The 135383-nt window shown below is 44.6% G+C and overlaps 4 protein-coding genes across 10 annotated transcripts; 2 read left to right on the forward strand and 2 right to left on the reverse strand.

Moving 5' to 3' along the window:
* Nucleotides 1-5719: 5719 nt before the first annotated feature.
* On the reverse strand, nt 5720-16975 carry LOC142575754 (thialysine N-epsilon-acetyltransferase-like). Its single transcript, XM_075685372.1, has 2 exons — nt 16828-16975; nt 5720-6943 (listed from the first exon to the last, which is right to left on the reverse strand). Exon 2 carries the CDS (start codon nt 6893-6895, stop codon nt 6392-6394), a length of 504 nt encoding a protein of 167 aa, XP_075541487.1. The 5' UTR covers nt 6896-6943; nt 16828-16975; the 3' UTR covers nt 5720-6391.
* Nucleotides 16976-17037: 62 nt separating this feature from the next.
* On the forward strand, nt 17038-27615 carry LOC142575751 (WD repeat-containing protein WRAP73-like). Its single transcript, XM_075685370.1, has 13 exons — nt 17038-17213; nt 17273-17368; nt 17467-17523; nt 17612-17728; nt 17902-18078; nt 20172-20261; nt 20345-20479; nt 20542-20619; nt 21533-21599; nt 21723-21851; nt 22605-22688; nt 24375-24482; nt 26601-27615. Exons 1-13 carry the CDS (start codon nt 17145-17147, stop codon nt 26702-26704), a joined length of 1311 nt encoding a protein of 436 aa, XP_075541485.1. The 5' UTR covers nt 17038-17144; the 3' UTR covers nt 26705-27615.
* On the reverse strand, nt 26760-43760 carry cpb (F-actin-capping protein subunit beta). The gene is made up of 7 exons (XM_075685371.1): nt 43607-43760; nt 42837-42929; nt 40390-40511; nt 38056-38311; nt 35636-35752; nt 29072-29137; nt 26760-28511 (listed from the first exon to the last, which is right to left on the reverse strand). Exons 1-7 carry the CDS (start codon nt 43610-43612, stop codon nt 28338-28340), a joined length of 834 nt encoding a protein of 277 aa, XP_075541486.1. The 5' UTR covers nt 43613-43760; the 3' UTR covers nt 26760-28337.
* A 341-nt stretch (nt 43761-44101) lies between these two features.
* Nucleotides 44102-115530, forward strand: Pitslre (cyclin dependent kinase 11B pitslre). Of its 7 annotated transcripts, none has more exons than XM_075685363.1 (18): nt 44102-44442; nt 46380-46507; nt 48684-48943; nt 53488-53645; nt 61439-61545; nt 65461-65589; nt 69890-70120; nt 70190-70225; nt 79353-79463; nt 94502-94654; nt 98689-98898; nt 99493-99614; nt 99776-100003; nt 103208-103315; nt 105695-105811; nt 108389-108537; nt 110701-110890; nt 115320-115530. In XM_075685363.1, the coding sequence occupies exons 1-18, from the start codon at nt 44318-44320 to the stop codon at nt 115422-115424; spliced, it is 2667 nt and encodes an 888-aa protein (XP_075541478.1). In that variant the 5' UTR covers nt 44102-44317; the 3' UTR covers nt 115425-115530. The 7 variants fall into 7 exon arrangements, with proteins under 7 accessions (XP_075541478.1, XP_075541481.1, XP_075541479.1 ...); XM_075685365.1 differs by having other exon boundaries at nt 44103-44442; nt 94502-94579; XM_075685366.1 differs by lacking the exon at nt 79353-79463.
* Nucleotides 115531-135383: the final 19853 nt, after the last annotated feature.

Genomic DNA, 135383 nt, shown 5'->3' on the forward strand with positions numbered 1-135383 from the left:
CAACCATCGTGACCGCAACGTGCAAGGAGCTTCACGTTTGGCAAGCCCCTGGTATAAACAAATGTACTGCGGTAGAAGGTCTCGCTCTCTTGCAAGTGCATGCAGGGGCTAAGCGTGCGCTCGCGTTCAGCCAGAAGCCAGTGCTGCACGTAATTTACGAATGCGTTCCTTTATTATGGTGACTGAAAACAGCATATCTATGCAAGAAAGCTGACATGCAGAGCAGTAATGAGCCTAATAACGTTATGTGGAAACAACTTAAATAAATTTGCAACTTGGGCAGTTTAATCAGTCATTTTCCAAGCCTTTACTCACTAAAATAATAAATTCCCTGACGATTCCACGACGTTTAGGGGTGATCAACGTTTCCCTGACACTTCTAGGCTTTCCAGGTCGTTACACACCCCGTATTATAAAATACACATTGCTCGTTTTTTGTACGGCTGCAGATAGCATTAACTATAGTGCGAAAAAGACAACGGACGACAGCAAGACGCACACGGGACAGAACGCTGCTTTTTTTGTGGTATTTGTTAGTTGTGAGTGTTCGGGTTTAACTGTGTTCCTAGTGGCCGGATAGTGGAATAACATGTTCGCCAGTACAGCGGAACAGCAAGCCTTGAGCTGCTGATGATTAGTCTTCGTCTTGCTCGTAGTTGCGGCAGCAGTGTACAGGTGCTTCGTAGAGCTATGCTGACCTTCTTCACAACACATTAAATAAATCGACATGTATGGTTAACAGCACCTGATTAGCAAACTAGCGACGACATGTAGCGGACACAGTAACACAATAAAACAAAAACAATCGCCGGATGCGCGCACACACAGAAGGGGCACCGTCACGTACACCTTGCTCTATTGTTCTATATACACTGTGACACATGTACTAGTAGACATGTGTTCCGCACGCACGCACACACACACACACACACACACACACACACACACACACACACACACACACACACACACACACACACACACACACACATGCGAACACACGCACAGCCGAACTCAAAACATTTGCAGGACGCGAGCCGTAAATACACGTTCGGCTCCCACCAGCGCGAAATTGCACACTTTCCTACTGATTTCTTCGTTGCAAATTTATGCCTAGGTCGTAATTCTATACAGTTCAATAAACGGTCAGTTTCTTACCCGCTGTACAGCTCCTACTTGATTTGGATTGAATAACTTTAATGAAAGGTCCTGCGAGCTACGGGACGCAAGGACCCATAGAGCGGGCTACTCCCACGTTGGGACCGGGAGTTGTAACTCCCTGGCCGCATCGTGGGCTCGCTGGACGGCCCAGAGCTGCTCCACCAGGTCCGTGCTACGTAATGCTTCTTGTAGCCTGGCGGAGTCTTGATCCTTGTTTGCGTGAGTCCGACGACACGGCCAGAGCAAGTGATGTACGTCTAGTGTGCTATGGCAATTTTCGCAATATGATGTTTTGTATAGGTCAGTCATGTAGTGATGTAGTCTGTTCTGCGTGGGGTACGTGTTTGTTTGAAGCCTTCTGAACGTGAGGGCTTGAGGCCTGCTGAGCTTATTGTGAGGTGTGCTGTATATTCTGCGGTCTAGATAAAAGTGCTTTGTTATCTCGTTATATGTGGAGGGAGGGTCACGATTCTCGCTGGGATGGTCACGACCAGAATAGGTGGCGTCGCGGAGGGTTAGGTCTCGCGCGCTCCTGTGAGCCATCTCATTGAGATTGCGAGGGGCGTCCTCGATATCTCCGAGGTGTGCCGGGAACCAGCAGATGGTGTGATGCGGCAGCGGTGCGGATCTATTGATTATTTGTAGAGCTTGGCTTGCAAATTGCTCCTTTCTGAAAGGCTTTGACGGCCGAGCGTGAATCGCTGTAGACGTGGGTGGTGGTCGGGTCTGTGAGCGCGAGTGCGATGGCGACCTGTTCTGCTACTTCGGACTTGTGGGTCTTGACTGTGAGAGCGTTTGTGACTTGACCCTGCTTATTGATCGTGGTGGCAACGAAAGCCTTCCTGGTCGGGTACTGTGCCGCGTCTACGAAACAGGCTAAGATGATCTTATCACGTATTTCGCGCAGGATGAACGGTCCGCGTGCCAGCCTACTGGGTTGATGGTGCGCGGGATTCATGTTCCGCGGGAGTGGGCGAACCGTGTAGGAGTTGCGTGTGTCCGTCGGAACGCATTGATATAGATTCTCCATTACTGTGGTGTCATGACCCAGTTTAGCTAGGATTTCTCTACCTGGTTTGGTTCCAGAGAGTCTTGTCCATTGAGCCCGTTCTTGAGCTTTGGCGATTTCTTCAAGTGTATTGTGCACCCCCAGTTGCAGCAGGAGCTCTGTCTCGGTGTTCTTAGGTATTCCCAGCGCTAGTTTGACTAGCTTCCTCAGTTGTACATTGAGTTTGTCCTTCTCTGCTACCTTCCATTTGTGCATGGCCGCCTCGTAGGTGAAGTTGCATAGCGCAAAGGCGTGTGTTAGCTTGAGGAGATTTTCTTCCTTAAGGCCGTGTTGTCCGTTTGCTACGCGTCGTATGAGATTCAAGGCATTATTAGACTTTGTCACGATCTTCTCCACTGTCGCGGCGTTGGAGCCGTTGCTCTCAATGAGCATTCCAAGGACTCTGATTTTGTTGACGTGTGGAATGGTTCCTCCGTCTTTTGTTCTGAGAGTAATGGAGTGTGTGTCTCTGATTTCGTTCTTTGGCTTGGGACCGCTTCTCGATGGTTTGTAGACGAGGAGCTCCGACTTCGCAGGCGAACATCGCAGGCCGGTGGGAGCGAGGTATTCCTCGATCGCGTCGATCGCTTGCTGCAGAGCGCTTTCAATTGATCCCAGGCTACCTCCGGGTACCCAAAGCGTTACGTCATCTGCGTATATCGTGTATTTGACCTTCTCGATTCGATCCAGTTTCTTGCCTAGGCCGGCTAGCGCAAGGTTAAAAAGCGTCGGAGAGATGACAGAACCTTGCGGTGTGCCCTTGCCGCCGAGTTTGCATTTCTGGGACTTGATTTCCCCTAGACGGAGGGTGGCCGTTCTGTCGCTCAGGAACGATTTTGTATAAGCGTAGAGTCTCGTGCCGAGGTCGAGGTTGGAGATCGTGTCGAGTATGTAGTCATGTGATAAGTTATCGAATGCCTTTTCGAGGTCTAGCCCTAGGATTACTCTCGCGTCTCTCGTGTCTGCGTCAATGATGTCATGCTTGAGGAGCTTCATGGCGTCTTGGGTGGATAGCCCGGGTCTAAAGCCGATCATTGCTGCGGGATAGACATCTTTTTCTTCGAGATGCCTCGAGAGCCTGTTTAGGACCGCGTGCTCGGCTACCTTGCCGACGCAAGACGTCAGCGAGATAGGTTTGAGGTTATTGATGTTGGGCGCCTTGCCAGGCTTTGGGATGAGCACGATGAGGGCCGTTTTCCAGTCTTCGGGTAGTGCTCCGTTCCTCCAGATTTTGTTGATTTCCTCTGTGAGGGTTTCGATTGAGGTTTCGTCGAGGTTTCTAAGTGCCTTGTTAGTTACGCCGTCCGGCCCCGGCGCTGACTTGCTGTTTAGGTTCTGAAGCGCCGTGCGTATCTCTTCGATTGAGAAGTCCCGGTCTAGCTCTGGGTTGGCTTTGCCGCGATATGCTTCGGCGGTCGTGCCTCTGGCATTTTTGGCCAGCGGGAGGTACTTGTCGGCGAGACGGTCAATGAACTCATTTTCCGTGGTAATATTGAGTTCCTCGTGCATGATCCTGTACAGCGTACGACCTTGGTCCGCTTTGGTTCTGGTTCTGTCTAAAAGATGTTTGAGCAGGTGCCACGTCGTCCTGCTGTTGATGCGGCCATCCGCGGCGTCGCACACGTCGTTCCATTGCTGGTTAGATAGTTGCGTGCAATATTCTGCAATCAGCCGGTTGAGGGAAGAAATTCTTTTCCTCAGCCGTCGATTGTGTCTTTGTTCTTTCCATCTCCTGGTGAGCGATTGTTTGGCTTCGAGCATGTGAGCCAGTCGGCTGTCCATGCTTTGAACGCGGAGATCTGTCTCTATTTCCTTCGTGGCCACCTTAATGTCGGCCTTTAGTTGCGACGTCCATTGTTCAATTGATTCTTTGCTTGTTCGGCGTTCGTGTCTGAACTCGCGGAACTTGTCCCAGTCGACGTACGTCATTTTTCTGGGTTCTCTGGATGGGGTGTCAATCGCTGTCTCAACAATGTGATGATCGCTGCCCAGATCCTCGAAGAGGTTGTTCCACTGATAATCTGGAACGTTGCGGACGAAAGTGAGATCTGGCGTTGTGCCACGATTGACCGAGTTACCCGTTCTTGTGGGGTATTCGGCGTTCGTGATGAGCGTTAGGCCAAGTTCATCGGAGTCGTTTAGTAAGTACTTTCCCTTGGCTCTGCTGGCGACGTATCCCCAGGCCGTGTTAGGGGCGTTGAAGTCCCCGGCCACGATCATGGGGTTGTCGCCGGCACGGTTGCGGGCGAGCTGGAGAATTTGCCTAAATTTTTGTGCTCTGTGCTTGGGGCTGCTGTAAACGTTTAGGATGAATATGCTCTTGGCGTTCTTGGCTCGAGGGAAGACTTCCGTGAGAATGAATTCGCAATTGCTGCGGTCGTGATTAATTTTGTGTGTCGTGTGGGCTAGCTTGTTGCTGACCAACGTGGCGATACCTCTGCATTTGTGTTGCGGTGTCGTTGCGGTCACGTCATAGCCGGATAGCGAGGGTGTAGCGGTATTTGTCTCTTGTAGCTAAGGCCGCTGTACTCCTTGATTGAGGGGACCACGCTATGCAGAGCGGAGGAGCCGTTATATACGTATATGTATACCCATTCTGTTTTCTCGCTCGTCACGTAACAACTCGGTATCCTCGATGCCTTGAGGTTGCGTATATGAGTGCTCATAGACAGCTGCCTGCTCCTAAGATAATGTGCTACATGACGTGTGTAGTTTAGTGAATGTTCAAGATCCGCCAACGCAGTCTCTAGTGGATCTGGCTAATTGAAACACCTAAGAACGTTGAAACCTCTCTCGCGGCGCCCTTTCTCAGTAGCGTTGCCGAAATGCAGCAGCCGACTGTGGGTATACGGTACCATGTTTCAGCCACATGCGCTCCATTCCAATATAGGAGGACGCAGTTTTTGAGGCTATTGCGAATTTTTAGCCCACTGTTAAGGTTGCTGCCTGCCAAATAACATGTAGTCCCACTGCTAACGACAGGCGAGGCAAGCCCGTGACACCAGCGCCAATCCCTCCACTAGCGGACAGAGTCGAACATAGAGAGTCGCATCTTGTCTCGTCAGAGTGAGCCGACTGGACGGTCGACCCTTTACAGAGGCAAATATCCTAGGTGCGTGGCCTCACCCATCATTAGCCTAGAAGGCTACGTGAGCTTTATTGGCTTTCTTAAAAGCAAGGAGAAGACAACGTACTCCGTGTCTCCTACTGCTACTGTACACGTGAACTGTCTACTTTTTTGTTTGCATTTTCCTTTATTTCAATACCCCATTTCCTTTTACACGCGTGGGTAGCCAACTGGACGCCTGTTTAACCTCCCCGCCTTTCCTTCTTTTCTCTCTCAGTAGGAATCGCTACTCAGAGGCTTTATCTGAGGCATTTCAAGGGTCAGGCTTTATCTGAGGCGCTTCAATTCAGTAATATCTTCAACGTGAGAAGAATCTCGTCTGAGGTACGGCACCTGGTGCGGGCAGCTGAATGCGTCAAAAATGAACACAATCGACAAAGCAGAAAAAAAAAGACGGAACGTTTGATTCCATTTTATTTTATATCCTTCGCGAATTAACATAATTCACCCTAGCAGATCGACCCTACTTTCGGGCTAAAGTGCACGTGGCATGACTTTCCATTTTTCTACACTATATATGGACACGCGCACGGCATGGCTCTGTAGTTTGTAGTCTCGTTCTCAGTCTTCATATATAACAGGGTACTGAATCCGGCTGCGGTACACTTTCGAGGCACGGTGCGGTCTTCAGGTACACGTCTGGAGCTATTGGCAGACAGTAACGTTTAGAGAAATATGGTCTTGAGGCGACTGCATGACGCGGTCTGGTTATGATATACTGACTTACGCCCCGATGCATTACTCAGGTACGGGTCTTCTGCCTAGGTACGTACCGTACTCTTTAGAGAGACGGTCATGAGTTTGCAGAGCCGTCTTCAGGCACGACGTGTTCTTCAGGTACAGGTCTTTAGTCCTGGCACAATAGCGCTCACAGGAAACGATCTACAGTTTGGCGAAGTTTGGCAGAGTTGACGAAGGATGCGTTATTGCACAGCTATAGGTCTTGAGGTTTGTTTGGTACAACACCGTTTAGTTGGACACGTCTTGATTCTGCACGCACGCAGCGCGGCCTTGAGTGCGATTGCACTGCCGCTGTCCTGAGTGTGTACCGACCGTCACGCCTTAAACATTCCATCGGAGGCATCCCAGACGACCTTGAAATGCTGGAAACCGTACACAGGGCCGAGGTCCCTGGCGCCTCGCTTCGCGTAGAAATCCACGGCCTCCTTGTTCGTACTGAGCACCTCGAGACGCAAGCCGTCGCAGCCGCGAAGCAGCCCATGCTGGGCCACCGACTTCCACAGTGCGACGCCGACGCCCCTGCAGCGGTGCTCGGGGCGCACGTAGATGTCCTCGATGTAGGCCAGCTTCTGCAACGTCACGGCGTCGAATATGACGAAGTAGATGACTTGGCCCACGACGACTTCGCCGCCGTCCGGCGAAGGCGAGACGGCGAGGTTGACCCGGGCAAAAGGGCGCTCGCTGTCGAAGAGATCCCGCCGGATCCCGTCCAGCGTGATCATGGCCGGCGGAAGCTCCTGGAAGTCGTTGAGCTCGCGCATCAAGGTCAGGATGCTCTCCGCGTCTTCTCGTCGCGCCGGTCGCACCTTGAACGACATGTTCGCTGCTGTCAGATCTTCACTTCGCCAATGAACTGACTTGCGGAGCTGCGAAGAACAAAAGGGAAAACAAAAAGTCAGAACAGGCCAGTCCGCGAAACACGGGCCTACGGCTATATGCGGTTCTCCGCATGCGGTCTTTCAGTCCCGCTATCGAGCAAATTCCGACAACGACTAACAATAATCGGTTCCCGTTGAAAGAAAAATCGTCATCCAGCCGACCAGCAGCACGAAGCTATACTACAACTACGAAACAAAAATAACGTACGGGTTTCTCAGGGAGAATGCTTCGCAATTGAGAAAAATTCTTGCTTGTCCGGGTTTGCTTTACGTTAGGCTAAATTTACGTTTAGGCTTATGTTAGGTTGCATTACGTTTAGGTTAAGAAGTAAGCAGACAGTGCACATCCGCAGGAACCCGTATGTGTCCTTCGTGGCTTCGCACAGCTATCGGTTGGATCTTCTTATTTTTTTTTTTTTCGTTTCATGAAGCTGCCTCCAGCTTGCGAATTTCCTGCAGAACAGATGTCTTTTCTCTTCCTTTAACGTGAACAAAGCGCGAAGGAAGCTAACACCATGAGGGACCTGTAGCTCACATAGATGAAAACTTTCCTATATCCATCTTCAAGCACGAAGGATGAAAAAAAAAAGTAGATGCGGGAACAAGAGGCACAGGGGAGGCAGGTTATACGGTGGGTATACGATAATAAAAATGATATTTAAAATAGGAGTGAGTTCGAATAGCGATATTACACAATGTAATCGAATACGAACATGCGTTAAAAAGTAAGCTTCGAATATCGAATATTTTTTTTATTTCATTTCTAAACAAAGCCAAATATAAAGTTACTGTGTGCACGTTTGGCAAAAAAAAATTAGGCTTGTTTACATTATTTGATACATGCATGCAATGCCATTCGCAACTGGAGGGCTAGAGCCAAGTGAGAAGTTTGTAAATTAGAAACGACCGCTTCCTGTTATCTGCCGCACCACGACAACTACAGCAACAAAAGGGAGCAGCACGTTACCACAGATGCACTTATGGAGTGTTGTGTCTGTCGGAGGAGGGAAATGGTGATACCACAGCATAGCACACTGTCTAAATAAATGTACATAGGCGTTAAATAATAAATTTCTCGGCCTAAGTCGAGGCAACATGCAAATTCGTATACACAGGCTTCCTCAAAGCGAGGCATTCTTCGTGAATGGCTCGAAATTACTTAGCAGCAGTTATGTGCCCCGTGCGTTCGGTAAGATCGAACCACGCGCCCGACAATTGCAGCCCTCCTGCAGCAGAGTCAGTCAGCATAGTCGTCACCTGCATCGATCTCTCTTCAGCAAGACTCAAATAGGCGCTGTTTTCTCTTGCATTCGGACAGAAGCGAGCGTTCGCCAAGTTCGAATAGACAATATGTCGAATCGAATACGAACCGAATAGCAACGGCTATTCGGTTCGTCTTCGAATATTCGTCCATCACATCGAGTGCTGCATGGTGCGCACTTTGCACGCGTCCTTAAGCGTTATTCTCGTCGTTCGAGGGGCACTGCAGCTTAGCCAGCTCCGTGAGGTGCGATTTATGCTGCGTTTCGTTCTTGTCGTCACTCTGTTCAAACGAGCTGTCATCTTATTATTATTATTATTAACTCAATTGTTTGAAATATCGCATGCAAACGACGTTAACGACGAGAGACCGATACCTTTGATGGATCCTGAAAATGTTTGCATGGCGGCATGCATAGCATGCTACTCCAGGTGGACAAGATGCAAAATGAAATGGTGCGCACAGTTCACAACGAAGATATCTAATGTACACAAAACACGGCACTCGAACGAAGTGTCTCATTCAGACCACTGTCTCTAAGGGTCTAGACACAAAAGTGCCTCCGTTGCGCGCGTTGTACAGACACCGCGAGTTCATGAGCCTTGATCATGGACTGAATCTGTGACCCGTTACTTAGTGCAGAGGGCGGTAGTTGGTGAATGTCGAATGCAGACATCAAGACTGCTTTTTGTATATAGTGTATATATAGCCTGCAAGCGCAGATCAGGTGGGCTATATATCCTCGCACACGGCACACGCTGCAGGGCACGTCGCACTAGTATAGGCAATGCTGTCATGCTCTGTTTCTTCATTGAACCAATTAAAATGCCTGTTTGTCTTTTGTTGTTGTTATCCTGCGCTTCTAAAAAAAAAAAGCTATACCACCTCAAAGACAGACACGTTCGCAAAGTCGACAGTCGGGCGAGTTAGCGACCACTCATCTGCATACAGCTGCGTACGGAAACACAATTAGGCAAAGAAGTATAGAATAAACGCAGCGGTTGTCCTGTATGTTTGTTCTTCTTCTTTGTGTTGCGTTTCCGTGCGCTATATATAATCTGAACGTCAAGACGATAGACATATCCTGCCATATATCTGTATAATGCAATGCCCAAGTACGCGTGCTACTGAGCACTTTCGTTCACTCAGACATAATGCAGAATCAGCGTGATGATGTCGAGCCAAGTCAGATTCGTGCGCACCACGTAATCCCTTCTCAAACCTTCCAGTTATCCGATATGGGTGTGATAGCTAACGTGGAGCAAGAAAGAAAGAAAGAAAGCGAAGACTTTCGTGCATGTAAAACCAGCAGTTTGTTATTAGCAACCTCTCGAAGAAGTCTATAGTAACTGTTGTGTCCTTATTGAACAAATACAGTAATTAATTCGCAACCTATAATTATAATTTTATGATAACTGTAGATTTTCACAAAAGCATATCGTCATTTCTTCTCGGTAAAGCGCATTTTGTTTTTCCTTCTTTTTTCTGCTTAAGAATTGTACACTTACCTTGGCGATTATGTTAATGCATGTTTTCTTTTTTTCTTTCTTCTTTTTTTTTCGTTAAATTTCTGCAATGTGTCCTCTTAAGGTGATGTGATAAGTTCCTTGCTTTATTTTTTTTTATCTGTCAGTGCAAAATTCCTACAATGGCAGACGAAGCGACGACAGTAAAGTTAAGGCAGTGCCTCAATATTGGGCACGGGCAAACGTCGCGAAGACGACGTTTGCCCTGGGAACTTGCCAAACCTTCTGTGGCGTCGCCAAAATGTGGTGACGCAGCGACTAGTAACTACATGTGCTTAACTGTTACATTAGACAGTTAGACGTGACTAAATTCCATGCATAAAAGGTCACGGCGGTTATTCTTACTGCCTCGCATAACGAAACTGGGGGAAAAATAAATAAATTCATATGGTTTAGTGGCAGCCGATTTTAATGTGCGGGCTGCGTATACGTTTGCAGAGTTCTTCATATAAAGAACTATCAATGCCGTGAAAATTCAGTGCGACTCAGCCGCTATAATATACCAATAAGATTTCATAAGAATTGCTGCTTAGTATTAAGAAATTCTCAAGTATAATTATCTTCCTCTTCTTTATTTCCCCTCGTTTTCAAGGCATCCTGTATTGCTAACCTCCTCCCTCCAAAAACGAATCTATAAAAATGAATTCGGCGCACAAATTTAGTGTTTTGGTGTTCTAACAAAAGGAGAAAAAAATAGCTCTAGGCAGTGCCGTATAGAACAAAACTATACAGATGAAAGCGTATGTACAGTCGCCGTTAGGCTTAACCCGAACAAGGAATTCTTAGAGGCTTAACTCAAACATCAAGTGCTTTGGAAAGCAGATATGTGTCACACACACACACACACACACACACACACACACACACACACACACACACACACACACACACACACACACACACACACGCACAGAGAGAGAGAGAGAGAGAGAGGGGGGGGAGGGAGAGAGTTACGATAAAGGCAATGCCTATATTCATGACGTTTGACAGCGCGAACGTATAGACAAAGGAAGGCGAAAGACGTGCCAAATGAAGACAAGCCCATAGTCGCCAGTCTCATAAGCGACGACTCGGACTAAGAGTTAAGAAATAAGGCTTATATATACATCTCTTATACAAAGTGTGCGAACAGCTATAAATGTTGTCCATAGTTAATTACGAAGGAACGCGGTTTTAAGACAAGCTTCCTTACGCGAGCGAGAACACGATTAGGCGATTCCCTATACAAACATCTGCGATGGCGCGGTCATGGAGGCAGCTTCGCAGTCGCCCGCAGAAACAGCGTTATTCTTGTAATACGCGATTCGGGCCGCACGGAAGCCGGAAACAGTTAATGAACAAATCAGCTAGAGGCAAAACTCCGGGCTGACCGAGAAGCAGTTTCGGAAATGCCCCGAAGGCACTGCGAACAAAACAAACATTCGTGCATTTGTTCTAATTAACGAAAGAAAAAATCACGAAGAATTACCTGAATGGCACGGGTGGGTATCGCTCGAAGTGCACGGTAATGGCGTCACGGAGCGCACAACAAACGGAAACACTTCTTTATTTTTTTTTTTGCTTTGACATCTCTCTGTCTCTGTTCACTTTCTTTTTTTTTTCCTGTTCTCTCTATCTTTCACCCGGAACATCTGGAGTAGCATGCCATCGTTCGCGTATCTCGACATTTTGACGTTTATCTCTGTCTGTTTCTGTTTGCTTTCTTGTTCTTCTATTTTTTTTTTCTTCCACCTTGAACATCTGGAGCGCATAGCATATCAGGCGCACGACTGGGCTAACCAACCACTCCAGTTATCGTAGTGCCTGCGTATCTCTCTCACCGGTTACTTACAGCTTTGACAGAAGTGATACGGGTGAGACGACGCTCGAAAAGCAGATCGTGCACATGGCTCATCGCTCGGAGATGAAGCCGTGAAACCTTGAAAAACGCACGGCCGAGCCTGAGTGCCGCGATTATCTTCTTCTCGAGCGCGGTCGAGCACAGCTGTAGGCATAAGTCATTTTCACTTTGCAGGCGCGATCTAAGTGGAGCGATCATGCCCATTTTAATACTCTGTGAGGGCTTATCGATATAGATATATATTGTTTTTTTTTTCAGAGCAAGTTTGGGATCCAATTCAAATATTTTGTTTCCTGGCCATCACACTTGCAAATGTCATGTACCTATATGGGCGCCAGAAGCGTGACATACATACATACATACATACATACATACATACATACATACATACATACATACATACATACATACATACATACATACATACATACATACATACATACATACATACATACATACATACATACATACATACATACATCACGCAGAAACACTTATAGCAAGAATGAAATTTCGAACAACAGATATTTTGATATTGAAGTTGGTCACAAAGTGCTGAACCTGTCATCACTGACATTATCGTGACGTCATACCACAAAGCGAATTAGCTGACGTCGTGTAACACTACGGCCTTGCTAATAGAAAAAAAAAATTGACTCGCCATCCCGGGTCTGCGAAAGTGGATGTCTAGCGAAGCTGCTGAAAACCACCGCTACAACTGTTGAGGTGGGTATGCCTATGGCTTTATTGTTTTAGAGTAATGATAGCAATAGTAATTTAGAGTAATGGTAGTAATGGGAGTAATGTTGATTTTGACAGCATGCCGCACGCCACAGCGGTGCTGCAACAACATTGAAACAAGTTGCTAGGCTGATTCTTTTGTATGCGAAGGGCTACGGACGTCACTCCCCCTGTCGCAAGCTGCCATCGCCGCGGCAACTTGCGTAACATTAATATTTACATGTATGCGGGGAGCGTTACGCATCAAGAGGGCCTTATCACTATTTATGTGGTTCGGATGCTTGTTTTGTGCTTGCTCTTTATTGAAACGAACGCTGTTCTGTATGTTGTATGCGTGATTCCAAAGAATGTATGTGCTGTTGCGCCTAGGGGTAGCGTTAAGGCCAGATATCCTCCACGCATAGGGTTGAGTGCGTCCGGAAGTAGGAGCGAAAGAAAAAGGTTTCTTTACGTATTGAAACAAGTAGTCAGATTCTAATCAGAGCTCTCTCCGTCCCACTCGAGAGGTCCCTTTTTAAGCCGTTGTTCTTCTATAGTTCCCCACACAAGGGAAATTCGATGACCTTGTTGGGGCCAATCAGAGGGGTCGTACAGACCACAGAACTCCGCATCCGATATCCAGCCTTCGAAGGAAGGACGAGGCAATCCGGAAACAGATTTCGTTCGCGAGAGTGGCTTGTTGGGCTAGTTGGTACATGGTTATACTAGGAGAATGCCAGCAAACTTGAAAGTAGAAAAAATCGAGAAGCATACATAGACAAAGCAACAGGAAGGTGGCTGGAGCGTGTCTTGAACGTGTAGTAAACTACAGTTCGCGCTCCTTCCACGAAACAGTTCACGCTCCCTCCACGAAAGTCGTCGACTGGGTTCCTTGCTCTCCGTGACGGTCATTTTGTCAGGGTCAGGAGATTACCTTTAGCACTCGTTACCGCTTCCACGGAGGGCGGAGGATGCTGTCGCTTCCAAGTGAGCCGCTTGTGTGACCGTCACAGCCGGGGTCGGGCCCCGTCGCCAGGTAGGCGGGCGCTGACGAAGGAGGCTTCCCCGGTAAAAGCACCCAAACAATGCGCACGGCAGATTTCCGGCGCAGCAGTGCACTGTTCGCTTCACTTTGCTGAGTGCTTGAAGCCTCTGCTTTGCGGGGGTATGAGTGGCCTCCTGGCCATGCACTGCCACCGGGATCGGCCCACATTTTTTCTAACCGACGCGGACACGAAAAATGCCGACCAACTAGAGGCTGACTGCTTCGCTGTAAAAGATAATAAAGAAGAGTGCTGGGCACGTTTCTTCTCGCTGAGCTCCCGTGACCATGACTGATTTGCAGAAGCAAGTGTTATAGTGATTTTCTCAGCTATACATAGTATGCACGTACGTCATTCAAGGATACTCCGCGACTTCCGGTTTACGGCGGCGCCATGTTGGGGAACCTATAGGCCTAGGCGCGCGCCTGTTGATAAGGTTCCCCAAGATGGCGGAAGGTAGCGGAAGCAGACGACAGCAGCGGATGTGACGTCACGTGCATACTATGTATATTATCCCTACGACACACCATATGTTTCAAATCTACTCTTCTTCTACACTTGACAGCCCGCCCACTTTTTCGTTTACTCCAGCCCTCGCTCCATCTTCGTATCCCGAAAAATCTCGTTTCGACGGCACACCTTCTATCCTACCCGGTTACCCATACCGATTTCCCTTCTGGGAAGCATGCGCTCTCGTGGTGTATTTTGCGTCTGCGGCAAGGATCTAGCGGCTCATTTTGCCAGCGAATTCATTGTTGTTGTTGCTGCTGTTACGGAAGTTGTTATTGCGAAACCAACGCGTAATTATTATATTAGAGGGGTGTTGGCCTTGGCGGGGCAGTATCCCCCTCCCCCCAGGGCCTACGCCAGCAATGACATAAACCCCTAGCTGCGCCAGCGATGACGATGACGTGGAAAACTGAACGCCTGATCCCATAGAAAACATATATAGTTAAGGAGGTACTTGATGTAACTAAGCCTGCTGCCTTTGTAACTTGTTTCAACAGCATTAGGTACTAAAGAGAGAAATAAAGTGAAGCAAAGGCAGGTAGGTTAACCAAGTTGCGCCTGGTTTGCTACCCTGCAGTTGGGCGAGAGGGAAGCGGGCAGAAAAAGGAAGAACAAGTGATGCACGTGCGCACACACATAACGGCGTTCACCAAGCATTTAGAAACGGTCGCTGACCTCAGTCGTGCTCAAAAACTGCAGCAAGGCTCTGCTGGCGTTTTGCGCATACATGACAATAGAGTCAATATGTTCCCATATGTCCATATGCGCACGCTCTGTCGTCCAGTCGGCTTAAAGCTGCATGCAAAGCGCGTCTTTCATTATCAAAAGAAGGCGCAAAATATGTTTGATCAAATTCTTAGGTCAAAGCTGTTGGAACAGCACAAATATTTGCACAGCGCCGGCAAGAAACAAGGTTGCTCCTCTGCTTAAGCAACACTCTGCATTTTGCAAATAAAAAAAAAAAATACGGGGTATTACGTGCCAGCACCACGACTTGATTATGAGGCACGCCGTTGTGGGGGACACCGGAATAATTTTGAACACCTCGGGTTCTTTAACGTGCACGCAAATCTAAGTACACGGATGTTTTTGCATTTCGCCCCCATCGAAATGCGGCCGCTGTGGCCGGGATTTGATCCCACGACTTCGTGCTTATCAGCGCAACACCAAAGCCACTAAGTTTGTGAGAAGTTAAATAGTGAATTATGTTAACCAGTCAATTTAACATCTTGACTTGTTGTGCATGTCCCTAGATCTCTTACAGTAATCTATAACGTACAAGTGGCCACACTGATGTGGTATATGACACAAGCAAAGTTCCAAGAAACCTGTGGATATAAAAAAATTTTGTATACTAAATTAAAATTAATTTTTAGATAACTAAAGGCGAACTGCAAACATTAAATTCAACCTTACTTTTTGTTCCCGAATTTCATGTCCGCAGTACGCCTTTGGTTGTCTAAAAATTGATTTTAATGATATAACACGTACCTGTAGCAGAAACCTAAGAAAAATTGAAAAATAGGTTGAATTCAATGCTTGCAGTTCACCTTCGGTATTGGTTATCTAAAAATTAATGTTAATCAATTTCGTATATACTGCGTGATATTAATCTCGCAAAGATCTAAATTCAACACACACATTTGTTTCACTGGTTGTTCTGAGCTCTATACAAATGCTTTAGAAATTAGCAAGTGTTCATTCACCACTTAAACCCTACGATTTTCGTTTACTTTTGATATCCTAGCTGCTTCTCGCAGCACTCGGACCAGGGCTGCTCCATAAACAGCACGTGACTTCATGACAGCGTACGTGCTACAAACGGTATGTGATGTTGCAAAAGAAAAAAGAAGAAAGAAAGAAAGAAAAGGCGAAATACGCTTGAACAAAATCTGACCTAATCAGGAACCTTGTGCACACAGGGTGTCCTACGTAACTTTAGCCAAACTTCAAAAATACGCAAATGCCACGTAGCTGGACAGAATCAAGCTAAACGCTGTTTGACGCGTCGCTTGGAGATACTCAAATTATTTATTTCTTGCATTCCGCCTAATAACATAATTACTCCTAATTTAATAAATAAGGTTCTCACATATTATAATTAGATTAAAATTGTCAATGAGAAAATTGAAGAGCGACACGATAAACAGCCGATACAGCTTTCTTTTGCTCGATACGTGCTACATAAAAGTGTTTTTTTCCGAGCCTGACAGAAGCCCGCGAATACGCGCAATGTGCCTTGAGCGGCCAGTCGCGCGGCAATTTTGCGTGTATTTGCGGGCCTGTAGAATCCAAACAGCCCTTTAGCATATCCACCTAATTCCAGCTATCATATCCCTTTACTGTAATTCTATAAACACTTCACTCTGCTAGCCGCCGTTCAAGTGTCAGCCGCTGGAGCTGGACAGCTTCAGTGATGCCGGCAGCTAATTTGATTCCTTTCTTCCTGTTCCTTACAAAGTTTCATAAACACCCACGTATACGTATACGCGCCGCTGTAAGGTACGAGGCTGCCCGACCCACTCTCTGCCATTATTTTCATTATTTTCATTTCCTCGTAGAGGTTACAGCTTCCTAAGCATCGAAATTACTCGCGAATTTTCTGTTTTCTCTACCGTTCTGAAATAGCGCCAGCGCTGGTAGCAAGGCTGGTAGTGCGGCACGCCCACATCGCGCTTGAACCAGTCAAACTGCGCGCGGTTTCCCCCAAACTGGTTGTATACATGTGCGTTCACCCGCGAAGGGCGACCTGCTGTCATATGCGCGCGCATTTGAGGTGACAACCTAAATGTGGTCGACGTCAAGAGTGTAATCGCATAGACTACCGTTTCTCAACCATTGCCGCTACGCAAACACGCTGCAGCACCCGTTATTTTTTGTCCACGTGGAACCAGCGGATTCAAATAGGCCATAAGCGCCACACGGTCGTTCGTAACGTTCTCTTCCCATTCCCCTACCGTCTCGGCACTCACCAGAAGCTGTAAAAGCTGGGTTCCAGGTACTGAGGTGTGCGCCCTTTTATCGCTAAGCCTGCAGGGGCCAGGAAAGGAGGAAGTAAGCAGTTAAGTGAGCCGTCACGCGTAGAGCCTCACAGCCAAAGCGTTTATTTTGTTGCCATCGGCATAGCATCATTGCGCGGTAAATTAACGATGCCCGTATTATCACGTCCGTCGTCGAAATAGACGCAGCGAGAAATATTCCCGTCTAGCGCGAATGTCCGTGTTTCGAACTCCTCTTCGACGGGATGATTTTCAAAGCTCCGCTGGCTACTCAGAGAATCTGCTGAATTATGAGCTTCTCCCGGGCTGTGAAAGAGTCTCCAGCACTAAGCTCCTTCTCGCCTAGCGGAAAACACTTGGTTCGCGTGCGAAACATAATATAGCGACGCCGCTTACCGACTGACTACTTTCTTTACAGGCTGTCCCGTGCACAACAAAAGTGACAATCTACAACGCCACTACGTTCCAGGAGATAACTACACTTTCTAATGTTGACATCGTCGACGCCATCGAGGTAAACGTTTGTCTTTCGCGCGCTTGCTGTTTGCATAGTAACGTGCAGTGCTCAATATTTTGAGTGCTTACAGTTTTATTTTTCTGATCATTCAACAGTGGTCTCCTGACTCTAAACTGTTGTTGTGCGTGTTGCTGAAGCCTAAGTTAGTCCAGGTGAGTCAATTTAGTAAGCGTTAGTACATTGGCGTGAACTTAGTGCGTATTTCTACGATGTTCCTGTCATTCGTCTTGGAAACCATAGGTGTGGTTCCCGGAGGATTCATCTTGGAAGTGCAGGATATCGGAAGGGTCGCTAGGGCTCATTTGCGCATGCTGGAGTCCTGACAGTCAGCACATCTTAACAACAGCAGATTTTCAGGTGAGCCTGTATTGAATTAGTGCTTTCATATCGAAAAGCATGTTTCCCTATAATTCCCTATAATTATATATAGTCCAAGTTCTTTTTTACTAGTGAATTTCTGTCGGCATGCAATTTTTCGTTTTTTCGTTTAGCTTTAATGTCGTACTTCTGCCTTTTTCCTGTCCTTTTAGATTAGGACGACAGTGTGGTCCCTAGTCGACAAGTCTGTGCTTTACCTGAAGCAAGCCAAATTTCCTTTGTCACTGCAATCATTCAGCCAGTCCGGAGAACATCTGGCAGTAGTTGAGCGAAAAGATGCGAAGGACTTTGTCAGCATCATCAATTGCAATACATGGACTCTCGAACAGGTAAGGTTTAGGGAGTTTACTGCAAGCAGTTTTGCTGGCTGTTACATGTGCATTTTAATGTTATGCATTTTACCAGAATCGCAAGACACAGTTGCAAAGCTCAATTTGCTATGCTGCACTCAATCAAATGGACCTCTTTTCATGTTCTGTGTGACTGTACTCTGACCTGCTGGCACAAAGGCTACACAACAGTGACATAAGCTTTCTAATATTTTTATTTTCAGTACAAAACCTGTCACACAATAGAAGAACATTACAACTAATCCTGGTTTTGAACAAAGTGTCACTTGATATCACTACCGCTGTTGCTGTTTGTATTTCTATCCCAGTGTACTCTTAAAGAATATACTTCCAAACTAAAGCTCTGACTGTACAGTTTGCTCTGTTTGTCATTTTCTAATCACTGATTGCATGCAATAGCACAAACACATGCTGCTAAGACACAGAATATTTTTGCCTGATTTGATGCATCACTTGCTTTGGCTTTAACAGAAAAGGCAGAGCGAGAAGAAAGTTGTTTTTTTTTTAAATTTTGACCATGGAATATGCAATAACTGTCCCATGGTAGTGAGCGCTCACATATTCACTAGGCTTCCTTACAGTGAACGCTAAGGGACCTTAGAAACCTGTTTGGCATGTTGCACAATAGGTCACTGTAACAAAAGTGCACAAAAAGTGCTATCTTTCTTACACAAGGAGGTTGTGTAACAAGCATGTGCAATATATTGTAGCACAGAAATGGAATATATTTAAATGAGGATGAATTCAGAAAGAAGCAGTATATAGGCATGCTGTTTGAAAAATTGTGCAGCGCCTAAATGAACCTTTAATGTTTCCGTCAGTAGGCATGTCCACATTCACCATAACAGTTGCTGTTCTTAGCTGCAGAAAGGTACGTCATCTACCCAGTATTCATACAAACTGTTCAGAACCTTTGCAGTCCTCAGTAAAGAGTGTCAGCATGCTTATTGAGAGGAATGTGCTTCGTTATACATCACATGCAATAATACCCCATTCATAACTGAACGAGGCAGTGCCAGTGTGTACAATCATTTTTTTGCCCTGTGCTCTCTCTCCATTGCATTGTATATTCATAGTGAAAATAATAGTTAGTGCAACAGGATTAAATGCGGGCAGAAAAGGAAGCATTGACTAGCAACTAATTTTATTAATAAAAAAAGAGGACGAACATATTGATGTAACCGAATCAGTCAAATGATCGTGGCACATGCAAAACATAGAACTGGTCATCTCTTTGAATCTACATAATCAAACTCTTTATCCAGTAATACAATAAAAAGATGGCTTATGCAATGGTCTCCTAATTCTATATGGTATACTTTGGCTGCCTCCCTGGTGCGTTGATCCACCTGTTTATATTTGATGGCTGTCTTCTTTAGATGAGACAGGCAGCCACGCAATATTGCAGTGAATGGCCAAATTGGAGGTATCAGTGCCTGAAAGTGAAACCTTATGTTCTAAAAAATGCACATTCAGACAATGGCCAACTTGGCCAGCTCTCTCTTTGCCACATGGTAGTAGTACGTGTAGTATGCTCAGTTATTTCAGCGAAGCTTTGGTAGAGACAAGGGGCACCCAGAAACGCTCGCAAATCTCTACAGGGCCCCCTTTTGAGATGAGAATCCACATAAACGAATGAGCACCAAGTCGTGGTACATCTCTACCTATTCAAAGAGAACCGGTGATTCTCCGGCAGGACCTGGATTCGAACCTCTTACCTCACCCACATGAGATGGACACTCTGCCATTTCACCACTGTGGCTGTTGTTCCATTTTCTTTTTTTTCTTTCTTACTTTTTTCAAATTAACTTGATTGCTAGTCAACGTTTTTGTTGTGTTCTTTTCATGTCCATATTTAACTCTCTTGCATTGAGTATTACTTCCACGGTGAATATCCACCAATTTGTCCAACTCGCCATTCTGCTTCAGCAATAGATATTATTTCACAAAGTAAACAGGTGACGCAAGTGGCTACTCATGACGTTGCCTACTCAGGGACAACGAAAATGAGCTCGCTTGCGTAAAGCAAGCGAGCTCATTTAGGTTTAGCTCACTTAGGTACTTTTTAACAGAATTTTCCAGTGGCAACTGAAGACGTCTCTGGCCTCTTGTGGGCTCCGAATGCCGAGATATTTTGCATATGGGAGTCTCCAACGACAGGAGTAAGTTCAGCATCATTACGTCTTTACTTGTGTCCTGCATGTATATATAGAAGTATTTAATTCCTCCCACTTTCCATCCATAGTTTCAACTCTATGTTTACAACACTACTGGCATTCAGATTGCTTCATATGGTCTTAATGATGAGATTATGGGTATCAAGTCCCTCTCGTGGTCACACTGTGGACAGCTGCTACTGCTTGAGAGCTTTGACGACAAGGTAAGTAGCTTGCAGTTGTAGTTAGGCAGAGCAAACCAAAGTTAACTTATGTTTTGTTGCAGCTTGTGCTATTGGAGACAGTTGCTTGGGGCCAGCTGTTCGACTACATGCTTCCAGAAGTCCTGACAGACGACAGCATGGCAAGTAAACTCATGCATTTGAGACATCTTCCTGTTTAGTGGTATTCATATTCGTGTTAAACATTTCATCTCATACTTAGCAGGGAGCACTGTGTAAGGTATGCAAGCATATAGTGCGATCATAAAAGTATATCATCCCACATCTTTCATTGTGAAATGGTTTAGAACTTCGATGCCATCTGTATGATGAATCTGTATATTCCTGGGTGTCTACGTCGATGTTACTATGTGCTTGGTTCATGCTTAGCTGGCAACACTGTGAAGGCTTCACAACTGGTGCAGTCATAAAGGAGTATCATTCTGCATGTTTCATTGTGAAGCCACCCCAATTCTATTAAGTATGTGTTTGTCTGTCATGTCTAAATATGTAACAATAATAATCAAAATAATAAACCTGTGAGGCATCTGTGTGAAAACTTCTTTGAATATCACAAATATGTATTAATTAAGTGTTGCATGCCCAATCTTGTATCATTTTCATATTTCTTGCTTCTAATGGGTACTGCACTATTTTTTTACGACCACAGTGTGTGCAAAAAAACATTGTAGCTCCCATGATGTCATCTCCTAAGTATGTGGAATAGAGTATGAATAGGCACTAAGACCGAAAAAAAAATGCACAGGATGGCTAGTGGCTACAGTCACTTGTGAAGGATACTTCAAGTAGTGTGTTCTGTTTTATCTCTGGAAAAAAGAAAGGTTAGTGTTCTTACAGTAGTCTTGTATTTTTGTCGTTCTTCGATCAGTAAACCTGAGTTGACAGTACGCATCTGTACTTCCCTGTTCTCCTCCAACCGTATGGCCGTCACACTCTCTTGTAGTGCATACACGCACTAACTGAGCTGGTTTACACATTTTACATCTTAGAAATTGTTGTGCGATATTTCAATGCATGTAACTGTCTCCCTTACAGATTGTATATAAGGAGGTCAAGAAGAAACAAACAATTAAAAAGACTCCAAAACCTATTGAGAGCTACTGTAAGTGTACAAATAGGAAAGAAAAAGGCAAACAAGCTTGTATCTATTTATTGAGTTGGCCCAGTTTTTTTGTTTACCAGTTTTTAATTACCTGTGCATGTGTTGGCCTCTGATTGATCACAGATGAGGTCCTGCCTACTCGACCGGTGAGCCTTAAAGACCTGATCAACACCACTGACAGTGTGGATATGTTGTCACGAAGAACAGCCGTTGAGCTCAGCGCAAGTCAAAGCTATGTGGCACGAATCTCAGGTCGGTGCTCAGAAAAGCTGCAATGAAAGAAGTTCAAACAAAAAGTAGTTGACTGAGTAATATGACAGTCTCACCGTAAAATATCAAGAGCATGTCCACAGAACCTTTTCAGAACAGAAATACCAGCTGCCAGGATAACTGAATGGCTAAGGCTTTTTGCTGCTGACACTGAGAGTGAGGTTATAGGTTTTGTTCCCAACCACATTGTGGTTGCACTCCAATGGGGGCAAAGTGCAAACGGAAATGCTCTCTTAGCAAGTTTGGGTGCGCATCGAAAACACCTGAAAAAAAAAAGAATAATAAATCCGAAGCCCAGCATTACGGTGTCTCCCATATCCCTGGTGTCCTTTTAGGACATTTAGCACCATCAATTGCTCCTTAACATAGATGCCAGTGAAAATCTGGATTTTTTTGCTGCTTAAGTCATTTGATGAGATGCATTGTGTACTGCGCGAGTTTGTCAGCTCTGCAGAGCACGGCACAATGACGGGCGAAACACACAGCACACACCGTCCTCTTTGTGTGCTGTTTTCATGTAGGGTGAAAAAAACCGACTAGCCCAGGCCTTAAAGCTTCTTAGCTACACTATGGCCAGTTTGCCTAGGATTTTCGGTATTGCAGTACCCATCAGCCGATGCTATGGTGGACTGGTGTTACTGTCCTACAGCTGAAGGCTAAAAAGAAACAAAACGGCATTTGTGTGACTGTGCAAGGTGCCAGTTTGTCGATGAAATTTTCACTTTTCGATTGCAGCAATGTTTCCAAACGTCGTTTTTGTCTTGGACGTCAAGAAACTCATCATTGCTGCTGTGTTGGTGCATCTGACCCCTGTAACCTGTAAGTAACTTCACTGAGAGTCATGCGTATGGTTCTGCATTTAGGGCTGCATTTAGCCTTCTGTTCCTTGAAGCAACCAACATAGGCATACTACTTACCTCGTATGACCTGATGTTTTTTTTTTGAAAAATTGGGGGCTGAAGATACCAAAAATATAGTTGTACTCATGTGCTGCCTAGGGTAAAATTAGCAGGCCTTCTACCAAGAAAAAAAGATATTGTGAGGAAAACTGATATCTTCACCTTCACTCACCATTTATCCTCTTTCTACATTTAAGACAAACTGTGATATCATAAAAGAGCTTGCAGAACGATGGGTATTGCAGAAGCAAGCCTTCTTATTTGTACACCCATATGGACCCAGTTGCCTGAGTTCCTTACTGCTCTTCAACGAGCGATAACTGTTGGGCCTCACTGGAAACTTGTCTGTCGAAGTTCTGTTTCCAAATTAGAGGTAGTGAAATGCTGATAATCTTTTGTGAGACAACCATGCATGATTTCAAAGTCGAGCTTTCTCTTGCAGCTTGAGCGTCCCTTTCCAATATTAGTAGTTCAGAACTGACGTGTTGTGAAATCACGGAAAACAGGTGGAAGAGGTTAACTCAACCTGAACAGGTGCACGGCATGCATTTGCCAAGAGCAGAAGTGAGGTGCACTAGAAAAAAATTAAAGAATGAAGGAAAGGCGGTGATGGCATCTGCAAGCACTTGTGCTTGTTTTTCACCAGTCCAAGAGTGCACGTTGGCATTTGCTAGGTTTGTTCTCTATGCAAGGCCAGCTTGTGTCTCATGTAAAGAGTTTGTGCAAGCGCTTTTCATACCTAGTGTGAAGGACCGATTCTAATTAAAGAAAATACAATTGCATTGCAGCTGGAAATATAATTCAAACTAAAAGAATTGTTGTGTTTGCGTATCTATTTTGTTTTTTTTTGTTTTTTTTTGAGCAGGAAGACAAACACTGAAATCATTCAAAAGGAACCGTAGTGAAAAACGAACAAATTTGCTAGTGTTAGATTACGTTTTCAAAGTCTGTCTGGCATTTGATTGTTTTAAGTGAGAACATTGTTTGTGACTGAAGAAAACTAAAGCCTGACTTTCTGTTCATCAATGTGTGCCCAAACTATGCTTCTTGGTGACTTCATTGTGGGGTAGGACATTACAAATTTTGTGGTATATTCAGTAAAAACGGTGTACAGTATTTACTGGGGCCTAATATTTATTGATTCTCAAATGCCATATAATCGTTTATTTCTATCTGTAACAACATTAATAGCCCTGGTCAAACGTTGCCCGATCAAAGTCGTCATGGTGAGCCGGTGTGGAATTCACCGTGTTGTGTAGTATCCCACATTTCACTTTTAAGTTATCTTTTCTTGCATCTAAAACTCATTAACTTGGCAAAGGCCACCTATTAACTGTATTGTAAGTGTAATGTTTTAAGCTATGTCAATTTTTTTTCCTTGGATTCCTCAAGAACTCAAAACGTGTGGCATTTTGCAACAGCATCAACTTCACAGTTTGGGCACGAAAGAAATTGTGAGAGCGTAGTGCTGTGTTAAAGTGCAGTTTTCACCACCAGTACGACCTGTCTCTTATTTGCTACCAAAATGCTCAGAGACTTCTAGAAGAATGCACCTGCGTAGACTAACAAAATGAAATTTTGTTTGTTCGTGCTCACATGCGCGCAGGCATTGCCTGGAACCACCAATCTGACAGGCTTGCCGTTTGCACTAATGCAAAACACCTTTGCTTGTGGACGCCATCAAATGCACTCACGCTAGAAGTGCCCTGCAAAGGTACGTCTAATTTATGGTTCATTCACTCGTGAAAAGCAACTTAACAGAATTATTAACAGTTTAAAAGTGAGTCTGAAGTCAATCAAAATATACTACATTGCCTGCAACCTACATTGCATACACAAAACTATACTTAAGTGCTTTGGGAATATCACTGTCAGTGCTTTGACCAGCTAAGCCAGTGAAAGCAGCTATGACAAAAGAAGTTGGGCACCTGTTATTAAATAGCACTAGTTTCACATTGCATAGTTATCCAGTGCGCTGACGTGTGTCCGTTACTGCTGTGCCAACACAAATCACGTATTATTGGAGACCGCTGTGAGTCCTTCATCCCGCAGTAGGGATAAATAGTTAATATAAGAAAACTGTAAGCCGATGCAAGAAGGCGGACACCGAGCCAAGTTTTTGTTTTTCGTTTTTAACTTTTTCTTTTCATGCAGTCCTAACCTGCGCACGTTTATTCTTTTCCTACAAGCATAGTGATAATCTCTGTTGTGAAAGTGACGCACGAGGCATTATATCATGAAAAGGTATCGTAGGAAGCGATCAATCGTGGGTACAGCCCCTATTCAAATTGTAGTCAATAAAGTTTTTTGGTAACTTTGTAATTTAACAATTACTTTGTTTACTCGGTAATGCTCTCTGCAATTCAATCACTTTTTTTCAGTAACTGATTACGTTTAACCAGTTACATTACTGATGAAACAAGCTCTGGCAGCCAATGCAGCCTTGAGAACTTAAATTTGATGTGAACTATGGAGTCTAAAGAGATGAAAATGTGTATGTGGGTTACCTCCTTGCCACAATCAGTGTCCTGCAGCTATGCCTAGATCACCTGAACATGACAGGCTTTGCACACTTCTATTGGAGGTCTGACCTCTGAGCTTCTCTCTTATAATTTCTCTTCCTCTCTCCTGGAAGCGCTTATAGGCGGCCTCCATAGGTGGTAAAGGCTGCTACTGAATTCTTCCTCGCTTTGTGAAGTCTATGACTTCCCTCATATATATGCAGAAGTTTTTGGCAGGTAAACACATATGTTCATCGCTATACAGCCTTGTTATGTGGCAAAGGACGCGAACGCTGTTTTCCCGCTTAATTTTCTTGGGGGAGAAAAAAACAGTCATGCGTTACAAACGGGTGCAAATGCTGTAATCGAACATTGTGAGTTACTGTTATTGCTTGAAAAATCTTCTTAGGGCAGGTAGAAGAAGGCAGTTCTCGACGGGAGATGAGCGTGTTCAACACTTTCAGCGTCCCCAAAGTTCTGCCGAGATGGACGTTGCCAGTGAAGGGTTCGCTACTGGCATCACCATATGGTGATCACCGCATGGTGATTGGCCAAACTTGAATTATCCAGCAAACACTACTTTTAGGGTTAAAATAACTAAAGTTGGGACCCATGGACATGCTTAAGCACCGGCTGGTGCCTTCAGTCGAGATCGATTTAATTGAAGAAGCAAATTAACCGACACTAAATTAACAAAAGTCTACTGTAATTGGTTGCTTTTTTTTCTGTAACGTGTACAAGTCTGATCAAAATCCAGTGTGTAGTTAGTTCCCAAAAAATTTGTACATACCGCCACGCTGTGTACCCCAAAGGCATTCCTCGGGAGAACACGAGTGCCTACACCTTTTTTCCTGTCAATTCTCAAAAGAAAAAAAAAAAAAAAAAAAGCAGGCAGGTTTGAGCAAGCAAAGTGTGTAGGGCAGTTACCATGTATGTAGCATGTATTCTGCGAGGGTCACAGACCTATATCTGGGATGAAATGCCTTTTAACAGTAGTCTCAGAAATTACCCCCCTTCCTACAGCACACCTCATTAGCTGTCACCAAGGTTACACAGCAGCACAGGATATGCCACTTCCGTGCAGTGTCACCATTGTGTCTCAAGCTAGGTCAAAGAGAAGCAGGGGAACCGAGGGGCTCCATTTCGTTAATCATGCCCATATGAAGCCAAGGAAAGCATCGGGGAAACAATATGTGGTTGAAATTGAAATGTAGAATATAAAGAAAAGTGAATGAAATGATAACTTATTGCCAGTGGGAGCCAAACGCACAACTTCCGCATTACGCATGCGGAAGCCCGTCAAGGTTCTGCTAGACTTTTCTGCCTTTCAGGGCCTTTCCACATCAGGAGTTGCCAGTGGAATCCCCAACGGAAAAGCCTTGTAGTCCATGGACAAGATGCAGCTGTGCTTTGCAGCCTCAGTCACTTAGACTGACTGGAAAGAAGTCCAGCATACTTCACTCACAAGGAAAGAAGACGAGACAACAAGCTTTATATGAATATAAGCCTTTTATTGTAACATCTGTGATTCTTTTTTTCTTCTTAATATGCACCTTTCCGCTTCTTTAATGTACACACCTCCCATTCAGTTTGCTTAGCAGCGCAAGAACAGGAAGACGACCACTTTTACACCAGCCACCAAAAAAGTGTTAGGCTCAACAAGTAGTCCATTAACAAAACACAAAAGCGATGATGCGTGGGAGAATCGCGAGTGGCATCAAAGAAGGAGGATCAGGGCCCCCCCACAAACATCTGCCTGCGCATATCAAGCGCTACACCTAGTTACCAAACTTCCAACAACAAGCGCATTTCATACGGCTGAGTGCCTCGAAGGATTGAACTATAATGGGAGAAAAAAAGAAAGGATAGCATAGCAGGTTCCACATACGTAATTAACAATAAATTACATATGCAATCAGGTCGTGAACATAGGGCTGCAGAGAGGAATCAGTGGGATTGATTGCGCTGGCCGCATGGGTCTGACAGGGGGGGGGGGGGGTAAGCGAGAAGTTGACTACAATAAACCAGACCTAGTAACAAAGTGTTGTGCTGAAGTGCAGTCTAAAGCGTTTGCATGTAGCAGCACTTGCATTCCCTTCCGCAGCTGCAGTGCTCAACAACGTGAAATTAACTGTCACTTTCTTTATGCCTGTCGTAATACTCGCAACAGAAAACAAACGAGACTTCGATCATTGTGTGTGTGTTACGGCCATTGTAAAGAAAGAATTCCAGGTTAAAAAGTGCCCCAGTATGGAAAAGCTAGTGGCTACAGTAGAGGACAGGCTTTCGACTACCTAAGGCTACTCTCTGCTCCAGTGAAACAAAAGGTTAACAGAAAAGGAGCCAGGCCTCTTTGAAAAACATACAAACTGGACCTTTTGCAAAACTGTGTCAGCAAAACAGCAAGACAACAGTTTCGTTAGATTACAAAAAAAAAGAAACATTGTAAAAAATATAATTGGTGCTGCACAATTCAACTGTCTTCCATTAAGGTCCAATTTTTCACTCTTCTTAAGCAGTTTTACATAATGGCAGAACTGGCTCATCATGGGCTAGTTTTGCATCGTGGGCAAGAAAGGGACAAGGTTGCAGCAGGCTAGAGGCAAAAGAAAAAGTCGCACGTAGCCTTGTTTGTTTGTGCAAGTGTGTGGTTTGCTCGCTCGGCCGAGTCTCACAACAGCTCCTTGAATACCGCCCGAGCAGAAGAACAAGGCAGTGCGTTGCCATCCGCTCGCCACACTTCGTCCCGTTGCACGGCACCTCTACCTCTCTCTCTCTCTCTTCGAAGCATCACAGTCTCTCTCGCACACGCTTTCCTCTCCCGATTTGCTGATGCATGTAATTCATGGGTGCAGGTGAAAAACATTGTCTGCGTGATGACTGCCGACACTGCAGGGTTGCTGCTACGTGTACGCGCACGCGCCCTCGTCGACTGCAGCAGCCTAGCGACTGACGAGGTGACGGCGGCAGTTGGACTTTCTTTCTCTCTCGCTCTTTCTCTTTCGGCGCTTCTCTGACAGCCGCGGCGGCGTCTGTCGGCAAATGTCGCTGCGCGTTGCCTGCAGTCATTAGCTGTCCTGCTTGGCCTGACGGTTCCGTAGTGCCTGGGCGAGGTCATTTCTGAGTGCGTCCTGCTGCTTCCGGTCCTGCAGCGGCTGCAAGGAGCGCAGCCCGTTGACAATGTCCTTCGTCTTGCCGAAGTAGATCTCGTTCAACGTCGTCCTGATCTTGTTCTCCATGTCCTGCAAAAGCAAGAAACCATCAACCTCCAAATCTGCTAGTTATATCCTACCCAATGTTTCTATATAAGAATGCCACCACAAGTTACAAAGCTGTTGTGGACTTCTCTCCGACTCGAAAACGCAACCAATATCAGTTGCAGGTCGAAAAGAAGGGCACACCGCAATCTTAGATTCTGATCTTCATTGTATGCTGGCCAAGTGTGCTAACCATGAGACCTCGTCGTCGAGATAACTGGTGCAACTCCAAATCTGGATCTTTGCTATGCCAGTGCTTCATCAAATGTTACAACTGCTACAACCATGCACCTCCTTGCAATAAAGTATAGTCAAGAAGAATGAGAAGTTTGCAGCATTGAAAAATATGAAAAGGAGGAGGATAAACATCTGGAACATTGCACTGTTTAATAGTAATTCTCAATGCACAAGGCAAGATTGAGGAAAAAAAGGGCTTAATTGCGAGAGCTGCACCGCTATCAATAGCAACTGCTAGATTTTTTTTCATGGCACTTGGTGTTGAAAAACCCACTTTGATAATCTATGGGTAAGAGATTAAAACCTACCTCAACCATCTTTCCGATGTTGGCGATGTGAGGAACTGCTTCGCTAACAGGACTGTCTTGCTCCATCTGCGAAATACATGAAGTGGATGGCAGATAAGGGTTATGTGCTTATGACAGCCAATACAGTACACTTCTGTTAAATTGACTATGCATGTAACATTAAATGCTATTAATGACTACGAAGCATACTACTTGAGTTTGAGTTTATTTCTCACAAGTACAGAGCATGTACAAGGTGTGTGAAGGAACACAGGATAAAAGCTAGGTCAAAGGCAGCTTGACTGGCTCTGTTTCCACACACAACATGGCAGCAAAAACGACAGTTGGGAAGCACGGTACATACCCTATTTACTCGATTCTAACGCGCCCTCAATTGTAATGCACACCTGTTTTCCGCGACCAAAAAAATAAAAAATAAATAAAAAACTGCTCTCGATTGTAATGTGCAACCGTTTGCCATGACCTAAAAGAAAGAGTCGTTTACAGTGCTGTACACCTCATTCTTTGATGCAGAAATAAAACTTTCTTCTCATTTGGAAAAGCAAAGATTTGCTCCCAATACGCTAAAGTTGGGATAAACAGAAAAAGTCACAGTTTCACATGAAAGGCAAAGCATTGATTGCGATAGCAAATTAGCAGCAAGCTATACGAAGAGTAAGGATAGTAGCTTTATCGGCCGTATAAACTTTTAAACATTCGCTTACTAACTAAATTAACACGCACGGTGTCACACGGGCACAAGCAAACATGAACACGTCTCACTCAATGACCGCAGAAACTCCATCAAAACGCTGGAGTGAGGAAGTGCGGTAGCAGGAGTGAGCGAATTGACCTTTGTGTGGTCGCTCGCTCCAACAAGAACTAAGCGACGAGAAAACAGCACAGTGAGCCTAGATGCGCAGACAGTCTCCATCGCAGATTGCTTTCAAGATAAGGGCCGCGCAGCCGTGATGTACGCAGCAGCTACTGGAGTGTAATGCCTCTCCCGTTCGCACCAAGTTTTGGGAACTTCAAACGCCCATGATGCAGCCAGATTTCCGTCCGTCTCCGCACGAACGATCACACTTTCCTTTTAATTGTGGCAACAGACGTCTTCGCAGTCAGCACTTCTATGCTGACAGAACAAATGCGGAAAATGGGAAGAAGGACTGTGTACCACTACAGCAACAGCACATGGAGGAAGCTACGGCAGCTAGGCTCGAAGAGTGTCCGAGGCGGCCATATTGAAATGCCCATGGTGGCAATGGAGATTTAGGGTCGTACTCGATTCTAATGTGCATGCAATTTTTTGGACCCCCTTTATCAGAAAAAAAAAAAAAGTGTGCGTTAGGTTCGAGCAAATAAGGTATATAAAATGGAAGGAATAACAAAGAGCAACAATTTTATATTGGAAAGAATATGCGCAGTGCAGCAAGCAATAAACAGTGAACAATACTTCTGTTTAAATACAGCCAGACCATACAGTACTGTATTACTCGCATAATGATTGCACTTTTCTGTCAGAAAAATTGACGCAAAATCAGGGGTGCGATCATTACGTGGGTTAAGTTTCCCACGAGAAGAAAAAAAAATTTTTTTCGTCCCGCGTTTGCTGCAGGACAGCAAAACAATAATGGCGGCTAGCGGAGCAAGCCGAACGTGCCGAACGCGATTTTTTTTCTTCACTAGAGTACATTACGTGCATTGAAACAGTTTCTTCCGTATCAGTAATGAATAATATTGTTAGTATCGGCACGCTTGCGGCAATAACGTAGTTATGTCCACTTTGAGGGGCAGAAACAGATGGGCGCGCTAAGCTGCCAGTGACATAGAAACACATGACCGGCATGCTGCGGAAACTGCGGCACTGGTCTTCGCTACTATTCTAATAAGGCACGTTTCCGCTAAGGGCGGGTGAATATCTTAGCTGTGTTACAAGTGTTGACGTATGAATAGGGTACACTTTTAACGTATCGGTGTAAACGTGGCTACTATCGTTGACGCTCAAGATTTGTTGCGTGCCCAAGAGTGCAGATGAGAAGAATCGAAAGGCGCCTTTTTTGTTGTTGTTGACCACAACCATTATAAAGCCTACACATAATAAAGGCAAGTTTGGTTGCAGCTTTTTTTTAGTCATGGAAGTGCGGAAAGTGATGAAAGTAATGAAATGAGGCATCTACTTAAGAATGTTTGGTGCGTGCAGACAGCTTGGCTTGTCTTGAAGAGCCGTTCGCGTAGCATTCGACAGATGGTAAGCGCGATCATTATTAGCTAGACTTGGCACAAGACATATCGCTGCGGCAAGTTCCGGGTGCGATCATTACATGGGAAATTTTAAAAATCTAATTTTGACGACAAATTTCAGGGGTGCGATCATTACGCGAGTAAATACGGTATACGTTAGTGAATAATTTCAAATACTTTTTCTTCATTGGGACACACAGCTGCTCTTCGGTCAGCTCATATTTGTTTACTGTCATTGGAAGACTGTAGTGTACTACAGTCTTCAGCATCTGAAGACTGTAGTTGATATGCACTCGTGATACGTAACAATGTTCATGATGGAGAGTAGAACGAGATGACATAGTGAACTGCAAGTTGGCAACAGCCCATAGTGTTCTTCTATTTTATGGATTTACGATTTTAGGGACAATAACAACTGATGTTCATAGAGAGTACAAAATTATTCTATTTAAGTGACAACATTCAAATGTATTATGAGTTTCCATGTTGTTTTACTGTAACAACGGAGGATTGCATACATTGAGAGCTGGGTTCAATCTTGGGCATCGCTCTGATGGAAATCGCGCAGACACATGTGAAAGCTGGCAGCGAAAATCACTCGGCAATGTGTGCAACAGCAACAAATTTTTTTGCTCGAGTTGCTGCATGTAAAATAGCCTTATGAGACCACCGGTTATCTGCCCTATGCATTATGTGGCCTGCCCAGCTCCATTTTCGCCCCTTATATGTCGACTGGAATATCAGCTACCCCTGCTTGCTCTCTAATGCACACCACTATATTCCCATAACTGCCAACCCTCCTGATTCACCTGGGAGACTCCCAATTTTTTACTGAACTTTCTGATTGTACGATCACTGTCTTGTATCTCCCGAAAAGCGGTGTCTGTTCGTGCAATAATGGTTTTTGCGAAACCACTCGGGAGAATCTACAGCCACATCGTAATCGTCATCATCACCAACAACGGCTGCACTAGTACCATCGGTATCATAGACTAAGCAGCCAACTACAGTGCCTAGTAAGCCGACCAAAGCCAGAGCCAATGTAGCTCTTACATTTCATGCATGCCTTCCTCCATGGTGCATCTTGTTGCTGCTGCTTGTGTGTATGATTAGTATTGGCTAGGCCGTCTGTGTGCCGTGCACTGTGTAAAGTTAGAATCTTCCTTGATGCCATGGCACTATCAAAGCCCAAGAAAAGGTATTTGCATAAGTTTTTGCGACCTTACACTTCTGAATTTCCATGCTTTTTGACATCAAGTAAAGGAGAACATTTTGCATTTTGTACAACGTGTGGATGCGACGTCAGCATGTCTCGCGGTGTCAAAGGAGACTTGAAACTGCACATTTCCACGGCGAAGCATCAAAGATATGTTCGCACCACTGAGCAGCAAAGCAACATAGTGAACTTTCTCCGGAACAAGTGCGACGACAGTGTTACACGTGTGGAGTGCCTGTTTATGGGATTCCTCGTCGAGCACAACCTACCCCTTCGTGTTACGAGACTACGTTGGGCCTCTTCTACAGAAGATATTACCAAAATGCGATGAGGGAAAGCGCTATGGATGTGGACGCAACTCTGGAACACAACTCTGAAGAATGCGGTGGTGGCCAACCTGAAATTTATTTCGCAGGCATCGCTCTCGAGTCTTCATTTCTTTATTCAGAGTTTTCCTTAGCTGCTGCCTTGAGATTCCAATGAATCTGCTGAAGACGCTTTAGATGCCCTCGAAGCTGAGTTTGCCACACTACAGGCGCACAGTCTTCCAGAGGACATTCTGAATGAAGAAAGGTGGGATGTGCAGTGGTCTATGGTAGGAAAAATTAAACACTGATGGAAAACATGTTTCACCGAGTTAAGGTGATGCTGGATTTACTTGTAACACCGCTAGCAATGCAGAGTGTGCGAGGATTTTTAGCAAGGCACGAAAAACTGAGACTGAGTTCTGCTCATCAACGTGCGACACCTGCTGCTACTGAAGGGCTGTCAGTCTGGACCATGTTTTGAGCAAAGCTACTCCGACAAATTTTTGAAGTGAGCAAAGTCTGCTACTGCAAAGTCCTGCAAAAGGACTCATTGAACCCCCCCCCCCCCCCCCCGGTGTCTCACCGGAAGTTGAAACAGTGAATTGCAGAGTGAAGTACAGTCGAATCCCTGCATAATGAATACCAATTCGACAAAATTTCTGGCACAACTTTTTTTAATTGCCTAACAGTTTCCGATAGAGCTTGAGATGCATAAAAATTACAGCCACAACACTTTATGACAGGTGCATTTTCTCTTTAATGAAGTTTCCATGGAGCAATCTGGACACTGCCAGTTCCAAAATAGAGAGAGAAAAAACAAATGTTAATAGGAAGTTTAAGGAATGGCATCCCCAAGGAGCCTTGCATATGCAAAGCCCCACACTCCACCTGTGCTCTTTTGTACTCCTTTAGCATTTTTTTGAACACCTTGTGTACTCTTTTGCACGCTCGGATGATATGGTCCCCAACTTTGAGTCTCCTACAGTCAAACCTCGTTATACCGAACACGGATATATCGAATTATTGCGTATATTGAACACTTTCTATATCACCTGGGAAATTGCATGCATTTTTTACTTCGAACGGGGTCGGACGTAAAATGGATATATCGAATTCTGCCACCCCAGACCACGTGCGCTCTGTTGACAGGCGGCGAGCTTTCCCGCAACACCCTCGAAGATAGCAGTGGCGTGATGGGCGTTCCGGACTGCTGCGCACCATAGCTGTACACACCAATCGCGCCGAGGATGCCATTTGAACGTAGCGGCGTACGCACACGGCGGCTTGGCTAGTTCAACAATGTCAACGACGCATTGCATTTGTCGCACTGACTCCTCCTCGGTGTCACGCCCTGCGCCGGCCGTGCCTCGCGATGACTGGCGGTTTGCATTGTGGGGGTTCCACTCTGCGTGCGGCTAGGGCTGAAGGCGAGCTCCGGATCTAGCCCCACGCAGTCGCTTTGTGTTACTCCCCAACCCGTAGCGCGGGAATCGCGGCTACGTCGGGTTCGAACGAATAAGGCAACCAGCGGAGTCAACTGTAAGAACGTTTATTGCTACCGGCAATAAAGAACACTGGCAGAGGGACGTCCTCTCTGTAATAGCAATAAATAGGCTGGCCTCGTTGCCGGGATAGTCAGGCAACGTGGTCACTCACGGGTTGCGGCAGGTACTCCAGTCTGACAGGTTAGGGGTCCGGCCTCAGAGAGAGAGAGGGTCTCCCTCGGTCGTGCTGTTTTGTAACTTTTTACCTGGGCGAGGGGAATGTCCTCCTCGCCCGTCAGCTACCTGCCCGCGAGTTGGGGAGGAAGGGCGCGCGCGCGTCGTGAGAGCAAGGGAGAATCGGGAGAGGGCATAGTGCGCCTCTCTCCTGTCTATGCCGGCTCTCGACGCGGCGGCGCGGGGGAAGATGGGCGCGTGTGCTCCCCACAGCATCCACAAAGACGCGCTCACTGGACTCACTCATAGACTTTGCAGATGGCACTTTATTAAAACTTTAATATTGACAGTGTTTGAAAATGCTTAGATTGACATACATAGAGATCGCAGCAGAAGTAGAAGCCAAACGAAGACGCTGCTGAGGTTGATCCTGCAAGCGCTCATGTTGCCCCGCTCCTGACTTCAACTGGGGCTGTAGCTGCTTTGGCCCTTCTATGCCGCTGCTGTGGCGCAAAAGGGGGCACCGGCCTATTGCTTGTGGATCGTTTAGATTATGTTGAGGTTTCCGTGTTTAAGCACGCAGCTGCCTATAAGAAGCAGACTACACTGCTGTAGTACTTTCAGTCAAATAAATAAATACTTTGCGTGAGCTGTAAGTGAGTATTTACTGCGCCACGATTGGGGCGCGATTGGAGATCAATGTTTGGAGCACGCGTTCGGTTGCGCTGCACGTGATTTGCCTAGGCCGCACCTATTTCGCGCAGCTGACAGTCGGTGCGGCTTAGGCTAGTAGCACGCGGTGCAACCGAATGCATGCTCCGAACAACGATCCCCGATCATGCCCTTGGTTCACTGATCTGCCGAAGTTTCTGATGCATTTTTTATGTGATCTTATATATCGAATTCTGGCTATATCGAACTATTTCGTGATCACTGCGCTGTTCGATATATCGAGGTTCGACTATTTCTAAACCTCCTCAATACTCCAGAGCTACTCTTCGCTCGAGAGCTTATCACTATGCGGGGGCGTGACAGTAGTGGCACTGACATTCATACTGGCAGACAGAAATCCAGGCAAATGTTCATACTGAGAGTGTTAATTCATACTAAGTACTGAGTACTCCTTCACACCAGTAAGCTGCTGTTCCCAGTACCATACCTGTCTTGTGAGACTTCCCCCAAGGTTCATGGTTCCCGAACCAGGTTTTTTCGTCTGCAGCCAAAGCATGGCCGTCGACGTCAGCTTGTAGTGTGCATTTCGGCCACTTGACTTTTCCTGAAAGAGGGTGGCAGATGTTGGCGCTCACATTCACACACACACACACAAAAAAAAAAAAAGGTGCCTGCAGCATTTCATTTACAAGCTAACATAAACAAAACGTAATACTACCTTAGTTAAATGAAAACTAAACCAAACTAGATACACATATTGCTTTCTCAGTCAGTGTTTAATCTCCCCACTCAACGAAGAATGGTCACTTAGCACAGAAAATAACAACTTGAAGGCTGAATTAACTTTTCCTGAATTTCTACTATGCTCAAATTGTGGCACTGATGATGGCTATGTTGTACTGCCACCGTGCAGGGACATTTTTTTACAAAACGTTTTGGCAGAAACCATCGATAATTACTGTTAATGACAGCATTAGCTTCTTTAAAATCCATTGCAATTTCGTTAAGCCGCATTTTATATAGATCACATAAACTTCTAAAGGATGACGCAAGGACAAGTGCACAACTTGTCCAGCAGGAGAGCTCTGTAGCACACAGTGACTCCACCCCATGGCCCATGTGACCATGGATTACTGTGCCCAGTAATGCGATTACTGGTCCAGTTTGCTTCCCACTGTCTAAGTGATCAGCCCACTTTGCTTGGTGAGAAATTGACCAAGTGGGCATGATAAACCACAAGATGGAAGGAAAAGAATGCTTCAATTAAGGAAAGAAATTACGCGCTTTAACGCGTACATTTGTTGGACTGACGATATTTAGGTCCACATGTTGTTTCACTGCATAATTTCGTAAAGAACAGGTCACCGGCACATTCATAGAAATAGTACAGATGACTAAGTTGATTTGTTATGTACCACATCCAGAGTCTTCTCATTTGCAATCAAATACCAATCAACCCACTACTGATCAAAGTATCTCATCGCAAAGAAGCTAATGTTCAAGAAATGCAGGCAAAACCAGATTAACTATTATTTAATTTCCAAATGACATGCAAGTGTCTGAAGTGAGGCTGCTGATATATATTTGTAAAGTAACATGGCTACAAGCCAAATGACGAACAGTAAAGAGTCAAACACTGCAGCGTACATTCAAGAGGGAAGACAAAGAGTTCAGTAGAGTAATGAGAAGAAGCAAGAAAATTATCCATGAGAAGGCAATAATGGTTGATTCAAGTGGTTAGAAAAAAATAAGTCAGCCTCAGGAGGGGCAACAAAACATTTAAGATTTAAACACTAAGAACTTAAGATTATGAATAATTAATCGGGTAAGTGAAGGAAGCAATCATAAGTATCAATCACAAAGAGACATGATCCCATTAAATGACTGAAAGTAAAAGAAAAGGCCTTTTCTTCTCCAAACAATAAACAAATGGCACCCTGTTGGTCATTGACATAGCCTGTTTGTAGAGGAGCTCCTCTGGAAATTCAGAAATTTCATTGCCACCCTTCCTTTCTATTCAATGTGCAATGTTCACTGGTACATTAAACCTTGTCTCACAGTTAACGTCACCCATGCAGAAGTGTGATCGACCATTCTAACTTGTTATTTTCATAGATTGAGAAGAATCCTTTTACAGCATACTCAGGCGACAGGTCAGAGACCAGGTGTGGACTGGTCCAACCAGTCACATGATTAGCACAGTCGCATGATAGACATGTAGCCCAGCTCGCAAGCACATCCACATGGCAGGTAAAAAGAGCTAACTACCAGGCGGGCCTCAGTGTGATGTAAAGATGGATTCAAGTGTAGAGCAAGACGAAATAGGCAGGTGGCCTCTCTGAACAATGAAAATGTTCATTTGCCTGCTGGGAGAGACCTCGGCTAGTGATGCAGAGACAGTAAAAATCGGCTGTCTATTAAAAGAAATAAAAAAGGGGGTGCCGATATTTTTTGCTTGTGTAGTCTGTTGACCTGCAGCACTGCTGCAAATTCCACCAACCAAAAGAAAGAGGACACGCGCTACCTGGTCCAAGTCCCATTGTATCGATGTCATTACCAGAACGATGAATACATACTGCCCACATACAGCCCTTCAAACTTAGAGGTAAATTGTCGCAGCTTAATTGGCACAATTAACTTTTACACCAGGAACTACTGTTCATGTTTGTCTGTGTGGCACAAACAAATGACATTCGAATCCAGGAGTCGATGCCATTCTTTTCTGCACCATCGTCACTTTCTTGAGCTGCTCCATGGCTGCTCCAAATTGCCCATAACCTTAAGCTGGTCAGTGAAACGCAACAAAAGCTTGGCAGGTTTAACAATGACAGGTGCATGCACGCAGTAAGGGTGCAGAATAGAAATGACGGAAAGCTGGGCCGGGAGGAGCAAATGATGGTGGCTGACCTGCACTTCGACGACATGGATGGAATCCCAACTGCCCATAATCTTCTTGGAGCCGTCGCCACCCTTTTTGATGAGCACCACACCCGCGAAGCCGTGGTCCAGGTCCCAGAGGTAGACGGACGAGACGCCGCCCTCGAAGTACATCTCTCGGTACTGGTCAAAGGCATTGTTGGCGTCCACTTCCAGCTTGCGCAGCCGCTCCGAGGGCAACGCGCCGTCTTCCAAAGGGGGTTCATAGTTGTTGCTCCATGGGGACCTGCAAACGATTTGCAAAAGTTTTCCACATTAACAGTGAGCTCTCCTCATTGGATTAATTTCAGAGAATCTCCCCTATCCTTTTTCCCCACCACCACCAACACATAGAAAAGTGCCAAGGATCTAAATGTCAGGAGTGACAAAAAAAAAAAAAAAAAAAAAAAGCAAGCAAGACAAAGGGGTCAAGGAAGCGATATTCAAACTAATTTCAATGCAGTAGACTCCCGTTGAGACAAACCCAGTTAAGCTGAATTTTCGAATATGAGGAGCAGTGTGTGGCCATTTAATTGTTTTCCCATAGACATTGCACTGCCAAACATGAACCGCGAATTTGGCCAAACCGAAATTCCATGGGTGTCTGATGCCAGCTGCTCAGCTCAGGGAGCAGCCCTGATCACTAGACTCGGAGGAGGAGACTCTGCAAGCTACACCAGCAAATGGTGTTTCCGTGGACATAAACAACCACATCAGCATGTCACCAACCAAGATCATATCAGAGAGCAACCAGAACCTTTAGCTACTGTTGCTAAACGTGCTGGAGATAAACAAGGAAATGACTTCCGCCAAACTTCACAGGCATCTGAGATTTTTTGGGTCTTTTTCCATACCAGTACCTTTTGTCTCGCTTCGTGCAGGTTGCCCTAGCAACGGGGTAATGCCGCTAACACTACCTCTTTACCCGGCAGTAGCGTGCTATCATGCTGACGCTAAGCTCATTAGCTGAGACAGGCGCCATGCCAGGTCGCGCGTATCTTTAACCCTTATTTCTGCCTATCACTGCTCACGCACACTTGCTTGGCTGCTCGCTGCCACTTGTTTGCGGCCTCGTGCAGCAACAGTGAGCTGCAAGTCAAGTCTGTTTTTCAAGCCAACACGAGTTGACAACACCTGCCATAATTCAAACTAACACGAGTTCGGATAACTCTGGATTAATGTTACTTCACTGCATCTTAACTGAACCTTAAAGGAAAATAGCAACGAAATTTTGGACTGCGTAGTTCCACATACTGTAGACATAGAACAGCCAGCGTGCAAAATTTCACAACTGAGAGTGGACACATCATGAAAACCTCGCAAAAATAGACTGAAACTGCAAGAAATGCCGTGCCAAAAGTGATGAATGACCGACAATGTGTAGCCCCTCAGCATAACCTCCGAAACTGATCCTCAGCCACAGAGCGCCGAGAAATCTCCGAGGCAACATGCTAGAACCTACATCGCATCCGCTAATCACCAGGGCCAGGTGTCTGCTTAGGCGCTGCTTAAAGGCTGTTAATAAACAGAAAGTTATACAATTACCAGCCCTGCAGCTTTGCCAAGATTGCTTTAACACTATATGCAAACCACTGCGCAAAGTTTGTTGCAGTTGACGTATAAGAGTTTGACCTGCCATGGTGGCCGAGTAGACATGGCATTCTGCTGCTGATTATAAAATTGTGAGTTAAAATCCTGGCCATGGCAACTGCATTCCGATGGAAGCAATGGAATTTGAAGATGCTTATGGACTGACATTTAGGCACGTTTTTAAAAAACAAACACACGTGGTATAAGTTGATACGAAGATGCCCACCCCCCTTACTGGCTTCGAGGCATAAAACACTGCTGTAAATGTGCAATCATGGACAACTGAAATACAAACAAGGACTAACTACAATGCATTCTTTTATTTCTGTTTTCGGCAATATGTTTAATATCAGCACAATTTTGGTTTGTCAAAAAACAATTATGGGGTTTTATGTGCCAAAACCACTTTCTGATTATGAGGCACGGCGTAGTGGAGGACTCTGGAAACTTCGACCACCTGGGGTTCTTTAGCGTGCATCTAAATATAAGTACACGGGTGTTTTCGCATTTCGCCACCATCGAAATGCGGTCACCGTGGCCAATTTTGGTTTGTACACTTTGGCATCTGGAGAAAGTCTTTGGCAACCAGAGAACCAGTGGGGTAAGCCCATTCCCTGGAGTTATTACCTGCAAAAGGTGCTCTACTCTGTAGTGATTCCTTGACTGCATCTCATTTGCCCATGACTGAACATGCAATAACAAGTACAAAGATAAATACAAAGATAAATTAATTACCTGTAGGAGTCCCCATCCCTGTTGTAGTCGCAGAGCAGATAGTCTTTGCCGCACTTTTTGTCAGTGGCTATCTTCAGTGGTTGGTCAACAGAGGACAGGAGTTCTTCACAAAGTCCAGGCACCTGATTAAAAGAATGATATTGTTACCAACAGCATGTTAAAAAGGAAATACAACTAATATAAGGGGTGCATTCAAACAAGCAAATATTAAAATTAATCTCTGGTGTTTTACAAGCCAAACCACAATATGATTAAGAGGCACACCATAGTAAGCGACTGAGAATTAATTTTGATCACTGGTTTTTTAACATGCACCTAATGCACGGTACACAGGTGTGACTACACTTCACCCCGATCGAAACGTGGCCGACACGGCAGGAATTTGAACCTGCACCCTTGGGCTTGGCAGCTCAACGCCAAAGTGACTGCGCCACCACAGCGGGTTCAAGCAAACATTAAACACCAATAAAACTCTTCATATATGTCCATATGTATAGCTTATAGCATGGAGAAATTAACAAATTCACGGAACCTACATTATGAATTCATGCTCACAAGAGGAAAAAAAGGAAGCATTAGGTGCAAATACAGATTTGCTCCTTTTCTTTTTTTTTCATTCTGGTCAGTCATTTCTACAATCAAACATAATCTCGTTTTCTTAACATTACGAGTTAATGTCGCAAGCAAATTTGAATTATGTGAGCAGCCAGTCAAAAGAAAGAGAAGGAAATGCGCTGCCGCAAGCAAAAAAATAAACTTATTCGTAATGCACTTTTTTTTTTACTACTGGAGCTGCCTGCAGTAGAATTTGAAACCTAGAAACAAAACATACATCAAAATGAAAAATGAGGACAAGGGACAGTACTGACTTCCAAGAGAGTATTTCTAGCAGAGACATATGCTGCATTCGCTAGTACAATAACAATAAAGAGCAGCCTAAAAACAATAGCAACCAAAGCCATCCGTCACATAGGAAGTTCTCTGAGGCATGACAGTTTATCAGGTGCTCCTACTCTTTACCGGAGAGTCAGGTAGGATGTTCGAAAAGGGCCAAAACTATTAAGGTCAGTGACCAGGCGTTGTAAATAAGGAAACTCTATAGATGACAAACTATAAAGTAACGGTTTTGCTTGGTCAGTCACCTTCATTTTTTTTCTCCCCTCAGAAAGCACCATTATGGGAGGCCCAACATATCTGTTCTCAATATACGCCATCTCTTCTACTTCATTACACATTTATTCATGTAGCGCTTGTCTTCATCTGTTGCTTGCTCCTTCCATTCTTGAGCCCAAATGTTGCAGAGTAAAAGAATGTTTCACCCAGGTGCACTCACATTAATGTGTGTGCCAGGGCAGGTTAAATTCAGCCTTAATCAGGTAATTACGGTATTTCCCTCATTGTCCGCTCCCGTAGGCTCAGTAGCAATCCAAGCTGTTGCTAATGCCAATGAACAAAAGCAACATGAAAAGGGAATGATCACTCACTGACTAACCAACCTTCACATACTGCTTATACTACTATTGCTAGTGTTCCCTTTTTTTTTAGTATATATTGTATTTTCCGTTCTACTGGCAATGGCTTTCAAAAGAAATAAAGTTGAATTCAGCACTGTCCCTGTCCATCACAGTTCTTGAGTACATTTTGCATGCTCAACTAGCCTGCGGCTTCAATGTGCCTTGGGAATATTTGCACAAATCATGACTTATCAGAAATACAGGCATGTGCAGTAATCTACATGCATGGCAGATAAGTGTGGCTAGCACAGAGATAATCATGCCTGGTAGATAAGTGACACTTCATAGCCCAATAATTTTCTATCAACCCTATAACGTTATTGTCACCGTGTGTCACGCAGTTTTTTTTTTTTTTCATTGCGCCCGAAATCGGCTTTGTGATAACCTAAATGTAAAGTCATGAAATTACTTCACAGTCTTGCAAAGAGTACCAAATATTTTCTTTTCAAGCGGCATTGAGTACCAAACTGTCATCGAATGTGAAGGGATTTTATCTAGTGTTGTAAAACACGAGTTACTATGCTTCAGACAAAATGATCGCAATGCATAAGAAACTGGACAATGGGCATGTATTATCAACTGGAATACTTGTTACTCTGTCCCTCTCTCTCTATCACACAGGCACGGAGGACTTAATGTCAATAGCTCCGTTATACACTTTTGATTAAATTGCTAATACTTTTTTTTTAGGTTTCGCCAGAAACGAGATTCCACGGCAGAAGTTCAGAACCAATATTACAAATATTTATTTATATGACAAACGCCTGTTCACGCAAGGCAGTGAAAAAAACGATCAAACTGAAAAGGCGAAATTAATACAGTAGCTCGGCGACAGCTAGGGTCGAACATGTCGCTGCATGTCGCATAGAGAGGCGTCTGACGCCACGGAAAACGGTTTGAAACGAACGACAATACATAAAATCGGCGACTTACCAGGTCTATTAAGTCGCTCAGGTTTTTCTCTATCTTCTGAGGCGGCAACCTCCTCATGAGGTCGAGGGCGGAATCTAGCTGTTGATCTGCCGTCTGCAACGACAAACAACACAGGATGTTCCTACGCAGGCGTAAACACAAACAAACATTTAACACACGCAAGACTGTCGATTCGCAACAGCGCCGCGGAAGCAGCGGAGCCAGACGTTGAGTGAGCGGTGCGAAAATAATGGTGTGTTTACATTGCAAATGAGACTGGTGAAATCTATGCTCTAACCTCCAGCCTTACACGGCACTCCACAGGTGTAGCACTTCATTCTGAGTAAGGAGTGTGCGCCTTTTTCGGGCATAATTACCATTCCGCGCACAACGACGACGACTTTTGTGGTCCGTCAAGCGCAAATACTAACACAATTTCTCGCACGCTCCGATACCGTTCGTCAACTGGAGAAGTCGAGTCAAAAAGCACCTCGCAAGGGAACCTCCACTTTACGTGCAGGCAATGTCGGTTTCCCAGAGCTTTAAACTCCTACCTCGTGATGCGTGATCCTCGTCAAAAAGGATAAATTTAGACGTCAAGGCTCGTTGCTTCACTAAACAGCACTTATAACTGTGCCGGCGATACTGACTTAGGCTTAATCCTGGCATCTCCTCCAAATTTAATCGGCTCACACGAGCAATGACTAAGAGCGCAAAGTAACCTCCTCGGTTGCGGACAGGCTGGACAATTTCTCGTACGCGGAACAAAAGGGGGTGTGGAGTAAACTTACCGTCATTGCGAACTTTGCGAGCAGAAAATAATTTGCCAACGCCCTCTGAAAGCAAACGGAAGTGGTAACGCCGTAACACACTCGGATTATTGCTTGCTCGGATCGGCCCAGAGGCCAAGTCCCATGGCCAAGTCTACATACTACGGGAAGTCAACAAGCGGAACGATGATCGAGGAAATTTGCAGCTCGTTCTGAATTTTTAGCAGCTCTCTGTGGAATCAAAAAACTAGCCGAGAGCTTCTTGAACGTTTTATAGCAGTTGAAAGCTTTTCTGTGATATTTTAGGCGTAGATTTCGCTTACGCACTGCAAATAATCTGTATTTATAGAGTGCTACACAAAACAAATGGCTTTTAAATAAAATTTGGAAACACAGAGGCGTCATCTTTCTCCTACAATGTCATATTGTTGATTGGTAAATACGAAAAAAAAAAAAAACGTTTCCAGACAGCGCGACACAAACGGTCGAAATGGTATCGAGCATGCTGGCCACGGTGGTGAGATTTATCCTTCGCACGCTATGGCGTCTGTGCCGTAAGCGTGTTAACTGCGCTGTAAACTACTTATTGCAACTTTTACGCTCATATATCAATAGTCGATATATTTTGTTTATCCGCTGTGCAAAAAATCGCGTAGTTTAGCCATAAGAAGCTAATGCTTTGCGTCTAGGGAGAATCCCAGATTTGCCAGTAGTGCGCCTGCTGCCGCTGCGATGAGCCGGAGTTCAAACGATTCAGAAGAAGACGGCGAGATTGATCGTGAAGAAACGCGCTACAACATGGTTTCGAGCAGTGTCGCGTCTCCCACAAAGGACTACGCCGAACAAGCGGATGAAAGGTGAGTGGCTGCGCGTGCGGCTCCAGTGAAAAAAGAGTACTAGCCGCAAAGTGCTCGACTTGTCAACACAAGCTGCTGGTCGTGATCGTGAACACGTTACGGCTAAGACATTGTGTTTTGACAGCGTCATCGTTTGCCCTATGGTTTGTCTGCCGAAATGCTGCAGCTTTGCTTTCCCGTACGATCTAGGGAAATTTTGGGAGTAACTGTCTACTAAGTTCTGTAGGTAGGGGGCATGTTGGTTGAACGTTGTTTTTTTTGTTTTGTTTTGTTTTGGTAACTCCTACGTGCCAACGTTACTCAAAAGCTACCCAGTTGTTTTAGCATTTGTTTAAAGACAAGTGCACTGTTGCATCAGTTTGCGATTGCATAAAGCCACCATGTACGCGAAGATACGTTTCCTTAGGTCTCGCTAAACTGCAGGAACTACGACATCCTTGTTGAATGTCTCGCGTTGGCTCGCCGGATTTGTTTCTAGATATGACGAGAAGAGATCGAAGGGAGTTAAAGCTTATTAGTTGTAATAACCAGTAACGTTCGAACTACGACTTTCGAACGCTTCACATCAACGTGGGATCACAGCAGACATGCTTTCTTATTCCCGCTGTCAACCATGCATTTGCAAAAATATTGTGTATACGGCTGCATTTCGCTTACCTGCTTGTGACCATCAAAATGTATTACGTTGAATTGAATTCTGTGGTTTTACGTGCCAATACCACGACTTGATTATGAGAAGGGGTGCGCGAGTAGTGATTTTTGAGACTGAATCGAATATTGAATAGTTTTCGAATAATGAATAGCCGCTATCACAATTAACGTAGAACAATGTTCATATTCCAGTACTCTTATAAAGTTAGCAAGGTTCTGTCATTGAATAATACTTACGAAGCATTCCTTATTAAAAGGATAAATGGAGCATAAGGAAACAAGTAGTTTCTTTGCATGCACGGGCTCTTCAGACAGTGTGAATGATCACTGCACAGCCTGCATACTTTTGCTCCAATTTTATGTTTAAATGGGTGCGGTTGACGTATTAAAATATTTGGAAAGTATTCAAAGAATATTCGCATTTACAAATAGTGACTATTCGATTCGTTATTCGAAAGTTTTGAGTATTTGCACAGCCATAATTATGAGTCACGCCATAGTGGGGGACTCCGGATTAATTTTGACCACCAGGGGATTTTTAATGTGCCCCCTATTCAAGAGACACGGGTGTTTTTGCATTTCACCCCCAATGTATTACGTTAGATCCCATATTTCGCATATCATGTTTCTGCTCGTAGGATAAAAAAGGGGGGAGCATTGGCATTAGCAGTAATGGCGCTAGAGTAATACCGGTGGGAAATTTTAGTAAAGTAATACCCAAAAGCTTTAGAAGAGATAGCAGAGTCATTGTATGTGCTGATTAGATCTCGGGTCTGTCTTGCAAGGAAAATACACAGATCATATGCTTCCTATTTAGTGCAGAGCATCTGAAAAACTTTAATCAATGCATTCTTCAGTTAATACAGCGACAAGTCTGCAGAGTACTTTTCCTTCTTGCTAAGGGGGGGGGGGGGTATTCTGTAAGTGCTTAATTACCTAGTGGGCTGTCGATATCTCGGGGCCACCGCTGATTGACTAAAGCTGTACGAGTGAAAAGAAAGACAGGCTGGGGGTGCCTGCCTCATTCTCTCTCCTACCCTAGCCCAGCTAACCATCACTTCAGTGGTAGCTGGAATGGGCAGTCCACTAGGTGGACACTTACAGGATACAATGCCAGTTTTCCTTTTTTGCTGCTTTTTGTAACTGAGTTGAAGGTTTCTATAGAACCGCCCACCACCAATTTTTTTCCCCTGCAAAGTACTAGATTTAATGAGAGTATTGCCAGGTACTAAATGCACTGCTTTAACAGTATTCTACAGTTCACATCCTTCTCTGCCTGCATGCAGTGACAGTTATGACACTGAAGACGGAGGCGAGGATATGCTGAACATACAACCCCCCCAGGCAACAATTGTGATTCCGAAGCGTGACCGGCGAGATCGCAAACGTGACAGGCATTCAAGAAAGCACGAATGTAAGGAACATGTGTTTGCTTCAAGAAATTGTGCTTGCTTCCATGGATTTCTTTTCCTGTAATGCTGCCTGCAGCAGTGCAGACCAAGGTAATTTCAGACAATGGGAGCTGGGTCCTTGGAACCACTTCGCTATTGACCTGAAACATATTCCCAGTGTTGCACATGGTCATGCCAGACTAATGTACTAGTGAATGCCAAGGGCATCCGGACACAGGCGGCCAGTATGAGAGGAAAGCCTGATGTAGTAACTTTTTTTATTTGAAATAGAAAGGCACCTTGGGGGATGCTTTATTCAACACACAAGCTGCCTGCTGGAGTCATTGATCGAATACAAATTATGCGTTTCCTTTCTCGCTTGACAACTGTGTGTAACCACTTTGCCAGTTCAAAACTAGGCATACGCACTGCATATTGGCAGTATGGTTGCAGTTCTCTTGGTATTAACAGCTCAAGGTGGCAGCATCTGTCGGAATTGTAAAACTCATGTTTACAGCCATTAGGCCCATGAAACACACGCTGGAATGCACTAAAAGTGATTATTCATTGTATTAAGAAGAATTCTAGAGGCTAAACTTGAGCTGAATTGACAGGTGTTGTGAAGTAGTGCGTGCATGGCTGCTGCTGTCAGCACAGCTTCTGTGAACGAAGCAAAATTACATAAATGTGTGAAAGAAGTGGACCACCTTTAAGTGTTGAACTTATTGTGCTGTTATACATTATCATGGCAATTGTTTGTCAAGAATAGTTAAAGGGACACTAAAGGCGAATAAGAAGTCGACGTGGACTGTTTAAATACCATTCCAGAAACCTCGCAACACTTTTATCGTGCCAAGAAAGGACTTAGTTTACGAGATAATTGCATCAGAAGGGTCCGAATACCTTTTTCGAAATTCAAATCTCCCGCCACCCAACCGGCGGAGTGGTGACGTTGCATACGCCATCACCGCCCTTTGCTGTCATAGGTGAGTAAAACGGTGCCCGACAGACGGCAGCACCAAGCCAAGACAAAGCGATGGATTCGTCGCTGCAGCTGCTTTTTGGTCAAGTGGTGTTGACCGTTCGGGCACCCCGCAGCATAACATGGAAGTTGAATTCTCAGCTGCTTGCAGTTTGTGCGAGTTTCATGAGCCAGCAAAACCAGCGCAGCACTATGCGATAATGAAACTGCTGAAACGCGAAAGCATGGGTGGTGCAGAGTTGAGCGAAAACGAAACCTTTCGACTGCCTGCATCGCCGCCAAGAGTAATTTCAATTAGTTCTCTTTACTAAATGTGAAATAGAACTGAATAAGTAGCATTTTATTTCATCTTCTAATACAATACAATGATGTTTTTTGCAAGAGCAAGTGCTTGAATGTCCTGAGGGAGTCTCTAATCATGTCCTGCATTTACCTCAGTTTCTCTATTACTAAGGCCCTGTTTGCGATAATATTGACACCTTACAGATTCCCAAGCACTAACCCATCACTTTAGCTGGACGTAATATTTACCTTTAGTGTCTCTTTAATGACATATAAAAGGATAATAAATCGCATTTGAAAATAAAAGATGAAAAATGAAAGGACGCATTTGGGCTGGAGCTTCTTGCCATGGTACTCTCTAATACAACCTCCTTTTGCTACTCCATTAATGCTGTTTGCAGTCATTTGGTGCCTCCACTTTGCTGCCATCTGGCTCCTCTAGAGCGGCATAGCTAGAAGCAATTGGCACGCTTGTATTGCTGTGCTATACTATCTCTGGGACTAAAAAATGACTTGCATGATTGTCAGTCTGTGGGTGGTTAGTGCTGTGGGAGAGACATGTCTTCATTTGCAAGATTTTTTGTGCCTGTCTTTTCCTGGCTCAGAGCAACCTTGGAGAAATGTTTAAAGTATACAACACTTCAACTAGTGTCAATGTTTGCCTCTAGAGTTTAGCTCTCTATAGGGTCTCAAGTTTTTCCTGTAAAGGCAGATGCAAATTTAGCCTTCCTTTATTATTATTTGATAGTATACTTACAAGAAAGAAGGTGTTGGTTTAGATTGGTGTTCTTATTGGCTTCAGACCGCTTGGCTTTATGTGACAGTTACTTTCTTGTCCCATTAGAAAATGTGTCCTTTGCTAAATTGAAAGGTTTTAGCTTCATTTCACTACTGCTTTTGTCGTCATTGGGGCTTTCCTGCTGATGGTTGTGCAGCTTCCCACAGCCGTGGCAAGGACCGCCAGCCGAGCAGCCGAGATCGGAGCGGTGGACACCGGGACAGCCGGCGTGCTGCTGCTGACAGCAGCAGTCACAGGAGTGGTAGCACCCGTAATCGCGACACACGCGAGCACGAGAGTCGGCACCGGCAAACCCACCGAACAGAGGAAAAGGTGGCTCGGCCAGTGGAACCGCCATCACGTTCTGGGCGGAATGAGGCCAGCAGCAGCAGCGGCAGTAGCAGCAGCAAAGAGCAGGTAAAAGCACTTTAGTTGCAGGGGTGGGGGGAAGCAGTAGAACAAGTTTAGCTCAGGCTACCTCAGATTTTAAGTGATGTCCTGGAAGAAAGGAATCTTAATACAAGTACTGGGTCAGCCTGGGTGTACTGGAGAAAGTAGGGGGGGGGGGGTATTAACTTTTTTTGCGGCCCTACAAAGGAGTGCTAAATACCGGCAGATTGAATAGCAATGTCATCTTGGCAAGCATGTCTCGGTCACCTTGTTTTGCCGAACGAGAACACGCGGGCTGCTATGTTGATGGCCTTTGTGTAACTGTCAGCTGGTTTGCGCATCTATTACACACAAAGCCAACTGAGCCTTGGATTGTACAGCACAAACAAGATGTCACATGAAAGGTGAGGTGAGAAAAACAAGGACTGACTTTCAACGTGGATCTGTTAGACGTGGGTGTGAGTCGGCTAGCCCGTTTGAATATTTTACTGGAGCGTTAGAACTCCACACAACGCTGGCAGTGCAAGCAAAGCTTTCATTTTGTCCCCACATCTCGTAGTGCCAGCAATTCAGCACAATTGCAAGATTTCTTGTGATTTTTATTGCAGTGCGCTGCACTGCAATAAAGACGATTTATCTCATACGAAAGGCTGGGATGGAAAGAGTAGGAGGGACGAATAGCAGAATGCCTTCTTTGTTCACTATGGAGCACCAATGACTTCTGCAGAACATTTTTGGATGGAAATTGTCACATTGTAGTGACAATGAAAAGATGACAAATCCTGCCAAGAGTGAGCTAAAGATCGAGCTATTTATTGGGCAAACTTGTGTGTCCAGAAAATCGAGCAACACTCAAAGCACAGCAATACCGGCGAGCATGGTCAAGAAAATCTAACCCACAGTTCAAGTTCGTCTGCTATTTATATACAAGGGTTGATCCAGAAATAAGGTTCCCAAAGACCTCCAGCCACACGGGTAGGTGCGAGGCGAAATCTTTCAACACTGCTGCGCGTGGCTGTTCCCCCACTCTCGATTCCCCCCGGCTGCGCTTCGCTGCACCGCTCATTCTTGGCTCAGCAGCCGTCCGATATGGAGGTTCCCTTTGTTGATCCTGCCAAATGCGAGATTCGTTCTGTCATTTGCTTTCTGCATGCGAGAGGGGCTCCACCCGTGGATATTCAGCTGAAAAAGGTGTATGGCGACAAGTGTATGTCCGTTCAACACGTCCGAAAGTGGTACAGGGACTTTAGTGCCGGTCGGAGGGAAGTCCACGATGAAGAATGGAGTGGAAGACCGTCAGTTTCGGAGGCGGTTATCAAATGGTCCAACGTGAAGTGCTTCAAGACAGAAGGATCGCTGTCCGTGAACTTGTTGCTCGGATTCCTGGGAGTTCTCACGGTACAGTGGAAAGAGCTTTGACTGAAAAATTAGGGTATCACAAGTGTCGTGCTCGATAGGTATTGTGGCTATTGACATCAGACCACAAGGAGAAACACCTTGACTGTGCTCACCAGTTTCTTCAAAAGTGTCAAGAAGATAAGGAAGGATTGTTGGACTCCGTTGTTACGAGAGACGAAACTTGGGTGCTTCATTTCACTCCCGAAACGAAACAAATTCAAACAGTGGCGTCCCCCGGAGTCACCAGTCGCAAAGAAGTTCAAACAAACTCCTTCTGCTGGCAAAGTCATGGCCAGTATTTTTTGGTGTCGTATGGGGATACTGCTGATCGATTTCATGGAACGTGGAACAATAATCAACTCAGCTATTGTGAACACGAAGAAAACACAGGCGAGGTACCCAGAACAGCCGGCGAGGACGGCTGGCAGCCGGTGTAACGCTGCTTCACGACAACGCCCGACCTCACGTCTCCCGTTAAACCCAGGAATTTTTGACAAAACTTTGGGTGGACTGTCATGCCCCACCCACCGTACAGTCCAGGCCTTGCGCCTAGTGATTATCACTTGTTCCCCAAGTTAAAGGAACATTTTAGGGACCAATGCTTTCAGAGCGACGATGAAGTCAAAGAATAGGTGAAACGCTTCCTCAACGAGTTGGCGGCAGAGTTCTTCGACATTGGGACACAGAAATTGAAGCACCGCCTACAAAAATGCATAGAAAAAAATGGCGATTGTGTAGAAAAATAGAGCAAAGTTTCATCTTTCCAATGATGTAAATTTTATGAGAATAAACGATGTTGTCTGTTTATAAAATTGATGGAAACCTTATTTCTGGATCAACCCTCGTACATGTTGCACAGTATTTGGGAAAGTGCAAGTCATGTGCCATCTGACTGGTCAAGACTTTCTCGCTACAGAATCAGTGGAAACATTAAAAAATTTTCAGTGCCATCAGCGTCTCTTGACCCAAGCAATAAATTGATGACTGGCAGTGCGGTGAAGAATGTTCACTGGCAAAAAGTAAGGTGAAGTATGTGTGACATCTCTGAACTTTAGGTGGTGAAATGAGATTGAAGAATTTCACAGGTCTAAGAAGATGTTCGCTGTTGTAACACAGGGGTAATTGTAGAACTTTCCCTGCATTTAACACAATATAGGTTGCAGCAGTTTTTCATTGGCTTTCTTCTTCATCAGCTGCTGCTGATGAAATCCTTTATTAAAACTGGTTTGAGTCTTGGGGCAGCTACTAAATGGTGTACATCAGTTGAATACTGACTGGCTTTTATTCCACAATAGGAATACGACCTAGTTAATGAATAATGAAATTAAATACAGGTAAACCTCGATATAATGAAATATTTTGCTTTTCATAACCTGTAGTCCATAGAACACAATGTACTTAGAACCTCAGTATAACGAAGTGTGTTTATATGCGATTTCAATATAATGAAAATTCACTGCTGCCGCAAAGAAATGCCAAAATAAATTGAAACTTCCATGGATGCAGATGTTCAAGTGATTGAATTACAAGTGGCTGCTTGCAAATGGACACCTCCCAAATCACACGCTGTGCGTCAAGAGGGACCGACTGCGGAAGTGGAGCCGACTCATGTTCCATATAAAGTCCAAGTGCAATAAGATCCTATCACGCCTCGCTCTCTGTGTGCTTTAGGTGCGAGTGAAAGTGTGTGAGGATAAGACAAGAAAGATGATGGCTTCATGAGTGCCGCCTTCGTGCGTGAGCAAAGGGAAAGAGGGGGAGGGGAGCGAGCTTGCGGTAGTGTGATCAAGGGCACGCAAGAAACAGGGATTGGGGGTTGGAAAGGAGTTGGGGTTAAGTTTGCGCACGTCTTGGTTTCTGGCACCTGCCCATCTCGGCTATAGCTGCGCATGGCTGTAAGCACGACTGAGCGCACACGCAGCCGCGCACCCTGCTTTGGAGGTAATCTGCCGAATGGGCATGCCGAGACAGTTGGCTACAGGGTGGCATCATGTACGCTGTCTTCCTGCGCGTTTAGTATTGGAGGTTGCATAATCTCGAGTTTCGGTGACCCATCGGAGTGAGAGGCAGGCGAAGCATTCACTCACCGCTGCCGGCGCTTTTCATGATGTCGTAGTCTGTTGTGACTTTGGGGTGGAGGACGAAAGACGGACTCGTTCTGTAGACAAAGAAGAAACGAAAAACTTTATACAATATTTACAGATAGTAGATGATAGCGTACAGGCAGCAGTAAGAGCGCATCAGACCAACTGAGCGGCTGGAAGCGACGCTCTCTCTCCTCGCAGTGGGTCGGTTCTCCCTTAAATCCCTTCGGCAACCCCTCGTCGGCAGGAACCAGGCGGGGCAGGGTGATGACGTCGTCTGCGTCTAATTCTTGATTCGTCACGGAGATGGCTGAGTGCTTCTTGAAGACACCTCCCGTGTCGAATTTTTTATTCGTCGTGGAAAAGTGGGAGCTCCCATTGCCTCGTGGTTGCCACGTGGTGCTCGTAGTATGGCACAACATGTCCCAGGGCGGGCAATGCTATCAGCCGCAGGGGGAGAGTGCACGCAAAAGTGTGGCTGGCTTCGCTTAATTCATAACGACTATGTGAAGGTATCAATGTGGCGTGAAACCATATCATTTGTCGCCGACTCCCAAATTCATCAAAATGAATTGTTTTCTCATTCAAGTTTGCTTTTTCGATTGCCCGCTAATTCGGAAAATTCTGCAGCCCCTTTACTTGTAAGAAAAATGGATCGGCAACTACTTATTTGCATAAAAGGTGAAATTTCAATACAACAAAATTTCAATATAACGAAGCAAATTGCCAGTTTTACGGACTTTGTTATATTGAGGTTTAACTGTAATTACCTTTTCTCATAATTTCTGATTTCTTCCTGTGTGAACATTGTGTTGCCTAAAAAAAATAATCTTTGTTTATCACTGTCATACCATTTTTAAGAACTACTTAGGTTATATGCTTTGTTGGAACACCTATTACAATGGCTAAATTTAATGTTACCTGTGCTCTGAACTCTTATGCTCTTGCTTCGCTGCAGCATTGCCTGAGCTCTAGAGTGCAAGTTCTTGATTTACATTGTGCAGTCGTAGCCAGACATCCTCAATCAATTTTTGTTCCAGTTATTTCACCTTTCTCGTGTGCTGATGCTGTTGCTATTGCTGGTTTCAGGCAAGGGCTCCTCCACGAGATGTTGGCCGGAGTGTGCAGAGAGAACCGAAAGAAGTGGCCCGCAGTGAGCTGCGGGACGCACGCGAGAAGATCCGAGAAGCTAAAGAGGCACGGGAGCAGCGGGAAAGAGAACAGCGGGAGAGAGAGGAACGAGAACAGTAAGTTGCATGGGCCTATATGTTTAGACTTTTGGTTCTTAAACGATTTGGCTTTCCACACACTAGATCTGTGTTGGTGCTATGCTAAACTCCAGTTTATGATGGTCTTGAAGAAAACTGTTGAAGTAAGCCGAAATGGTTGTAGATGCTAAATTGATTGGCAGTTAAATGGCAGTTCTCGAATTTTTTATGTTACCGTGGAACTTCATGAAAAAGGGTTCACCTCGCAGGGTGTTCACTGTGATTGAGGTTCTCAGACCTTGTGGCCTTTAGGTGAAAAGTACCAAACTGGCTCAAAATAAAGCTCGAAGGATCCCCTCAGGTCCTTGCCTCCATACATGCAGGCGGCATCAAGTGTACATATGTGAACCCTTAAAGGGCCCCTCACCAGGTCTGACCATATTGAGCTGACGAGAGCAGTGCATGCACTATGCGCTAACGATCATGTGTGCTAAGTATTACGTCCCTGCGCACCGCAGCAAGAGCTTAAATTTTCAAACCAACTGCTGTTTGCCCTTCTCCTTGCGGGCGTCGTGCTCCCAACCGGAGAGACCGCATATATATTGCACAAGTGTGACTACGTACATGGCAGTACCGTGATGTCACTCATAGTGGCACGTGACTTTGAGAATTAGCAGATATTTGTTTGACCTGTTGCTTCAACAGACAAATTACAGTTTAGAGAAGTACTAAAACCTACAAACTTGATGCCTGCGTGTCTTTGTTTTACTTCGTACTGTAGCAAGAAAGATGTACTTCATTTTCGTCTGCTTGTTCCTGCAAGTTTCTTAGGATAGTATCCATTAACTTAGACAAGCTAAACGGTGCACTCTTCAGCCTGAAGCTGAGAGTGAGAGGGCGAAAAGTGCCTACAGGTGAGATAAATGCGGTATAGCGGCTGGTGTTTTCTGAAAGGGGAACTTGCCAGTATCCCTGCACGAGATCTATAATTGAAATGTACTTAGCAGTGCTAACTCTTTCGATTCGTTCCTCAATGTTGGGTACCGGGTACAGCTGATCCCTAGTGATGGCATTTAACTTCCTGTAGTCAACACACGGACGAGGGTCCTTGTTAGGGGTTTCTACAAGTATTAGCAGTGACGTGTAACTTCCAACTCTAGCATGCGCTGTATCTCTGCCTCCATAATCTCTCTCTATCGTGGAGATATCCTGTAAAGCTTTGATCTTACGTGTTCGGTTTATGTCAGCTCTATTTCATGTGTTATTAGTTCGGATCTACCTGGTTGATCACTGAATCTGTCGAGATATTCCCCAAACAGCCCTCATAGTTCATCTAGCTGCTCGGGTCTGAGAGTGTGCAAGCTTACCGAATGTTTTACCACTTCTTCTAGGCTCAGTCCAGAGTTGGAGGTCACCTTATACTCATTAAATTCGGTACTAGTGTCATCCTGCTTCTTGGTGGTACAGTTAACGACTCCGCTCCACGTACGGCGTCATCAAATTGCAGTGGTATATCCTCACCTTCGTGCGACCGGGCATTTTCAGAGCATAGTTACTATCTGAAAGTTTGTGCAACACTTTCACGGGTCTGTCCCAGTGAACTTCAAGCTTGTTCTTTCTTGAAGGTTTGAGGATCATTACCTGGTTTCTGGTGTTAAACGTACGAAGCCTCGCATTCTTATAATAGAATTTGGTGTTCATTTGTGCCACTCCCATGTTCTTTTCGACTAGCTCTTAGGTTGCGCTTAGCCGTTCCAGCAGATTTAGCATGTATTCAACCACTGTTGGACTCTCTCCTCTTTCCTCCCACATCTCTCTTAACATTCTTAGCGGAGAACGGAGTGTCCTCCCATACACTAGTTCTGCTGGCGAGAACCCTGTAGCCTCACGAGAAACTGTCCGCAAAGCAAGCAAAGTGGCCGGAAGACAATTCTCGCAGTCCTCCTTTTGCTCGTAAAAGAGCGCCCGCAAAACTCGCTTAAGCACTGGATGCCACCTCTCTACACTATTTGACTGAGGGTGATAGATGGAACTGTGTATAAACTTTACCCCGCACTTTTGTAAGAATGTGGAAGTCAGTGAGCTGGTGAATACTGACCCTTGATCTGCCTGAATTTTGGCTGGAAACCCAACTCGTGCGAATACTATCGAAAGCGCGTCTTCTACTTCGGTGGAGCTGAGTTCTTTCAGAGGGATTGCCTCTGGAAACTTTGTAGCCGGACACAGCATGGTAAACAAGTACCTGTAACCCGACTTTGTCTTTCGTAGAGGCCCTACCATGTCTATCACAAGCCGCCTGAAAGGTTCTGATATTAAGGGCACTACCTTTAGTGGAGCTTTCCAGGTTTCACCTGGATTTAGCTGTGTGATGCAATTTAGCTAAGCTATTGTCATTCTTTTGCTCGGCTACCAGTGACTCTGTCCACACGTAAGAGCTGATCAAAGTTCTTTGAGGCCGGTGATAGTAATGACCATGTCTTGCTTGCGAGTGCGTCAGCTGGCTCTTCCTGCAGGCGTGAACTTTGACACCCTAGTGATCCGCTCTCATTGAGTTCCTCAACCGTTTTTTCATCCCTCGAGCCTAGCTCGGATTCGGTTACTGAAGTTATCTCTTTTCCTACTTCCGCTGAAGCAGCTTTTGCATTTTCAGCCAAAAGTGACACGATTTCACGAGCTTGGCTTCGCGTCAATGTTGCCTGTACTACACCCTCTCCCAGTTTAAGCCCTTTTTCACGCAGTAACTGATCCGACCGATTCGAAAAAGTGTAAGGGTACTGCAGTGACAAAAATTTGGAAACTGCAGCCTCAGTCTCTAGCTCCCCGAATGGTCCACTGATTTTGACTTTGGCCGTGGGCAGACGCGCTGTGTTCTTCTACAACCTGTTTGATCCATGCTACTTCTCCGGTGAAGTCATCTACCATCACGTAAGACGGATGGACAATGTCCATCGTGGCGGCACTGTCTCTTAGCGCTCGGCATGGTTTGCCATTAACTTGCAGGTCGTGAAGATATGGGCTTGAAAGTTTCATATTCTCGTCTTTTTCCTCTATGTAGGAAAAAACTACACTGGGCTTCCAGCAGTTTACAGCTATATGTCCCAGTTTGTGGCATTTATAGCAGTGGATCGGTCTAAAAGATTTGAACTTTCTTTTCTGCTCTTTTTGTTCGGTTTCCCCATTTGACTTCTCCTTGCTCTTTTCTGAGGGCGTTTCCTCTACTTCTACAGGCTACCCTTTTTGAATGGAAATGGTTTCCACAGTCCATTTCGACCGTCCCAATTTCCGTCCTCAGCGTTCAGCTTTCTACATGTTGCGCACTCTTCAGCAAATTCAGCCACCCTTTCCACAGTGTTTACGTTTCCTCGGTCTTGTACCCACAGCTTCACAGATTGGGGGATGCTTTTGTAAAACTGCTCTAGACACATGCATTCAATAATCATGTCTCTGCTCTCGTACGCTTCCGTGCTTTTCAACCACTTGACTAAATTGGCCTTTAAGCCGTGTGCGAATTCCGGATACCCCTCGCTATCCTTCTTGCCTGTTCTTCTAAACCTTTGCCGAAAAGCTTCGGCTGAAGGGCGGTACATCTTCAAAAGGCTAGCCTTAACCTTCGCATAATCATATACATCTTGTGCACTGAGTCTGGCTATTACTTCCGCAGCCTCACACGGCAACATAGACAGCAACCACTGTGGCCATGTTCTCGGACCCAAGTTCATCTTCTTGCAAGTCCTTTCAAAATTTCCTAGGAACAAGCCTATGTCGTTCTCGACCTCAAATGGCTTTAACAGCCTGTCCATGCGGTATGATTCTGCCTCACTTGATTGTCCCACAGCCCCTTCACTTCCTTGAGACAACTCCTAACATTTGCTTTCCAGCTCATGTTGCATTTTTCTTCACTCGCGTTCCTCTCTGTCCCGTTTCTTTCTTTTCCTAAAAAGTTCTAACCCAATTTCAATGTCCTCGTCACTGGCCTGTTTGGAAATCAGCTGCAAGATTTCAGGTTTTAGCATTTCCTTGCTTACCTCTAGGCCCAGTTCCTCACTAACAATCAACAATTCGTCTCCCAGCAGTCTCCTTAACTCCATGATTGCTGCTTTACTGCCTTGGTCTTGCTCGCTAAACATACCTAGGTAAACACAACCTAGCTAACAATCAACAATCCAGCTTTCCTACTGTTCTAAACTGAACAACCAGAAAATGAAGCCTAGAGAGTCAAAGCCAGAACCAAGCACTCACCGCAGACACAGCACCACGTCGCAAAGTCTGTCTGACCGCTGCCAGCCAGTTGTAAGGATTGGGGTTGGGCATGAAATAGATGGTAGCTGGCCCATGCTGTCATCCGACTCATCCATGCTAAGGACGTTATTGAAGGGAGGGACTGGTTCTCATTGAGAACGAGGAATATGGGATTTATTTACAATATGTATCTACAGGAAGGGTGGAGAATGTTAGAGTTCATCAGTCTAGCACGACTGAAAGAGAATGCACACTGAGCAGCCGCAAAACGGCTGCTTAAAAACATTCTGTCCTCCCTAGATCCCTAGGTGAGGGAAAACGGCCTTTCAACCTTCGACTAATGGGAGAGTCATCGTAGTCGACCCACCCGCCTTTGAGGGGGAGAGTTCATGCACTAACTTCCGCACTTTGGTTTCTCTGAACACACTGAGGTGAGAGGGTTCTTGTAGACAGGGGTCTTGACCCGAGCAGGTGCCTCTTGATCGCAAAGCTGACCCCACAGTCAGTAGCCACCGCGTCTGTCCATTGACTGTGACGACTTCTGGGGCCCGTAGGAAAGCACCACAAAACTTCCTTTTCCAGGAGTTATCTTGCTCCAAGCAAACCGTGACGGCGACGGCGAATCGACTAACAGTACTCGGTGTGCCGAGCGGGGCTGGACATGCCGGCGCTGTCGGGCTGTTGACGAGGCGCATTGTTGTCTTTACAAAGCGAGTCGCTGCAGCGGGCTGGGAAGGGTTCGGAGGTCGCTTCTCCGAAGATCACTAGCCCCCGCAGGCTGCTCGTAACAATATATATGCGGCGATATCTGGATCCTTTTTCTGCAGTTAATGAAGGCATCACAGTTAGCCCAAGTTTGCTCTTTGGTGGCAGCATGAAGCCGATGTGTGCTCTAACTGCAGGCTGTTGATTTTAAGAATGCACTGGTTGAGTAATAGGCACACGTACATTAGCTTATTGCTCTCATGATCGCGATCAATATTGTTTTTCGTGTAACTTTTCGCTGGTCACAGGCAGCGTGCATTTTCATACACCAGCCGCATCCCCAGATCCTGAGGGTCATAAGAGAAGCACCATCAGCTAGCCGAAACAGCTGCGTCATCAGCTGCCTTGCAGCTTAGCACTTACACATCTGCACTAAGTCTGCACAGCCAGTGGGGAGGTGGCAGAAAAATTATGAACCAATACTGCACCATTCCTGCACCCTTTTAAATGAATGTCAGAGTTCAGAGGGTGCAATGGCTTCACCACTGGAACTGTGCGTCTGTTCAATATTCAAGATTTTATTATTGAAGTACATGTAATACATTGCATATGACATATAAATGCAGGAGGAGGTCTCGAAGTCGCAAGACTGAGAATGAGATCTCCTATAAAACCATACATCAGACAACATTTCGGTGAACAGTGGTAAACACAGAAAATTTAGCTATAGAAATGTTCAGTTAAGCAAAAGATAAATCATATATACATAAATATAAGATCACTTATGAACATTAAGACGTGTTTATGAGTTTAACAAGTATGAGCGCAAAGCCTTTTTAAACATTTCAAAGGATTTCTTCTTGATATCTACGGGCAAAAAATTCCAAAATGATACTGATAAGAAGTTGGCTGTAGACCTGCCATAGTTAGTCCTCGGTTTAGGTAAGAGAAAGTTATTTAATTTTGCAAAGTGAGTTGATGATACGTGAGAAACCTGATTAGCGTGTAGTAAAGGAATTGGAAGCCTTCAGTTTACATATTTATGTATAAGAATGCCGAGAAAGTATCTGTTTAGTTTTTGAAGCAATAAAATACCATGTTAGCAAAGTAAGGAAGACACGTTGGACATGAAGCTGCTGAAGGTTATTATTCTTATTGCTTGATTCTGGAGATGCTGAATGGCTGATAAATGAGTAACGTACGTGTTCCCCCACGGTGAGATGCAATAGACAATGTTGCTGTGAAAGAAAGCATAATAAAACCACAACAATATTTCAAAATGAAAGAAAGGACGAACTTTTAGTAAAATTCTAATGGCATATGCTGCTTTTCATGTGAGCAGTGAGATATGCTATAGTCGGATACAACTTTAGAAAAAAGGGGGCGTTTACTCCTCCGACGCGGATGCACACGAGCATCCACCAATGGGCGCGCACTCTGGACTGACATCATGAGCCGGACGGCCGGTGACGCCGCCGACTAACAAGATGGCCGCCCGCACTTCGAACTGGGCCAAGCCGCATCAGCTGTGTGCTTCAGCGATAAATGCATTGTTTTATATAAGTACTTTTTCAATAGCAACTGACTCATTTTAAGCTTGGAAAACGAGTAGTAGATACGCCGTGTACATGTGAACAAGCGCAATAGCCATGCAGAGCTGCTCTTTCTACTTTTGTCACTTGCAATCAAGCTAAAGAGCAGACGACGGGCAGCGTTGTAGAAGGCACAGGGTTATTTTTCTCTCGCTATCCGGCATGTGCTGTAGCACATGAGAGCTCTACTAAACCAGCCATCAAAACACAAAAGTCTTTATTTATACCGAGAATTGCGCGTTTCAGGAGCACGATTTTTCGAGCGGGACTATTTTAGTCGTGGAGGCAATCAGCTGTCGCGCTTCGGTCATCTGGGCGGGGCCTCCCCTTTTTTCTAAAGTTGTATCCAACTATAGTTAAACTTTAAAAGTTCATCTAGTTTGACCCCAAGAAAGATTGCACTTGAGGTAGCATGAATTCGAGTATCATCCACATGGACATAGAATTATTAGGAATAATTCAGTTAGTTGATGGAAATATGATGAAGTTAGGTTTTTGGTATTTATATTTAATTTATTCTTTTTTAACCATTCAGCAACATTTATCAGATCTGTACTTAGTTTGAACAGCATCGAGTCGGAATCTTTATCGGCGGTCATTACAGTGGTATCATCCGCATAAAGTTTACAGGAAGAATGTACAAGACTTAGCGGAAGATCATTCATGTAAATCAGAAATAAAAGCAGAGCCAGGATTGACCCCTGCGAAATGCCTATGTTGATGGTTCGGGGATTAGAATAAGTACAAGGCACTTGTACTTTTTGTTCACGATCATGCAAATAACTACAAATTAGTCTTAATAGGGGCCCAGATACACCAATTGACTCCAGTTTTTGAAATGTCAATAAGCTTTTGAAATGTCAAAGCTTTTGAAATGTTAAAGCTTTTGAAATGTCAATAAATACACCTCCAACGACATTACTGGTGTCAATGGCAAATTTAATTTATCTGTTAGCAATATTAGACCCAATGCAGTTTACTATTCTGGTCTGGAACCATGCTGGTTATTGGAAAGAATACCAAACTTGTCTAGATCTTAAAGTTATATGCAAAGTTGCTAATCTTCAATATTAGCACTGCTGTTTGTCGTGAAACAGGGCACAGCATCTCATGAACTGGTTCGGACTGCACAGGCAAATGCATTGGACCTAGAGGTCATAGCCTTCCTCACGCAAGGTTTGAATGTGAATGAATTAAAAAACCTGCCATCTTACACAAGTGCCTAATCTAATTCTCTATAGTGGAAACATTTAATGAATTTGTCTTCTTTCACCCTTTTTTTCATTGTGCAACCAGAGAACGTCTTCAGCGAGAGTGGCGCAAAGAACGGCTTCTTATAGTGGGACAAGCGGCAGCCCAGCGGGAGAGGGACAGGGAGCACCGAAAGACAGAGGTGGTTCGCTGTGAGCACTGTTCCCAGTCCTTTAGTGCTGTGATTGCTAGCTTTGCACTTAATTAGCAGGATTTGGCAATGTGGGTCTGATTTTCTACCTGTTGATTGCCTCGATGTTAGTGAGCTAATGAAGTCTTAGTCCCAGTGTGTATATTGTCATGTACTAGTGAGATCAAAGAACACAGTAGCAATACTGTGAATGACGAAACTAACTTTTATTGGGTGAACCTGTGCCCACATAAGCAGGCTACACTTAAAGCACAATGATAGCGGCGAACACAGTCGGTGATCGTCTAAACCTGATTTGCCAGTAAAGCACCTCGGCTTTTATACACGAGTCATCGAAGGTTCCAGTGTAACTGATGGTGCCCGCGTGTCTTCCAGAAAGTTCTACACAATTTGCGTCGCACACACAATCAGGTTACACAAGCTTCGGTGACAACAGAACCGTCAATAACATTAGAGAAACTTGCCGGTACATGCTGGCGCGTCCCGCGCTGAGCGATAACATTTGTTAGATGGGGAAAAGCGTTCACCCGAAAAAGTTAACCCTTTGAAGGTTTTAGCCGCACATGTACGGCGGCGGTTTTCTGTCCCGCAAGGTCTTTGCCGTACGGGTACGGTTCCGACCCTCCGTTTGAAATTTCGCGCCATAATGATGATGCGTGCTCACCGAGAGGTGCTGCCACCTCTTAGCACTTACAAGAAGCGTTTGAAATTTGTGCCTTCTTGGGGAGATAAACAGGACTTATTGCTAGCTTCAGCGCGTCGCTCAGACTGCGGCAACGCCCCTCTGGCGGTTTCGGTTTCGCCACGTGATCGAAACGGAGGCGCGCGAAACGTCATTTTCTTTGTCGGCACTCTCTTGCAGGGCAGTGGAAGTTGATTTCTATCTTGATTGGCGCTGCTCTTAGCTTGTTTATCAGCGCCGTTCGCGAGGTATTCTCGCTCTCAGTGGCAATGCGGTTTCGGTTCCACCGCGTGATCGCAGCGGAGGCGCGCGAAACGTGGTTTTTCTCTTTGTTGGCACACTCTTGCAGGGGCGGCTGAAGTTGATTTCTATCTTAATTGGCACTGCTCTTAGCTTCTTTATCACCAACGTCTTAGTTTGTTTATCACCACCGCTCACGAGGTATTCTCGCTCTCTGCGGCAACGCGCTTACGCGAGATGGTGCATCAGACCTCTGCCCAAGGCAGCCGCACGCAGACATGTCATGTGTGCGCCAACACAACTCCTCGCTCCAAGAGAACAGACACGCATTTTAGGTGTGCAGACTGTGATAAGGCGCTGTGCATAGACCCGTGTTTCAAGGAGTACCACGCTCAGAAATACTATTGAACATTTTGCAGTTCTGAGTGATGCTGACACCAAAATACTGTTCCTAATTATTTTTTAATATTTTTTCCTGACTTTATACATTTTGTACATTCAAGATCCGCAATAAAGTAATTTGACCACCTGGGAAAGCTTTTTCAAAATAATTCGACCCTCAAAGGGTTAAACACATATATTAGCGCTATGTTTCGCCAGGACAGGGGCAGTACTGTGAATGACAATGTTGATGGCACTGTTATATGACGCTTTAATAGAACAAAACAGAAGTTTTATAAAGCAATAAGGCTAGGTTCTCTTTTTTACGGACGTAAAACATAAACCAGCAGTTTCATGTATGCAAAATCCAGCTTGCTCTTATGTGTTAATACATGGCTCCATGAATGACCACCAGTGTGCCTGGACCTCTGAAGTGGAGTGTTGCCACGTGACCTTATTGAAGTCGTCCATACGCACTTTAAGATTTCACTGTACATAAATCATCTTCGTATTTTGTGTTTACGAGCACTAATGAAGTGGATGCTCTTAACAACAAACTGTAATAATCCAGTGAGGAAAGTCTGTTACATTCAAAGTTCCTAATATCCCATATTAAGGTTGCTGTATGTTGTGAAACAGCTGGAACCTGGAGGCAATCGCAGAAACTATGAAAAATTCTCATGTAAAATAAATAAATTTATGCAGTAATCGTACACACACTAGCGGCACATGCCTTGCAGTCCACCGTTTTCTGGATGCTGGCTGCAGACGAATGGCAGTTTCCCCACACAATGACAGGTTTTTTGTGTTGACGAAAAAAATGTGTTCAGGTAATACTTATGCCATCGCGGCCAGCTTCTCACTATGCCGGCTACAATTCGTTTTTCACGCAAGATAATACTCAATGTCCTAATTTTTTTATGTAACTTTGTAGCCTGGAAACAAAGGACGAGACAGAATAGGAATGGCATACACAACTCCTGACTCCCAACTAAAAATTTATTTGTGATAATAATGCAATTTATACATGAAAATCCATGCGCGTGAGCCACAATCACACAAAGGGACAGAAAAGCAAGCTAACAAGAACTACCGCATGTTAAAAACGAAGAAAACTTATAAAGTTCAAGTAACGTGCCAGAATCTGTTTGTCAGCCAGCGCCTATACATGAGACACATAGATAGCGCAATTTACAAAACCAATCAATTCTTTACAAAACCAAGCATTTAGAATAGTCACCTCTAGTCCCTATAATACTAGCGCTCTCCGATTGCTACACTGTAATAACACTTTTGCCGTCAAAGAAACTGTGTTGTATAATTTGGCTATATTTATTTTCAAGTTATTGAATAATCAAGTTCCTGCATGTATAATCCCTAAAACATGCCTGGTAAACGCTAATGTCACTAGATTTGCTTTAAACCATAATCTTTACCTCAGGTGCCCACTAACTATGGCAAACTATCAGTTAATTTTTCAGCTTTTTCATTTTGGAATTCCACACCACTTTGCGTCAGGACTTCACGTTCAACATCCATATTTAAAAAAACATCTGAAGAATTTTCTTCGAACAGAAAATATTTAACATTAACTTTTTTTCTTTCTTTTTGCCGCTATTACTTTAAGTGTTCCGCTGTTCTGGAACCTTTCTTTTTAATTAATGCTCATGTATATGTTGAAGTTCTTTGTTGTTGTTTGTATTGTTGCATTAATGGTCATGTATATAGATATTGAATTTTTTTTTGCTTGTATTGTTGCATACCTGGGTGGAATTTTTTGTCCGTTACTGTCAATTTCATTTAGTTCATTTAGTTTTACTGCATTTGCTCCTTGCAATTGTATAATTTCCTTCGTTAGATTCATTGTAACTCTTAACTGCACAAGTATATTTTGTTTTGCATTCTCCATTACTTACTTTCTTTCATGTTTCCTTATATATGATTTTAATGTGGTGCTCCTCGTTGCTTTAGAAAAAGCATATTTATAAATAATAGGAGGTCCCGATACAGTCATTGACTATGAGACCTCCATCTGTATATTATTATTTTTTTATAACCTAGGTAATAATAAATAAATTATAACCTATGAATAAATCAATTTCAATTTCGATTACTTGACAAGGCGATAGATGGCACACTCATGCACTGACAATTCCCCCCGAGCCATTTCTGCAGCTTTGACTATTTCTCTTGTCTGCGGGTCGGCATGTGAATGTAGAACAGTGCATTACTCAAACTTTGTTTCACACCCACAGCTTCTGCAATGCACCGCCAAGTGTCCTTGCAATCCGCGACGGACGTTGTAGCCGTCCTCGCGAAGGTGGTCACTGAGACAACGCCCAGTTTGTTCCACATATTGGTTACTACGTGACAGATATAAAGTGCATACCACTGCCTTTTTGCGCTCTACGAAACGAACACAATGTTTCGTTGAGCATTTTGACTCTTCTTTGGCAATTGGGTGCATCATTTCGCACAGTACTGACAACTTATGCGGTGCCAGCATGACTACCCTTACCTTTGCCCTCTCACCCACCTTTTTCATGTTGTGCGAAATGGCGACTGCATCATGGCAGCTGCATTCATTTGCTGTCGCTATTCTGACTTTTGCAGCAGCGGCCGAAGTCCCCAAGCTGACCAGCAGAGACCGCAGTCGAAGTCCTCTCACACGGAGTTCAGACGACCGGTCAGACCTGCCAGAAATCTCTCTCACAGTTGAGGATGAGCGCCTCACTGACATCGGTAAGTTCAGTCAGGAATCGTTCACGTAATGTTGTAATTGTGCTTCACTGGTAAGCAGTAATGAAAATCAGCTGTATTGATAGTGAGACATAAGAAACCTGAGTATAATAGATTTCCTCTAGAGCAAGCCATTGAGCTTAAGTCCCTGGTAAGCTGGACAGTCTGAGTACTTAACGGTTAGAATTCACCGAATAGTTGTCTAGTTTCTTTCAAATTCATTGAAGTTATGTTACAATGATCCTGTCTAGGCACAGATTCTTCACATCTCTGTTCAAAAGGCAGTGTGCTGTAACTGCAATAAGTAAATGTAAATGCATTTATTTCATTGATTCGTCTTAGTGTTGTTGCTTAGCGTAATGGCATTTGCATGCTGTCCTAGCTGTTTATTTCAATGCTAGAGATTATCATGTCTTAGGTTTAGTGTCTAGTACAATCCACTGTTACAGGGAATAACCATTTAGATTTTGGCTACCGATTACAGCAGAATTATATCACGAAGGCATGCATATATGCGTAGATGTCAGTCAAATGCATCCTATCAGCCTTTTTTTTTTCTCCACATACTCCACATACAAGGAGCATGTTGCTTATATATTGGCTTTACCAACTGCATGTTCTCTTTAAGAGTGTAACATACTGTACACTCTAAGAACATGGATAACTGTCCATGGCAAGCCTACTATGAGCTTTAGTGTTTCTTGCCATCTGAATTGTTCAGTTGTTATCTGTCGAAAGAGGTTTGAAAACTGTTGCTACTATTCTCCATACTAAGTGCATTGTGTACAACACACATTCAAATACCTGACACACCCCAAAAATGTTATTCTTTTACTGGGGCAGCTTTGTGTTAATGGCACAGTATAATTGCTGGCCAAGAGGTGAAAACTGTGGAATGCTTGGATGATGGAGTCGCAATATGGCGCAACTCGCAGGTGCTCAATTCAGTCGTAATTATCATCATTTGACAAATTTTCAGACTGGCTGTGTTAGCTATTGATCAGGTATCATTACATTAAAATACATTAAATTGCATTACATTAAAATATTGCTGAAGACAGGCTTAGGCTGTAAATGCATGCTTATTTTGAAATTAGCACTGAAGAGTGTTTGTTGTTCAGAGGGCAGTTGTCATCATCATCATGCTGAATGACATTAAATTTGTAAGTGTGGCAGCAGTTCTGAAAATAATATTAGGGAACTTAAGGCATTAGCCATCTAATGTCTTTCTTTTTCTTTTTGCACGGCTTCTTTATAGAACATTTATTAAAGGCACTGTGCTTGTATACTCATCTTTCATGCTTTCGCTTGCTTTTAATGCTACAAAAAATGCTTGTTCTGGTGGTTTTCAGTTAGCGAGGAGCGAGGTCAGTATGCAACTATTGGTATTTGCTTCCTCCCTTTACTGCAGTCGAATCTCGATATATTGAAGACGGATATATTGAATTATCGCTTATATCGACAGTCTTCCCGTATCACATAAAAAATGACATGTATTTTTAACTTTTTTATGTCAGACGGGGTGAGATGTAAAACGGATATATCGTACTCCACCGCCCCAGAACATGCGCCCTTTCATGAGGGGCAGTAGGCCTTCCTGCAACACACATGAAAATAACGGTGGCACAGTAGGCGTTTCCAACTGCTGCACGCACGTATCAATCTCGCCGGAAGCACCATTTAACCGCATGTGCTCTGGTGACAGATGGCAGGCTTTCCCGCAACACAGCTTGAAGAAAGTGGCGGTGCAGTGAGGGTTTCCGACTGCTACACTAGGCTACATGCTCGCATTGATTGCGCCAGAAGCTCTGTTTGACCGCAGCGACGCACACAGGCAGCAGCTTAGCTCATTTTACAGCTCAGCACATCAATCAATCAATCAATCAATCAATCAATCAATCAATCAATCAATCAATCAATCAATCAATCAATCAATCAATCATTTCAATATCAAAGACACTTGGCGGGTACAGACAAAAAGCCATCTATCAGGCTTGATGAGGTCTGCACCCCCAAGACAAGGCGTATAACAAATACAGTATGCCAACATAAACAAACCGAACATAAAAAAAAATCTCATTTTCTAATTAGGCCATTTGACGCACTGATTCCTCCTCGGTGCTGCTGCTAGGCAGGCCATTTGTGGTTATTGTGGTGTGGTCGATGTGACCCGTGGCGTGTGCGGTGTTGCGATGGCTGCAAATGGGAATAAGTGTACATCACTAATATTTGCCGAGAAACTAGAGGTTATTCTGTGCGTGGGGTATGAAGAAAGAAGTTGATCTTTGCCGAAGTTTTCGGCATACCGCGGACGGCATGTGCATTGACGACTTCGTCTGTGGTAACGACGCCACTGGAAGTTCTGGAACTAGGGTTGAGTTGATTGGCGCGGAAATTGCCGCGGAGGTTACTGCCTAGCGGTCTAACAAAGAGGCTGCCAAACACGATTATGCAAGCAGTGATGTTACCCCACTCCCAACTTTGAGTGAGGCTGCGGCTGCCTTGGCCCTTGTTCGCCTCTACTACAGTGCTATAGAAGGCACTGGCCTGGCACTTGTGGACCATTTGGATTATGTAGAGGAGGCTGTGGTTAGGCACGCGGTCGCCAATAAGAAGCAGGTTACACTGCCGCAGTTGTTTGACCCAAAGCAATAAATTGTTTGTTTGACGCTTCAAGTGAGTATTCGCTGCGCCGTGAGTGATTTACTCATTAACTTGCACAGGGCTTTGATACATTTGTTATGTACCAAATTCCGGCTATGTCAAACTATTTCGCGAACCCCATGCTATTCAATATGTCGAGGTTCGACTGCCATTTGTTGATCCTGAACCTTTTCCAATCTCATAACTTTGCACCAAAAACTCTCCATGTTATGCACTGTGTTTACGAGAAAGCTGTACTTTTTCATTACTAATTCTGCATTTGAGTGGGTCGTCTTGGTGATCAGGCATTTCTTGGGGCTGTGTCTCATTTTCTAATTAGGCCATTCCTGATTAGGCCATGAGCTCGCCTCTCTCAAATAAGTTTGTTTGCTCACTGAAGCTTGGTGAGAATTTAGTGGTGAGGCCCTTGATGAATTCTACAGCTGATAATGACTGTCTGCGTTTCATTATACTACCATGTTTTCATGCATAGTGTAACAGGCGCAAACAACTGCATGCATTGTCCTTTAAATCTTTATGAAAGCAACCTGGCATAATTGGCTGAAAACAAAAGGCATCAGAGACAAATTTGTTCATTGCATTCATTCATCGTTACCCGCACTGCTGCTCTCTTTTGAAGTGCTGGGTAGTTTAAAGGCAAACCGGGGTGCACCGTACATCTGTAATATGCATGTAGATGAGCAGTATGGCAAATCAGTTAGGCGGAAGGCCGCAAGGTGGTGGAAAGTTCATGAAAGGGAAAGATCCCACACTAGGACAAATTTTTCATCCCCTGCGAAGCTATGTTATTGAGAAACTTCTCTCTTTTTTTTTTTGGAGCTTTGAACATAGGTCAGGTGGATGACTATCTTTCCTTTTCACAGGAGCAGTAGCCACGCAGAGAACTATTAAAGCTTATGATAAGGGTACTGTAGCTGAGCAAAAAGATGCAGGCATTCTGTATTGGGGTCGCATTCTGTAGCTTGCACAAAACAGGGGTTGCACAAACAGGGTTGCCTAGATTAGAGATTTTATTTCTGATGTCTGCCTGCACAAATAATGTGTTGTTGAAAAGATGGCCGTAGAGCAATGTTCAAAGTCATCTCTGGTACAGGTGGTTTTGAATCAGCAGCAGAAGGAAACAACAGTACATGGAACATTAACATCAGCTTTGCTTCTTTACTGTGCCTTCACCAGCAGCAGTGTTTTTTGTGTTGCTGAAGGGATTTTATTCATTATGCCTTCTTCTTTAGTGCAACACTTTTTTTTGTTCTTATCGCTGAATGACGGCAGTTGCGTGCTTTCTCCGAGTCTCTTGATTATTTGTGCAACTTCGTCTATTCGTTCCTCTGCAACCCGCCGTGGTTGCTCAGTGGCTATGGTGTTGGGCTGCTTAGCACGAGGTCGCGGGATCGAATCCCGGCCACGGCGGCCGCATTTCGATGGGGGCGAAATGCGAAAACACCCGTGTGCTTAGATTTAGGTGCACGTTAAAGAACCCCAGGGGGTCAAAATTTCCGGAGTCCTCCACTACGGCGTGCCTCATAATCAGAAAGTGGTTTTGGCACGTAAAACCCCAAATATTATTATTATTATTATCGTTCCTCTGCAGCTTTTCTCGCAGCTCTATTTATTGCATTATTTTTTCAACTTTCTTCAGAGGACGAAGAGCCAAGTCCACCAAAAATGGTCTCTCATAGCGGTCAGGGAGAGCCAAGAATGGCTTTAATGGACACAACCACCAAAGAGCAGCCGCCACCACCACAACCACAACCGCGCGCTGTCGCGAAGAGTTCCGACGATGACGACGATGATGACGACGACGACGATGATGACGATGGGTCCGACATTTCCTCAGACTCGAGCAGCGAGGACAGCAGCGACTCCGATGGTAAGTGTGCTGCAGCTGTGCTGGTGCTGGACTTGTAGCCTAATTTTGTCTCTGTTCTGCTGCGCACAGGTTTGGGCCTGTTTTTCAGGCCAGGGAAGACATCAGGTAAACGTTTCAGTTACTGGTCTAAATCGGTTCTTCTAGCAAAGCGAATTCAGTTTCAGCGAGTGGATTTTGACAAGTTAATGTTTAGCGGGGAAAGCTCAACCACCAACCTGAGCCTCCCCCTCCCTCTACTTTTTTTTCTCTTGTTGCTTCTTTTTTAAATGTATAGCTTAGGCTTCAGTGAAGCTCAACACAGCCAGCCTTCATGCCTGTTTCTAGATCATTAGGATTGGGCGAAACTTTGTTGCAGGAAATGTTGAATTATATTACGGCTTCTGTTCGAAATTTTATTGGGCTTTATTGCGAACCTGTTGCTGGAAAACTGGCGTGCTGTATGCAGACGACAACATTGATATAACCAAACAAAGGAAGAAAAACTGATTATGATACAAAAACCAAGAAACAAACATCGGCTACAATATTTCACTCTCGATCAGGTTCTTGCATGGAAAGTAGTTATTGTTGAAACATATCTTCAGTCTCTATGGTGTAGCCAGAAAAGAAGGTTGGTATTTTTCAATCCAAAAAAGAAATGGAGCTTTTCCAACAAACAATCTATGTTTGTTGGAATAGCTGCAACTCTGTTCTCTTGTAAGAGGCTCTATGTAATTATATAACATGCATATTTACATTTGCTTGTAGGTTAATGATTTAAGTATAATATAATATATTTACGAATATATAATGGTACACTATCTGTTGCCAAATTTCTAGGCTAACACACTCTTGAACAGCTTACAGATGTTGCCACATGGTGGAACTACTGTTGCTGGTGCTGGGCTTATTTCAGGATGTCCGGGGTGGTCACATTTAAGTTTTCTGGAATTTTTAAAGATTGCCTCTTGCAGATAGCCTAATTCTTGCCCTTTGGCTGAATTACCGTATTTACTCGCATAATGATCACACTCGCGTAATGATCGCATCCCTGAATTTTTTCGGCAAAATTCAATTTTTTTAATTTCCCGTGTAATGATCGCACCCCAAACTTGCCGCAGCGATATGTCGTGTGTCAAGTCTAGCTAATAATGATCGCGCTTACCATCTGTCGAATGCTACGCGAACGACTCTTATAGACAAGCCAAGCGGTCTGCATGCACCAAACATACTTAAGTAGATGCCTCATTTTATTACTTTCATCACTTTCCGCACTTCCATGACAAAAATAGGTACAACCAAACTTGCCTCGGCTTTATCATTTTCAGGCTTTATAATGGTTGTGGTCAACAACAACATCATAAAGGATGCCTTTCGATTCTTCTCGTCTGCACTCGTGGGCACGCAACAAATCGCGAGCGGCAATGGTAGTGGCCACGTTCACACTGATACGAAGTGTACCCTATTCATACGCCGACGCTTGTAACACAGCTAAGATATTCACCCACCCTTAGCGGAAACGTGCCGTATTAGGATTGCAGTGAAGACAAATGCCGCAGTTTCCGCAGCATGCCCACCATGTGTTTCTATGTCACTGGCAGCTAAGCATGCCCATATCTGTTTCTGTCCCCTCAAAGTGGACATGGCTACGTTATTGTTGCAGACTTCCTGATATTAACAATATTATTCATTACTGATACGGGAGAAACTGTTTCAATGCGTGTGCGTAATGTACTCACGAGAAGAAAATCACGTTCGGCTTGCTCTGCCGGCCGACATTTTTGTTTTGCTGTACTGCATTGACAACGGCAGACACCTGCTTGTCATCCCACAGCAAATGCGGGATGAAAAAAGAAAACGTTTCTTTTCGTGGGAAATTTAACTCGCGTAATGATCGCACCCCTGAATTTGCGACAATTTTTTTGACAAGAAAGTGTGATCATTATGCGAGTAAATACGGTAACAGAGGTAAGGTGAACAATACAGATCAAATGAAGATAATAACTACCTATTCAATAGTCAGTAAAGATAAGTTTAGAGACAGAGAACGAGTAGGACCAGGCAAGTAATTATGATAGTCAATTGTTACACGGGGAAAGAAACTGTATTCAAGGGTGTCCGTATGGGTAAAATAAGGCACGATGTTTAGGTGAGAGTGACTTCTAGTATTAGGTGGTTTGGCACGAGTTAAGTAATTATCTGATGAAATCCGGCAAGAGGAGTTAATAATGCAATGCAGAAACTTAAGTGACTCTGTGCATCAGCAATCTGAGAGCGGTTGCAAGCCTAGGGATAAAGCGCTGTGGGAAGGGGAAAAATCCCTATCAAGCCTGCGGCATATGAAGCGAATTGCTTTTTTTTGGATGGCCTCGATTTGAATAATGTTGCATTGTTTGTGGGGATTCTGGACAGGATAAGCATATTCCAGTAGAGGCCAGATTAGAGATTTATACATCAGTAGTTTAATATCTCTTCGTGCTGTGGTCTGTGTGCAGCACAGATAGCCTAACTTTTCCAGTGCCTTTGAGGTTTAAATCTATGCGTTTAGACCAAGACGTACTGGTTGTGAAAACAAGACTAAAGAATTTATACTGAGTAACGCTATGCATGGGAGTATTATTGATTTTGTAAAAAGAAACAGAAGGTCGCGTCGTTTTATTAGTGAAAGTCATAACAATATTACGGATTTTAATTGTCATTTTCCAGGTAGCGCACCAATAGCTAAAATTAGAAAGTTATTTTTGAAGCTGTAAATGGTCATAAAAGCAGGAAATTTGATTATGTAATATGCAGTCATTGTTATTTGTCATCTTCCAGGTAGCACATCAAGATCTAAATTAGAAAGTAATTTTTGAAGTGCTAAATGGTCATAAAAGCAGAAAATTTTATTAATAATACGCAGTCATCATACGTACAAACGTAAATTTGAGGTTATGTGACGAGGCAATAATTAAAGATCAAGAAAAGCGACGGATCCAACACAGAACCTTGTGGCACCTGGAATTAGCTCTGTTAAAGGACATAAATTGAGATCAATGGGAAAAAAAACGAGAAATGCAGCTGAGGAGGCTGGGATTGTTGGGGATGGGGGGGGGGGGACATCAAGTTTATACATCAATTTCGAATGAATCGCTGTATCGAACGCCTTTGAATAATGAAGATTGTATCAGTTTGGTTGCCCGCATCGAGGTTAATACAAATGTCATACGTAAATTCACCTAGCTGTGTTAGTGTGCTGAATCCGCGTCTCAAGCCGTGCGGGACATTAGTTAGTAGTAATTTATGTGTAACAAGGTATTTCATAATGTGTATGTAAATAATGTGCTCTAAGATTTTACAAAAATGAGAGGTCTATAATCGGTCTATAAATAGATATATCCTATTTACAGGTCTATAATTGGTCTATAATTAGATATATTGTACAGTGAAACCTCGTTAAACCGTAGTTGGCCGGAGCTCGGAAAAAGTACGTAGTTAACGGCAGTACTGTTTAACCGAAATACCATGAGATCGCCCACTTACCCATCAAAAACGGAACACGGAACTCGGAGAGAGTGCCATGAATGGGGAAAAAACGTGCAGTATTTATTCACTTCGCGCGACAAAAGTGTTATTTTCGTTTGATGTCGTGGCGGCCTAGCACAACGGCAGCAGCCTCAAACTTACTGAAGCTGCGTGCCAGCTTTTCAGCCAGCCCCCTCTTCTCGGCAAACACTCGCATGGCAGATTCCTCGTTAGCGTTGCATATTCTTCGTGCACAGGCGCGATAGCGTTGCGGAAGTCACGGGCGCCTTTTCATTGCAGGGTGCTGTTCTCGTCGTGATGATTGCATTCATGAGGCTGACGTAACGCGCAGCTGCTGCCACTGTCGGGCCTGGATTGCCCGTGCTGTCGCTTTCACTGTCGCTAGTCACTTCGCTAATCACTGTCGCTAGTCGACACTTCGGCAACAACAGAGGCAATGATGGCGAAAAGTCGAACCTCATAGCCGACATCTCTTCGCGGTCGCAGCAGCGCTGCCGAGCAACTTCTTCGCATTCCAAATGCCACACACCGTAGTCAACAGCAGATCCCTGTCACGTGCCAGCTCCGACTTCGTGTCATGTTCGATAGCACGGACAATGTCTAATTTTCTTCTATGCTGAGCACCCAAGGTCTTCTTTATCTGAGCTTCAGCATGATGCGAGTCCTCGCTTGCACAACGCCACAACGCTCTCTGGCACAGCGCCGAAATGATGTTGATTTTGATGTGGCTTCGCGCGCAAACGCACACGGCACTTGGAGGCTGTTGTTCCGATCTCTGAGGCTTGTTGTTCTGCCGGGCCGCCTGATGGAGTCGACTCACCGCCATGTTTGCGCGACGAAAAGTGAAAACGCTACATATTAACCGATGCGTACGCAATAAGCTGGTACGGTTTATGCGGATACAAAACACATTATGTTCAATGGCTGCTGAGTCGGGGATTTGGCTTTACTACTTTTAAAAATGAAACTACTGTTTAAGCGGGTACAGTTTAACCAGGTTTTACTGTATTTACTTAAATCTAAGGCGGCCCCGATTCTAAGCCGACCCCCGAATGTCCGAAGCCAGAAAAAATTAAAAGAAAAGTTACCTCGAATGTAGGCCAAACAAGAAAGCAAGGACAGGGTTCACAAAATGAAAACAGCATTTATTTAATATAAACGTGCCGAGCTCACTCTACATTTTCATCGCTGCTACCCTCATTGCCTATAGCCCAGACCACACGAACGCTTGTGGATGCATGCCCATGCATGCGCAGACAGTGCGGCGCGGCTCGCACGTATCGAAATGCGGAGTGATCTTGGTGAACTATCGCATGCTTATTTTCCCTATCGCTATCATTTATCGCTATTTTCTTGTTGCGGCACACGCAAAAAGCGTCTCCTGTTGCCCCCTCCAACGAGGGTTGTTTTTCTCATCAATGTTGCAGTCCCAACCGGCTCGAACGTGTGACGATATATCTGCAGCTAGCAGAAATTTTCGTTTAAAAGCGGCACAATAGGGCATTGCCTATTTGGTGCCATTACGATAACACCATGCTGTGGGCCACGCCCTACGCCGATACAACCCAGGTCAAAATAGCGACGTCGCTCTTGTGCTTCACTTGGCTACTGGTGCAGCTAGTAGCGGCTTCGATACTGACTTTTCCAGATGCCGGTAGCGATGCACAATATTTATCATTTTAAATTACAAACTGACGCCTTTTTTAATACCTTCGAATCTAAGCTGACCCTAGAGTTTGGTATATGATTATTTGGAAAAAAAAAAGAAACAAACTGTCAGCCTAGATTCAAGTAAGTACGGTAATGTGTTTGTCACCAATCTTGAATAAAGGAAGAATTTGAGCCATTTTCCAGGATGAGGGTACTACAGAGAATGCCAGAGACTTGTGAAATATGACAGTAAGGTAACGACAGGTCCATAATAAGTACCGTACCAAACACAAGTTCGGAATGCCGTCAGGCCCAGTAGACTTAATATAGAGTTTCAATGTTAAGTCCAAAACACCTTCTTCGGTAACATTAATGTCATTGATGGGATGCTTTTGTCATGAGTAAATACAGACTGTAAATATTCATTAAATGCATTTGGTAGATGAAATAGATCATTGGTAGAATCGTTAACCATCGTAGAAGTAGCTGTCGTATGATGTGGTAAAACCATAGGTCAGCGCCTATCTCGACGTGTGCTTAGATCGTGTGCTTTGTCTAGGTCAAGTTTATGCCAGACATATATGCCTATATCACCTGGTGGTGACAGTCTTGAAAACTTGAGGCCTGTCCGAAAAAACGCCATTTGCTGTCTTTGCCCTCCTGATTGGTCAAGGCGCCTGTAACTTCTCCACTGCACGGAACTACTGAGACAGTGTATAACTGTAGTGCTACATACATTCTTCAAAGCCACTTTGAAAAAAAAAAGCTATTAAGGGCTTTCAAGGTAGCACTGCGATGCCACCATTAAGATTGAAAGCTGTATCCCAACCTAGCTACAGTTGAAACTCCAAGTTAACAAAGGGATGACCACGCTCAAATTATTTCGTTAAATCGGGGACGTTTGGAAAGTCTAGTAGGGGATTTTTCGGTCCTTCGAAATCTAAAATAGTAACGTAGCAACACCCAAAAGGTGCCGCGGAATTGTATTTGCCACTAACCCACGCCTGCACGTGTAAAAAGTCCGCAAGGGGGCCAAACATTGCTGCCCTTAGTGCCATCTGGTGCGTAAGAATGCTAGCGACTGCCGAGTCCATTGTTCCGTGCATGGGCGCGGCGTACAGCCTCATCAAAATAAAGCTAGGGCTGTGACTAGGGTGCCTAGATGTTTTAACACGATAGCGTTAGACTAAGCACACGCTCAAAGAAAAACCCATCTGCATCAAAATTAGAAAGAAACCACAGCTCTTTTTATTCATTTATTTCCAGAAATGCTTCATTAAATTGGGTTTAATGTTAACTAGTTTCGTTAATTTGGGTTGATGGCACCATCGAACCTTAAGGGTACTTGCTGGGGGATGGAAATTTCTTCGTTAGATCAGGAACTTCATAAAAGCGGGTTTCATTGGATCGAGTTTTAGCTCTATACAGAAGCGCTGCCAGTTAGGAAACCAAGCAGGGAGCAGCTGCAATTGTTATAGGAATGACGCTACAATACTTTCAACTTGCTTTTTTTTTTTTTTTTCGGTAAGTGGAGGTTCAAACTACCTGTACTTCAGAAAAAAAAATACTTGCAAATTCCAAGTGTCCAAGATAATGAGCTAAGGCACTTAATTTCGTGATTCAGTTTCAGCACCCAAGAGGTGCATGCATCATGAAGTCAAGATATAAATTGTCTCTTCTCTGTCCCAGCAATCACTACAGCTGCGACATATCAACTCAGCCAGGAGAAATGCAGCAGCACTCTCATTATTTAATTTCTCTTTGAGCATAATTAGAATCAATGTTGTGCCATGTGAAATAAATAGCTGCAGAAGCACTAAGATATGCTTTCTCTGCTTCACACATACTGTCTTCTTGCTCATCTATTTGCTTTATCTGTGCCTCTTCTGCAAAGGTTGCTGATCTGCTTTGGCTGTTTGCTGCTTTTGGGCTTCTTTTCTTATTTTTAGTTTTTCTTTTCCTGCAAAATCTGCCATGGTCAAGGAATGCCTTCTTTCTTGCAGCTAACCTCCGGACAAAGAGTGTCAGGTGCACGGGGCTTACCTTACTGCAATGATCAATATCAGTAACCTTTGTTGTGCATTTTATCATTGTTCGACGAGCAAACCAAGTGTTAAGTTGAGAATGCAGCCTTTATTACCGCAGTTTGCATGCTGTGTCAGTCTCTGCTGGGGGGAAATGTTTGCCCATGCATGCGCTATTGGTTAATGTATGTTTGATAACTTAAGCTTTATTACTGTTGTTGCCGCAGGTTCTTGCATGGCATATTGCAGTTTATTTCTTTAAGTCATTGGTTCTTTTCTAAAGTTTGAACAAACAGGCTGAGCGCTCCTAAAATGTCTTGCTTGTTGCTCCTACAGACACCTGCTTCAATGTTTCATGTTCTAATCTCCCTATATTTGTTTTTTCGGTGAACAGCTTCAACTGGAACGACCTACCCATCACCGAACTCTGTGCTTCTTAAATTACAATATGTAAAGGAATGTTTTCTTGCAGTATGTCAGTAAAGCCAGATAAGGCAGCTTTCTTTCTCTATTTTAACAGGCAGTTGCCAGCTGCTTGAAGTCATTGTACTGCATCTTTACATTTGCTAGAGAGCTGTAGACCAGATTCACTAGTCTAATGACTGATACAAACAGACATAGTAGCTGCCAAAGTAAGGCCTGTTGATAATAATGGCTGGTTGCAGGGCGTGTAGTACATACTGTGATAACTATGGTTGAACCAGTGGGAAAAAAGAAACGCAGCATAAGATGAAGACATACATGTCACTCATGATGAGTGCACACCGGACTTACAGTTTGCAAGCCCTTTTTATCTTGTGCATGTTTGGTCTTATGTTAAATCTTTTTTTTTGTTGGTCCAACCACAGTTGTTCAGGCCTGTAAATACTGTTATGAGGAGAAACTCACTTAAATGCGCTTTTTAAAATTAGAAGTGTGATGGATTGGGCTTGGTGGCTTTCCATGGACGCTTCTCAGCATTCAGTGCTTCAGATGTGCCAGATTTTATTTATTCTGTTTTGTTTGTTTTTTACGTCTAAGGGACCCTTCGCCATCACCTACTTTCACTGTGCGTAGTTACGCAGTGCATAGGTATAACTTTATTGTTAGAGCACATTTTTTGGATGAGCATAGGCATGGTGCATCAGAAATTAAAAAAAAAAAATGAAAGAAAGAAAGAAATATAGGTGGCGACAACAGCTCGGACATGCTGTGTGAGCTAAGACATCACAGAAGTTGGCATTGTCCACGGGAGTCCAGTCAGTTGTTTACTGATAAAAGAGCATTGCATACAGTTACAAAGTAAATGAAAACTTGCTAGTTTGGCAACATTTAGTGACTTTTTTATCTTTCAATGTATCTAAAAGAGGCATCAAATACATATTAATTTTACCTTGGAATTGCGGTGTCAGAAAGACATTGTTGTTGCTGCAGTTCTTGAACAAAAATGGTAAAGGTTACCTTGGCTTTCATTTTATTTGCTATTAATCAAGCTCCTCCTGTCAACCAAATGCAAATAGAGTTTTACAAGAGTAATCTAAAGTCTCGAACTTTGTGTTTTAATATATATATATATATATATATATATATATATATATATATATATATATATATATATATATATATATATATATATATATATATATATATATATATTTTAACATTGCATGTCTCTTCAGGAGTAGAAAACTTGAAGACAGAGTATTGTCATAATGGGTAACTTTGCATGCCGTAAAGGGGCACTAATGAAAATGATAAATTTTAGCTGTATTGGTAAATCAACGAAGATTTTTAAAGGGCACTTTATCAGTCAAAACTGATTTGTTGTTTATCATTAGCATTCCTTTATTGCTTAAAGCAGTGAACCAAGATTGCGCTGCTTGTGGCAAGCCTCACAATTTTATCTGTAACTAAGTGCAGAATCATCAGCACACGTCTTGCATTGCTTGATTGCCTGTCATGCATAACTGGCCTCCTTCTGGCTTGTGGCAGTTTTTGCGCTAACTTCTGTTCATCACAATGAAACTCTGCTCTGCTTTCCTACCTAAAGGGATTCTTGGTCTGTTATATTTCAGACTCGGAAGTGAGCGATCCATTGTACAGTAAAGAGCGCCATGCTCGTTTGAGAGCCACACTGAAAGCACTCGTTAAAGAGGAGACAGACTACCAGCATTCACATCATCGAGGTACCGCTGTCATGCTAATGGCGTGTGCAAGGTTGCACTCGTGTTTATCATTGCAACGATCACACACATATGCAACCATTTGGGGCTTTATTCTTGTTTTACTTCTGTATCGTTTTCATTTTTATATTAGCTCAGAGCTAGAGCGTTTGGTGAACTTGCGGGTATTCAAATTCCTCTAGTACTCCTGCACTGTGTGTTAGAAGGCTAATGAAACTGACGTTGGGCAAATTTTTTTTGACAGCGAAGGAGTCATTAACACAGACTTGCTTCATTAATCATTCATTACCATTAGCTGCTTTGAACATCTTTGAAGGGGAAAAGAGCGTCAAGTACAGTTACTCCGACATTGCCCATCCTGTGACTACACTTTTGACACAAATCAGCATCAGCGTGTTTTGACAGTCTTCTTTCTCACCTCGTTTTAGTCTGGCTAATTTATTTCTTTTGTCTAAGATTGAAATTCCTGACACACCACTTGAACATGCATGTACACTCTAATAGTGCCAGCAAGACTGGCAGACAAAGCCATGATGGTGCGTAGATTCTTAAGAGAACTACTTCTTTATAGACAAAATGGATTTGCTAGCATCTGTGAATGTACAGCCGTAACCTGTGACTACACTTTTGACACAAATCAGCATCAGCGTGTTTTGACAGTCTTCTTTCTCACTTCGTTTTAGTCTGGCTAATTTATTTCTTTTGCCTAAGATTGAAATTCCTAATGCACCACTTGAGCATGCATGTACACTCTGATAGTGCCAGCAAGACTGGCAGACACAGCCTTGATGGTGCGTAGATTGTTAAGAGAACTACTTCTTTATAGACAAAATGGATTTGCGGGCATCTATGAATGTACAGCTGCTAGAGTCTCATGAATTTTCTAGAAGTTGCTCTTTTTTTCCAAAAACTTTTCTATACACTGCGGGAAGCTACACAAGGCAGTGTAGAAGAGAGGCGTGAGGAATGGGACAGTTTTTACATTTTAATTTATTGCTTAGTTCACTTGGGACATAACTACAAAAGGGACTGCTCTGAATTCGCACCAGGCATTACCCTACATTAAAACAAGAGCTCTTTCTTTGAAAATGTTTAAAAGGAAATGCAAACAATGAAATGTATTCCAAAAGGACTTCTTCTTGGGCAAGTTGGTGTTTAGATTTCCTAGGTACACGTTGTGGCGCAAAATACATTATTGAAAAGGGACAGAACAAAGGAGGACAGTGAAGCACTATTGGCGCTTGGGCCCATTGGCACTTCACTGTCCTCCTTTGTTCTGTCCCTTTTCAATAAAGTACTTTGTGCCACAGAGTATACCTACGAAATTAAATGTATCCGTTTACACCTGTCCTATATCGAGGAGTGGGACATCACATTAGTGGAGTGGGACACTTTAAATATAGCCACAAAAATTTCTCTACTTAGCGGCGGCAGGTAGGCATATACAGTCGAACCCACTTAAAGCAATATTCAAGTGCCATGAAAATTCCACTTATAACCGATAATTGTTATAATCGGGTTGCATGAAAAAAAAATCAAAATGGGGGATGGCACAGCTGATATGAGAAAACTATATAGGCAGGGAGGCCACTGCCCCTCCCCACCACCTTCCTCCGCCAAGCTGTTGATTGTGTTCACTTGTTTAACTGCTTCCTGGGTGATCTGATCGCATGTAACAAGCCGCGGCTGTCGGCGTTAAATAATGGCGCTGTTATAACAACTGCAAAGAGGTGTCACAGGTGGCAAGCGATGTGCGAGCACCGCCGAGGCATCACTATGGTGGCCCCAAAAGGGGCCTTTTAAAAGTTGCGAGAAGGCTACCGTGGCAGCCTGTCGGCTTGAGAAATCCAGAAGAAGCGCTGAGGAGAGATCGCCACAAGTATCTCACCACGTACTTGTCACTGGCTTGCACGAGAAAAGCCTATGTCCATCAGCCATGCATGCTTTACTCGAAGCTTGCCGACATCCTTCTCCGAGGCATCCAAGCGCTCCGCGTAGTGCAGCAGGAGGTTCCTCGTAACAATGAAGCCCCGGAGGGACTGAATCAAGCCGGGCCTCCTGTGGGGACAATGTTGAGGCAGCCTGCCCTACTACATTATTGCTGCCATCCTCGCCGTCGCTATCCGATGCAAGTATGTTTGCGACGATCGTCTCATCGATCAGAAGCACTTAGTTTCCAAATGTATGGCTGTGCGCTTCCTTTTCACCGGCAAGGGCGTGCATTGCCGATAGTCAGCGGGTGGATCAGCAATGTTCCGATTTGGTGGCGAGTTAAGCTAAGTTGAAAAACTGCGTGGCCAGGAACGACTTCGACACAAGTAACAAAAATGAACACAAGCGATTAAGCTGTTTGTTGTAGCTCCTCATTCAGTGCAGTACAGGACTGCACTGAATGAGGAGCCAGCGAGCAGCATGCGAGCAAACTGCTTGTGACGCAGTTGGCGCAGTCCATTTGTGTTTCAGAGGGTGGGGTGGCCTAGAGCTATGGGCGCAGCCCGTTCAGGTTCAGAGGGACGGAAGGGCGACGGGAGAAAGCTGCGCGGAGATGGCTAGAAAATGAGCGCACAGCGGTTGTTAGAACAGTGGCCCGTATTGCAGTGGCTCGAATTTCTCGTTTGCTTTTCTTTCTTTTCAAGGATTTCGCATTTCACTACCTTTTGGCTTGGACACCCAGCAGCCAGACGTCATTGTTGTAACCGATTATGCAGCGTCACGGCATTGTGGTAGGGAGGTTGTTTCACCATAGAAAACATACAAAAGTCAACGGTGCAGTAGCTTCTCATTGTTATAACCGATATATTGTTAACACCGGTATCATTATAAGTGGATTCAACTGTAGCACAAACAAGAACTTCAGTCTTTTGGATCTCCCTGCTGATTTTGTCTCAGGCACCTTTGGTACAATGTCTTTGCTCGATAATACACATACGGCTGGACAAGCAGGAAATAAGAAGGTTCATAATTCTCCTCTACCTTTCATGATCGTCGAGAACTACATACATGCCATCAATAATCTTTACCGTGTCTTCAAAAAATACTCTTCTTGTCTCCCAACAAAGCACTGCATAATCACACAGAAAGTAATTTTTTTCACACCTTACGGCCTTTGAAGGTCAACTGCTGTCAGGCTCTGCATATTCCCGGTTGTCAGGGAAGTTTAAGTCACTCTCCAGTTTGGTTTCTTCCCCGATGTCAAGGAAATGGACTTGTCACTCAGTGTGCCTAGCTATCTCTTGAATGTCTGCTTTTCTATGCCTTTCATTGCCACAAATACTGAGCAGGTAACATATCCCTGAGTATACATGCTCGCATATCGTAATTGTGTCATAAAATGGTTATAGGAAAAAGTTCTAATTATTCAGGAAATAGTCAGGTAAAGTGCAGACAATGAAATAATGGCCAAAATGCATAACACAGCCAGGGGGAAGGGAACAGTTTCACATCTCCCTCCATCGTGCTGACCTATTCCTCCCAAGGACACAGGAAAGAGCAAGATTGCTTCTTACCTTAGAAAGATGTTGATTAGGCTTAGGAGCATAATGGCAAAAAACACTCCACGAGTGCTTGTTCTGAAATTTTTTCCGTCAGCACGTCTGTCTTTGTGTTGGCTTGAGAGTGGTAACAAATGAACACCTAGTTAGTTTTTGCAGTAGATATGGGATTTTCCTCTCACTTGTACTTCTGCATGACAAAGCAGCAGCCGATTACGATGGAAACGACGTGCAGTGGCACTATTTGAGACTAGTTTGCTCAGCAGTTCAGACGGTCTTAAAAAATATTTGAACTCCTCCCTTTCCACCTCTTTGTTAATCATAAAAACATTCCTCGGCAGGCTTTCTGAAATGGCCTAAATTTGCTATGCTCTATATGGCACAATTTCTTCGTTCGTTGCTGCTATAGCGCTTAAATTTAATGGCGTGTCAAATCACAATATTTTTCACTCTTATGGTTGCATTATGTGCGTTGTTGTTTGCTGGCTACTGAGGCTAGGAAATCTTCACAAATGGTGCATTCATGCAAATACAGCACTCAGCGCAGTTAATTGAAAAGGGACTTAGAATCAAAAGTCATCTATGCAGGGTGCGCTCAGGTACTTGATATCCTTGAAAATCCTTGAAATTAAGGAGTACGCTTTCAAGGCCCTTGTAAGTCCTGTAATTATTTTTTTTATTCCCTTGAATACCCTTGACTTTCTTGAGTAATGCAGTCAAAAATTGATTATGTGACCCGCTTTCTATGTTGAATCAGCATTTACCTGGCAAACTTCCCATTTTAGAAACAACGATAAAGTAAAAAAAAAAAAAAAGTTGTGAGGATTTTATGCACTATGGGAATCGATGTTATGCGAAGCATTTTGCAGTTGCCTGGCTATCCAGTCTTGTTTGGGGTTCCACAAATTGTTAATAGATGAACCAACATGTTTGTGTAAACTGAGGAGTGTGTGCGGCCTGCGAGCATATGTGTGTGTGACGACAGCAGCACGATGACGTTAACCACGTCGAAGATGATTGTATATCAGCAAAGGCATAGCTACGCAAACCGTTCGATGCAATCTTACAACATGATGATTGTCGGGGGCTACATGGGTAGCGGACGAGCCTGAGGGAGAGACACGCTGATTGTGACATCATTAGTAACTACGTGTTATACAGTCAATGTACAATGTACCTGTAGCTGTGTCATCTGGTGTATGCTAAAACGACAGTGGCATTTTAGCACTGGCAAAGAAATGTTAAAACATGACAAACTTGGGCGATCACGAAATTGGTACGTCGTCGCACAGTTTCTCCGTAGCATAAACTGCTGTGAGGAAAGTGCTACGGAATGTGGGCCAGTGCCAGAGATAGTGCAGTCTAACACACCTCTTCAAAACACGAGCTGTCACAAAGAAAAAACTTGAAGAAGTGGCACGCGGTGCTTGCGCCGAGTGTTTCAAAGAGCTGGCTACCTTGGGAACGAGAGCAGTATGCACGCGATCGTGGCCGAGTGGTTGAAGCATCGAGCTGCTGTGCTCCACACCTGAGGTTTGATTGCCACCATCAGTCACACATCATTTTCTATTTATTAAAGTGAGGTGAGGCAGGGACCTACCTACCTATCTACTGCAAAGGGGCAAGAAAGAGGCAATGAATGCTTTGCGTCAAAAAATGCGAGCCATCCCACCCGCCATCTGCATGTCAAACCCCTTCACGGCACACCTTCGTCACAGTCGCACCTTCTGGCACCTCTCCCTTCCCTGTCACCTCTGTCGGACTCGTGTTTCGGAGGGGTGGAAGGCAGATGGGAAAGAGGCGCGCAATGCAGCAAAATCCTGTCACATCAGGCGCATGGCATAAAGGCGGGTTTGGCGGCTCACTTTCCCTTTTCTTTAAGGGGGCGGGGGCAGGGAAATTCGCGTTCTTGTTTCTTTTGACACAGACACCAAGTAGGCAGATGTATAATTGTTATAGCCAAGAAGGGGGAATTTGAACATTGTAGTAAGTGGTGTTAAGGCTGCTCATTGTTGCATCCGATTGTAGTTAAAAATGGTAATGCAGCTATAAGTGGGTTCGACTGTACTTCTGTCTAAAATCTTTCCAAGGTTTGTCCCGTCTTTTTTCGTGCAACTTCGTTTTAACAATTATCAGTTATAACAATGGAATTTTCTTTGCACTTGAATGTTGCTACACCGGTTTGACTGAGCGTATACATGGCCTTCATGCCTTGTCTTTGTGGTGGGGGCAAAGCCTGCGGGAGTCAAGATGGCAGCAACGCTATTAGCCGTGGCGGCGGAGTGGATGCAAAAGCTTTGCAGGCGTCATTCCATATCATCTATGTAAAGATATCATTGACACGACAGCATGAAACAGTCTCTTTGATCAGTAACTCAAATTTGACACATTTTTTTCCTCATTGAAGGTCTTGCTTTTTTCTTCTTTTTCTTTTCCTTTTTTGATTTTTTCTTTTGCGGTTGCTCAATAATTGAGAAAGTTCTGCAGCCCCTTCTGTGAAAAAGCTCGTCAGTGACTGTACTTGTTTGCATAAAAGGTTCAATTTCAATACAGTGAAGTGCTGATTTTACCGACTTCATTATTTAAGTTTAACTATAATGTTTTAGAAACATTATAGTATAAAATTGCTACATGGGATGCCACTCTGCACATTTGAAAAAGCTTTGACAGGGCCTTGAAAGGCCTTGAATATCCTTGAAGTTTTGTCTCAAACCCTGTATGAACTGTGCTACGTAATGACTTTGACATGTGGAGTAGATATGTCAGATCGTGTACCAATCTTTTTTTTTTCTTCTTGCTACTTATAAGTGATGCAATATTTTTTAAAATTATTATTATGAACGTTGGGGCTCTGCAAGAAAGATGCTCTAGCTCCTACAGCATGCCTGTGAAGCATGAACCATAGTGCGGGGCCCTCATATATTTTTTTTTTGAATTAACATAAGTTTGTATTCTTCCAGAGAGGCGCTGATTAACAAATTTCGTTGGAGTTGGAAAGTATTGAAAATTTATGTTAGTATTTGTAGGCACAGCACGAGAACAGAAACACAGCGGGAAACAACAGATTGCATCCCAGGCACCATCTTGCAGTTATCATTATTTGGTTTGCAAGGGAAAACAATCAAAGAATAGTCATGGCAGAATAGTCATGGGCACTGGCCACCGGTAGTGACATAATGTCTACCTGCTTCTCGTAGACAAGGGGTACATAATTAATAAACAGTCAGAAAGGTAAGCAATAACAGCAAGAAGTTAAAAAAAAGATATAAGATATTGCACTAGCCAGAATGCAAATGACAGCACACAAATGCAGTTAAAAGAGAGAGAATCGAAAAAAGAACTGTCATTGTTACAAGGGTGAATCAGAAAGTCTTTGCCCTATTTTTTATGAGCCAAAATAAGGTACATGTAGGTAACCACAAATAGAAGGACTGTTCTACTTACCTTAAACTATTTTTCCACATAGTCCCCGCACCATTTCAGCCATTTGTCCCATCGCAGCGCTAAATTTGAGAAATGTTGTCGTCAGTCAGCGATGCTTGCGGCTTCCCAAAACGCTCATTGTCGTGCAAGTCTTCGTGGCATTTTGCGAATGCACAACATGACCCCCTCACACTTGGCTGCATTTCCCTGTGGATTTTGATGGGCGTTCATCCCTTGCGCTATGGAAAACAAATCGCACTTCCTTGCTCGTGCTAGGTGGCTGTGTAAAGCACAACCGCCGTCTTTAACAGCTGACAGCAGCACCGTGCCGCGGAGCTACGAGCAGATAAGGCTGGGCCGGTCCAAGAAAGGTCTACCGCTGGGAAGGGATATGTTGACTTTGCATTTACAGCTGTAATTTGGCTAAATATAATAGGGGCAAATACTTAATGATTCGTTCTCATAGAATGCAGGGAAATTGTATGTCTTTGACCAGCAAAGCATAAACATAAAAATCCAGCCAGGCAATTGCCCGCCAAAGCTCTCAAGCCAAGGTTGTGCAATCATCAGAGGTCGTGTATAATCGACGGAAGCCTCCCATCAGAAAGTTCATCTACTTTTCATATACCGTTTATATACAGTCACGTTTAATGCAAGTGTAATTGTCGGTCTAGACTTGTGTTCTTTTTTTTCAAGGAAACAGCTGCTTTAATTATTGTACAATGGGCAGCGAGCAAGAGCAATTAGCAATTGGCGTCTTTGGCCGGAACTGGCCCTTGCACCAATAAAACCCATTAATCAATGAATAATCAATCAGGGATTAGCAAGCTTTAGACTGTCTGCGCTCTTAGCCATGTGTTTTTCCAGGAGCATAAACTTGTTCTGATTAACTGAGTACAGTTAGTTAGGTGTAGTTAACTGAGTGCAACTAATTAGGCATGTGACTACTTGTGGGAATAAATTTCAGAGTTACCTGGTTGTACAGATGAGAGAAAACATTATTATAATGTTGTGGTAGTTGTGATGCCAAACATTTGCTTATGAAACATTTTTTTAAAATCATGTGGAAAGAGTCACTAGAAATAGGCATGGGGAATGTGACACATGAAACGGGGCAGCCCGGGAAAGACACAGAAGGAGGAAATGCCAGGTGTGAATCGGGTGAGCATAAGTGAGAGAGAACTATAGAATGGTGCCAAAATAGTTATACAAAAGGAGTGAAATTGTCAGCATGTGTGGTGCTTTCAAACTAGAGCTCCCCCAGTGCCACCACAATCCATATATATCCACATATATCCAATCCAAATCCATGTTGCGAGTGTGCATGAATAACAGCTGAAAAAGTACCATCAAGGGTGCAGCAACCCACCTTATGCGCCTGTTTGCAACCGTCCGCAAGGTGCATTTTCTGATGTCGGAATGTAGACAGTGGAAAGGTGTATTGGCGAAATTGCCATAATTGGATTGGCAGTTGATGTTGAGTTGAATTCTCTAAGCCAAGGAGATCTGGAGCAGATTTATGGTACCGTAAGTACATAGCTGACTGAATTTATTGTATAAATATTTTTTTCTTTCTTGCATACGAGAGGAATAGTACTGCTGTATTAAGGACAACCTAGTAGTATGAATGACTAGGTCATGCTCATGCAAAAGAGCCACGCCACAATTGCAAGGGTGCATTCCAAACACCCACATTTGCTACCCGCTTCTTCTAATTTCTGCATGGTGTTCTCATCTGACTACTTATTTTTACTTTGCTTTCAGCTCTACCTTGCACTGCACAAACCCACTCACTTCTTCCTTTTGTATGAAAGCATGTCCTACCTAATTGCACCTCTTGTGTCAGTTAAGATGTGCCACAATCGTTGCATGGCATTAGGATGCTGGCCAACGCAGCAGGGAGCAAGTTTCACTGAAGGCGTGAGAGTGATCCTGCATTTAGTCACATATACTACAGTGATCTCAAGAGATCAAATAGAATTCGTGGAACTGTCAAAACTGATCAAGGAAAAAGTAAGGAATATTTGAAATTATAATGTGACAATGACTGAGGAAGCAATAACAAATGGATGCAGCTTGAAATCAGGGAGAAGAAAACTTGGCATAGGACAAGCCAAGATGTGTACACAGAAAGATGAGCAGGGTAATATCATCAGCAGTTTAGAAGATATAGTAAAAGCAGTGGAAGAATTCTATACTGACCTGTACAGTACCCAGAGAAGTCAGGAAACCTTAATTAGAACGATTAATGAACAGGATACAGAGGCTCCTTCTGTAACTAATGATGAAGTTAGAAGGGTCTTGCAAGTGGGGAAAAGCAGCAGGAGAGGATGGAATAACAGTCAGTTTAATCAAAGATGGAGGAGGTATCATGCTTGAAAAGTTAGCGACCCTTTATATGCAATGTCTCACAACTTCCAAGTGTACCAGAGAAGGGAGACATCATAGAATTGAAAAATTCTTGGCCCATTAGTTTGCTTTCAGTATTGTATGAAATATTCACCAAGATAATTTCCAATAGAATAAGGGCAGCACTTGACTTCAGTCAACTAAGAGAAGAGGCTGGCTTCAGGAAGGGATATTCATCGATAGACCACATCCATGTCATCAATCAGGTGATCGAGAAATCTGCAGAGTACAACCAACCTCTCTATATGGCTTTCATAGATTATGAAAAGGCATTTAATACAGTAGAGATACCAGCAGTCGTAGAGGCATTACATAAAGAGTACAGGAGGTGTATGGGAATATCTTGGGAAATGTCTACAAAGATTCCATGGCTACCTTGGTTATCCACAAGAGAGGTAGAAAGTTACCTGTCAAGAAAGGAGCCAGTCAAGGCAGCACAATCTCTCCAATACTATTGACTACATGCTGGAAGTATTCGAGCTGTTAAACTGGGAATGCTTAGGAGTGAGGATCAATGGCGAATATCTTGGCAACCTTCGGTTTGCAGATGACATTGTCTCGTTCAGCAGCACTGGGGTTGAATTACAACAAATGATTGAAAGATAATTTTCAATAGCCTGGCAAGGAAACAAGATTACAGGATTGTCATTCGGCCTCTAGAGTCTATGAAGGAATATGTTTATGTAGGTCAGTTACTTACAGGGGACCCTAATCATGAGAAGGAAATTTAAAGAAGAATAAAAATGGGGTTAGAGCGCATTTGGCAGACATTTTCAGATGCTGACTGGAAGTTTATTATTATCATTAAAAAGAAAAGTGTACAATCATTGCATTCTGCTGGTGCTAACATATAGGGCAGAAAGTTGGAGGTTGCGAAAGAAGCTCGAGAACAAGTTAATGACCGCGCAAAGAGAGATGGAACGAAGTATGTTAAGGGTAATGTTAAGAGACAGGAAGAGAGTGGTGTGGATGAGAGAGTAAATGGGGATGGCCGATATTCTAATTGACATTAAGAAAAAAAAAATGGAGCTGGGCAGACTATGTAATGCATAGGATGGATAGCCAGTGGACCGTTAGAGTTACAGAATGGGTGCCAAGAGAAGGGAAGCGCAGTCGAGGACGGCAGAAAACTAGTTGGGGTGATGAAATTAGGAAATTCGCTGGCGCAAGTCAGAATCGGTTGGCGCAGGACAGGGGTAATTGGAGATCGCAGGGAGAGGCCATCGTCCTACAGTGATAATGCAGAGCGGTTACCAGAGGACACTAGTTTCCTGTGTCATTGAGACACTAACGCAAAGGTTATGGTTTCAGTCCCCACTCGTGACAACTCATCTTTTCGTCCACTTTCATATTCCCTTTTCTTCATTATCGTCTACATTTAAATTTCAACCACAGCTAATTACCTCTATTCTTTTCTTGGTTTTATTGCCTTGACATAAAAATTGTTACAGCGCAATCACATGCAACCACAAAGTATGAAGGACGGGACACATACTTTGTGGACGGGACTCATACTTTGTGGTTGCATGTGATTGCGCTGTAACAATTTTTATGTCAAGTATGCACCAACTCGCCCAGAAAGAAGTTTTAATGGTTTTATTGCCTGCTAGCTTTATACAGTCCTGATCAAGCAGACATTCGGTCCTTAAGGGCAGACAACAATGATAAAGTCTGTTTTCAAGTTGCATATTGAAAAGGATCATCATCATCATCATCAGCCTGGTTACGCCCACTGCAGGGCAAAGGCCTCTCCCATACTTCTCCAACTACCCCGGTAATGTACTAATTGTGGCCATGTTGTCCCTGCAAACTTCTTAATCTCATCCGCCCACCTAACTTTCTGCCGCCCTCTGCTGCGCTTCCCTTCCCTTGGAATTCCCTTGGAATACTGTGACCAAATGTGGAATCACTCCCCTGACAGTGTTTGCTCTTTTTACAGCACTAAATGACTGACTAAGCACATACGATACACACTAGTGGCGTAGCCAAGAGGGGGGGGGAGAATACTGGGCTTCAGCTCCCCCCCTCCCCTCAAATTCTTCCAGTCTGTGCCCTGCCGCCTTTTATGCCTGGCACATTGCCTATGAATAAAGGTGCATATCCTTCAAATGCCTGCCCTAAACAAGGGCAGGATGGTATATGCCGGCAGGCAGAATAAGGGCTTGCTCAAGATAATAGTTGTATTAGTATGCACCAAGCATGGGGCAAATTTAACTGGGAATAATGAAACTTAGCCCCCCCCCCCCCCCCACAAATAACAGAAAACTGGCTATGCGCCTGATACGCACTGCTCCCATTGTTATGCTGAGTGGCAAGTGAGCTTAGTATATTGGCACACTATATATATATATATATATATATATATATATATATATATATATATATATATAAAACATATCGCAGGTGGACAAGATGCTGCAAAATATAAAGACCGTCTACAAATACTTATATGGACAGAAACTATGGAAGTAATTTTTTTTAATCTCTTGGAATGTTAGAATACAGATGTTTTCTTCAGGGTATAATTTGTTTAGTATTGAAAGCAACATATGATTCAACATTTGATATGTGTTTTTTTTTTTTTTTTTTTTTGCTAATTGGTGGTTCAGTATGTCCGAGTATGCAGTTTTCTCTTGATTGTGCCAGCCTAGATAACGAGTTGTTCTTATTAATTAGTCCAAGTTTAAGCCAATGGCAGAGTTTATAATCATACATAGATCTTATCTGAATAATTTGGGAATAATTCAGCAGTGGTGCGCAAGGGTACGGAGTATTAGAAACCACCTGCACAATTGCCTTCTGTAGAACTGTCACCTTACGTATATTTTCTGCATTAGTTGTGGCCTATATGAGAATTCCATAATTGTGTAAAGAGGGAAAGAGGGTGCATTGTAGGAAATTAATTTTACTGATTTGGAAAGATGAAAGCAGTGATGATGCTTAGTACAAGTAATTTGCAATAAATTGGCAATTACGCGGTTAATATGCTCAATCCAGCTGATATTCTCTGTAAAATATACGCCTAAAATATTGAATGAATGAATCTTCAATGGAAATAATCAATCAAAGTACAGGGTCGGTCCAATACTGTGAAAAATTTAATAAGGCCATTTCTTTACAACATGGTTTCAGCTTGTGGAACTGTTAAACTTTGAAAGAATGTAACATCACAAGACAAGGCTTGAATGTAGGATAATAGGAACAACTGGGTAGCACTGCAGAGATACAAACTTGAAGCAGAATAAGCAGACACAGAGTAAGCTAACAGAATTAACATTGCAAAGTAGACATAAAATCATCATGAGCAATGTGAAAACGTGCTGCCTCGATGCTCCTCACCTGCTGGAGCACACGGAGGTGTGTAAACAATTCAAGTGAGAGGCTAGGCAATGATGGTGCCCTACAGTGCTTCCAAACAACCACAACTTGCCATGTGGTCTCCCCATGAAGCGCAAATTCTCGTACAGCGACTGCGAGCTCGTGGCACCTGTACTGCAGATGTATACGCAAAATGGATGCACTTCTAGAGAGGCTCCTCCAATGGTGTCCCCACAAAGGTCAATGTTCGCACCACATGTGTTGTTCTACGGACAGCCACCCAGATATTGGACACTTGCTGTGGGAGTGTTCAGGCCTCGATAGACTCTGGAATCCATACAGGACCAAGACAGTGCTGGTCTTTAAAAAGTGGCTGTACCCCTCAGGCAAGACAAGCAGCAGCTGTATTGCGCTGTAGAATTTGGTTGTAGAAGCTGCCCTGCGGGATCAATATTAGCACTGATGTACCTTTTCCTTCTTTCTTTCACCCTGCTAAGGCCTTGGGCCATCCTGTGTGATCAAAGATGTATTCATTCATATAAAATGTGGTAACGAGTGTGATGGCTTTGACAAGAGCAGATGAGTATATATATTAAGACATCTTTCTTTAAGCCCACATAGAGCAAAATCTAGAGGAAAAGAAAGTTGAAAAGTAGGTTGGGATCATCCAACAAACGGTAGAACAGGAAATGATCGAGTAACAGTAAGAGACACAAAAAGGCATTATATAGACTAGAGCGCAAACATGGATAGATGGTATTCTGGTTAAGAGTGAGAGGAAAAAGTGTAGTTTGGCAAGTCATGTGATTTGTAAAATAGAGCAACAGAATAGAGCAAGGAAATGCGGTTGATGGGTGGATAAGATTAAGAAATTTGCAAGTGAAGTATGGGATCAGCTAAAGAGGACAGGAGTAATTCTAGATCACTGAGGGGAACCTTTGTACTTAATCGGACTTTAATTTTAATAAGATGATTATTGTATTCAACTGCTGAAGAATAAACCTGCCACTGCTTTTGCGTACATGCTGCTTGTGGCTGCTGGCACCATAGTTTTGCTGCCTGCCTTTTGTTACTGGAACTGGAAGCACCCACTAGTGACCTTTTTTTTTCCCTAATGTCTGGCACAAGTTTTCAAATGCCGCATTGCACTTGGTGATTGCCCGTGGCATTCCTAGCACTCTGGTGGTGGGAGAAAGACGTCTATCTCCTTTACGACATGCTACCAGCTAAAACATCACCACTAAGAGCATTTTGACTGCAGGCATTTGCCTTCATAGACACCTTGTATCTGAAGTCCTTGTATGTTTCATTCAGGTTTCTTCACCCATATTTGAAGATAGTTGAGTGTTGGTACATCTTGGGAAATCATCTACAAGGCCACAGTTTGAAAATGAGCTGAAGAAACAAAAGGAGTGATGGTAGCAATTGTGATATTCAGTGTCCATAAGATTCGTTGCATCTTATCTGTTCAAGTTTTAGCACCTTCTCAAGTGGAATTGCTGTCTAACTGCTGCAAGTAATTTTTTTTTTTTTAATCTGTGTGATGGGTCAGTTTCATGCTATAACTTCCTGTATTCTTGTCTGCTTCAGTGGTTACTACTTTAAAGGGACACTAAAGGCAAATTACAAGTATATCTAGAGTGGTAGATTGCAGTTCTCGAAAACTTTCAGCATTTGTTCCGCACCAAGTGAAGGTTCTTAAGATAATTGCAATTGGAGACAGCGTGTCTTCCGTTGACGTCCAAAGAAAATAGGTGAAGATGCATCATCCACTTGTCAGTGCACAGAAATATCATGTGCTGCACAGCTCACCTCAGAGGTTAGCACAGAGAAGGTGTCACTTTCTCTCAAATAGCATTCACAGCTGGCTGAAGAGAAGGGCATAAGAAAGTGGATGGTGAATTTGACCGAGCTTTGTTTTCATACTCAAAAAGCAGCGTAATTCTCATTTTATTAGTGTTGGTTGGCTACTATTTACTAATTGTTAGTGAGGCTTGTTATTGGAAGCTGGTTTTGTATTTCAACACCAGTGGTACTGGATATAGTCCCACATTGACACATTTTACACAGAAGCCATATTCTTAGTAGAGGCGACACTTTGGCCATCTAGGAGCACATATCACTTTATGGTCAGACCTAACCTTTGCATTTACTGTCTCTTGAATTTATAAAATGCATCTCAAGTCTGGTCCATCAACCATGGGTCGCAAAGCTACCTTCCATCCCTCCTGATTATCATTGTTGCTAGTGTTACTTGTGCTATAGTGGTAAATGTTTGAAGCTTGTTTTTTCTCATAGTGGCAAATATGTACAGTTGATGCAGCGACCACTCATTACAAAGAGTGACCATTTAAACTTTTATGGGGCTTTATGAATGCTGTCCACATGTTATCATTTCAGATAGCAGCAGCAGCGAAGATGACTCTGAGGATGACGAAAAGTATTCGGAAGATGGAAAAGTTGATGGTACAGATGTGGGTAAGAGAGGAACTGATACTGATCATCTCAAAAAGCTTCTGAAGAAGTGTGAAAAATTTCTGAATAAGTTCGAAAGTGAGTGCACAAGACAACAAAGACGTATTCACAAAGGGTGTTTGTGATATGCGGGAGTTGTTAGTAAACTACTTTGACCACTTTTCATAATGCGTAGAGGTTTTGTGTGCACCTAAATTTCTATCCTTGCCCGTTGCTCTGTTGGTGCAATGTAGTAGGTGGCAAAATGCTTTGTTGTAAGGCTAGTTTTAGTTTATTGTAGACAGTGCAATTCTAAATTTAAAATAATAGTTTATTTTCTAACACTCGAATTCACCTGTACAATTTCTAGAATTCAAATTTACAACTGACCTGTTTAATCTTGGTTACTGGTTCCAGTGTGACTACATCATCAATCCCTAGAATATTACGCATTGGCCTCTACTACCTTTGCCGTGAAAATTACCATTGTCAGGTCCACTTCTTTTCTGTAATGGTAGCTTCTGTGCATGCAGCTGATGGCATACACATTGTCGTATGAGTGTCTGGCAGCGTTAATGTATTGCCATGGACAAGTGAAACTCAAACAGGCAAATTATAGCTATCAACAGCAAAATGGCTAAGTAGAGGTTGATGTCTGGGAGCTATGTGGTTAAGTTAATTAGCATTCCTGAGTGTCTTAAGCCATTCCTTGTAAGGGAAAAAAAGTGCTCTAGTATGATCTCTTGATGAAAATTCTATATTTCTTGTTATTATGTCTAAATTGTCGATTAGTCAATGTAAGTGAGAAAAGCGTGCCTGAGTACAGATGACTTTTGTTCATCTGGGGTTTTCACAAGTCACCTTGATGAAATGTTTGCTGCTTCATGCTGAGACTTCCTTGTATGCTCACTGTTGATCAATTCAAGCCTCTTCCTGTGACCCTTTTACCCTTTAATACATGTACGTTATGTAAGAGTCGCCGATATTTGCTGCTGTGGACAAATTCTCTTGCTGATGTAAACAGCCAATTTTTGTAGCTGCAGTAAGACCTGCCTTAATTCAGTGCACAAAATATGGTGAATTTCAGTGTTTTTATATACAGTTAAACCTCAATATAACAAAGTAGGTGAAATCTGCAATTTGCTTCATCATATCAAAATTGCGTTGTATTGAAATTCGACCTTTTATGCAAATAAGTACAGTCGCTGATAGGTTTTTCTTACACGGAAAGGGGCTGCAGGATTTCCCGCGTTATCGAGCAATCGAAAAAAAAGCAAATTTAAATCAGAAAACAATTCATTTTCATGCATTTGGGAGTTGGCGCTAAATGATACGGTTTCATGCCACACTGACGATATCTCCACATAGGCGGTACAAGTTAAGCGAAGCCAGTCATGCTTTCGTGTGCACCCTGCCCCGCTGCTGACAGGGTCGCCCACACTGAGACAATGCTATCATGAAAAGCGCCGACAGCGGGGAGCGAATGCTTCGTCTGCCTCTCGCTCCAACTGGTCATTGAAACTCGAGATTACGCAACCTTCAACACTAAATGTGCAGGAAGACAGCTCACATAAAGCCACATCGTCTCGGCAAGCCTACTCTTTGCATACACGGCAGATTACCTCTAAGGCAGGGTGCGCGGCTGTGTACGCACTCAGCCGTGCTTACAGCTGTAGTCAGCCACGCGTGCCAGAAATAGTGACGCGTGCCAACATGCACCCCCCCCACCCCGCACCTTGCATGCGCTTGATGGCGTTGCCGCGAGCTCGCTCCCCAGCCCCTCTTTCCCTTTGCTCATGCGGGGAGGTGGTGAAGCCACTGCCTTTCTTCCTCACCCTCGCACACTTTCACTATCACCTAAAGCACAAAGTATGCGGGGCGCAATAAGACCTTTTCGGTATTGGACTTTACATGGAACATGATGCGGCTTCACTTCAGGGGTCACTCCTGTGGCGCCGTGCGCAATTTGAGAGCTGCAATTCTAAGCAGCCGTTTGTAATTCAATCATTTGACTATCTGCATCCGCAGAAGTTTCCATTTATTGTCTTGGTATTCCTTTTTCACAGAAGCGATATTTTGTTATATTGAAATTGCATACAAACACACTTCGTTATATTGAGGTTCTGATTACATGGTGTTCTATGGAGAAGAGGTTATGAAAAGTTGAAATGCTTCATTATATTGAAGTTCAACTGTATAATTTTTTTATTTGAAGAAACTTTTGTGGTAGTGGGTTCACTAAAATTGTAACCTTTTTAATTTAATTTCACTTATTTACCCTAAGGGCTCAGAATAGGGCATTACAAAGGGGTTGCTAACAACAGCAAGAAATTTTAATAGGGGGATTATAAGCATGAAGGTCGAAACAGAAAATAAAGAACATAACTGTTTTCAGCATTAAGAAGATACAGTGCATCTAGTAGTGGCATGGCGTAGTGATTATATAATGCAGTAACAGAACATCGAACTACAACACTATTTAGAATAACGCAATAAATTCATGACAGTGATCAGAGCGCTCAAGCAGGATAACATGGTAGTTGAGAAAACATCAGCTTGGATGGCAGGCCCCTCTTAATGAATAGAATGAAATAACTCTGAAAAAATTAAAGGGAAAATCAGACATCCACCCGTTTGTAGCAATTGCTACAAAAGAAACCCATAGGGGTTCCTTGAAAGAAAAGCCTCAGAGTTGAAGAAAAAAAATTGTTTTTCTTCAACTCTGAGGCTTTTCTTTAGAGGAACCCGTATGGGTTTCCTTTGTAGCAATTGCTACGAACGGGTAGATGTCTGATTTTCCCTTTAATTACTTCTTTCCATCTTGGCGGGTTTCTGCACAACTGCTATGTCAACTCTGAAGAAATATCCCATGTAAAACAACACTTCAAAAACAACGCTTTACACGGTGTGGAAAGCAAACTGGCAAGAGTGATATATTCAGTAAATTAAACAATCCTTTAATGTTAAGCATTTTCCTCAGTTCAATAATCAGTAACTTGAATGAGAACCTGAGATCTGTATAGTACTAGTTAATACTGACGGAGTCATACTTAGCAAGTAGCTGGTATATCCCACAGAACTCTGCAGTATTGTGCAAAATCTACCTAACTTTCAGTCATGTGTGCTGAGCTAGAGGTACAGTGTCACAGTATGCTAAAATATAAAGCTTCTGTTGCCACTGTCACTTGCCTTGTGCTTTTGTAAAGCTGTTTTCTTCATTGTCCATAAACAGCCTAAAAGGCCAAAAAAAAAAAAAAAAACAGAAACATGGCAAATTTGGCTAGCAGCATCTGCCTATACCTGGTATGTTTTTAAGTATGCACAGAGGTTCTCAAAACTCTGTAATAAACCTTTAACAGCTGTCCATCTTCTTTATTTTATATAATATTCCGAAGATCTTTCACTTGAGAAGAATTGGCATCTGCATTGGTGGAGAGCCATCTTGAGGGTGGTGGCTGCCAATGTTTCCGGTTCAACAACCACTGAGCAACCAGCGAGGACCTTGCCTTTGTACCCTGCTCTGCTCGGCACATATCTGCAAAATAACCACCGTGCGCAAGACAGGAATGCAGAAAGAATGACGCACATGGTACTGTGTGTGTCTTTCTTTCTGTATCCTCGTCTTCTGCTCTGCGCTTGTGTTTGCTACGAATTGCCAACTCGAACAAGCCCGACCCTTGTTCACATATCTGCCTAGCCAACAGAGGAACTTACGCCATCACTGATCACCTCACAAGCACCACATCTTTTTTATTTTGTTATATTTGGGGGCATACTTTCTGCACTGAATACTGTTTGCTCCTTGGGGATGGCACCGAACATCTGCGCTTATGTTCCCATTTACCTAAGTCAAGTGCAGTGCTTCTCTGCTTCGAAGTGATGAGAGATAGCAAGGAGGCTGTGCAGCAGAAATATTGGCCAAGTTCCTCATTGAACATTGTTCATCGCCATGAAACAAATAGTTCTCAAGTTGAAACCTGGCAACGTGAAAACAAAGAAAGTATTAGAGTTTGTAATAATGGCTGTGCTTTCTTTCTTTCTTTCTTTCTTTCTTATGTTACTGCCTGCATAAAGCAGGGTCTGCTTGGTTGTTATGGATAAATAATGCGCTTTCTCTTGCCTTCATATTATAGAAATGAAAGAAGCCACACAGAAAGTAGAAACAGTGAATGTCAATACAACTGGTGAGGCCTCTCCACTGAGTGAAGACGACGATGGCACTCAGCTACCCCCATACTTGCCAGCCATTCAGGGCTGTCGTAGCGTTGAAGAGTTCCACTGTCTCAACCGCATCGAGGAAGGCACATACGGCGTTGTGTACAGAGCAAGAGACAAGCAAACAGGTGAGCTCAGAGATCATTACTGAATTGCAGTTCGAAGTTTATTTGCCGGTTTGGTTTGGTGAGGAGGGATCCTAGGAAAGAAGCTGCTTGAACAGCTTCGAGGACTTCCTTAGCTGGTTTGTGCAAGCACACGTCAGCAACAAAATTCTGGCCGTGCAGAAAGATAGTGTTATGCCATAAGCATCATTAATGTAACATTCTACATCGGTTGTAAGGAATTCAAAATGAGCAACTACTGCTTTTAATTATTTTGCTCCACTGATTAGGGAAACCATGTGCTATAGAGAAGGAAGGTGTTATGCCACTTGGTCATGGCCATTTTTCAGGAGCCTGTGCTTTAACTGCACCAATTATTCCCAGCCTATGTGCTTGGAACACTCATTTTGTGCTTCGCACGAGAAGGCTCAGAGCACCTGAAATTATCATTATTTGAGTGATTGCTGCACAAAGTCATGCTAGAGGAGTAAGATTGTATGGAAACAATATTGAAGGACTGAGTATGATTGGAAGAAATCCCTTTTTGTAAGTAGTAAACTGAGCAAGGTTCAGACGGTTCATTATTAACCACACGATTGACTGTTGTTTGCTCACCAGATGAGATTGTGGCTCTGAAGCGACTGAAGATGGAAAAAGAGAAAGAAGGCTTTCCAATAACATCCCTCCGAGAGATCAACACCCTCCTCAAAGCGCAGCATCCGAATATTGTCACCGTTCGAGTGAGTGCGATTTTGTTTCACCATTTGCTAACCCTTGCTTCCTCTACCACAAGCCTCTGAGGCTATATGTCATTCTGTCATGAACTACGCTAGAACTTCTGGGGACAGAGCACTTTGCTGTGATGTCTGAAGCCGTTTGCACTTTCTTGCACTCACTACAGGAGATAGTCGTGGGCAGCAACATGGACAAGATCTACATTGTGATGGACTACGTGGAGCATGACCTAAAGAGCCTGATGGAAGTGATGAAGCAGCCATTCCTAGTGGGCGAGGTGAAGACACTGATGCTTCAGCTGCTCAAGGCAGTGGCCCACCTCCACGACAACTGGATCCTTCATCGGGACCTCAAGACCTCCAACCTCCTGCTCAGCCACAAGGGCATCCTAAAGGTTGGCTAACAGCTCACAGCTTAGTGCACTGCTATAAACCAGGCATTCTGTAGCTTTCAGTGTGATAGCTGCTGTACTTGGTCCATGTGATGTAGCTTGTAGCAACCCGCCGCAGTTGCTCAGTGGCTATGGTGTTGGGCTGCTGAGCACGAGGTTGTGGGATCGAATCCCGGCCACGGTGGCCGCATTTCGATGGGGGCGAAATGCGAAAACACCCGCGTGCTTAGATTTAGGTGCACAAGAAAGAACCCCAGGTGGTCGAAATTTCCGGAGTCCTCCACTACGGCATGCCTCATAATCAGAAAGTGGTTTTGGCACGTAAAACCCCATAATTAAAGAAAGATAGAAATTAGTTTGTTGCATTCCCCCTGTTGCGCCAAATGCGAAATAGCTTAACTTAGAAAAAAAAATGTACTGTTTCAATGCTGCATACTGTGTGCGGGTTGTAGGCTAAACGCTAAAAGTTCAAAATTTGTACAGGTGTTAGCATTTCACCTGGAAGGACCAGAAGCACCATGTGCCTGTTACTCCTCTGAATGACCAAACTCTTACCCTAGTTTAAGAAGGTTATCATCATCATCATCAGCCTGTTCTATGTCCACTGCAGGATGAAGGCCTCTCCCTGTAATCTCCCATTTCCCCTGTCCTGCACCAACCAATTCCAACTAGTGCCCGTGAATTTCCTAATTTCATCGCTCCACCTAGTCTTCTGCTGTCCTCGACTGCGTTTCCCTTCTTTTGGAACCCGTTCTGTAACCCTAATGGTCCAACAGTTATCTAACCGACGCATTACATGACCTGCCCAGCTCCATTTTTTTCTCTTAATGTCAATTAGAATATTGGCTATACCCGCTTGCTCTCCGATCCAGACCGCTCTCTTTCTGTCTCTTAACGTTATGCCTAGCAATCTTCGTTCCATCGCTCTTTGCGCGGTCCTTAACTTGTTCTCAAGTTTCTTTGTCAGCCTCCAAGTCTCTGCACTGTATGTCAGCACCGGTAAAATGCACTGATTGTATACTTTCCTTTTCAATGATAACGGTAAGCTCCCAGTCAGGAGCTCATGATGTCTGCCGTACGCGATCCAACCCATTTATATTCTTCTGTGAATTTCCTTCTCATGGTCAGGGTTCCCAGTGTTTAGTTGACCTACGTAAACGTACTCCTCCATAGACTCTAGAGGCTGACTTGCAATCTTGAACTCTTGTTTTCTTGCCAGGTTATTTATCATTATCTTCGTCTTCTGCATATTAATCTTCAGCCCTACTCTTACACTCTCTCCGTTTAGGTCCTCAGTCATTTGTTGTAACTCTTCTGCATTGTTGCTGCATAAAACAATGTCATTGGCAAGTGGAAGGTTGCTGAAATATTCACCATCAATCCTTACTCCTAAGCCTTCCCAGTTTAGTAGCTTGAATACTTCTTCCAAGCACGCAGTGAATAACACTGGAGAGATTGTGTCTCCTTGTCTGACGCCTTTCTTTATAGGTATCTTCCTTCTTTTCTGGTGTAGAATTAAGGTGGCTGTGGAATCTCTGTAGGTATTTTCCAAAGTATTTACGTAAGCATTCTGTACTCCTTGATTACATAATGCCTGTATGACTGCTGGTATCTCTACTAAATCAAACATTTTTTCGTAATGTATGAAAGCCATATACAGAGGCTTATTGTATTCTGTGAATTTCTCGATAACCTGATTAATGACATGGACGTGAACCATTGTAGAGTAATGTATCCCTTCCTGAAGCCAGCTTGTTCCTTGGTTGACTAAAGTCCAGTGTTGCCCTTATTCTATTGGAGATTATTTTGGTAAATATTTATATAATACTGGGAGTAAGCTAATGGGCCTATAATTTTTCAACTCTGTAACGTCTCCTTTTTTGTGGATTAGTATAATGTTTGCATTCTTCCAGTTTTCTGGGACCTTTGCAGTCGATAGACACTTCGTATAAAGAGCCGCCAGTTTTCCAAGCATTATGTCTCCTCCGTCTTTGATTAAGTCGACTGTTATTCTATCTTCTCCTGCCGCTCTTCATGTCTTGCAAGGCCCTTCTGACCTCATCACTAGTTATAGGAGGAGTTTCTGTATCCTGTTCATTACTGTTTCTAATTTAGGTATCCTGACTCCTCTGGGTACTGTACAGGTCCATATAGAATTCTTCCGCTGCTTTTACTATATCTTTGAGATTGCTGATCATATTACCCTGCTTATCTTTCAGTGCATACATGTTGGTTTGTCCTATGCCAAGTTTCTTTCTCACTGATTTCAGGCTGCGTCAATTTTTTACGGTTTCTTCAGTATTTTTCAGATTATAGTTTCGAATATCACTCATTTTCGTCTTCTTGATCAGTTTTGGCAGTTCCTCGAGTTCTATCTTATCTCTTGAGTTCGCCACTCTCATTCTTTGTCATTTCTTTATTAGGTCATTTGTTACTTGGGAGCGCTTGCCTACTGTTTGCCTTGGAACCTTGCCTCCCTCTTTAATGGCTGCCTCTGAAGCCAGCCTAGTTACAGTTACGTTCATTGCCGCTATGTCATCTTCATCTCTCTATTCTAAGGTTGCATATTTGCTTACAAGTACCAGCCCGAATTTGTCTGCTTTTACCCTTACTGCTTCTAGGTTGACCTGTTTCTTTTAGACCAGTTTGACTCGTTTTCTCTTCAAATTGAGGTGAATCCTCAGTGCAATTGAATGAAGGCAAAAAGGTACACGTTTGGAACTTTAACATTTTGCAAAATATGAAGTTGCCTGCACTTGTTGCTTTGTGAACGCATTGAGAATTGTGCAGGGACTGGCAAGGTTTGTGGCCCCTTGGAAGCACATCTTCTGTTTTTTACTAGGAAAGTGGAGTGGAATTACTCTGTGCTTCAGCACAAGGATAAATTCACAAATCTTGTGCATAAAATATTTTGTCTCCACCGCACGGCCACTGTGATGAACAGTAAAAGGAAGGAAGGACACGAATCCTGAATCCTTACTGCATGCACCCACACACTCGGAAATTTAAATCGCATAAGTGTAAATGGATCGCATAGCCAAGGAAAAGCGTTGACGCACAGCTATTAAGATTTCAGAATTCGTGTTTCTGCGGGCCTTCTCATAATGTTTACAACATTGTTGACAGTCTTTTATACTAAATTTGTAGCTTCGGTTTATAGGTTAGAAGCGCCTGTGTTACAGAGAACATATTTTTTTGCTATTACAGGTTGGTGACTTTGGTCTGGCTCGAGAATATGGGTCACCCCTGAAGCACTACACTCCCATTGTAGTCACCATGTGGTACCGTGCTCCAGAACTGCTTCTTGGGGTCAAGGTTGGTTACCGTTCGTACGTGATTCAATGTAGTATTGCATTCTTTTGCAGGGTTCATAACGGCCTATAAATGCCTCAGCAGCTGTTAAATTTCACAAACTGCTCAAAATAATTTTAAATTCTTGCCTGAGGTTGGCAGATTTTGTTTAGACATTCGACCATAATATATGTGCATTCAAAAAGTCAAGCCAATCAGTTCTCTCAACATCTTTGGGATGATTGGAGGTGGCTTGTTTAGTGATTCTTTCTCTGTCTTTTCTTTGTGTGTTTGCACCTTTAATATTTCTGTGCTGTAAAGGAAAGTTTGCTCATTATTGAAGACAGTGTCTTGTTTTCAAGCTATCAAAAACGACCCTTCTTTAAAATGATTTGTCAAAGCGTTGGACATCTTTAAAGGCTACATATAGTCGAACCCACTTATACTAACAATACCGGTTTTAACAATATATTGGTTATAACAATGAGAAGCTGCTGCACTATCAAATTTTGTATGTATTCCATGGTGAAATAGCCCGCTTACTACGATGCCCCAATGCCGCATTATCGGTTATAATGATGAAGTCTGGCTGCTGGGAGTCCAAGCCAAAAGGTAGTGAAATATGAAATCCTTGAAAAGCAAAAAAAAAAGAAAATGAGAAATTCAGCCGCTGCACGCTGGGCCGCTACTCCAACAGCCGCCGCGCATTCATTTTGCAGCCATCTCTGCGTGCTTCTCTCCCGTTGCCTTTCCGCCCCTTCGAACATGAATGGGCTGCGCCCATAGCTCCACACCGCCCCACCACACAAAATATGAATGGACCGCGCCAACTGCGCTGCTCGCAGATTGCTCATATGTTGTTCACTGGTTCCTCATTCAGCACAGTTCTGCAAACAGCTTAATCACTCACGTTCATGTTTGTTGGTTGCATCAAAATCATTCCTGGCCACGTGGTTTCTGAGCCTCGTTTGATTTGCCGCCAAAATGGAAGATGGCTGACCCGCCTATTGATCATCGGCAATGCACGATGTTGCCGGTGAAAAGAAAGCACACGTCTATAGATTTGGAAACTAAGTGCTTCCAACCAATGAGGCGATTGTCGTGAACGTGCTTGCATCCGATAGCAACTGTCAATGGCAGCGATGATGCGGTAGGGCAGGCTACCTCAACGTTGTCCTAACAGAAGAGTCGGCAGAGGATTCAGTCCCTGCAGGGCTTCATTCTCGCGAGGAACCTTCCGCTGCACTACGTGGAGCATTGGATGCCTTGGAGAAGGATGTCAGCAAGCTTCGCGTAAAGTATGCAAGGCTGACGAACATAGGGTTTTCTCATGCAAGCCTGTGAGAAGTACGTGGCGAGATGCTTATGGCGATCTCGCCTGAGTGTTCTAGATTTCTCAAGCTGACAGTCTGCTGCAGTAGCCTTCTTGCAATCTTTATTGGGGCCTCCGAAGCAATGCCTCGGGGGTGTTCACATATCACTTGCCACCCGGGACCCCTCTTTGCAGTTGTAATAGCAGTGCCATTCTTTAACGACTGCCCTGGCTTGCTACACATGATCAGAGCGCCCAGGAAGCAATTAAACGAGTGAACGCAATTAACAGCCAGATGGAGGAAGTTGGTGGGAAGGGGCACTGGCCTCCCCGCCATTATAGTTTTCTCACATCGGCTCTGCCATCTCCTATTTTGATTTTTTCATGCAACCCAGTTATAACAGTTATTGGTTACAACAACAATGGAATTTTTGTGGCACTTGAATGTTGTTATAAGTAGATTCGACTGTACAACGAAATTTCACTTTGGGTAAATTCATTGTGAACAAGTATGTATGTATTACGGAAGCAATTTGGGGGAAAGCTACAGGGCTGGTTATTGCCTGATTTTTTTCAAATAACAGCCTTTTAAACAGCACTTTAGGAGGTGATGTTTGTACCTAGTGGTCACGAGATACGACAAATTCCAGAACACAGACTCTAGCTTATGTTTTCCAGTGTGCCACCCAGTCTCGGAGATCATTACCAGAACTTTATGCATGCGGATCACACTGTCATGACTGTGCACCTAGGAATGCAGTTTAGTTTCGGTATCAGCAATGTCTATTTTTGTTAGGCTTTCATGCTGCACCCACTCATATCTTAAACATAAAATTTTCCACAAAGGTGAATCTGTATCTGCACTATCTGCAACTAGCCTTTCTATATTTGGTCCAAAATTTCATTGCAATTGGATTTTAGAGTTCTCTGTGTTTTGTTCTTCACCTTAGTGTGCTGTGGATTCTGTTTCCTTCTACATTTTTTTCGTAACTGAGCTCTTGACGTGCTTCCAGAAGGAAAAATCTTGTTTTGTATTAGTGCTTTCTGCTACATTAGAGCAGATTGCAAGAATAAACGCACTTATGTTGCAGGAGTATTCGACACCCATCGACATGTGGTCCGTGGGTTGCATATTTGGCGAGCTTCTCACAATGAAGCCGCTGTTCCCTGGAAAGTCGGACATTGACCAGCTGAATAGAATCTTCAAGGTACGTGCCTATGTGGGTAGTACTACCACTGAACCATAGTGCTACAGTGACTTGTGAAAGTACACACCAGTCATTTTCAAGTAGTAAAGCCCCTTTGTAAACTTGTTAAAAAAATGTCAAGATAAGCAGAGTTGGAAGATAAGCAAAGTCTCACGCAGCAGACTTTCTCACAGAAGCTCAATATGTCAGCAGCAGTATTTTCACTCAATCACTTTGGGGATATGATCACTTCCTCGTGTTCTTATTTCACATGACTTGGCATCAGGCATGTAGGCATCTATGGGCAACGGCATTCCTATCATTGTGCCAAGGCACTTGAGACTGAAACAATTGATCCTAATGCAAGACTTGAAGCCCATCATCCGAGGAGGTCATAACCAGTGCCCGACATGCAAAAAACTGACATTAATAATCTTTTCACCGTAAGAATACCAGACAGTTTTGCTCAGAAAACCGAAACTGAACTGTGGAAGTGTGTCCATGAATTACGTGACTGTTTACACGTCACCATTGTGCTAGCATGAAGCGAACATCCTTTTAAAGCCGTAATCTGGCTGAAACTACGCTGCTGGCTCGTGTGCGTGCTTGCACAGGTTCACAATTTCACAGGAGCCTGTTTTACTTCTGGGTCTATTTGAGTTTTTCCTTAGGTTTTGCAAATTGTTTTGCGTGCTTATGTGTATTTGTTGTATTGTAACAGAATTTTGCACCTGCACACTGTTGGACTCCTCAAGAACATAAAATTTAATAGTCAGCATGCAGCCCGCATTTTGAAACAGAGCAAGCAAAACTCTTATTACAGGCTTGTGCTTTATTGTATGTTTGGTTTTACTGAATTAGATAAGTGCGTTATTGTGGCTCATCTTTTATTACAGTGCAACCTCAGTGATACAATCACGGCTGGTACAAATTTCGGGGAGATATGAATTTGTACAATTCCCCAGCCGAAGTGCACTCTATGCTATGAGCCACATTTTGGATGTCCCTAATGGTCCTTCGTCACGGTTCAGGTGACACGATTGAGAAGGCCATGATGGCCGGTAGCAAAGGGGTGAGGAGGATGCTTCAAGCATGCCGAGGCAGGTCGGCAGGTGGACCGTTTTCATGTTCGTAGTGCGGAGAAAGGTGGGCAAAAGGCCATTGATAACACAGATGCAATTGCGTGCACAGTACGAAGTGGAAACGGTCCAGCGAATGAGTGATCCGCGACTGCCAGCAGCAAAGTGGCAAGGGGGCTCCTCTGAGCATGCCTAGGAGGGTCAGCATGCAGACTGTTTCCGTGTTCGTAGTGTGGGGAACCGCTGGCTAAAGGCTGCCGATAACAGCTGCAACTATGCGCACAGTACGGAGTGGAAACGGTCCAGCAAATGAGTGAGCCACGACAGCCGCGGCTGACGGCAGCAAAGTGGCGAGGAGGCTGCGCCGAGCATGCTGAGGCGGGTCAGCATGCAGACTGTTTCCGTGTTCATACTGCGGGGAAAGGCTGGCAAAAGGATGCCGATAACGCAGTTGCAATTGCGCGCACAGTACAGAGTGGAAATAGTCCAGCGAATGAGTGAGCCACGACTGCCAGCAGCAAAGTGGCAAGGAGGCTCCCCTGAGCATGCCTAGGAGGGTCGGCATGCAGACTGTTTCCGTGTTCATAGTGCGGGGAAAGACTGGCAAAAGGATGCCGATAACGCAGCTGCAATTTCGCGCACAGTACAGAGTGGAAATGGTCCAGCGAATGAGTGAGCCACCACTGCCGGCAGCAAAGTGGCGGGTGGGCTGCGCTGAGCACACCGACATGGGTCGGCAGGTGGACAGTTTCCATGTTCGTAGTGCAGCAAAAGGCTGACAGAAGGCCACCGATAACACAACTGCAACTGCGTGCACAGTATGCAGTAGAAACAATCCAACGAATGAGTGAGCTATGGCTCACTTATTCTCGCTCACATTCTCACTCACTCACTCACTGCCAGCAGCAAAGTGGCGAGGAGGCTGCGGGGAGTCGGGTCGGTATGCAGACCATTTCCATGTTCACAGTGCGGGGAGAGGCTGGCAGAAGGCAGCCAATAATACAGCGGTACATGCACACACAGTACGGAGTGAAAACGGTCCAGCGAATGAGCAAGCCGCAATGGCCCTGACTGCCAGCAGCAAAGTGGCAAGAAGGCCGCGCCGAACACATGTAGGCGGACTGGCAGGCAGACCATTTGCACAGTCGCAGCACGGGAGGAGGTCAGCAGAAGGCAGCCGATAACACAGCGGCAGCTGTGCACACTGTGCGGAGTGGAAACGGTCTGGCACTGGCACTTCCGTTAGGCTCGCGCTCAGTGCTGTCCAACATTCTCTCGAAGCCGGTTTTGTGAAGTTTGCGTACAAGTTCCAGAATTAGTTGCCAGTCGCCCTGGTGAAGAAAACCTAGGACATCCGAGACTTCTTCCATCAAGAATAAATTTCTAAAAATGAGTTTCTGACTCTTTAACATGCTGATTTCAGGTGATACGAATATTTTACGCGACCCCTTGAGATTCGTATCACCAAGGTTTCACTGTAATTACTCGCAATTGTTATGTTTCTCATATTTAATTTTAGGACCTTGGCACTCCCAGTGAGAAAATTTGGCCTGGCTATACCGAGCTTCCCCTAGTGAAGAAAGTGACCTTCACGGAGCACCCTTACAACAACCTGAGAAGCCGGTTCGGCCACACGCTCTCAAACCTGGGTTTTGACCTGATTAACAAGTGAGTTTCCCCTGACCAGTAACAGCTGATTTGCATTTTCTATTGGACGACACCTTCATCAAGTCTTCAGTTTATTGACCTACTGTATTTAGCATGCTGATCGCACTCGCGTAATGATCGCACCCCTGAATTTTGTCGTCAAAATTTGATTTCTTTTTTTTCCCCTGTAATGATCGCATCCCGAACTTGCCGCAGCGATATGTCGTGTGCCAGGTCTAGCTAATATTGATGGCGCTTAACATCTGTCGAATGCTAAGCGAACGACTCTTCAAGACAAACCAAGCGATCTGCACGCACCAAACATTCTTAAGTAGATGCCTCATTTCATTACTTTCATCACTTTCTGCACTTGCCTTTGTTATGTATAGGCTTTATAATGGTTGTTGTTGTCAACAACAAAAAAGGCGCCTTTCAATTCTTCTCATCTGCACTCGTTGGCACGCAACAAATTGCGAGCGGCAACGATAGTAGCCACGTTTACACTGATACGTTAAACGTGTACCCTATTCATACGCTGACGCTTTAACACGCCTAAGATATACGCCCACCCTTAGCGGAAACGTGCCGTATTAGGATAGTAGTGGAGACAGATGCCGCAGTTTCCGCAGCATGCTGGCCATGTGTTTCTATGTCACTGGCAGCTAAGCGCACCCATCTGTTTCTGTCCCCTCAAAGTGGACATGGCTACGTTATTGCCGCAAACGTGCCGATATTAACGATATTATTCATGACTGATACGGAAGAAACTGTTTCAATGCACTTAATGTACTCACGAGAAGAAAAAAAAATGCGTTCGGCTTGCCCCACCAGCCGCCATTCTTGTTTTGGTGTCCCGCAGCAAACGCGGGATGAAAAGAATTTTTATTTTCTTTTCGCGGGAAATTTAACCCGTGTAATGGTCGCACCCCTGATTTTGCGTCAATTTTTCTGACAAAAAAGTGCGATCATTATGCAAGTAAATACAGTATATGCTTCCGCAGCCAGCACTTAGCCGGCTGGTACAAAGAGGGCCAAAGTGCAGGTGGCCGGCTCGGCGCCGGCCGTCTTTAAAGTGGATGTTATTGCAAGCTTTTTTTGTAGATGGCAGCACATTGCAAGTTGTTTTCTAGCTGTTTTGGGTTTCGTACACTATGTGGACATAGTACTTGCCCGCACTTTCAGCAGTAGGTAATTGCAGAACAGCGAAAAGCTTCCTGCTTGCCCGTCTCTGCTCTGTTGTCACAGCTGTTGCAAACAGAATACTGGGCTCAACGAAAGCTATTTCTTCAAGCCTTGCTGAAGTGCCCTACAGGCTTACTAGTTGGCTAATTTTTCTCAGCACATATCAGTGAACGCTGTATGTGGCGGTGGTATTTGCTGAAATTGAGTATTGAGTATTAAGTATTGCTGAGTGGCATTTGCTGAGACTGAGATCAACCTGCAAGGAACCAAAGAAAAAAGCGTGAAAGGCATGCTTGCAGAGCCCAAGAGTGCAGGATGGAATTTTGTCCACGGCGACTGCATTTCAGTGTGGGGAAAAATGCAGAAACGCTTGTGCACCACGCATTGGGCGCACATTAAAGAGCCCCAGGGTGTCAAAAGTAATTCAGAGTCCCCCACTATGGCATGCCTCATGATCTGGTTTTAGCACATGAAGCCCCAGAATTGAAATTTAATTTTAATTTTAAAGGCATTCCAGCTGTGAAAAATGTAGAGCTACAATTCGCATTTCTGTATGCTTTAGGCTCTCATTATTTCAAATCATGTTTAATGCATCTGATGGGATTTTAGTTGAAGAAATGCATGGAAAGACGTGCCAGTTGTCTTCCGCCATCTGCTACCTCTGTGGAGGCTCGATGGCTATGATATTCTGCTGCTGAGCATGATGCAGCGGGAATTCAACTCATGGAACACTCTACTACAACATGCCTGAAAACCCAAGTTTCGCTTTGAGATATAAGCTCCGCTAATTGAACAGTTGCTAGCTGTACCTTTCATAGGCTCAACTGTGTTGAAGCTCAGCATTGGCAGTTCCTGTTTCTGTTCCTCCTGTACTATGCATTTGAGCTGGTAAACACATCTTACAGTTCCTCTAACTTTGCCTTCGTAGTTTATTGATATCGTCTTGTTGCTGATGCATTGCTTGCAAGACGCGGCCAAAGAATGTGCCTGTTGTCCTTGCAGATTCCTGACCTATTACCCGCAGCGCCGCATCACTGCGGAAGACGCGTTGAAGCACGAGTTTTTCAATGAGACGCCGGTGCCCGTGGATCCCTCCATGTTTCCAACATGGCCAGCCAAGAGTGAGCTGGGTCACAGAAAGGCGCAGAGTCCCAAGCCTCCATCTGGTGGAAAGCAGTTTGCCAAACAACTGGTGAGTTGGTAGCCTTTTGGGACCTGTTCACTTCGAATATATCCTGTTGTCTTTTGCACTACGGTTCCTCACAAAAGGGACAGTATTTGTCTAACTGTGGTGGATGCTTAGATGCACCAGTAGTTTTAAGGCCAATGGGCACGAAGTCAACAACACTGTTGCTGTATACAGGGGCAAGTCCCCAAAAGTGGTGACTTTTTCATATCTTTTCTGCAAAAAAGGGGCTACTTATAATAAACGTATGTTACTGCTACTACTTTCTGGCCCATAGGAAAAAAATTAAGAAAACCTGCCACTTTAGCCGCAAGCTGTAAGAATGTTGCAACTCCTGGCATCACTGACAGTTAGAACATAGTACTAGACGTATTGCCTTTGATGACTCATATTGTATCGTCAGCATTTCATTTGCAGCTGCTTTTGTGTACCGCTGACTGGTTGCATATTGCTTTTATGGAATCTTGTAGTTTGTCGCATGTGTCTTACACAGTTTCATAATTGAAGCTTATAATTCACAAAAAAATGCTTGAATTGTAAAAGCTTGATCACATTTGAATCATGCCATAGCAGTTAATAAAAAGTAGGCATATCACTGAAAGATGCTCAAAGGTATCTCGAAGGTATTGTGTTTTATGTTCAAAACAAAAAAGTGATAAGCTTGATGTGATACGGATCAAGGCTTTTGTGTTGTGGAGGGATTGTTGGGTTCCTCAAGGCCATAAGGAGTTCCTTGAGGTCTGCTTGCAAACACATAGAGATTTTGTAAGAGGTTTTGTAGAGATATTCAGTAAGAACATCTGGTAACACTGTGTCATTAAGCCTTCTGTTTTCGAAATGATTGTGATCACTTAGGTGTTCACTGTATGCGACTTTCAGCATTGGGTGCTGGAGAAGATAGGTCATGAAACAATTAAATAGCGTTCTCTAGATCAAGTGTAGGGACGAGCTAAGAACTTTCTCCACTCACAAACCTCATTCGTCTACTGTGTGACTAACCCATACAGTGCATCTGAACATGCCTGTCATCCACTCAAGCTCAGCTTTTGTAAGCATGCCAGCATAGCCTTGTTTCTGTGCTGCCTTTCCCTTGTGTTCTATTGTCTACAACATCGCTCTATGTTATAGTGTTGAAGGCTACAGAAATATGTACGCAGGAATGTTGTTGCCTTCTTGTCCTTTTTTGCAGCATAAACGAAGATATGCTAAAGCTGCTGCTGGCCATAAGCATACATCAACTTGGCGTCCTAATGTGAAAGTGCATTTAAAACAAGCATCAACATCCATGGTCATTTTTTCCTTACGGCGGCACGAAGAGTTTTCTTTCTGTATTTGTTGATCCTGTTTGGCTCTCTTCACCTTTGACTTTCTGAATTTGTGGTGGTTCTTCTTACATTATGATTTTTAAAGGATACTATGTGAAAAGGAGTAGCACTAACCATTATAAGGTGACTTAATCTCTTTCATTTCCATTTCAGTAAAAAAATGAAGATCCTTCTTGGCGAGTTGTGCCATCACACTGTGTTTACTTAGTTAGCCAAGTCATGCTATAAAGTGGCCTTTGAAGTTTAGCCCATCCACAATCGCAGCGGTCACCTGCATAAAGCATTTCCACTGATAAATGAGTTTGCTCATGATTAATAAAAAGATTTCATGCAATTGACAGTATGTCTTCGGACAATAAGTTTCAAGTAACTAAAGTTCAAAAATTACAAGTGTCACTCTGTTGTTGCACAGTAGCTTATGGCCTCGGCAACCTGCTGTCACTTTTGCAAAGAGTTTCAACAATGGATAAATCCACATATAAGTGAAACGCTTTGTGCAAGCTGATCCAGAAATTTGATCTTCTGGCCTAGTTTAACTTAATACAGTTGAACCTCGCAATAACAAAACCAGCAGGGAATGCAAAATATTCGCTTTCGCAAGAATTTCGTTGTTGCAATATGACACCGCACTTAAGATAGGTAATGCATCGCAGAATGAAACTTTGCTGTCAAAATTCCGTTAGCCTACTTTGGCAAGCTTTGCTCAAGGATATATAGAACCGCATTGCCCACAGTTCGCCACACGCATCGATCAGCATTGGCAACACTGCTGTGGAGCAGTATTCTCAGTCAATTGCTTTTGGAGATCTGACCACATTTGCGAGATTTTGCATAACTCTGCACCAACTGCAGAGAAACAGCACTCCACGCGTGCGGCAGCATTTCTCTAGTGCACGCTGTCGTCCATAGACGCCGATGCATCCGACGCCAAGCGCAAAGGTGACTGGATCTCGTATACCCGAAGGTAGGCAATAGATTGACATTACGGCCCCTTCGCGCAAATCTACGTCTGGTGCCGAATCCACACGCGATGCCTGTCGGGTGGAACCGAAACCAGCGTTCCTGAAGCAAGGGATGCGTATTCCCGGACGATCGCTCAATGACGGCCCGATGTGCGGTATTCCATGCTGTGACCGCCACCTCAAGTGTCATAAACGATTCCACGTCAGTGGGACTTGGATTTCCTTGTTTGTGCTGCATTTTTCTCGCCAATGCGCACATTAAACACTGCACCAGGTGTGCAAAAACCGTCATCACATGTTGATAGCAACATGCGTGCCGCTTCAAACAGCAATCATCAAACAAGATGGTGGCTATGACATGTTTCCGGTGCACACAATCGCTCCAGGAGCTTGGTTGTTTTTGTAAACAAAAGTGGCAGCTCCCATGCAAGTGTAATGTGGTGGCATTTTACACAATCTGAGTGCAAAGCAATCGCATTTGAGCATATTTTGGAGGCTGCTAGCCTTGCGCGAGTAAATAATATGCGGGGTTACGCTCTGGCAAATTTCATTGATGCGGGATTGTAGTACAGCAACATTTCATTGTCGAAATGTACGAAATTCATTGAATCCTATGGGTGTTTACTGGAGATACGAAAATATTTCGTTGTCGCAGGGTTTCGTTGTCGCAGGTTTCGACTGTATTATACTTCCATCCAATCTCCCTTGAATTGAAGAAAGCCTGGGATGGGCGAGAACACTTGGAAGCAGTGGAGCCGGAAATTATAGGTTTCATTATTGTTTCCTTGTGTCTGTCTGAAATGATAGAAATCTCACCACTCATCGCAGAATACAACATAAAATAATATTTCATTGGCAACTTTCATGTGCTCATTGCCACCTGTTCTTGCAAGCTAGGAGCTCAAGACATTAAAAAGATCCTGCAGCATTTCTGGACCACCATTTTTGCTCTAGACCTATTCTTAGCATGTCAAAGAGCTAAGATCAAAAGGAATTATGATAATGCACACAAAGCAAAGTTATCGGTCACAAAAGCTTCAAAATACAAGCAAAAGGACAGTTACCCTCAACCTAAATTTTTGCATCACTGGGTGCCACATTTCGTTCTCCCATTTCTCTCATGATGTAGAACTGAGGTGCCGAATAGCAGCAAGGCATTGATTGATGTTGCATAGCTGAGGTCAGCGCACTATGGTTGCCTAGCCTGCTCACCCTGATGGCTACAACAGCTTCAGCGAGGCGGATGTTGGTACACTATGTGTTCGACATTTTGACGGTGTCGTTTCCATGGGATAACACCTTGTGCATGACCGTGTGATAATTAGGCGATTATTAAGATGGCTGGAAAACGTAATGCCATAGTTTTTTTCACAGCACTGGCACGAACATAAATTGCACGTTACATTTTTGACCATTGACCATCGTGTCACAGATCACTGAGTATGATCACAGGGTACGATCTCCGTGTCACGAGACTAGGGACACATAAGCTGTATCATGACAATGCTGGGCTATTATCAGTGCCACGCAGCAAGCTTTCTCAGGAGCGTTGCAGCGCCTGAGGAAGCTTCATCTGCGAAAGTGGTATCCAGTGTGTTGTAATGACACTTTCATAAAAAAGAAAAAGGGCGACATACAGAAAACTAGTGGCACTTCAAACTGCGAGAAAGAGCAGTGGTGCAACACTAAATCTTAACAGGCTCATTTGCACAACAGAGACACGTGCATACGAACCATGTGGGACTAAAGTGCACACAAAACCACCAAAGCAGTCGCAGTCAAGAGTGGTGCGTCAGTTAAAGGAAGCCAAAAAGCTGTACTATTCACTGTTAAGAGAAGTAACAGACACACATAATGCCACCATGTGTTTCAATCGCGTGCTTGTCAATATTTTCAATAGTGAGTGCCGCTTTTGGATAACGGTGAATAGTGGATAGTAGTAACAGGGAATATTTTTTTTAATAGTGAGCATTGCTTTTTGGATAGCACTAGGCAATTTTCTGTATTCTAATTTTGATTGTCTTCCTTGTAGGATGGTTCAAGTACTTGTGTGGTTTTGTGTACCTTGTAAATTTGTGTGCTTTCTGGACACAGTTCTGTAGCGTACAAGTAACACTGTGTGTGATGTTGTTCTTGGTGTTCCTGCAGGGCGAAGGAGATGATGAAGGACTTCTGGCGGCTGCAGGCTTTCACATGAACATCCCCAGCAAGGGAAGTTCAGCCAAGGGAACTGGCTTCAGCCTGAAGTTTTAGAATTGCCGCAAAACACACGGTTTAGGCTGTGTCCACGACTGTTATGTGTATATAAAACATAGGACATTACCTGACGCATCCTTCTTATAAAAGCATGATACATGAGCCTCTGAGTCATGATCACTTTCTACATGGCTGAGCATCTTTCCGATGCAACAAAGAACACAATTGTGCAATATCATTGATTGTTTCAAAAGTAAACCAGGCTTTATTATCTTGTTCATGATTATCGGCTGTTACATATTTTAGATCGACATCATATTTGTAAATTACGGACTGTCCTACTGAGTTGGAGAAGTTTGCTTCATGCTTTTCACCTATGAATGAGTACAGCGAAACGAAGCCAGGAGACACAATGTGTCTTTACAAGTTTCACGAATGTCCTGTAGCTTGTTGTACTTGTGTCGCGCCATTGCTCTGTTTATGCTCGGCAACCGTCTTTGCCGCATGACGACTCTTAAACTTTGGGTTCAACTTCATAGAAACTTGTTGATCGCCTCAGACCTATCGGCACAACTGACAAACGCTTGTGGACCGGCAGCAGAAGTATAAATTAAACAAGCATGGCATCCAATATTGTTCGGCGCACACTTGAAATGGGCAAGATAGGCAGGCAGGCAGGCAGCTACCAATAGAGACTTTTAGCTTGTACGCTATTCCGGTAAACGGGAGCGGTCTGGGCGGATCACCGGATGGTCGGGGCGTAAACGTGAGCGGCCAGAGCGGTGAAGCCGCCTGGTGTTGTAGAGCTCAACCAGACAAACGCATAGCTAAAACTGCAGTAACTCACCATATCCTGCTTTGCCACTCGAGCAAATTTTTAGCAGCGGCGTAATTGTGAACACGATTACGCCACTGTCGAAAATTTATGCCAGCAACTAAGCATAATATAGTAATTAGCTTTTTGTTTGTGTGGTTGAACTTTGCGCCACCAGCTGTCGCCACCAATCTGGCCGCTCACGTTGACGCCCCCGCTAAACCGAAAAACCGCCCGCGCTTGCCCGAATACCGGACACGCTAAAAGTCTCTAATAAAGTGGATTGAGGATCGTGGCAAGAAATGCTTCCCATTAAAAAAATTAGTGCACGGCTTGGCACAAAATGCACAGTACGCTACTACTTCCTAACGCCTAGCTCACCCGTGTCGCAGGAGCCTACAGGGAAGAAGCACCTAAAAAGAAGCTGAGCATCTGCCATAGAGGTTAATACAAAAGTTCACGCTTGTAAATCTTGTAGGAAACTATGAGCATCTGGCTTGGTGCAGCGTCATAGCTTGCTGCGGGGCGGAAAACGCATAACAACTGCCGAAACTGCTGCCCCCACCATCCCCACCCACACTTCCTGCCATGGCTTCTCTGGCCCCATTGCCTACGTAACTCGAAGACCCTGACGCAGGGGCAGAGTGCATGGCGTGGCCTGCGTGGCAGTGCTATTAGCCTCGTACACAACCGATTAGCCTCAGTGCTCCAGTGACGTCAGACAAGCACTTGCCTTTGTCTGCTATGCTTCGGCTGGAATAGCTTCATAGCGCTCTGACTGCGTTCTGGCTTAGTACGATGCTCTCCTACATGTATATTTTTTCTAGTGTAGTTTTATAAATAGCTGCATTAGGAGGACAATAAACGTTATACAGTCGAAGCTCGATACATTCCCGTTACGTATGTTTACCCTGTGCCAACGTTCGCAATTGAGAACACAAAAAAATGACTCAATAGAGTTACGCAAATTTTTTACCAGTTCATACGATCCCTGAAAACACGATTTTTAGGCACCAACGTTCAGTGCATCGCTAAACCGCGATAATGTGATATGTTTTCCTGCCGCTAGATCCCATGTAAACAATAATATGCGAGAGGCACGCGCAATCGAGAACAGTATATATGGCAGCCCTTCGCGGCAGCTTCACCACAATACACGCCCGTCTGTCTCGCGTGAAAATGCCGGCGCGCACTGTTCCTCATTCCGATACCAGCAAACCTCCGGGGTCGTCGCACGCGGCATTCACATCTATCACCGTCAATCCTATTGTGATAAGCATCTTCGCCTATCTCTTTCACAGTGCGTGGTTCCGTCGGAAGCGTAGCGCATGCTTTTAATAGGCAATAACCGAAACACACTGTCCTTCCCTGCTGCAGACTGCGATCATATATGTTTTCCGGCTGCTAGATTCCGTGTGAACAAGAAAAGGCGCGAGGCGCACGCGATCGAGGACAGTATAAAGTCGCTAGTTTCACGCGAAAACAACGGCGCGCATGGTTTCTTATTCCAGTACGAACAAATCTCCGCCTGGGCTGTTGCACGTCGCATTAACAGCTATCGCCGCCAAGCCTATTGCAATAAGCATCTTCACCTATCTGTATTACAGCGCATGGCGCCTAGCGCCATTGGTAGCATACTGCACGCTTTTAGTTGGTGGCGATAATCCAGATGCGCTGCCGTTCCTTGCTGCAGGCTGCATGATATGACCACCATGTTTCGCTTCAGTGGCGTCTGGTGTCGCGCACCAGCTCGATTTCGTTTCAGTTTCCCATCGCTTTCTTAAAACACCACGCAATAGGAAAACAATATATGTTTCGGGCCGCCAGGGCACCACCAGCTCGACGTACATCGGCGTCACTGTCACATGCTGCAACGATCGGGGCGACGCTTCGCATTACGCAATGTCAACAATAGTCGAGTCAGTAAAATTGTTTTAAAATTCGGATCGTACTTTTTCTCGGTTAGTATGTTTGATCTCGCATTTTTTTCCCCCTAAAACGTATGAACAAGGTTCCACTGTATATTTAGTGTATCTTTTATGCGAAGTGATCATGTTTCAGTTTTTCGGAATTATTTAAGATCGCTTGTGGCAGCTAGCATAATGTCCTTGAGCTGGATTGCTCAAAGAGGCGGACATTATTTGCACGAGAAATCGAATCTCATACTCAACTAATTCACAAAAAACTTGCGAAATAGAAATTTCCAATTTACAAATTGTAGCCGGTGAGTTTGCAAGACGTATCTACTTCAAGTAAATATCCAGGATGACACCAGCTTCGAGATATTTCCCAAAGTGTGGGCTGAAATACATGGGCATTCCAGTTAAAGTGCATTTGTACCACAAGTTTGGTGGTGCATATCTCCAAACTGGTGTCATTCTGGAAATTCATTCCAAGCGGATATGCCTTGCGAACTGACCAGCTACAATTCATAAATTGCCATAAGTGTCGTAAAATAATGAAGTTAATTAATGAAATTTATTATTAATTGAATATGTGTTCCAGTTTCTCGAGCAAGTGATATGTCTCTGAATAATCCAGCTCAAGGACTTAGAATTATGTTATCTGCTACAGGCGACGTTCAAAGAATTCGAGAAAACTTGAAAATGATCACCCCGCATAACCATCAAATGTGTATGCGCAGTGGCCATGGCGTTGCGCTGCTAAGTTCCGGATCACTAATTCGCCCCCTGCTGTGGTGGCCCCATTCCAGTGGGGGCAAAATACAAAAAACACATTACAGTTAGATTTAGATGCACGTTAAAGAAAACCATGTGGTCAAAATTATACCAGTGGTCAGACCAAGTGGTCAAATGATCTTCGCAGTCATCCGCTACAGCGTGCCTAATAATGTAATGGCATGTGAAAATCTATGGCATGTAAATATGGCATTGTTTTGGCTTGTAAAATCACAATTTCATTTTTCTTATGTAAAAAAAATATATTGTTATATAACCGCAGTTCTCTTTGGCAGGAACACTATCTCGTGACTTAGACATATCGCAACGAGCGAGAAAATGAGAACCTACGCACATTTGGAAATGAAGCACAATCGCAGAGCTCATTCGCAAAATTCTTTGTCGTCTATGTGGCATTCTCGTTGAATACAAATTTTACATAATACAAATTTCACTTGGTGTTTCATATACAAAGCATTTCCTTGCGAGAAAAATCTCATTATTTCACTTTCACATTATTATTTCACTTGAACATTTGATTGTTTCACCCCGCTCTACATGTTTCGCAATTGTCAGGCATGCTTTGCACTATGTTCTTGCAAATAAATCTAGTTACGTCTTTCTAATGCAAAAATTTTGTTTGTTTAGGATAGAATAAGACTATTTCTATCGAATGCACTTCCAAGGAGACGACTGATATCACTGTATCAGCGTAATAAAGCTGCATTATAAAAATAAATAAAACGCAGGAAAGCATGTGAACATTTTATTGTGCCTTGTGTGTTTAGCACTCCAGCTATATTTATTCGGTCAAGTTCCAGGAAACCTAAGCTTCTCAATTTTTTATTGCGATTGTAATTATACGGATGTTTCAGGTGGATTTCTGCCGTCGCCGTGATGTTACGTATAAAGTCGCAGCATGATAACAATGTCGCCGCGCACCATATGCTATATGTGCGTGTGAAACATGCGAGGGTCGCCTGAAAATCGCGGCTCAATCTCGCGTGCGCAAGGGAGGAAAGCGAGGAGGAAGTGCGCCGTCTTCCATCGCGTGCAAGACACCAGGGTGAGGGGAAGGACCGGGGGGAGGCGTTATGCTTAACCAACTAACACGCAGAGGCAAGCTGTGTCATGGTAAGAGTAATCAAGTGTCTTAAAAATCATCTTGTGAAGGTCAGCATTGCAGCACAATGGTACATAAGTTTGTTTTCCCACTTTGTCCACTCTTCTATCAGATGTTTGAGACTGCATTTTGCTGCAATGCTGCTAAAGCAGCGTCAAAATTAAAAACACCACACACACACACACACACACACACACACACACGCACGCACACACACACACATATATATATATTTAACTGACATATACCTATTTATCAATCGTACATGGTGAACCATCAGGGCCCAAACAATTATATGAATTTGCATTTATTTCTTGGAAATATATCAAATCTCAAGATGATACAGAGACAAATGGCAATGAGTGCCCCACAGAGGCCCCGGAACCCACCCAGTAGTAGCAATACAACCCGCACAAATAATACACATTTGCTACAAACAATTTTAATCATTGAACAAATAATTGCGCTTGGTGTTTTAGGTCTACAGGATAAACATACTGCTAGTTTAGGTAATAGTATTGTCGAGGTTATAGTCAACTAAGTACAATCAACATAATTGGGTTGCAATATTCAAAAGGAATCGCTATCTTGGCCCTGCAAAAGTGGATGCCCATCGAAGCTGTATCAAGCGACCACAGCAACTGCTGAGGGGGTTATGCATTGCTTTGTTGCTTGAGAGTAATGGTAGTAATGGTAATATTGACAGCACGCTGCCGCTGGTTGTATTGCCGTTTCTTTTTCCCTCTGCTGCTCCTCGCAATGCCGCCGCTCCTCGCTCGGGAGTGCTAAGTGTGGGTTGCCTACACACAGAAGTGCTGCAACAACAATTCAATCAGTTGCTAGGCTGGTTCTTTCATATACGAAAGGATAGTGATGTCACTTCCCACGTCGCAAGCTGTCGTCCCTGCGCCTGCTTACGCAACAGTAATCTTTACCGTGAAACGTGTGCGGGGAGCATATACGTAGTTCGCGTTGTTATCAGGAGCGCCTTATCAGTTATGTGGTCCGGATGCTTGTTTAGTGCTTGTGCATTATTGAAACGAATGCTGTCTAGCTGTATGTTGTATGCGTGATTCCAAAGAATGCATGCACTTTTTTGCTTCACTTTGTCGAGTGTTTGAAGCCTGCTTCACCTACTCCGTGGGTCGGTCCATTATTGCACTAGCTCGAGGCTCGGCCCCCATTTTGCCCAGGATGGCGACATGAAAAGTGCCGACCAACTAGAGCCTAACGGTTTTGCGGTAAAGACGACGGCAGATATGTGCGACTTTACAGAATTATAACCAGATTTCCAGCCAAGCCGTTTCTTTCGAACAGTTACAATAAATGTGTCCATTTCTTGTAATTATTTCGCACAGATTAGAAGGTCGCCCGCTTATATATATATATATGACTGATCCGTTTGAAAACTTGCCTGCATGTAATGATTTGGAGTACTTCTTGGGAATTAAAAAACATGGAGTACGCTTAAGCTTCGCCTTTAAGAATGGAGTGCGATAGCATTCAAAGATCTCTGACTGCTTCTCACGCTTCCCGGTAACTGCAGCTTATGTAACCGTAATATTTACCGGGAAAAACTGACGGCCAACGCTATGCTTGGTGTATGAGCGACAGCTGCTGCAAGCGACCATACCTCCGTCACGCTGCCAGATTCTTTTTTTTTTTTTTTTACATTTCGCGTAACAGAATTATGTTTTCTCTTATTGACACGTGTACTTATCTTTATCGGGCGACCACGTTTCGCCGCCTAACAAATGTTATCGCACAGCGCGGGACGCGCCTGCATGTATCCGAAGTTTCTGGAAAGTTCTCGATGCTTCTATTCGCTGTCTGTTGTCGCCGGACCTTATGTTATCTGATTTCATCGCCTGACGCGAATGGTGTAGAACATTGTGGAATGCACACGGGTCCCAACGATTAGTCTGGAACATTCGACGATTGATGTATAAAAGCCGACGCGCTCGACCCGTTGATCATATTTCGACGATCGCCGACCGTGTTCGCCGCTGTCGTTGTGCTATAAGTGTAGCCTTTTTTGTGGGGCACAGGTTCGCCCAGTAAAAGTTAGTTTTGTCGTTCACAGTATTGCTACTGTGTTCTTCAACGTCACTACCACGTGACAGTATATTAAGATTACAATTCGACGCTATCATGTCTGTATATATGTTGTATGTAAGTCGTATTTTACCATTTTTCTATGTATTTTACCTTGAGAAATTCAATTAGCTCATTAACATCCTTGCGCCCCATGGAGGCTTTCTGTGCTTGGGTATGCGTGGTTAGAGTTACTATAATTGTCGTAACGACGTCTGACGTGGGGACGCACGACACCGGCACCGGATTTTCTGCGACATGGAGCCCGCAACGCTATCCCGTTGGACACAGTAAATCATTCAACCCACATGCTACTTCACCATAACATTGGCGATGTCATCCTCATTGCTTCCCACCTCCCTCACACCATAACATTTGCGATGTCATCCGCATTGCTCCCCCCCCCCCCGCCTCCCTCAACTGCCGCTAGATTTGATATATGCTGAGTTCACACTTCTTCCAGGGCAAAGGGATAAATTCTTTGATCGCAAAACACATTCGTAAAGATCCGGATCACTTGCATGCGTAATTTACTGCAAATGTCATAATTAGTTCCCTGTCTTTGACGTTTACCTACACGTTGCCCATAACGCGCGCCCTTTATTTTCGCCAAATATAAACAAAATTTCTTGCTTAGTTCACCAAGGACATCGCTGAAACCAAGTTGGAGCGTATTATGACGCCTGAAAATAGGGAAAGACGACAGCTGTGTAATTTATTAGCAACAATTCTAGCCGGACAAGGAACGTAAAAATTTTGACGCGCAAAGCAGTTATCATGTTCCCCCTCCCCTTTCCACAAAATATGAACCTGACACTTGAGAAGCATAGCTGATGGTGGCCATATCACACTCTAGCACTTGAATAATCATTTTTTAGAGCGCAGCTCTTTGGCGTCCGTTCCTGGGTTTCGCGTCGTCGTCGGCGTCGTCGTCGGCCTCGTAACCAGCTCCGCCCCCCTTTCATCCCCCCAGCGCTAGCAGCGACCGACTGATACCGCTGGATGCCGCTGACGCCGCTAGAGAGTCAAGATAACGTGACTGCATAGAACACCGTCGCCGTCATGCAGAAAGAGGAGGAAAGGGTCTCCCCCCCCCTGTTCTTGTGTGGCGGATAGCTGGGGTTGACTCACTATCGCCGTCAGCGGCATCAGTCAGTCGCTGCTATCTCTTCCCTCCTCCCTTTATCGTGTTGTCCGCTTGCTGCGCGCGCTTCTGCCCCCATCGTTTGCCGCTGGGTGTACACGCCGCCCCCCTCCGCTTCCGCTTACTGCTGGTTGCTCTCGACGGCGGCGATGAGCCTCCGCTTCGGCGGCGCGAACTGCAGGATCTTCTCGGCGGCGGCGATGAGCTTCTGCTTCAGCCTCGCTTACTGCTGGTTGCTCTCGACGGCGGCGATGAGCCTCCGCTTCGGCGGCGCGAACGGCAGGGTCTTCTCGGCGGCGGCGCTTAGCCTCTGCTTCCCCCACGGCTGTGACAACCTCGCGAGGCACTTGTATAGATCTCGTCTTTGAGAATCAAGCATTGGTGTACCAAGTCGAACATATATCAGTCTATTTCTCCGACCACAAAGCTTCCTTCATGACTGTCAAGAACTGTTAGTGGAGTCTTTGTTAAAGGAATACGTGTGAAAAATAAAAAAAAAATTATGTGATAGCGCATACATGTGTTGCTCGATTTCTTTGCCTCAATCTATCCAAAAGGTGAAACAGCTTATTTGCTGCGCTCAAATTTCGCATTAGGAAGTAACGTAATCGTCGGTAATTTTTCTTTCTCTTCCTTTTTTTATCCTTCGTTCACATTTCTTCTTATTTGTCTCTTTCTCGCTTCCTACTTGCTTTTGGTGCCTTCTCAATGGTCACTTTTTTTCTTTTTTTTTTTTTGCAGAAGGTGTGTTTGATGCAACCGCATTTAACTTCGCACAGAGAGTTTCCATAGTGTACGACCAATTTTCGCTAACTTTGGCCTCGGCGGCTTTTATAGCCAGGCCACGGGATCAATTCTTCCGCGCTCGTTAGACACGCTCAAACACTCTAGAGCGCTTGCATGCGTAATTTATTGCCAAAGCCTTAGTTACCCATCTTTTTTGAACTACACTTACACATCACTCATTAACTTGTCCTTACAGTCACCAAATATAACGAAGCTGCCTCCTTTAATTAAGTGAGGACACCAGGCGAAACTAACATATTATGCCTGAAACAGTAAGAAGCAAATAGATGAGGGTTCAATAATTATTCGTAACGCTTTTTAATAGGCCACGAACGTTAAACCTACGGGAAACATTGCAGTTAAAATGCTGCCTATTCCTGCAAAGTATAGAATGTCTGAAACACAGAGTTCTCTCGGTGCGTTGGGAAATAATACTTTCGAACGCTTGCTTACAATTTCTTTTAACGCTGTATTTCATCAACACGCATTTACAACATCACATAAACTTGGCGTGTTGTCCCCCTTAAATTCGCAAAATGTCACCTCAGTTGTAGTTGTAATTATGCCAGCGCAGCCGTCTACGTCTCACCGATCGTAAAACAGACCAATGACGCTATGGACCATCGCATATGTATAATTCTAGTGAAAAACGCGCATTACACCCACGGATGTGCAAAATTGCCTACACATTGGCCATACAATTCCCCTAATTTTCCGTAGATAGAAACAAGATGCCTTGTTTAGCTCACAGAAGACACCGGAGAAGCAAACTTTAAGTCTCGTAACATACATGAAAGAAAACGAAGGTTTAGCAATTATCTGCGGCGCTTGCATTTAAAGCAAGAAAGTTAAGGTATCGCAACGCATTGCGTTTAAAAATCTCCCTACTTTCACGAAATTTCACGCCCGTATCTCGTGCTACTGTTTTAGGAGACTGGGAAACATATGGATTAGGGGCAGTATGACGCCCTATTACGCTTTAATGAGCAACTTTCTACACAGACTGTAATGAAACCACACAGAATAAACACATATCTCTCGTCACCCGAAAATTGTTTCGTACTTCGAATAAATGCAAAAACCGTGTCCCGTTTATTTTACCGAGGGTACCTTCTGGGAAAAACAACTGAAGGACGTGTATAACGCATGAGAATTGAGAGAAAACGATTCTTCAGTAATTGTTTTCAGAGCATATAAGCAATCAACACGGCACAAATTTTCGGTGCACGTCACCAAAAAGTAGCCCTCGTTTCTTCAAAATACGAAATATCATCTGTTTTTGCTCCTGCCGGGAAACAAGCAATAGTGTAGCTTTTAATTAGAAACAGCCTGAAAATGCAGTCGTCAGTCAGAAGCGACGCATTCGTTTAGAAAAAAAAAAGTAAAGTCAGTGTTCTGTTGGTATTGAAAGGCTCCGCACGCTCGACCAAAGTCATTTTTACGAGCATATCCACGATACGTAGCGATTACACAATGAAATGCGACAGTTATACCTCTAGGAGGTTTGATTAGATTTTTTATTGTGATAAGATACTGAGAGCGCAACGCTATGTAGGCTATCTCTGGACAGAAATTGAATAGTTCCAGCACTTGATAAACCATTTCATGATGGATTTCATGACATGGGCGCGGCTGATTGTAAAACTTTATCCGCACTTGCCACTCGCCCGCAGGTGAAGTGTAGTAATCTGATTGTGTCTTCGAATACGGATATATCGCTCCCGAAAAACTGGCCATGATGCAAGTTGTGCAAGCTGACAGTTTGTTAAGGGGGAAGTGCCCAGGACCAGGCGTCCTCCGCAACGCGAACGTGTATGGCAAATCCCACACGTCGTCCTCTACAGGGTGTCCCGAGAAGGCGCAAAAGACAATCCTCGCTGTCCAAGCAGGGAATGCGTAGTAGAGGAAAGTATTACTTATGTGGTCACTCTATTTTAGCTTCCGCTGCAGTTTTGCTGGACTTTCCAACCTGCAGCCAAAAGTTGCCCACTTTCAAAAGTTGGGGGGGGGGGGGGCGTGCAAATGACATGCTTTGCCGTCCTACGTTTGACAATGGTAGTGCTAGTGCCTCTCCTGCCCGGTTGTATTGAAGGGCACTTGCACTCCCTTTGTCAAAAGTAGGACGGCAAAGTATGTCAGTGGCACCTACCCCCCCCCCCCCCCGCGCCAGCTTTTGAAAGTGGGCACTTTTGGCTGCACATTGGAAAGCCCAGCAAAACTGCAGCTGAAGCTGATATATATATATATATATATATATATATATATATATATATATATATATATATTCTTACGTAGGAAGACGCAAACGAAAAGCTATGTACAAGTATACTTACAAGAAAATACGCCGCACTTGGCCAAGAGGCAACAGCCCGCGCTAGCCTCCAATCGTCGTCGTCATCGTCGTCGTCGTCGTGTCACTGCTCGCCTCTTCGTCATTGGAAATATTGTTCCGTAACACTACCCCCGGCGGCAAAAGCGCCGTCCCTGAGCGACTAAAGGTCGGTCTCGGAAGCAGGGTAGTAGGCCTTGAGCCTACTGACATGCACGACATCACTAGATGCCAGAGGAGAGGACGAGGTTGAACCCACAGGAGCAATTTCCTACGTCACAGGCGTCACCTGGCGCAGCACACGGTAGGGCCCTGTGTATCGCGAAAGGAGCTTTTCTGAAAGTCCGACGTGACGAGAGGGCGACCGCAGGATTACGAGCGCACCAGGCGAAAACTGTACGTCACGGTGGCGGGCGTTGTACTGACACTGCTGAGTGGTTTGTGAGGCCGTCAGTCGAGCACGGGCAAGCTGGCGTGCATGGTCGGCGAGGGCGATGGCGTCGAGCGCATGCTCGCTTGTTGAGATCGCAGCAGGAAGGAAGTGCCGTGTCTAGGGGCAAGGTAGGTTCGCGACCGTACAGTAGATAAAATGGAGAAAATCCGGCGGTGTCTTGCCGGGAAGAATTGTACGCGAATGGGACGTAAGGAAGGGCAATGTCCCAGTCGTGGTGGTCCTTGGAAACTTACTTGGACAGCATATCGGTAAGTCGGCGATAACTTTCGAGAGGAAGTTTCGACCACGGTCAGTAAGCAGACCTCGTTTCCTCGTTCTATTCCTCGTTTCAGTGATGAAACAGTGATGAGTTTCAGTGATGAGTTTGGCCATGAGGCTAAAAAAAATAAAGCAATTGTCATTGGTTCTAACAGTGTCTTGGCTTAACATTAGGGTGTCATTAGGGTGTTTTTTATCTTTCTTTTTTCGGTTCGCTTTCTGGGCTAAAAGATTGCTGTGAGAATTAAATCAAGGAAATGTGCAGATCCATCAATAGTTAAGCTATCGCTCCCGCGCGTTTTTCCGGGTGTCGAAACTGAAAGGGCTCCGTACTTTCCCCCTCTCTGCGACCGCAGCCCTCCGATTCCAGGCTGCGGGAAGAGCTCCCCCGCTTAGCAGTGCGAGCATCCGACTCCACTCGCACGCTGCCCGTGACGCACCCCTAGGAGGTGGGTAGAGCTCAGGTCCAGAGGCCGCGACTCCACCCAGGCTTGATTACAGGGACACGCCACCATCCGCATCGTTCTGGCACCTCTGGACCACGAATTATCGTCGGACTTTCCCTTGACCGACTTCCGCGCTGTGGCCTCCAGTAAGCTGAATTACAGGGGCGCACAACCTACCCCCGGCCCTAACAGTACGGTTTATGAACTCTCTCAAGGACGCCATTCCATGCTAAGGCCTCCCTGAAGTTGGATTACAAGGGTCCGCCACGACCCCCGGCCACTTCAGACTGTAGTCTGAGTTCAGGAACGCCATTCCTTGCTTGTAATCCCTCCATGGCTGGATTACAAGGGTCCGCTACGATCCCAGCCACTTCAGACTGTGGTCTGAGCTCACCGCTTGGGAATGCCCTGGTGAACTTTGCCCTGGTGAAATGCCCTTGTATGTAAGTCGGTTGTACTAGGATTCATCCGACTACATTCGTGCGTGGAATGATTAACGCCCCGCCCCTAGGCGATAGGCTGCAGTGACTCGCCACAAGTCTCCGGCATGGTCCAGCCACGGCACTGTACAATGCCACGCACTTCAAGCGTCACTAACGAAGTGTGTTTGTACGCTATTTCAATATAACGAAATTTCACTGCCGCTGCAAAGGAATGGCGAAACAATTAATGAAAACTTCCGCGGGCTCAGATGGTCAAATGACTGCATTACAAGCGGTTGCTTGCAAACGCACCTCTCAAATCGCGCGACAAGAGCGACCGTCGAAGTGAAACCGCATTCACTTCGACGGTCGCTCTTACCAATTGTGCTACAGCGACGGCTATCAATTTGTAGCGGGTGTGCAAAATTAAGCTATATGTTTTTTTAATTAGGCATTGGAAGACACGCGAAGACCACCTGTGCAGATAATTTATGTGGCCAGAGGAACGCAAAGTGAGATTAACGCTATCAGCAGACCAATTAACTAAAATTGAATAATGTTAAATAATAATTGAAATAATGAATAATAATTGAAAAGTTAGAGACAGTTGTGTTGCGACACAGCATCAGTTGAAAGAATTCTTCTAGGGGGTCAGTGCTGTGAGATGTCCGACTCCGAATTTAATTGTCGTTCGCGTGATTACGCAAGCAAGAGTGTGAGGATCGGCGCAAAGTTTCTCCCTGATGTGACGCGGCTGTTGCGTAAGGCGCTTAGTCTGACAACAGGGCGGAGGCATAAGGCAAAGATGATAACTGTTCCGACAGTTCCCATTCCTTTTCGATGTGTGTAGGCAGCAAACGACAAACAACAAGGCTGGCGTTGCAAACGCGTGACGCCATTTTGTCTGACACCGTCGGCGCTGATTGGCGCCGATGTAGCGACGATAGTTTAGACGATAGTGAATATTCGCCGCAAAGACGGTAGCGAAGTGCTGGCGCGACCATGCGTCACAGAAGAAGGTGAGCTAATCTTCACAGAAGGTAAAGGTGCGCTCGAAGAAGATAAAATACTCTTAGTCACGGATTGGCCCGGTCTATTGCTTCAGTGTTACGTGGCAAAAGATGTTTTGTCAAGGACAAAACATCTTGCCCTGCAAAGTGACCTACGTCGCCACAGCGACAACACATACCACAGGGTTGTCTGGAATCCCTCCCAGACGCCACACGCACCAAACCAAAGGTGAGGCGCTTGGCGATGTGTGGGGGGGAAGAGTGCAGCCGCGACCCCGCATATCCTCCACTACTCCAGTACGGTGCCTTGTACGACACAGTGACTCCCGCGGCTAACTATCTTGTACATAGGTCCCGAAGGGAACGCCCGGGACCCTATACCACCTGCCCTGACTTGCTAACACCTTCGTGTTTAAGCCCCATCAACCTGGGCACAATACAACCCTGCCGACCTATATATAGGGACAAGAAAGCTCCGCCCTGCGAGAGGTCCTAGGCACGCAAACGCACCCGCAACTTCCCTAAGGTCTACCATTTCTATGCGAGCCCCTAAACACACGGCCATCGATCTGGTGGAGACTTAATCCACACTTTGTAGCTTATGTAATGATTGGTGTAGTTGGTTAAAGCTTATGTCTAGTGAGTCTCATATATTAACGCTGTTCCGAATAAGCAATCGTGCAGTGGTGGAACAGTTGCACCAAAGTGCGTAAGAGTGCACCGCCATCCTTGTGCAAAAATGGAATTTTGGCGGAAATTTGCGCCAAACGTGCGCCATGCAAGTACGTGCAAGAACTGCCTCGCTAGCAAAACTGAAATCGAAACAAAGCGTGCTATAATAACCACGGAAGTCAACCGAGCGGTCATAGCCACGGATGTAGCCGATGTCATTGTCCTCTATTTGCTGTTTTTGCTCTTTTGTTGCATTTTTCTCGGGCGAAGGTTCCAATTTCCTGCCGCTTTGCTGTCTTATTGTTTGTGTCGTTTGTGGTGCATTTGCAGTACTATACGCCCCATGGGGCTGTGGGATCAAACTGCAACTACTGATAGTGTTCCGTCCCGCGTTGCTCAGCATACTTGTTGACGGTGCCACTTCAGGGATGCCTTGTAGTACGTGTGCTGAACCGCCGACGTGGAGGAGGGACGTTCGCAACAGGCAGGGACGTTAGCAACCGCTGGCTAATAATTTACTATATCAGAACATTCCTTGCAACCCTGCGCGATCGAATCTTATGCAGGAGAGCACTGCGACCACCGCGCGTTGCTTAGACGTATATGCCACAACGCAAGGTCGTGGGGTCAACTCCCACCAATGGACGATGGTTCGACTCCCAGCAATGGGCGTGGGTTCGAGCACATTAATTAACTCGATCTTAATTAAGTGTGCCTTCGTTAACTTCACCTTAATTAACACAGAATGTCATGGGTTCGAGTGCCTTGACAACGAAGGTCAGGAGGTTCGACTCCCAGGAAAGGTCGTGGGTTCGAATGTAATAATTAACTCCATCTTAATTACGTGTCTTAATTAACATCGCCTTCAATAACACTAAAGGTCGTGGGCTCGAGTTCCTCAGTTCAACTTCAGTTAATTAAATGTGTCAATTGCGTTCGCCTTAATTAACACCAAGGATCCTGGGTTCGACTCCCACCAAAGGTCGAGGGTTCGTCGCCTTTTTGTACCATCCTGTGGTCACTGCGCCAACGCCAGATTTTCCGCCTCTTGAGCCATTTAATGTTTTCGCATTAAAAAACCTCTGGATGTGATCACTTCTGTTTAGTCGTATACGTCTTGGTCTTCCTTACACGTCCTCGTTCACGATCTTTTCTTTTTAATGCGTTAGAATTCTTATAGGGTACTTCACACACTTCCTGGGGGCTATCTATCTATGCTTGTAATTATTTAATCGTTTTCCCCCCTACTTGGGTCACTTGTTAACCCGCGGTCAAATGGAGAGCGCGTCGGGCTGCTGTGCTTGGGGAGCAGAGCCCGAAACCAACAGTCGCACCAACTTGGGTCACTGAGTATGTTGCAGTGTGTACATACATGCCACTCTTCAACGAACCTCTTTCACGCCGACATGGATCACTGTAGACGCGGGAATGGGTAGGTACCGCTGTTCAAAGAGACTGACACCGAATTGGAACACTGGGTTTGTGTCACTGGGTCTGCATGTGCTGGTCTTCAATAATGAGCCTCTTTGACGCCAGCGTGGGTCACTGAGTATGTGCCAATAGGTGTGTGCCGCTCTTCAATAAACATCTTTGATGCCAACTTGGGTTTGCTAGGTATGTGCCACTACGAATGTGCCGCGCTCTACAATGACGAAAAAAAAATATCGCTTAAGGTTTCGATGCTGAGCGGAACAGAAGCCAGCACCCTCAGTGACCTGAAAGACAGCAACCCAACACATGAGAAGGCTGCGCCACAAATGCACTGCCAACGCGCGCCGACGCTTTAGCGAGCTGCGCCATGAATGCACTGGGCATGTGCCGCACTTCAACGAAGCTCTCGCTACCTTGAGTCGCTGAGTATCTGCCACTGAGTGTGCGGCAAGCGAGGGAACAATTCTCAGCGTTCGCAGGCACCGGTGCGCCACGCTTCTCGTCTAGGAGGCCAGGGGCGGACTTCTCGGCAGTGCCACTAGATGGCGCACCGTGTCCAGGAAGACGCACGAGAGATGAGCCCGGTGGCCGGCATGACGCGTTTCTCAGCATTCGCACGCATCGGCGCGCCATGCATTTCGTGCAGGCTTCGCGGCGACGCAAGATGGCGCCGGGTGTTCTTAGAGAAGCGCGACAGAGGCATCCCGCTGTAGGACTCCAGTTAGAAATCTTTGGTGGTGCCGTTTCTGGCACCACCAAAGAAATAATTTGGCATAAGAAATAAACAAGAGGGTACACGACCGCTAATGCAGCAATGTTTCGACCGCTAAACGGCTCATACGTCCGTATACACCATTCCTTTTTTTTTATTTCGCACCAGCGTTTACATCGAGCGTACGTAATATCGAACCCTGTCACCATCTGTCTGCGTGGCAGGTGCAGGTACTGCGGGTTTCATCACGTGGCAGCTGACGACAAAGCCATGTAGAGCGAACACCATGGCAGCAAATATGTGAGAAGAGTAGGCTGAACGCTATCTCGGTCGTTTTTTCTGCCAGTTCCCGCGGTCCCCGAGAAAATATGGCTGCCACCTACATGGGTGGATGGAAACAACTTTATTTTAAATCCGGCAAAGATTAACGACGCGGGCTCAGGTCTCCCATGAGGGGATTTCGAGGCCTTGCCTCGTCGTCGCCTCTCGGGCCTGCTGGACTGCCCACTCTTGAGGTTGGAGCTGCGCAGAGCGGCGGCCCACTTCGACGCAAGAGCCTCCGGAGCGACTGCCATTTTAGCTGATATAACAGGACATTCCCACAATTTGTGTGAGAGCGTTGCTCTAGTTACCTGACATAACTTGCGAAGAGCACTCGGGTACTGCGCGGGGAAAATGTGCCGCAATCGCACCGGACTGGGGAAGGTTAGTAGTGTCTGCAGTTGTCGCCAGACGACTGCCTGGCGATGCTTCTGTTTGGGGTGAGGTGGGGGCAATATCCGCCTCCCTAGCTAGTAGTGCTTGGTGATGTGATGTCGTTGTACCTCAATAAGCGTTCTCGTTTGTTTCGAACCAGGAATTCCGAACTCGAAGAGGGGGTCTCCGATTCTGCGCGGCAGGTCAGTTGTCGCGCAGAGCGGTACGCTACCTCGTTCAAGTTAGGGGGGCCCTCGTCGGCGGGGGTGGCGACGTGCGCTGGGAACCACATGTTCGCGGTGGTATCGAAGTGCTTTCGACCAGCTTTCCTTAGGATATGAAGGGCTTCGGAGGAAATGCGCCCCAGCGCGTACCTACGAACTGCGGATTGTGAGTCGCTAAGAACTACCTCGCAGAGTGGGTCAGTAAGCGCAAGCGCAATCGCAGCCTCTTCCGCTGTTTCTGGGTATTCCGTGCTGACAGTAAATGCGTGCGTAAGCCGGGAGTTAAAGTCTACGACTACCACCGTGAACCGGTGTTCTCGTGTTTATTCTGCCGCGTCAACGAAGGGCGTAGTCCTCTTCCCGTCAAAGGAGCGCAGCAGTGCCTTGGCACGGGCCTGGCTTCTGCCCCCGTTATATTCGGGGTGCATGTTTCGGGGGATAGGGGCGACTATCAGCGTGTCGCTGAGGTCGGGTGGAATGACTTGTTCCTGACTGTGTTGGACGTGGTAATTGAAGCCGAGTTTCTGTAGGATGCACCGGCCCCTGGCTGTCAGAAACATGCGTTCCAGTTGCGAGGCTCTCTGCGAATCCACGATTTCCTCAAGCGTGTTGTATGCCCCCGCTGTAGCAGACGAGCAGTTATCGTGGACTACGGTAGGCCAATGGTGATCTTGTAGGTCTTGCGTATAAGGGTGTTGAGTTTCTCCCTTTCAGTCACATTCCAGTTGTGGAAGGCAGCCACATAAGTAAGGTGACTGATTGCGAAGGAGTGTATGAGGCGCATGATGCTGTCCTCGTTTATGCCCGTGTGCTTATTTGTAATGCGTTTGATCAGGCAGGTTGCCACTGTAACCTTGCCTTTGATCTTGCGGATAGCTTCTATGTTTGACCCGTTGGCTGCTATATGCATGCCGACGATGCATATCTTCGGGACACGGGGAATACAGGAGCCGTCTTACGTATGCAGGATTATTTCGTCACATTGGCGCGATTCGCCTGTAGTCTTGGGCCGGCGGCGCGGGCATAGAGGAGCAGCTCCTATCTGAGTGAAGGTAGTCGGAGACCAGTGTCTTGGAGGTAGGTTTCGACTGCAGAGGAGGAGGAGGAATAAACTTTATTTGTGCACTGCAGATTTGAGACCTAGGCCTCTACCTAAATGACGGCCTTGAGCCCTTGGGCCCTGGCGGCATTTTCGGCCTGCTGGATTGCCTTGAGTTGGTCTTCCGGTGCACAGCTGAGCAACGCGGTCTCCCACTGCTCTCTGGTCTTAATTATTTTATTCTGTATGGGTGTACGAGGACAAGCCCAAACCATATGTTGTAGGTGCGCCCTTTCTTCGCAGAATCTACATCTATCCGTGTAAAGGTCCGGGTAGTAGCGGTGGTAGGCCACCGAGTTCGGATATGTATCTGTTTGTAAGAGGCGCCATGCCGTCGCTTGCCGTCTATTTAACGACTGCAGAGCCCGCTGCTTTTAAGGTGCATTCTATCCGACCGTCACTGCCCTTGTCGACCCACAGGGGGATGTCGTCTGCATACAAGGCGTGATGGAGGCCGTCAATCTCGTGGAGGTATGCCGGGAGACCCAGCATCACGAGGTTGAAAAGGAGCGGGGATATGACCGACCCTTGAGGAGTGCCGGTATACTCCCCAGGTCATGTTCGTCGGATGCCACGCTGCCGACCGCGAGGGTCACTGTGTGGAGCGACAGGATGTCTCTGATGTAGTAACTACAAGCATTGCAAATTGTGGTCTATAGACTATACGCGATGCGAAGACGGATCTTTTTTTTGTTGACTGTCTCCTGTGAATCGCCGATCGCCAAGGCGAAGACACGTGACTCGGGTGTCTGTCCAGTTTCCTCATGAAGCTGTAGCCGTCTTCATCGCCGGGCGAGAGTGGAGCAGCTTTATGTCGTAGGCGAAAGCAAATTTGGACTGACCCCTCTTTCATACGAATCGGTAGAACACGAAAGTGAAACATGTCCTCACAGAAGCTGTTGCATGCTTGCTTGGTGAACTCACTGTTCACTGCCGGCCACCGTGCTGCAGGTTTGCTTGGCGAGCGGCGTCCAACGGCCGAGTCGCTTTGGTGACGGTACGAGCGTTTCTCTCCGACTCCGTGGTGTCTTGAGTAGTGTTGAGTTGCGACCCGCTCAGCTTCTGGAATGAGAGTGGCAGAGTTCGCAGCGCGCGCCGCTTACGCGCGAAGGCGTTCTGCTTCACGCTGGCGTGTCTCTCGCTGTACCAAAGCGAGATTAGCCTGTCGACGCCGTTGCTTTTCTGCGCCCCTTAGAGCCGCAGTTTCAGATTCTTAGTTGGTGCCATCGCAAGCAAGCAGTAGGCGAGGTGTAAGCACTGCTGGTGCATGTTGAAGCTGCACTCCGTATGTGACGAGGCGCCACAGGCTAATCCGACGCGAAAGACAAACCATGTGCGCAAAGTGCCAACACCAGAATACATCATGCTATACTGCGTCGGAGCCTCCGCTGCGCTGCATAGAACCAACTATGCAGCGCAGACGCACATTAAGAAAAGGCATGACACATGGTTATGTTTGTGTTATGAAGTAATGTACTGGATTACAAAACAGAAGGAGCGGGAAATCGCACGCTGGAGAAGACCGATAAACATACAGTGCGACGCAATTTGAGAAACAATATCGAAACATCCAAGAATTTAGAAGAAAAAAATTGAATCGTCGGGACGGCACATCACAGTCACC

This window comes from Dermacentor variabilis, chromosome 3 (genome assembly GCF_050947875.1).
Source record: "Dermacentor variabilis isolate Ectoservices chromosome 3, ASM5094787v1, whole genome shotgun sequence".
Taxonomy (NCBI): Eukaryota; Metazoa; Arthropoda; class Arachnida; order Ixodida; family Ixodidae; genus Dermacentor; species Dermacentor variabilis.

Coding starts and splice junctions, on each gene's coding strand:
- LOC142575754 (XM_075685372.1), bottom strand. CDS start 6,895: ATGTCGTTCAAGGTGCGACCGGCGCGACGAGAAGACGCGGAGAGCATC.
- LOC142575751 (XM_075685370.1), top strand. CDS start 17,145: ATGAGCTTCTCCCGGGCTGTGAAAGAGTCTCCAGCACTAAGCTCCTTC. Junction 18,079..20,171: donor ATACATGGACTCTCGAACAG/GTAAGGTTTAGG, acceptor ACTTTTTAACAG/AATTTTCCAGTGGCAACTGA. Junction 20,480..20,541: donor TTGAGAGCTTTGACGACAAG/GTAAGTAGCTTG, acceptor GTTTTGTTGCAG/CTTGTGCTATTGGAGACAGT.
- cpb (XM_075685371.1), bottom strand. Junction 35,753..38,055: donor TCCATGTCGTCGAAGTGCAG/GTCAGCCACCAT, acceptor ACCCTCTTTCAG/GAAAAGTCAAGTGGCCGAAA. Junction 28,512..29,071: donor ACATCGGAAAGATGGTTGAG/GTAGGTTTTAAT, acceptor TTGCTTTTGCAG/GACATGGAGAACAAGATCAG.
- Pitslre (XM_075685363.1), top strand. CDS start 44,318: ATGAGCCGGAGTTCAAACGATTCAGAAGAAGACGGCGAGATTGATCGT. Junction 61,546..65,460: donor AAAGACAGAGGTGGTTCGCT/GTGAGCACTGTT, acceptor TGACTTTTGCAG/CAGCGGCCGAAGTCCCCAAG. Junction 94,655..98,688: donor ATTTCTGAATAAGTTCGAAA/GTGAGTGCACAA, acceptor TTCATATTATAG/AAATGAAAGAAGCCACACAG.